Genomic DNA, 106353 nt, shown 5'->3' on the forward strand with positions numbered 1-106353 from the left:
TCCTGGTCAGTGTTTGGGCCACTGGCCTCATGTTGTCCCTCCTGGTCAATGTTTAGGCCACTGGCCTCATGTTGTCCCTCCTGGTCGGTGTTTGGGCCGCGGAACTCATGTTGCTTCTCCCTCCGGTCTGTACCGCAGGTGTCTCCGGAGCTAAGCCCCGCCCCCCTGTGGGCGGAGTCAGTCTTCCTCTGGTGAAGTCGGAGAGCTACTGGCAGACGAAACCGCGGATATACTCACATTCACACGGAGTTTCTCTCTCACACACACACACACACACTCGTATCTGCGGTTTGACGCTCGGAGCTGCTCTCTCACCTGTCCTCTCACCATGACGGACACACTCCCTCCAAACGGACTGAAAGCCGGCGGAGGAGACGGCAGCTACTTCAGGAAGGTCAGTCTCTCTCCAGGTCACATCTTCAACGTGTATCGCTCCGCAGCAGAAGCCACACATCCACAGGTCTACTTTAACTCTGTTTTAAACCAAAAAACGGACTCGGAATGGTAGAAAGGTACAACACTCACTTCAGGAGCTCCTGGTGTGTCAACAGCAGCAGCACTGTCAGGTTCAGGTGTGTGTGTGTGTGTGTGTGTGTGTGTGTGTGTGTGTGTGTCTGTGTGTGTGTGTGTGTGTGTGTGTGTGTGTGTGTGTGTGTGTGTGTTTTGTACTTAAAACAAATCTGCTTATGTGTTTATTATCATATCTTTTTAAATAGTTTGAGAAGCATCAACCTGAGTATTCACCTGCTTCAGCGCCCCCTGGTGGATTAAAGCCTCCCACCGGCTAAACACTACCAGTAAAGTGTTCGGTGTTTACGAGAAGAGCGGTTTTTAATCCAGATTAAGGTTATTGCTGGTATTCTGGCTTTTGGTTGGGCAAATACTAGTTAAGGTCGGAGATCAATAGTGTGTGTGTGTGTGTGTGTGTGTGTGTGTGTGTGTGTGTGTGTGTGTGTGTGTGTGTGTGTGTGTGTGTGTGTGTGTGTGTGTGTGTGTGTGTGTGTGTGTGTGTGTGTGTGTGTGTGTGTGTGTGTGTGTGTGTGTGTGTGTGGCTGAGCTCCACACTATTAGTGTGGTGTATGTTGGAGTGTGATGGATACAGCACAACCCAGACCTCCAGTGGTTCTCAACTCGTGGGGGGGGTGGAGGCCACAGGAACCATCTGGGTGTCGGGGTGATGCCTTTCTAGCAGCACAGTTACTTCTTTTAAACATTTAAGAAGAAAGGAATATGTGGAGGGGAAAACTAAATCACTTTATTGACCCACTCTTCCTGAATGTGTTGTGATGTGTGCACGAGTGCTGGAGGATGACATTTGTTTAAAGCCCCTGCTGTTTGTTCCGGTGTAAATATCTATTTACAGTCCTCCAACCTGGTGAAGTCTTCGTTCTAAAAGGTGAACAAATCAGAAGGTGTTGCTTCTCCTACGTTTGTGTGACTATAATTATCCCAGTTTCTACCTTTTAAGGTGGCTTTTCACTGTTTGTGTGGCAGTGTTAGCTGTAAATATTGTACGAAAACAATTTGACCTGATCATTTCTCTATAGGGAAGTGATTGACTGTGATGTTTTTCCTTTCTGCTTCACTCTGTCATATTTTCATGCCGTCCACTGAAGAGTTTTCATTGTTTGAGTCTGCCTTTGTGTGTTTGAATCCCCTGAATCCCCCCGTGAGCGCTGTCTGGATTCAGGCACTTCCTGTGTGTATAAAGCGGCCGGCAGATGTTGGCACTGCCACTGGACCTGCTGGGAGACTGACTGCTATTACTAAATGTTTCCTTTCACCATCTCTTCTCGGCTCTGTTGGTGAGTTAGCTTCCACTGCCAGCCTCAGTATTAACAAGGCTTGCACATTCATTCAGACCGCAGAAGCAATGAGTTCTGCGTCCTCATTTTCTTATTTTTATTAGATCTGCAGTTGGGAAACTTCTCTTTTGGTCAGATTTTTACTGAGATGGTCTGTGCCCCTCTTTTCTCTGGGGTGAGAATGAGTTTAATGATTTTACGTGGCCTCACCGGGCCGGCGGTCCTCGTGGGAGGAGCTGTGGTCCGGGGCTCTTGTCCCAGGCCGGCCCACTGCTCCACTTCCAGCTGGCTGCGCTCCGACTTTTGGGTTGCAAGATGGAAAGATGGCAGAACAAACAGCCGAGTCGGCATGTTTCTCCTCCTCATCTTCTGCGGCCGAAGAGAGCATTGACGTAGCATCTGGCTCGGGGGTGTCCTTCAGCCAGACCACAGACACAAATTGACAACATGTGTCCTGGTTCACAAAGCAGACGAGCTCCGTTCACCCAGAGACACTCGGCAGGGTGTGTGTGGGGATTAAAGACAGACGACACAAGCAGCTGTGATCAGATCTGGAAATGAAGAAACCGTCCAAGCGTCAGTCTTTCAGTTTGTGCTTCAGGTCCCGTCAGTGAGGCATTGACGTGCCGGGCGCGCCGGCCCTGTTTGGAAGCAGCAGTAATGAGTGTGCTGCTGTCTGAAGCCTCCTGGGCTGGTTTCCAGTCCTAATCACCAGTTGTCCCAGGAAGCAGCTCTGTCGCTCAACAAGTCGTTGCACAACAGCACGTGCGTTTGCTGTTCGATGGATGTGATAATGAACCGGATTGTCTCTTGTTGTTTTGCGCTAATGAAGTGTTTAGGGCGCTCGGACGTACATAAAGGCTGTAGTGTTCAGCTCTCTGTGCCAGCATCACAGCTTCAGGTCCATGTGGAGCTCGGCTGTGAAGAGGACGCTCACTCCGCTACGATCCGGACGCTCGATTGTGAAGCTGGCCGCCACCACTCTGGTTTGACCTGCATGAATCCGCTGTAAGCTGTGCCATTGGGCGTTGGCATGTTGGCCGTACCTGCAGTGGCACCTTGTGGTGGAGGCTTCTCTTCAGCCTCAGTGGCACAACATCTTTACTTTACTTGATCTGATGCCATAAACCCTCGATCTTGATATTCTGGCTCACTGAGTCGAGGATCCGAAGCAGAAACGATGGCCGCACTCCGGTGGACAGTGAGCCTGTCAAATGAAGATGGCCACACTGTGAGTGTTTGCCAAAAGCATTGAAGCTTCTCTGGGTCTACACATGAGGGAGTTTTCATCAGAAACAATAAACTTCATGTCTATTTCTAGAGGGACGAACTAAATTCAGCCCACCAGAGAGTCCGGTCTGGACTACAGGATGACCCAACGACGTTTAAAACTACAAGAGAAACATGAACTTTAATGTTCCAGTCGGAGTAACAGTGTTTTCTAATTCAGTGATGACAGGGTTTCAGTGAGCGTAGGAGACTCAACACAACACTGAGACCTGCGCTGACAGGTGCGGCTGTGAAAACTAACGACAGTGTTGGTCAGGACTTAGGATCAGACTTACCAAATGAAACGCAAAGTCCAGTCAGTTTAGTATTTCTGGATTAGACAAAATATATGAGACATGATATATTCATCTGTGAGTACAGCCTTGTGTTGAAGTCACAATTGATTTTCATTCGTGGTGTGTTTGAAAAGATATTTAATGTGAATTAGTTCTTATTCAGTCATTTTGCTGGTCTGACCCAGTTGAGATCCTACAGCCTGATTCTCACAGGAGTCGGACTGAAAGTAAAAGAAGTGTGACACCGTGAAAACTGAACAATGAAAGAACAAGATGACGTGAAGCCTGAAAGCCTTTCTCAGGGAAAAGTGAAACTGTTCAGCCAGTGGTCCACACAGAGATAACACAAATCATCTTAGAGTGCTGGTACCAGTCACCGACGTCACATGATCAGAGCCGTGTTTCACAATCACCACATCGGAATGTGTCCGTCCTCTCGATCGGAGAGCTTTCAGCTGAGCCGCTCCCGCTTTTTTTTTCTCAGTTGGACGTGACAGCGTCTCCTCCTAAAAATAGTTTCAGGTGGATTCGGCCACACCTCAACCTGTGAGATCCAGATCTGTGTTGATGGTTAATTATTAATGTCTCAGGTCTGTGCAGTGTTTGCACAGCAACCGCTCCACTGCTTTATACCTGGAGGGTAGGACAGATCGGACGGTGCTGCAGGGTGAAATGTGTGAGCGGACATCGAAGCGCGCTTTCATTCCATTGGTACTTGCACATTCCACCCAAACACTGTAAGATAAGAAGACTGATGACATGACTCTGCCAGAAATGTAGAACGATGAGATAAACACAGTCAAACCAGTGAAATAATACAAAAACAGTTTCAGGCAGTCGGAGCTCATGTGTGATGTTTTTTGTTGCTTAACTCCATTTCATCTTCTGTACTTCTGTCTCTGCTATCCAAGTGAATGAAAAGTATCTGTTGTGGATGAAGGGAAAATGTAGTGAACGGGGCCTGATTTATACAGCTTGCTTATGCACAAAACAGGCCCTGAAAGATGCGTACGCCACTGCCCACACAAACTTTGTGATCTATTAAATAAAAAAAAAACATTGTAAGCGAATGTGCGTACCGGTACACCAACTTTGGACCTTCTGCACACACATTCTGGATTTGGAGGAAACTGGCGGCGCCGATGGTGAAGTGGTGAATTGAAGCCAGACTCATCTCATACATTCAATGTCTTCACATATCAGAATATGTAATCATTAACAGCCAAGCTGCAGTCTAGATGTTCCTTTAGTGAGACGTTACTGCTGAATCAGCAGCACTATGTTCATATGTCACACTTTCATCTTAAAATGGAAAAGCACTGATTGATTATTAATTGTGACAAGGTGTGTAACCATTAGTGTAATTGTTGAGTAAGCGTATACCAGTAATTAGCGTGTGCACTGTGGACGCTCTGGCACCGCCATGGCGCTGGAGGAGACGACCTCCTCGTCACCCTCCGCCTCCGACTCTGGAGTGACTGAGCATAAAACACAAAGTCCACTGAGCCTTTTCACAATCCCTGTTGAAATATTTAATTTCTACATTTAATAAACAGATAAAACTGGACTATATGGGTCTCGTCTCCACTGTAATCTCCACCAGAACTGTGTCTCCTTCCCTCTCCAGACCCTGCCAGACGTGCCGGCTGTCACAACCATGGGGGTTGTTTTAGTGTCCGGCGGTGGACTCGGGTTCTGGCCCCCTTGACGGTGCCCCGCCACTCTCCTCTGGCCTCCACCGTCACATCAGACCAATTCATCTACATTTAGCATCAAATGCACAAATATTCATGAGGCACTTTGCATTGACCATTTATGGTAGAAGGTGGGCGTGTTGAGGGCGGGGTCTAAACTGCGCAACCTTCCAGGTGGACTGATCCATAAAAGGAAAAAGTGTGTCTAGGTGTGGGTATGCACGGTTTCACGAATCTGAATATTTTTTGGCGCACGCCATTTCAGCTTTTAGTATGGATCCTACGCAATGTTTTATAAATGAAGCCCTCGCTCTTTCTGTATTACTCAGGGTTGGTTGTATTTTTCATTACTAGAACGTCGGATGTCTGTGTTACTTTGAGCAAATTTAAAACGTTATTCAGACATTATGTAAAACTGAGTCAGAGGGCTGTGCCCTGAGTGAGTCAGTTAATCCGGACTGTTCCAGGTAGTAATCTGTAAATCGATACTTTGATACCACGTACGTCTGTTTATAGATTCCTTCTGTTACCTCACAATCTTAGATTGACCCTCACACACAGTCTCTGTACCGCGTCAGTGTCTGATACCAGCTATGTCTCACTTGGTGTCGGATCATAAGAGAGGTATTGCACTTTTCTAGTTAGACGTTTCCATAAATTTAAAAAAAAAAGAGGTTTTTCTTTTGAACCATTGAACATCCATGTGTTCTCTGGGTTCGCTCTCTCTCTGTCCTGCTGACCACCTGTTGGGTCGGCTGAAAAGTGTTGCAGCGTCTCACACGGCGGACGTTGATTGAACAGGTTTGTCTGTGCTGACCGGTCTCTGTGCGGTCGTGCCACACCTCTGCTGTGACTCAGGTTGTAGCAATGCCCGGAGCCACTTTATTTGTGAGCCGGTTGACTCAGTGATGCAGAGACACCGTGGCCATGATGGACACACAGTCCCATGGAAACACACAGATGTTCCAGCTCAGGTTTGATTTTACAGTAGGCAGAGCAAAACGCACACCTAAAAGTGAAATCAGGCATGTTGATATCATGTTTAAAGGAAACAATGTTCAGTATTACATATATGACCATAAGAAAACATGTTGCCTTGATATTAAATGAACTGTATGTTCTAAGTTTTAGATTTATGGTAGTCATTTTAAAGTGCTCTGGGTGCACTAAACAAGAGAAAAGCCACTTTAGCCAGTTGGCATCATTTGCTGTAAGTTGTGTTTCATACTTTATTGTTAACAGTATAATTTGTGATGTGGAAAGAATGTCACTTTAACAGTCGTGATGCAGAATGATTAACATCAGTGTGTGCCAAAACGGCTCCTGAACAACTCCAATGTCCTGACTTTGTGATGAAATGAGTAGAATATACATAATAACTGTGAGCATGTCCACCATCATTTCAGGTCTTCACAGTTGGTGCTTCTTTTCTCCCACAGATAAACCTGCAGCTCAGTGCACACTGACAGTGCTTTATTCATTTCCTCACCAGGAGAATTAATAATCTCATCTGTGCGCTCACACTGTAATGTACTTAATAGGTGGCGTTTGATTAACCGATGGAAGAGTTCACCAGTTGTTTTTATTTTTTTACTAAATTAAGCAAATTTGTTTAAAACCCACTGAAAATGTCATATTGTTCTGTAACAGGGCTTTCCCATTGGTTGCAAAATGTATATAAAAAACACATTTATTTAGCAGTGCTGCAGACAAGGGGACGGATGTTGCGATCAAATCTAAGAATGACTCAGAACTCTGTTGAAAGCTCTGAATCAAACGGCTAAAATCGTCTGAACACGTTTAAAATCACTGTAACAGCAGCTGAAGTCACATTTTGATTGGCCGCACTTAATCAAACCTCTACATCAGTTGTTTTTTGTTTCCTTGACCGTCTCGTGTCTCTCCTGCTTCAGGGCTGTAGCCCGTTTGCACAGACTGGACGCAGCAAGCTGCAGAACAAACGAGCCACTCTGAACCAGCAGATCATCAAACAGATGAGGATGAGGGCCGGAGCCGAGAACCTGCTTAAGTAAGAACACACACACACACACACACACACACACACACACACACACACACACACACACACACACACACACACACACACACACACACACACACACACACACACACACACACACACACACACACACACACACACACACACACACACACACACAGGCTTGGACACAAAGTCACCAGGTTTAATCTGTAACTATTTGAGCACACACACACATTTCGAGGAAAGCAACGTTGGCTCAGCAGTGGGCCTCTGTTGTACACACACTTCTGCCATGCTGTTGCAAATATAACCGTGGTGAACATCAATCACACTTCTGACCTCTAGAGGGTCAATAATCTCTTATCTCTGAGCTTTTAGAGGGGCCTGCTGTTGTATTTGCAGAGCTTCAGGTTGTTAAACAATCAGAAAAGTGGAGTGAAAAAGCTCCCAGTGGATCCTGTCCTGTGTCTTTATCCTTCTGACCATGACAAATATGGAAGTATAAGAACAAATGACCAGGGCCCGGTTGTTCAAAACTGGGTTATTTTAACCACTGATTAAGCCCTAACCACCGGTTCAATCCTTAACCCGCCGTTAGCTAACCGACCATTAAATATGCGTTGTTTAAAACATAGTTAGTCATCACGTTAGTTAATGTCGGCGTCAAAGGTTGTGAGGTTAACAACAGTGGTTAGCGTCCCTGATGCCGCTCCTCCCAAGGCTCCGCCCACTTTCAAGTCTCCGTGCTTCCGTGTTTTGTCTTAAACGTTGCGGTGGAGGCAGCGCAGGGTTTTTATCTGCTCTATAAAACGACCATAAAACATGAGAAACTACGCTGCTGCCAGGATATTAAAGTGGAACATGAAAACTGAGCTGGATGATCGACGGCATCATGTTGCCTCACCTTTTTATAATTTTGACCCGAGAGGACGATATAGAAAGTGGACCGAGTGGCCATAGAGAAAAATAATAATGCGTGGGAACGAGATAATAAGTCGTTACCTCAAATTAATAAAGCGAGGGAACCAGATGATTTAATCTCTGGATTCAGGAAGGGAGAGGTCTGTATGAGGCGGTGTCGCTCCACTATGAGACGCTCCACAGTACTTCTTTATAATGAAGCTAAACTTTTGGTTCATCAGTAACTACTAAACAAACTACATACTACTGTAAATGAAGGCTTGGAGTTTTTAGCCATAAAATGAGCCTTTTAATGGCTTCATGTGAAAGAGAACTTTTATTATCGATCAGTGTGTTTACATAGGGTTGCTATTGGAAACGGCTGCAGAGCAGCGTTCTATCATTCTACACCTCCATTCCTCCATGTTGAAGCTTTTGATTCAGACACGTCCAGAAATAAAGTGAAAGGAGCAGAAATTCACTCTGTAATGTTGAAAAATAAGCCTCAGCCTCATTTATTTATGGTAAAGAGGGGAGACGTGATTCAGAGCTGCTGAGGATTCGATCCTCTCTTTTAGGACCAAGGTGAGTTTAACACGTCTGTGTTTCACATGCTTTAGTTAGAAAACACCAACATCTAATGTGCTCCACATTATTTCATCTTAAAGCTCCATAACAGCAAATATTATGGGATGGAAGCGTCATTGGTGAAAAAATATAATACGAGGAAACAAGATAGTAACTCAGTGTCTCAAGTTTTTAATTTGAGATTGCTAATTATCTAATTTCCATGTGTTTTTTATTTATATATATATATATAATTATTTCAAATTTTTTTCTATGGCCACTCCGGGGCTCCATAAAAGCGTAACTCTTCATTACAGTATTGACCTATATCAAAGTTAAGTCCACGGTACACCTCATCATGAACGCAGCGCTGCCGGTAAACACATAGTGAGGGTTAACCACGCTGTTAAAAGGTTAGTGGAGGTGCGTTAAGTTTAATGTCAAGATAACACCTGGTTAAAGTTAACTGAGTTTTGAACAACAAGAAAACAGTGCTGCTAAAGTTAACGGTCGGTGAAATGTTTTTAAAGGCTGGTTAAACGATAACCCAGTTTTGAACAACCGGGCCCAGACATCTGACAGGAAACACTGTAAACACATTTAAGAGATTGAAGTTCGTCTAACTGGCACTGCTACTCAGTGAATAATGTGGACACTCCCCTACGGGATCCTGTGGAAAACTCTGGACGTCCTGCATTTGAAGAAAGAGGAGGAACCTGTGATATATGTGTGATAATGTTAAATATCGGGATCCAGATATGGCTCGTGACAAATTAACATTTCTGTATAGGATGTAGAAGTCTCTGTGCTTCTAAATAGCAGTGCTCTTTCTCTTGATGGATCCAATCATATGTGTCTGCAGTTTTCTCCAGTAGTGCTTCAGTTTGAACTTTGTTGTTTTTGGTCATTTGTATTGGTGTTTATTGTGACTTTGGTGTTTATTGTTAAAATAATGAAGTGAAATATGATCTGTTGTCAACACAGTCACATTTTAGAAAAGCAGATTTGTTTGGCGTCTTTTGTCCGTCCAGTTTTTTTTTGTGGTTGTTTGACTCAGACAGCTGTACCATGAGTCCGTCACTCATGGGTGGGTGAGTTTTATTTCTGCAGTATTGGGGAAAGAGGTTTGAAGTTCTTTGTTTTTAGAAGTAGCTGCTGGGTTTGATATCCAGCCTGTGTCAGAAATGGTGTGTTTCTGTAAACGCTGCTCGTCGTCATGTCAGCCGAACCTGCCGGACAGGAAAAACACGCGGCTGCCTGCTGAAGGAGAAAGAAAGTGATGGAGGAAATCAGTTAAGTTTGTGATGAGTGAGAAAGGTCAAACTCTCATAAAGGCAGCTTTTACTATCGGATGACTGCAGTTTATTATACAGAATTCTACCTGCGTTTGGGCTTCAGCGTCGAGTCAGGTTAACTGGACTGAAGAAGAAGCATCTCTCCGCAGCACAAACGCTGTGTTTTTAGGTGTTTCTGCTGCTCAGTGGGTTCATATATCTGTGTGTGCCTCACTGTTTGTGTTCATTACTCCCGTCCAAGCTACATTCCTCTAGTCCTTCACACAGTCTGGCCATCTGAGGCCCGGGGCAAATGAACCCTGTGTGAGTGTATGCCAGCCCAGCTGCAGTCCAGAGGACGGTCTGGATGAATGTCTGAGGTTTCAGGTATGCTCCCAGCTTTATTTTTAAATGAAACGCAGCCTGGCTGCCGTCCCGCAGTACCGCCCATCCTCCGTGTGTTATCACCACTATCCCAAGCACAATCCTAGATATTTCACTGGCTGGTAAAGTCTTTTTATATGAAGAAAATGTTCAATACGCCCGTGTGCGTTTTGTTGTTTGGTGTCTTCAGTTTCCCGACGTCACTTTTCTTCTTCTGTTGTTCTGCATTCCTCTTTCTATCAGCCACAGGTGGAGTCTGTCCGGTCTGACCAGTTTTCTCTTCTCTTCTCTTCTCTTCCACATGGTGATGTGATGGCTCACATTTCTGACTCCTGTGAACGTCAGGACTGTGTTTCTTATCAAGACTGTGAGGCTGGTGTCAAATTACAAACACTAAATGCCACATATCAACAGTAGTGCTCTCTAGTGCCGTTGAGAAAGGGACTTTGTTTAAGATGTCCAATCAGAATCTCGATGGAGACTGAAGGTCAAACAAATGTTTGGAGACAGAAACTGATTTAAACTGGACAATCTACTTTTGCAAAGATTCAAAGGAAAAAAACACTTCAACATGTGTGGAGTCACTCCTCTAAAGTTTTCAATAGTTATTTATTAAACCACGCAGTACAAGCTATATTTCATAGTTCAAATACACACAGGAAAAATCCAGCGAATGGTCAGTTTGCCAAGAAGCATAAACACAGAAACATCTGCAGAGCCGAGGATGGCACAGAGTCAGTTCAACCACACTTTCTGGCCTCTCGTTCAGAATCGGAGTACTTTTTTTAATTCCCAGGGGGAAATTCTTTAAATTCTGTGACTTTTAAATTCATTCTTGTGATTCCCATGAACCGAGGCAGATATTAGAAATAAGAATTGGATGATAATTGGAGCCTGTGGCCTGGCGGGCTCCACGTCCTCCTCCGACACAAAGTGATGTGTGGGTGCGTTATCTCCTGTCACCAAGGAGGCAGGTGAATGCCAGGTTTTGTTTTCCCACCTTCACAATGCATGATGAATTGTGTGTGTTACAAAAGGCACACAGGCGTGTGCAGGTTTATCTCTGCTGTGCAGAGTATCTGAACCTCCCTCTGTCCTCCTCAGACGGCCTGTACTCGCGCACATAAAGACGTCCTCACACTAATATTTCAAATGTTTCTGGCCCTCTTGAAGCTCTGACCGAGCCTCGTGCTGCCAGGACGTTTGGGTGTCTTCGGGTTCACTTTAGCTTTTCAGTTGACAAACGATCTGGACACAAACGACAGAGGACAGTTCAGAAAGCATAGTCCGAGTCTCGTATTTCACCAATCGTCATGTTTTGCAAATGAAAACCCATTTATTTTATGAATAAGGCTGCATCTGAATGAAAAGTCGCCACTCTGACCAACGAGCTGGTGCATGAGGTTTTTGTTGTTGACTGAACAATTGGTTTTATTTATACTAACATGTTGTGCTGCCCAGAGAGCCGAAGGCTAGTATGAATGCACACTTCATTTGATGAGCAACGTCTCTGCACGCTGCTGGACACTTCCCCTCGTGATGGTGAAACAGCAGCGACAGAAAGAACGAGATGTGAAGAAAGATTAAAACGTCGTCCAGTGAAGTTATAGGCAGCCGGGGCTTTCACGCCTGAACCACGCTGTCGCAGCGATCAGATTGCCACTGTGCAGGTTAACTGTGGCTTTAACATGGGAAAGAGCTGGATTGTGACTCACAGCTCCTGGTTGAGTGCTGGAGAGTAAATCAAGAGCAGAGCAGGCCGAGTGACGCAGGCCTGTGGTCAGAAACACATGTTTTAATAATCAGCTGCAGCGTCTTTTTTTTTTTTTTTTTTTTTTAAATCACTCTCTCCCTCTGTGTGCAGGGCCACTTCCAATAACAAGGTGAAAGAGATGGTCCTGTTGGAGCTGAGCTACGTTAACTCCAACTTGCAGCTGCTGACGGGAGAGCTGGACGGACTCAACAGCTCGGTGGACGTCTACCAGAGCTCACAGTAAGTAAAATAACAATATGTGCTCTAAAGAGTGTGACACAGACGTCTTTAGGTCATCTCGTGCTCTCTGAGGACAACCTGTCCACAGCATCTGAGGAGACGACAACAAGTCTCATGACTCCCTTTATTAACCACATGGATTAACGTGTGCGCTGTTGATTCACCGTCAACTTAATCATCCAAGTATTTGTGGTTTTAAGGTCACTTTTGGTAATAAGTGGCTATTACCAAATAACTTCACTTCTGTGATATCTCCATTAGTTAAAGGATCGCTGTCCTGCTCTGGTACAATCACAGGACAAACACAGTAACAGTCACACTCGGTTTATTCAGTCACCAGTTCACCTCAAACATGGATTCAACAGAAACTCACACATGTAATTTCCACACAGAAGTGCATCACCAGACTCGAATGATCTAATAATGTTCTTGTTTGCTGCTTCTGTATGAATGCAACCGGGCAAAAAAAGTGAGTGCAGAGGGAGACGTATAGAAAAACTTGAAGCCTGAGTGTGGGAGTTTGTTGTTGTTGAGCCGGACCAGCAGGTTTCACCAGGAAACACTTCTGATCTGAAGCTATGTGCAAAGCCAGTGAAGCGGTCCCCTCAGAGCGACGCAGGGTGTGTTCACCACGTCGCTCTCATGAGGTCTAGATGGAAATGCAGCGCGTGTGTTGGTGGCTCATGGTCTCAGTCACACGTGACACAGAGAAGTTGTGCAGAGAAACTGCAGGAAGTCACGGCGATTGTCCTCCTTCTCAAGTAATCTGTTGTTCAGTGAGTAGTTCAGTGAGGATACCTCACCTCTGAGGCCTCCTCAGGCCTGCTGTGGTCCTCCTGCTTCTTTAAATACACAAAAGATACACTCCTCTTACTGTTCAGGCAGGTGGACATAAACATTCTCGGATATTGTTCCTGCAGCCTCAAACAGGTGAACTCTCATGTCTTCTGATGAATTTAAGGTTTTCAAGTGGGACTGCTGAACATTTGGAAATAAAAGCCATTGCAGCTGTTACATGGATTTCATGGTCAGACCCATTTTGGTTCAGTACAATTTGATCCGAGTTGTCACCTCGAGCTGTGGAAAGGTTTTATTAGGGTTCGAGCACTGACAGTGCATAGGACCCTATTGAAACCATAGGGATTATTGCTATTATTATTTGTCAGCCCAAACGGGCGTGTTTTTGAGGGCCACAACGTTTTGTTAAACTTTGCACAGTCGTCAGGTCCAGCGAAAAATTTGATAATTTGGGGGAGTTATACATGTGACTTGCGAAATGGCTCAATGGCGCCACTGAAAAATTGGAGAAAGGTAGGCCCAGAATCACATTTCACCAAGATCTACCAAAGTCCACACACATATGTAAGAGGCCAAGACGAACAAAAAACTCTCTTACGGCCATACCGAAAACTCAACAGGAAGTCAGATATTAAGAAATCAGACCACGTCGTCACGTCATCAAACTCACAGTGTAGTTTAAACAGTAAACAGCTTGAGCGCGCTCAGATGACATGTTGCATCAGAGTCCAGTCCTCAACACAACCATGTGATGACTCTCAGTCGTAACGCCAATTGAGGGCGTGGTAGGGGTCACACTCGCCATGAAACAGGAAGTGCAATGTGAATAGCCTGAACATGGTCAGATTGGCCTCAAACATGACACGTTGCATCAGAGTCCGGCTAGCATCACAGCCATACAACAATTACGGCTCAGCCACGGCGTGAAAGTAGGGTGTACATGGTCCGATCTGTTTCTAACTTCACAAGTTGCCTGAGAGTCCACGTCTGATCACAGACAGTCACAACCATCGGGCATAAAGCGCTTGCATTAGCATACACGGCAATTAGCATACATACTTGCATTAGCATATGCTATAATTAGCATTTGTACTAATAGCATATGTAGCATAATTCGCGCGTGCACTCCTTAGCATATGCACTAATTAGCATGCGCTAGTTTTTGCATTGCACTAATTAACATACAGGCTAATGTTAGCATACGCACAAATTTGCATACATGCTAATTACAATACACGTAGCATGAGAGTCCACTTCTGATCACTGTCAAGAGACACAATCATTGGGCATAGTGCCACCTGCTGGTAACAGGAAGTGGGGTGATGTGCACAAAACCTCGACATGCCTCTGTCTTCCTACCTCAAATACAATCTCATTTATTGTCAAAAATGCACGTCAAATGCTCACGTGTAATGCACTTTCTACAACGTGCCACATGAATACCCTTGATTGTTAAATAAAAAAGCCAATTACAGGCATGTTTACATGAACTTGTCAGATATTTATGCTAGTACTTTGTTAGCACTAACGTAGCTACTACAGCACTGATCTCTGGTTCTGCGCGTTTCTGCCGCCTACGGTTCAGTCTTGAGAGTAAATTCCTCTACTCTCACTGACACCATGTAAACCCCAGTGGACAAATTGGAAACAACAGTACATTTTTTTTAAATTTGTTTAATTTTATGTTGAAATACTTAGTTATTTTCACACTTTGCAAATTCATTCTGTGTGATCATTTTGACACACACACACACACACACACACACACACACACACACACACACACACACACACACACACACACACACACACAGTAACCCATGACAAGGACTCGCAGTGGAGCTGAAGTGATGAGCAGGGTGGGGAGGTTGTGGAGGATGCAGGGTGGGGTGTTTAGTGGTTGACATGGTTACGGCTCTAAGGCTCATTGACAATGATCTTCCACATTTGGCAATGCAACAAGTGCCGAATCAGGCTCCCTGCAGGTGGGGATCTGTGTGGATTTTGTTCAGTGCCACAGGCCTGTTTGGATCTTTTGAGTAAATTCTGACATAAATCTGCACACGACCTTATAAAACCCCCAAATACAAATTTGTGTTGCCACTACTATAAACCCAGATTAGGTTGTCTGGCTTACAGCGTCTCAGGAGGTTTTAACCTGTTTTAATGAATCAGGCTGACTGTCCGCAGCAGACTCGCTGTGTGAGAATGTAAACCTTCGTATCCAGGAGTCGGGGAGACTCCTGACTCTGATCCCTATTCCACTTGTACTGTTTGTAAACTGTTGTAAATTGAGATTATCTGCTCATGAAGAGTGTTTAGTATTCTGTCAGCGTCGTGTTTCTACACCCTCAGTGTGTGTGTATGGCAGTGCTTCTGTCACATGGGGCGTCTCATTTTCTCCTGGTGATGCTCTTATAGAAGCTCCTGTGTGTCCATGTGCAAAATCCAAAGTGTTCACATCATCACAGTCACACAAAGGAATCACATGCAGCTGAACAAGTACTGGATATGATGAGAAGTGTTTCTCAGCAGGTGTCTCAGTGAGATGACGCTACAGCACTACAAAGGAAGCGCAGACTGCTCTCAGCCTGAAATACAAGCTCACACTTAAGTACAGGAACAAAACACCCCTCCTCACCTTTCCAGGCTTTCTCCCTTTGCTCCACTTTAAATGGTGTCTCGGCTTATTGTTCATTCAGACCAGCTCCAGCTGGTTTTCTCACATGAGGTAATGCCGAACACAAAGTCCGATACATGTGCCCTCCTTTAATAAAAATAGCTGCTAATGGCTGGATTCTTCACTGCCTTATCAAGCACGGGAACAAACACTGCATGCACGCAGTAATGCTGGTGAACTTGTCGTGTGCGTTAAGGAGTGTGTTCCTCCCTCACTGCAACTCGTTCTATCAAAGATCTGCTGGTTCTTTGAAGCGGAGCGTTTCCGCTGTGCAGTGTTCCTGAACCGAACAACAAGCGCCCCCATCTTGAGAGTTTCTGACTCAGCAGAGCCAAACTGATGACTGTCCGAAAAAGAGAGAACAGAGAGACTCCCAGAGATCACACGTCAGGCTGCCTGCTTCTTCAACTGCTTCCTTCTGCAGGGAGTCCAATGAGTCTGTGAAGGAGGAAAACATGATTAAGGCCCCGTTTTACACAGCAAGTTTAATGTGAATGTGCTTCGTTTCAGACGTTTTGCGTTTACACTGCAACGTTTTTAAAAAACAATGTACGCTTACAGGGAAGCTCCATAAACACTGTCAAACGATGTAGTGAGCATGTTGGGCCACTAGTTGGTGCTGTTGGTTGGGTTTGTGACGATCTGCTCTAAACATTAACACTCGGAGAACACAGACATTCTAGTGGACAGACGACCAAGTTGGCTTGTTATTACGGTGACCATCAAAATAAAAGTACCAAGTCCCAGGAGAATCTGGGAGTCATGACACTCTGGAGGGAACTTTGTTCTTATTGTCCACCTACTGAGCATGTGCACAACTCGTAGTTACTACGGCTGCGGTGCACGTGACCAGTGGCAGTGTTTCAGAAAGGTTGAGTTTTCCACCATTTCTACAGAGATGGTGTTTATCATAAAGTTTTATTTCCCCCGGTTTTGATGGAAACTTAGTCTTATATTTTAATGTTGATAAACACTGATCATTCTTATTAGCTAAAAGTTACAACAGCCATTAGGTGGATGCTAAGTTGATGTTCATAGTGTGTTGACTACCATGGTGCCTGTAACAAAAGTGCACTTAATCCCTAATTTACAAAAAAGAAAGAGAAAAGCCTGAAGTTCCTGCGATGAAGCAACACTGGTTAGTCAAGTTACTCAAGTATTCGTGTGTTAGTGGATTAGTTTCATGATAGAGTGACAGCTAATGTGAACAGCTACTGAAACCACCAAAATCTTTTAACACTTAAATTTCACTTGGTCGAGGCTGAATTCACCCTCTGGCTTCTTTATACAGGCAGAGGGGCTGTTTTTAAAACGTCAACAACATTTAAAGACTTCAAACAAGATGGAAAAATGTCCACAATACTCAAACATTTTCACCAATATATGATTGTTGCTGTGTATATTTGTATTTTATATACTGAAAACATTGATTACAGGACTTAATGACCATTACTGAGCATCTTTTCACACAAGATGTAACTGAGTATTTGTTACAGTTACTCCTCATATAATATTTAGGTTCCAGTTAAACTGATTTTAGATATCCTCCCGTTTCTGGCTTGTCATATTGGGAATAGTGCTGTCAAAAATAACACGTTAATGTAATTAATTGATTTGAAGCGTTTAACTTGTTAAACAAATTTATGAAATTAAAGCAGTTTTGTTTACTTCCGATTTTTTATTTTTATTTTTTACTAGTCTCTGTGTGTTGAGTCAACATTAATTCCGGGGTTTTCCCTCAATAAATATCCATTACAAGCTTCAGTCTTCAGTAGAAAAACAATGTGATTAATCACAATTAATTGCAGAAAATTGTGCAATTAATTAGTAAAAAAATATTTTTATCGATTAACAGCACTAATTGGAGCATTCATTTACTAAGTATTTCGTTGTATATGATTGCGCTCGTATTGTGACTGCTCCCTAAACAACTCTGTAAGATTTTAAAGTATGTATAGTTAAAAACTGTACAGTGGAAACATCCAGACCTGCATTAATCCACTGTGTGAAAACTATTTCCTGGTAAGATTAATGAGGGGAAAAACAAGTGCATAACACCATCAGACATAAATACATGTTGTATTATTGTTGTTTTCCAGTTGAAAGAGTTTGTTTAAACAAAGTAACTTGCACTGCAGCCTGGATTCAGGCTAAAGGAGTGAAGTCTTGTCAACCGATGATCCAGCGAGAGGACGTGTTTTTCTGATATGTTGTGCAGTAAAAAGATTGTAAAGTCATGTATGTGATGAAGGCAAGGTTATTTGTTTGTGTCGCCGGAATGCAAAGCAGCTGGGTTCACTGTTCAGATGCGTCATTTCCTCAGTAAAACCTGGTTATGAGCCGTTAGTGTTTTTACCGCCTCTCCGATTGCCAGCAGGTATGTCTCAGCTTAGAGTTCTGATAACGAGCTCAACTTGCTTTCCATCTGTCGGTAACAAGCACACACACTCCAGCATGGTGGCTCCTCTCTGTACTGCTTAAATCACCTTGATTGTGGACCGTTCAGTAATACTGAAGCGAAATTGGGACCTGGGAATGATTAATGAGCGTGAGGAGACTTTGGACCTCCCTCACCTTTAAATCCTCATTCCTGCTGAGAGTGTTTACCGCACCATCTGCCTAATCCAGACTCTCCACTGAAGATTACACTCAAACGTCCACTTTCTCAAGCAGTAGTGCCATCACTGAAGGGATCCGGCTGCTCTGCACTGTACACAGGTTTTACATGAACTCCTGCTGAAGCTTGGTCAGAAAGTTTAAACCTGGAGACTGGAACCTGCAGCTGTGCAGCCACATGTGGCTCGTCTGTAGTGGCTCCATCAATCTATCACAACATTATGCATAAATAAACGTTTTCTTAATATTTCAACTTTGAACTGTGAAAAGGCCTCTTTGTAATATTTTCAATGTGACAAATGTGAAAACAAATTTAAAAAGATCAGTAGTTTCTACTGCAGGAGATAAATGTGGAGTTCCTAAGGCTCCTGCATATTACCATAGTATTTAACAGTTCGGCCCGGACGGTTGGCACAGCCAAACCAAAATGATGTCATTTTGTTTGTCAGGACCCCAGAATGCCAAACTTTTTTTCTTCCTCTTATTCAGTATGAATCGGCCTTTACCCTCCAAAAGCTAAAACTGACTACATTAAAAACAAATTGTGAAAGAAAAAATCCCTGCAGAGAAAATGAGCTGTGATGAACAAACATACTAAACCCAGAAAGAGCTCAAATTGTCTAGTTAGATCGAAACCTTTTTGAAATATAGTCAAACTCTGTTATTGAGTTTGTGAGCTTCATTTTAGAGGTTAAACATGTTCGGTGGCTCAGTTGAGTTTTATGTGGTGTGAAGTGATAACTGAATGTTTTATTCAAAATGGCCACAAACCAGCTTTCTCTTCTCCACAATGAAACTGTGAATGAATCTGTTGCACTTCTGTTATTCCACTCTTTTTATTTTCAATGAGAGGAGCACTTTGGAACTTTACTGTGTTGTGTTGCAGCATGTGTGTGTAAGCTTCACGTGCCGTATTCATTGTCAGGCGAACAACCTCACTTCATTGTCTTTCTGTGTGCTCGCAGGGAAATGGCCAACATCCCCCTCATCGCTCTTGGCCTGAAGGAGAGCAAAGAAGTGGACTTCTCCACTCCATTCAAGGTACAAACAAAACAACCACAGTTCAGACAAATGAGCTCAATGTCAAGTCATTGAAAAGAAAATGGAAGTAATCAAATTCAAAAACAAAATCGGAGCTTCAAATGAAGGATTTCTCTGTATTTGCAATAAAACGTTTCATGTTAAAACTTATTTTACTTCAATTTGATCAGTTGTATAACAAGATATTATATTGAATATTGATGTTTTCGTGATAATTCTTTCCACTAAAACAAAATCTTATGTTCATTTCATTCTGTCGCCTTCGGCTGAAATCCAGGGGTTTGACCTGAAGTGAACAGCAACCGATTAGCATAATAATCTTTTTCTACATAGTCTTACCATCTGCAAAGGCTATTTTAGTGCAAAAAAACTAAAATTATACCCGGAGAAAGTTTGATATTTTTAAGAAAAGGTTTTTTTTTTCAAGCTGCTAAAAGTTGCTAAAGCTACTTTCACTCCGTGTTAATTAAAAACCGCCATCGCCACTAAATGCATTAGGAACAGCAGGTACTTTAACAGTAGAGAAAAATAATAATGCGTGAGAACGAGATAATAAGTCGTTACCTCAAATTAATAAAGCGAGGGAACGAGATAATTTAATCTCTGGATTCAGGAAGGGAGAGGGTTAGGGGTCTGTATGAGACTGTGTTGCTCCACTATGAGACGCTCCACAGTACTACTTTATAATGAAGCTATACATTTGGTTCATCAGTAACTACTAAACAAACTACATACTACTGTAAATGAAGGCTTGGAGTTTTTAGCCATAAAATGAGCCTTTTAATGGCTTCATGTGAAAGAACTTTTATTGTCGATCAGTGTGTTTACATAGGGTTGCTATTGAAAACGGCTGTAGAGCAGCGTTCTATCATTCTACACCTCCATTCCTCCATGTTGAAGCGTTTGATTCAGACACGTCCAGAAATAAAGTGAAAGGAGCAGAAATTCACTCTGTAATGCTGAAATGTTGAAAAATAAGCCCCAGACTCATTTATTTATGATAAAGAGGGGAGACGTGATTCAGAGCTGCTGAGGATTCGATCCTCTCTTTTAGGACCAAGGTGAGTTTAACACGTCTGTGTTTCACATGCTTTAGTTAGAAAACACCAACATCTAATGTGCTCCACATTATTTCATCTTAAAGCTCCATAACAGCAAATATGACGGGATGGAAGCGTCATTGGTGAAAAAATATAATATGAGGGAACGAGATAGTAACTCGATGTCTTTTTTAAAGTTTTTAATTTGAGATTACTAATTATTATCTCATTTCCATGTGTTTTATATATATATATATATATTATTTCGAAATAAAATTTTCTATGGCCACTCCGGGGCTCCATAAAAGCGTAACTCTTCATTACAGTATTGACCTATATCAAAGTTAAGTCCACGGTACACCTCATCATGAATGCTGTGCTGCCACTAAACACATAGTGAGGGTTAACCACGCTGTTAAAAAGTTAGTGGAGGTGCGTTAAGTTTAAAGTCAAGATAACACCTGGTTAAAGTTGACCGAGTTTTGAACAACAAGATAACAGTGCTGTTAAAGTTAATGGTCGGTTAAATGTTTTTAACGGCTGGTTAAACGATAACCCAGTTTTGAACAACCGGGCCCAGACGGTTTAGTAACTGGGGAGTTGCAGATTGAATGACACTAGCGGTTATTTCAATAGATGAAATAAACCACAGATGGGCAGATAAAACCCACATTGGGAGGTATTTAGGTCACGTTCTGGGCTCTGTGTACACATATAATTATGTATAGTGTTTTTTTTTTTTTTTAAGAGCAGAGCCAGGTTGATGGCATCATTGAAAAGTGGGTCAGTGGTTTAGTGACATTGTAGAGTCCTCATAAAGAAACTATTTCCCTGTGAGGGCAAGTCATAAACTCTTTCCATGGCACGTTCATGGTGTGACTCGTCACGCCGCCTCCTGACAGGCGAGGTCTTCTCTCTTTGTGATGGCTGATCTTCAAGTCACGCTCCCCTCAGTGGCTGTTCAAACTGTTCAGACCTCGAAATAGTTGAATTGCGTTCATTTTGTCATTCTCACTACGTATGTATAGATTCTTTTCAAACAAAAAGAATCCATACATGTTCAGACCTCGCCTTTAATGTCTTCCTCACATGGCTGACTGGGACAAAAGGCTGATGTCACCAGGCCACTCGATGTGCTGCCAGTTGTGTGTTTACAGTGTGTGCGTGTGTGTGTGTTGGACAGGACTTTATCTTGGAGCATTACAGTGAGGACGGGAACAGTTATGAGGATCAGATTGCTGACCTGATGGACCTCCGACAGGTACAGCATCATCCACTCCTTGTGTTGAAACATTTCAGTCAAGCGGTTTGACCACATTGATCGCTCACACAGGGACCCGACACAAGCTTTTCTATTCGGGATTGATGTATTAAATAAATAATATAGATTTAGTTTCATGTCTGTGTCACACATAACTGTTGTGCATTATGCAAATTTAATAAAAATGCTATTGTGATGAATAAAAAAACTCTGTCAGAGGCCAAAACTGAGCATAAACGAACCGAGGAGGTTTTGTTTGAGTTGCAGTAGAGTAGTAAGAAGAGTATTCTGGTTTTCCTCAGGCCTGCAGAACGCCAAGCAGAAACGAGGCCGGCGTGGAGCTGCTCTCCAAATACTTCAATCATCTTCCCCTGGTGGAGAGCCGGTTCTTCTCCCCCAACAGACAAATCGGGATATTCTTCACCTGGTAGGTTCATGTTATTCGCAGTGGTCATTTTGAAACATGTCTGACACTGAAGCAGCAGCTGAGCTGTAATCGCATCATTGATATTCTTCATGACTTGACCGAGCAGATCTCTCTCTTTCAGGTACGACTCTTTCACAGGAGTGCCGGTGTGCCAGCAGAACTTCTCTCTGGAGAAAGCCAGCGTGCTCTTCAACATGGCCGCTCTCTACTCTCAGATTGGCACCCGCAGCAACAGACAGACCGCCGCCGGCCTGGAGGAGGCCATCTCCTCTTTCCAGAAAGCTGCAGGTACGCAGACAATGAATGAATCCTTCATAATGAGGGAGGATCAGCCACTACACACCAGTGAGGTGCCAACATAACTTCAAACGCATTTTATATACATTTATTAGAATAGATTTATCAAGTGACGCAAATCTGTGACAGACCCTCAATAAAAGTTTCTGAAAGAGGCGCAGCAGCTTATTCCTCCAAGTGAATATAATGAATTCAGCATGGCTCAGGTCAAACCTGCTGAGAGTCGGAGTCCTGCTGCCTTATACAGAAACACAAGATTGTTGTACCTGGTGATGTTTTTATACATAGATGTGGATTCCAGTAAAACATCAGAAACATGTGAGATCACAGACAGAATGTGAGGCCAGGGCTGCCCAGTATATCACAAAGTTCCAGTTCTAGATGAGTGGATCGTTCCACACAAGAATCACTAAATCACTTCCTCAATATGGATTGTATTTCACTTCTTTACTGCAACATTTCATGGAGTGTGATGGTCTCAGTTCAGGAGTCAGAAGAGTGAAAATCAATTGAAATGATCAAAAACAACAAACTGCTTCCGATGCAAGGCTGGTGGGAACTTAAAACCCCCCCTGGAGCAGGGGTGGGCATTCCTGGTCCTCGAGGACCCGCAGTCCCGCACGGTTTCAATGTTTCCTCACATCAACACAGCTGACAGCAATTATTGTCTCGTTATCAAGCTTTCTGCAGAGCCTCATCATGATAACTCAGGTGTGTTTGAGCAGGGAAACATTGAAAACATGCAGGATTGCGGCCCTCAAGGACCAGAAATTCCGACCCCTGCCCTGGAGAGACGGCCAGTGTAAGCTAGTGGCAGGAAAAAAGGAGGTCACCCCAGTTGTTCTCCTCTCAAACGCTGTGGGAAAACAGACTCGGCTCATTAGCATTTAAAGGTACAGACAAATATTCGGCCTGTTCTCAGTTGAGCTCTCTCGGGCCACATTTACACAAACCCATTTTTTTTTAAGAAAAACGGATATTTCCCTCTCTACATTTAAATTTTATTTTTTTATAAAAATCTTAATTTACCCTGACCCACACATACAGCTAGTTCAGAGCTGCTATGAGCAGCCAAACCTGTAGGGGGCAGTGTAGCAAGAAGCATGAAGCCATGATCGCCAATCAGAATCCTGGTAAATAAACAGGACGTCACAAATTGTGACGTAAATATCCGCCTACCCGCCTTTTAGATGCAAACAGAGGCGCAGATTTTATCCAGAGCTCCACCGTGGCCGGAGTTTTTAGGGTTCATCGTTTGTGGTGAGTCGCAGCTGTGTTTATGTGTAAGCGCGTGGCCCAAACGCAGAGAAATATCAGCGTTTTCTCAGATACCCAGATACGTGTGAACTTGGCCTCAAGCAGGGGTGTCCAAACTCTGTCCTGGAGAGCCCCTGTCCTGCATGTTTCAGTTCTCTCCCTGCTTCAGCATACCTGAATCTAATGATGATGTCATCACCAAGGTTGTGAAAAAGCCCAATAACGAGCTTTCATTGCAGTCAGGTGTGCTGCAACTGGGAGAGAGCTAAACCCTGCAGGACGCCGGCCCTCCAGGACCGAGCTTGAACACCCCTGCAGAGGGAGTTTTAGACTGGCTGACATTCAGACCAAGGCTGGATTTGGGGAAATACACTTTGAAAACAATGTTGTTGGACCTCTGACACGTATGTGAAACTGTATAATATGGGACCTTTAAAATCAGCTGAAGAACCTTGTATTTATTATACATATCGCAAGTTTCCCTGATATTTTCACCTCCACTCTCTACAACATACAACTAATTCATTTATTCACAGTGCAAAAGAATAACTGGCCTTGAAGTATGTTAGTTTTCTGATTGTTTTGAAATACCCCCGACTGAAGAACAGCCGTGACGAGTGCAAAACAAAGTGTTGTGGTGCGCTGAAAAAGAAGTGGGAATTTTCTCTGATAATGTCTGATTACAGTTTTTTCTCTTTGGCCCAGAATGAGAGAGTGCGGTTCATTTCTTTTTTCTTCTCACAGTAGCAGTGAGAAGCAGGCCTTGTATTGTGATTCCTCCGACCCGACCCGACCCGTGTGCTTCCGTCAATGATAAATGTGTCTCTGGCTTCTCGTCGCGTGGCTGCACTCCAGAAAGCTTCGATGCTCAAAGGTTTCAGGAAGCTCAGTCGAGTTTTGATAGACTTATGACTTGGCAACAGTGGCAGCATTGCTCTATAATTACATCCCTGAACATGCTTTTAGTTATGCTGCTTTGATGCCTTTAATTTAGGCTTGTCCCAAGTAAAACAATTACACAGTGCTGCCGCTGTGATGAAGTGAGCCGGTAGCTACAGAGCGGAAGCTGAAGGAGGTGACGATGGGAGGAGCAGAGTGAGGCCGGGCTGCGTCTACATCTCTAAGCTGCCAGCTTGTTAATCTGAATCACAGGAGGGAGGCTCCTGGTAGGAATGCAGATGCGGTTATTACTTGGATCCAGCAGGAAAGTCTTATTTCAGTAGCTTAGCTCAGTTTTAGAGGAGCACACTTTGAGTCCACTCAGTGGTGAGTTTCTTTCACTCCTAATGAAGGACCAGGTTCAACTCCCAAGAGATCTGATTGGTCAGGAGGCGGAGCTCTGACCGCTTATCTAGAACATAACCTGCTCCAGAGCAGGTCAGACATTCAGCGTAAGTTACCAGGGTGATTTATCCTGGTGAGAAGTGAGCGAGCGCCGTAGTACGGAAAACCCAGGGTTAATCCTTGAAGTTATCTCGATAAGAGAAAATCCAGCGTCGTGGTGCAGGCCTCAGCTTTGCTGTGTGTTTGTTATGCTTATATTTATAGTCACAAACTTAGAGTAGATCTGAGTCTTATTTGTCCAGGCCATAAAATATCTATTTTCTTTTGTTTGTTTCAGAAAGTGAATAATATTTCTCCTAAACCTGCTGACAGGCGGTTTAACCTTTCACTATGCTGATCAAGACATTACACTTTGCTCAGTTTACTGACTGGACTTTACACTGTACTAAAAATCGCAAATCCATGTCTGCCACCTTAAATCATCAACTGTACCAACTTTATCTATCACGTCCAAAAAAGTTTTTCTCTTTGGACAGGTGGTTTTCATATTTGATCCAACCAGTACCTAAGTGTAGTTTTCCAGTTCCACTGAGAAGATACTTTGTTGTTTTCAAAGTATCCGAGTTCTCAGACGTCATAGATCAGATTGTGTGTTGTTCAGCGAGAACCTGTGGACTCCAAGTATTAAATTAATATTATCATTCCTCTACAAGCAACAACTTAACAGATGTGCAACTGTGTTGCCCGGTTCCAACCAGTAAACATTGACAGCCCATGAACTAGATGCAAGGCTGCGAGTAAACATTTTGTGTTCGATGCAGAAAAAGATGCCGCATTCATACGTCTGAGCTTCTGAGGCCAAATCAAAGTGTCTGTTTTAAACTCATGACAGAGAAGATGTCTTTGTTATTTAGCTGGTGCTGAATTAAGATAGGAGACTACTTTATCTCCCTACAGACCTCCGATTAGAATGTAAATGCAAAATACATCAACAGTGTGATACAGAGGTGCAGTTTACTGTATATGGACATCGGGCTGAAATACCATGCAGATCATCACAAGTCACAGGCTTTTTCCACATACTGATCAACAGGTTTGTAGTTCAAGAAGTAGATGTGAAATGTGTGCAGTTTCACTGCAATGTGTTCTCTCTGGGACGCTGAGCTGACATCTTCTCCCTCTGCAGGTATTCTGAACTACCTGAAGGAGACGTACACACACATTCCCAGCTACGACATGAGTCCGGCCATGCTCAGCATGCTGATTCGACTCATGATCGCTCAGGCTCAGGAGTGTTTGTTTGAGAAGACAGCCCTGCCCGGTGTCCGAAACCACTTTTCCTCCCTGATGAAAATGGCCCAGGAGGCCGCGAAGGTAAACACACACACACACACACACACACACACACACACACACACACACACACACACACACACACACACACACACACACACACACACACACACACACACACACACACAACCGACACGAATCAAATCTCACCTGCACATTCAAAGAGTTTCTGCCAGACGTGTGCTTTTAACGCTCTGTCTCCCTCCTGCCAGGTTTCAGAGATCTACGACCACGTGCACCAGTCCATGATCCAGATGCCAATCAAAGACAATGTCCCGTTCTTCTGGTCCACCATGTCACAAGTCAAAACCAACCACTACCGCTCTATGGCTCACTACTTTGTGGCCTCGGCTCTGCTGGACCATGAGCGTAAGAAAACACTCCTCACACACACTAAACTCACGGAGAGACGATCTAATAAATCTATATCTATCTAATGCTAAATATTATTATTGAATTATCTGAAAGTGAGTCAAAGTTTTAACCACATTACAAAGATATTCCGCCAAGTTGTCAAATATAGAAAAATAATACATGAAAGGTTGAAGCATATTTGGTCATTAATCATAATTTAATCATTTTGAATTTGTTTTATTCTCCATTGTAAAGATCACAATGGGAGTAATGAGGACTTTTGATATGAAACATAGATTAAAAAAAATGTAAGTAGAGAATGTGTTTTATTTCTTCCGACTTATTTCCCATTTTGTGGTTTTGTTTCCAATATATGAAGTGTTCGCACTATGCACGCACTCACGCATGCACACGATCTCAGTTATTTGTGCTCTAAAGTTTGCACACTAAACACTCGCATGTCCTATTTAACGGTGAGTTTTCGCAGCAAATAATGAGCCAGATGTCGAATAGGAGAAGGGGGAGCCCTGTTCTTTTCTCCAAACGTAGCATAAAACACTATAATTTATAAGTCATGTTTACAGTAATTAAAGATGGTGGAGCATTGGTTAACAGAAACACTTCCACTGTGTTTTAGCTAACCGGTATTTACCCCACTTGAACAAACACACGTGGTGTGTTTTCACCTGATCCTGTGTTGAAGTGGCACACAGGCCACTGGGCCGGCTGGACTGAACCGCAGCCTCTTGCATAACTGCTATTTAGAGATCCACACACACACTAAGCCCATGTTAAAGAGAGGCTGTGTTTCCAAGAACTGCCACCAAGAGACAGAAGGAGAGTGAGTCACAGAATGAGAGAAGAGTGGGGGCAGTGTTTAGAGTGTGGCAGACTGTTGGAGGATCAGTTATTTGAGAGAGAGCGCGAGAGAATTCGATGTTCCCTCATCTAAAAGCTCATCCTGCTGGTTCCTCTCATGCGAGCTTGTATATTTGGAACAGGCTGAAAACGCAACAAACGGGGATTATCAGAATATTTGATGAGCATGTTTTCTGAATGGAAGCCCAGTGAATAGAGGACCAGGAGAGACGGGCAGCTCTGAGCTGAGCAGCTCATTAACAGATTCCTGTGTGAATGAGGAGAATAGAGCAATTAGCCACCAGGCTTGTAGGGTGCAGACCGAGGCCAGAAACTGGACTGAATGAAGAACGCTGTACTAAATAGATTAACACAAACACAGCCAGAGACGTGCCTCACAGCGGCCCTATGAAGCCGGGCCCAGAGATGCTTTGAGGAATTCAAACCCAGTGAACCAGCACAAGATGCAGAGGAGACAACACACTGGAGGAGAGACCCTGGAAAGCTTCGCAGTCCAATGACCTCAACAGATCCTTCATCACCAGCACACACTGGCCTCGCTTCCATTGTCACACACCGTTCTGCTTGGTTTGTCTGTGCACAGATTAAAAAAAACCAAAACATTGCCTCTTTGTGTTTGTGTGTTCAGTGAGTCCCAGAGACGACGAGGACCAGCAGGAGAAGACCTTATCACAGGTGTACGACCAGCTTCCTGAAGGACGCTCGCCTATGGACATCCTGAGGAAGAAAGATGAACGAGATCGCATCGGTAAGACAACCAGAGTGTCACTGCACCGGATATAACCCTCTGATTCAAACCCGTCTGCTCCGTATGTCAAACATCCTGTATGGCTGTAACGGATGTCTGAACTGTTCGTCTCTCGGCCCTCGATACCTCACATCAATGTCATGTTGAAACTTTTCATTCTCTCCAGGGAAGGCTCACATCCGCCGGGCCATCCTGGGCCACGAGGAGGCTCTGAGGATCTACAGTCTGTGCCACAACTTGAACAAGCTGGACGTGCTGCAGGACATCTTAAGAGCCAGCCACCAGCGCTCCCTCAACAAGTACAGTGAGAACGAGAATGAAGAGGAGTTCACGGACTACATGGAGGCTCCTGACATCATCTGTGAGTCTTTTAGTTGAGACACTTCTCAAGTTTACTAGTTTCCACCAAGTGTCACTGTAGAAACCAAGCAGCCAGCACAACAAACTCCTGACAATGACAGTGATCCAGTGTGTAGGAGGGTGGGGGCTGTCTCTCAGGAAACGGGTAATAAAGGCCTGTTGTGCTGCGGCCACACCTGCTGCATTCAGCTCTGATAAGTGGCATTTATTTCCCAGTAAAGCTGCTGTAATGTTTACACTGCCAACTGCCTGGTAGCGTCTCTTCCTGATGGCTTTGTTTTTCCCTTCACAGCTAAAACAGAACACAAAGCAGAGATGGAGTTTCCCGCAGCTGCAAAGGTGAAAGTCACGGACTTTTTCCAGAAGCTGGTATGTGGGTTACTAATACTCTTCCACTGACATTGTTTCATACATGCTGGTTGGTCTTTTCAGTAAATGACATAAATCGGCACTGAATTTATACTACAATCATTCAAAGATTGCTTTTTAATGTTCACAGTCTTTTGTCATTTGTGAAGACAACCAACCAAGGTTGAGTCTCCTGGAAGCTTTGAAACATAGAACAAACTGTTTGACGTGTTTCCAAAGCATCCTGGACATTCACCCAAGGCTACAAGTGCCAAACTAACATTAACCAGCTTCAGTTGGGAGACTGAGGATTTACTTCTTATTTATAAAGATTCCTCTCTATAACTTCAGCTGCTCATGATCCCTGACTGGAAGGAGATATTTAATGCTACCGGGTTATTACATAATAAAACCAACAGGTTTCCACAAATCTTCCCGAATGCCCGTCTTGGACCTGCTTCTTATTCATATAAAAACTGTCCCAGTGTGCAAACTTTAACGACTGTTTCTCTGGTTGTTTATGAGACATTAAAGCTTCAAGAAGGCTCTGGGTTCACAAAGCCAACAGGCTACAAAGTCTGTGTAACTAAGTAAAGTTTATTTATAAAGTGCTTTTCACAGATAAAAAAAAACCATTTGACTGGTAGTCTTGGTCGTCTGTCCATATCAAGGTTTGTGTACTCGAAACACAAAAACGATGCGTTTCCACTTTAAACATTGTCGTGTGATCTCTTCCCTTCAATACAGCTGGAAATCAACTGCCGTGATCACCTCGCCTCACATATTAAAGACATCCGAAACAGATCACGTTGAGCAGTTTTAAACAGTTATGACTCCATGTTTCAGTTACTCGAGATGAACGATCTCAGGAGTTTGCACTCTGGTGGTTCAGTGTGGTGACTTCCTGTAAATGAATACGAAGCAGATCACAGACGTGATTTGCAGACGATCCTGCTGAATAATGTGAATTTCCTCTGATGTGCTGACTTTATGGTGGTGCTGGGTTGGAGGCCTGCTGGATTCTTATGTTTCTGAGGTTTGTATCTACTGTTCCTCTCTTCTAAAAGACACACGCTGCTGTCTTTCATCTCACAATACTTTGGGTACTTTGTTTTGACATTTTGATTTAAAAAGAGTAAACACACTTGTTTGCCTATAAATAGCTTCACCCAACCATTAACCATGAGTGGAAGAAAGGCTTTTGTGTTATCATTCTTATTCTCTGAAGAATGGCCAAGAAATCATAGATTCTCCCGGGGTATGTAAACTTATGAGCACAACTGTACCTCTGAAGCAGGACTCAGTTTCATATGTAAATAGTTGATAAAGGTTTTGAAGGTCATGTTCCCAGACTGCAGGTGGAGGATCTGTGGCTCCTGTTACAAAACATCTTCATTAACAGTCTGAGCAACAAGGCTGAAATCCCTGCAGGAATGTAGGACTGAGGATTTTAATCCAGCTCTATCTGTCCATACAATCAGCAGGCTGAAAGCTGAAGTCGGGCTGTTACAGGGAGCGATCGCCTGAGTTTAATGGAGGCGAGATTTTCCCATCAGATAACAGCAGAGCCTCACAGCTACACTCTGTCATCTTCGTGCTGATGCTCAGTGACATATTTCGGTCGTGATTATCACATTTGATAACACCTTTTTAACACTAACATTCAGCGCTCAAATAGTTTCTCAGGAAGTAATCAATAGGAGTCATCGCCATTCTTCAATTATAGGACGTTGAGGAATTGGTGAAGAGAATCTTTGCTTGTTGTGTTTTGGTAGGGAGGAGAGATTTGTTGTATCTCTGAAAATAAATAAATGGTAACAAAAATAAATACTAGTCTGTCTCTGTCTATAAATAGTAAATGGATTTCAGATTTCACTTATATGTCCGCAAGCAGTCCCCAAAGCACTTTACACTGTTGATCACATTCACCAATTCACACAAACACACATCGCTCTCTCTCTCTCTCTCTCTCGCTCTCTTGCTCCTTCTCTCTCTCTCGCTCTCTTGCTCCCTCTCTCTCTCTCTCGCTCTTTCTTGCTCTCTCTCTTGCTCCCTCTCTCTTTCTTGCTCTCTCTCTTGCTCCCTCTCTCTCTCGCTCCCTCCCTCCCTCTCTCTCTCTCTCTCTCTCTGTCTCTGTCTCTGTCTCTCTCTCTCGCCCCCCCCCTCTCTCATTGCCACCAAAGTGTTTTTAGTTTTCACTGCTAAAGACTGACCACTAAAAATATATCGACACTTTTAAATTTCCATATTTTCAATATTCCCCCCGACTCTGCTCTCTAAGAGGTCCTGGCCTCACAGTCCTGCAGCTCCAGACTCTCTCCAGAGTGACAGCCCACAGGATGTTGTTGTGTGGAGTTTGGTGATTAAGCAATGCGTCCTCTTGGTGTCCACACAGGGTCCTCTGTCGGTGTTCTCAGCCAGGCAGCGCTGGACGGCCCCGCGGACGGTCCGCTGCCGTCCAGAGGACAGAGACATGGGCTTCACGCTGAAGGGGGAGTCACCTGTCCAGGTGGTCTCCTTGGACCCCCTTTGCCCAGCAGCGGTGAGTTCACTGGATGGAGGAAGTTACACAGTCAATCGTAGCAGATGTCGTCCTGATATCAGACTTATAGAACGGGGAAGAATGTTCTCTAATAATTAAACAACAGTCTCTCTCCAGCTCAGTGCCCCGCTCCCAAATATTAACACAAACCATATCTATACCTCTCTGATGTTTAACTGCACCACACAGTAATGAGTAACTGGGACTCCCTTTGTCTACAGTGTTGAAAGTTAAAGTCGGACCACTGCACAGTTTGTCACTAATTCATTGTGACTATCATCATGTGTAATACACACACTGAATAACACTGAATAATGTTTCCATGATTCACGTTCTGCGTGTTAGGATAATATCAGATGGAGCATTGTATTTCAGTTTCGGGTTTTTTTTCCAAGGTAAAACTCTTCCTCCCTCCTCTTCCTCAGCTGTATTTACTGCTAATGTAATGAAGTCAGTGATGGTATTGACCTTCCCGGTGCGTTGCGGGCTGACGGCTCATTTGTTGGTGCTTACAAAGAGCAGATTTCTGTAAAGACGTCTGGCCGCTACAGAGAAACAGATTAGTGAGATTGTGTAATCCTAACTAGGCCAAACTCTTTACAACTTGTAATACTCTAGTCGATGGGATTTTGATTTGGAGCAGAGTGACTCTCCAGAAAGAAATAAGTGAAACCTTGTGGACGGGGTTCCACGCCGTGTTGTTTAGACTTGGCTCAGGGGTTTCTCGTGGCGTGTGCCTCCGGGGGTTTGCCGAAAGTAGGTGAACACAGTCCAGAGAAACGACTGTGGGGACACGTCTCACTCTTCTTCTCCTTCTCCAGGCTGATGGACTGAAAGAGGGCGACTACATCGTGGCAGTGGGCGACACAGAGTGCAAGTGGATGAGTGTGGGCGATGTGATGAGACTCCTGAAGGACGTGGACGAGGAGGGAATCGAGATCCAGGTGGTCAGCATGATGGACAGCAACCCCCCAATGGTACGAGTTTTGTCTGGCTCACAGGACGAGAGTCTGTCGGGTTTGTTGTGAAAGATCATGACGGAACAGGACCGGTAAAGATTCACATTTCTTCTTTGAGGTCATGTTCCCCACCATTGGAAGGCCCCGTTTCCACGACAACGTTTCAAGCCAAAACACATTGTTTTTGTGTTTTCAGTGACTCTGAGCACCGCTGTGCTGTAAACAGTAGACACCCAAACTACTGCGAACATTTTGCATTTTCACTCAAAATGATCGGCATGTAAACGTTGCTAAACCGGTTAGGCAGTGAGGAGACTGAGCTGTACAAACCTCCACCTGTGTGACTCCTCGGTTTGGATTGTGTGTGACGATTCGTGAAGCAGGAACCTCAATGAAGAGCACATGTTGAGCAGGTTTCTGTACAATTACAGCGGCACAATAATCTGTAAATGACCACCACGTAATGTTTAGTGTCGTAGTACTTCATGACAATTGTAATGAAAACAGTATACTCAGTATATATATATATTCCCTATACATACAAAAACAGTCTTATGTTGAATCGATAAAGTTTCACAACTGTAGACATATCACCTATTTTTAGCACTTATAAATTGTGAGAAAAAATTGGAATAAATGTAAATATATAAGAATGTGTCACATACAATTACAGTTTACTAAGAGACCTCAACAGGTTAGAATCTGGTAGAAATATTTCTATTTTCCTGATGGATTTCAATGCTTCTGATCCTATTTTGTCGCCCTGCCTTACTTTGGTCTTGTTCTTTGATAAATGTGCTCTGTCTAACATTGATCCACCTCATGTCCTTCAGACTCTGAACAGCTGCTGGTTGGCTGAAGTTCTCTAAATCTCCTTCTCCTTCTCTCTGCACAGCCGACGAAGAGCGCCACCTTCTCCGGGAACCTGCCCAAGACTTACTCCATGATCTGCCTGGCCCACGACGACCAGGACAAGAGCTCCAAGTCCCGCAAAGTGGCCAAGAAGTCGTCGTTTCTGAGCTGGGGCCTGAAGAACAAGCTGAAGAGCGCCAGCACGCTGAGCCTCCCCACAGCAGACCAGTCCGGCACTCTGCCCTGGAACAAACCGCGGCCCACCTTCCCCAGCTCCAGCCCCTACAACAACGACAGCGCCCTCTACTGAACAACACCGCTGCACACCTGATGCGGTCTGCACGTCGTACCTGGACTGTCAGTGCGCCGTGGAGTCCACACTGAGAGCAGCAGATCTGCCGCTTGTGTGCCACACACCTTACTGCCAGCGGCCCATGAGCAGAAAATAATGAAATAAGTGTGATGATGTTGGTACACGGAGACTCTCCCTGCAGCTGAAGCAAACTGGAACACACAGCGGAAGAAACACAGTTATGTAGCACTCCGTCAGGACACACACACACACACACACACACACACACACACACACACACACACACACACACACTCCACATTCATTGAAGGAAGAAAACAAAGTTGTGAAAACTCATCCAGTGCCGGTTTCTACTTAACGGTAACTTGTAGATCTGAAGGAGGCTGCTCGCTGCTCGCTGCTGCGTTGTGCTTCCAAAAGGCCTTTTTATTTGAAACTGTGTTAATTCAGTCACAGCCACAATATTTTCAGAATATGTGTTATTTAGATTTAAAACTTGGACCAGAATGTTAAACAGTCATTGAGGGAATTTTGTTATTATAATTTGTTTTTAACGGGGAGTTTATGAATGCAATGTTTTACAAGCTGCTAAAAAAATCTCATGTCCCTTGGTTCTGTATTCATGTCGTTTTGTATGTGAGAGACGGTTTGTTTTTTTGCGCTGTGCCGTGTTCAGACACAGTAGAAAATGAATGTGTTGTTGTTCTAGCTTCGTCACATCACATCATTGTACCGTCTTCATTTGAGTTTCCATTGATCCCTTTACAGGACGAGCCTGAACTGTGTCACTGTTGATGTGAGTTTGCTGTATCCAAAGGGGATTGACTCTTAATTTCTTCTCATCTGGGGCTGAACCAGGCTAACTTGTCATGATTCTTTGTAAACTGGCCGTGTTTCCCTTTAACAATCATCTCTCACAGCCCACAGCTCTCAGGAAGCCTTTCTAGCCTTTTTTTTTTTTTTTTGAAGTGCTAAACTCGACACCAGCCTGATGTGTCTTCAGAAGATGATTACAAAAAGAAGCTGGTGGAAGCCGACATCAGTCTGGACTGAGCTTCCTCTGAGCTGCTGCATGGACACAACCACTCCACTGTAAAGCTGATTCTGTCTCTAGAAGGGAAATTGTGGTCGACCAACGTTTGCTGTGATTCTTGGACAGCGGGTCGCTGCGCATCGATGGGGTTAAAAGCTCCTGGTTTCCTTTGTCTTAATCTCTCACATTTTACTGACACTGCAGTGTTGGACTATCTCTCTGTCTACAAAGTAGATTATTATACACATTTGATAATCAAATTATTTATGTAATGAAAAATACAAAAATAAATATTTACTTGTTAGTTGTAGGATTTTGATTGTGAATGGTCAAATTGTGAATTTTTGCACGTCGGATTTCTCGGTTTTTTTGAAGGAATGTATTTCTATAGCCTTGCTCCTTTGGTGAACTTATATGATACTGCAGTCTTCGACCTTTGTAAGAAGATTTTAAATGTTTTTAAATGGTAACACTGAGCAACTCTTGACACCTTTCGGTTTACCTGACAAAGTGCCATTCATGTTCAATCGGAAAAGAAAATGTCACAATATTTTAATATTGAAGCAAAGTGTTGTAATAGAAGCACTTACACTTCAGAGAATCTTAACCTGGCTCATCTTTTGGTATGCGTGGTGGTGCCTTGGAATTCTGGGACTTGTTTTTGAGATCCTGATAGTTTCAGGTTGCCTTTGTTCCTTTCTGTGTACCTGGTGTTGCATAGCTGCTTTCTTGGTCTTTGTGTCAAATGTACAAACTTAAATCTCAATAAAGGCGGGGATACAACATCTCGTGTGTATGTGTGTGTGTGTTTTATTTCCTGCAGAGATTCTGTGTTTAGCTTTTGAAAGAACAAGAAATGCACTTCCAGCTATAAGCTACATTTTGTTTTGTGTTAATAAATACGATTTACACTCATTAGCCACTTCACGAGGAACAGCAGCTCAACTTGTCATGAACTCTTACACCTGCTCCTCCGGTGTGATGCGAGCAGCTCCGGGTGTTCCTCGTGTAGCAGTGATGAGGGTCGAACTGAGCACGAGGAGGATGAAGAAAGGTGATAATCTGCTGGATCTTCACACCAACCATCTCCAGAGTTTCCAGAGAATGGAGATAGCCAGAGAGGATCTCAGTGAGCAGTAGATTCCTGGGACATAAACAGGTCAGAGTTGAATGGGCAGACTGATAGAAAGACAACGGGAACTCAAAGAACCTGGTTCCAACCCGCAGTGAGCAGAAAAGCATAACGAAGACCACACTGGGTCACAGGACCACTAGAACTGGACCACAGAAGGTCTGAGGAGTCTCCACTAGAACTGGATAAAGTCTTTCCTTTAAGCTGCTTGGCATTGAGTGCGCATCAATGAACCAATATGGACCAAAGTCTTGTAAATTCGGTGAAGCACAATTATTTGGATTGTCTCTCTATGTCTACTTCCATTCTCTGTCTACTGTCACAGAGCTATTCTGCTGTTATGGGTCGACGAGAACTCACAATGTCGCCCCCTGGTGGCCATGTTGGAGGTTGGTTGGGTTTGAGACCGTTGCTACGTGAACCAAAACGATCTCTGATTGGCTGTCCGGTTCAAACTCAGCCAATCAGCTGCGCTTTTGTAGCGACGTCAATCCTCCGCTGAGTTGTCTGGATACGGAGAGCTTGTTGAGTTAGCTGCTTGTTTCTCCTTTTTTGTTTGTTCGGGAAAACGGAGAGAAAAGCGGCTCCAACACGTAGAAGATGACATGTAAAGTGAGAAGAGGGACGAGCGGAAGCCAGCAAGCCGGAGTGACGTTTGTTGTTGTTGTTGTTGTTGTTGTTGTCTCCTGAAGAACAGTCGCGGATGTTTACCTGCTGCTGACATTTACTGATCATCATGTTGAAGTTCAGCTTCAGGAGGGACAGAGACAAACACTTTGTAAGTCCATCTCCTCTTACTCTTTTAAAGTGCTCTGCTTCCAACTGTGCGGATGTTAATCCCACTTTGACAGCTCGGATTATGTCGGACAACGTCAGCAGGAGTTTGGCATTTTCAGATTGTAAAGGCACGACCAGATTAAGATATTACATTTTTTTACAAGGAAATTAAAGGAATACACGATAACAAGGCAATTAGGAATCTTAATCTGAAGTAATCACAATTATGGGAAAACAAAACAAAAGGATTAACAACAGCATTAATAGAAGAATAAATGAAGTAAAATCTTTATTAAGAATAAAGGTAATGAATCTAATGTTTAATGGAATGTCTGAGTTAATAATAGTGCTTTACGTTCTAATTTAAAAGAAGTGGAAGTTTGTTCCATCGGTGAAACGTTTAGGAACTAAAATCTGCTCCACCGTGTTTCTTTGGACTCTGGGATCGTGAACCTCTTCCTGAGGACCTCAAGGCCTGGATGGGCCACATTCTACAATCTGAGAGGTATTCAAAGCTCTCTAGAGCAGAAGTCAGATGTTGAAGTGGATCATTTGACTCACTGGCAGACAGATTGTGCTCTTTGGGCTGGTGAGAACTCAATCCAACCGATTGTTTACTGAGACCTGTAAACACACTGTCACAATAATCCGGCCTGCTGAAAGTAAACGCATGTTTCTCTCAATCTGGTTTGCTCCAAAATCTTTTAATTCAAACGGTCGTCGGCAACTTTTGTTATTGTCTTTATGTGTTTGTTGAAGTTCAGGTCTGAGTCCACAGTTACACCCATATATCTAATTAATTGGATGTCCCGAGTGACTGGGAGTCAAGATGAGCACTGACCTTTAACCTTTCCTCTCAGGGGGCTGAAAACAATGGCCTCTGTTGTTTCTGGGTTAAGATGTAGACATTTCTGACACATTCTTCTTCAGCAGGTATCAGGGACTGGGCTCAATCTCTGACACTGATGTATAGAACCGTGTGTCCTCTGCATCATTCTGACGGGAGACGTTGTGACGTGAAGGATATTATAGTTACACCAGCCAAACTTTGTTCCGCTAACAAAGAGGACAATGACTCTGTAGAACGACGTGTGATTTCTTAGTAACAGTGTGTTTGTGATCTGTCGTCCTCAATATTGAAGCATTCAAGTTGTTTTTAACCCTAGGATGCATGACTTAACCAATACCGACCCTTTTCCATGAGTGGGGTCAAAAATGACCCCGATTAAAATCAATGCATTTTTGCAATAAACTTTTTATTTTTTTAATTTCTTCAATTTTGTTTAAAGATGCAGATTTTTAATTATATTTCATACGAGCAGGCCATCCCACTACATCCCAGTTCTTCTCACTTTCTGCAAGAACAGTAAATCCATTGAAGGTCATGCGCTCATCTTTGTTTACATTTTTACACTCGTTCCCTCTGTCTGTTGCTCCTCGTTGTACCTCCATGTTTGTGCATCGCAGCACCTCTTCTAACATATTATCAGTGACAAACATCTTCCATGCCTCTGTTGGGGACGGTGCTAAACCACTGGGTGCAGGCCCTGGCTGACCTCTCAGAATAGTGGCCGGGTGTTTTAGCCTGACTGGGAGGGAATTCTGACCATTTTCATCATTACACACACACACACACACACACACACACACACACACACACACACACACACACACACACACACACACACACACACACACACACACACACACACACACACACACACACACACGCGCACCAAAACCAATAAACATTACAGTACTAACATTACTGTGTGGCCAGCTAGCTCATGTCTACTTTGTTGACTAATACTTTATCACAGAAAAGTCTTGGACGTGGAAAATAAGTAATAAAAAATAAGTAAGTTGTCAAATTGGCGTCCTGGGTGGTGAGGCTCACATGTGTACGTTGGACAGTAAATGTTTACCGACAGTCACAGTTGATGAGAATCAAAGTTCCTCAGGTTAACCCTCGATGTGCCATAGGAAATGCTTGGGGTCATTCTTGACCCCTCATATGGAAATGAGGGGTAGTGATACAAAGACTGCAATTTCTTAAAATGTTTGAGGATTGTTTTAAAAATGCAAATGGCCTCACAAACATGTTTCATATGGAAATACAGAAACTTTTAATTCCAAAGATTTTGAAGAATACCAACCCTTGGGCTCAGTTTGACTCCACTTCGAACCAATTTGATTGATTATCATTAAAATCATGTACACATTGAGTTTAGTTAAATGCGGAATTCAAACTGAATAGAAACCAAATGAAAGTGTCCTGAAGATTCAAACAATTCCTCTCTTCTTGACTTTAGATATTAATTATGTCCTCGGCAGAGTGGCAGCCTCACAGCATGATGATGCCTCCACCATGTTTTTCAGACAGCAGGAGAAGACAGACTATGACTCTGGTGGACTCTTTGTCTTTCTTTCAGTCTTTCAGTGAAGTGAGCGTGGCTCATTGAGCCCTGCTTGCTGAATGAGGACATAAACTGTGATTCCTGCTCATCTTCCACGTCTCGCCTGCTGTTTCTCACTCACTTCCTTTATTCAACATGTTGAACTCAACAGACTGGCGAAAAATGAATTATCTGATTCAATTTGTGACGCTCTCTCTTTGCTCCTCTTCACTGTGAATAGAACACCGGAAATAAGTGTTACCATTGAGCCAGTCAGCTTTGTTTCTCTTTACAATCAGAAGGTGTTTGATTTTAGTTGTCATCCCACTGATGTGACTCTCTGATCCTACAGTTTTGCTTTCGTTTGGATTTTATCGTGTGTTCCAGCCTCTGTCAGACCCCACACTGGGGTTAGGGTCACTGAGGCTGTGCTGTGTGATTGGTGGACCCGTGGAAGCTTATGCTCGCGTGTCTCACTGACTGCCGCCATGTTGAAACTCCACGTGGGGCCTTCAGTTGCCCCATGTTACTGAACTGACTGCTGTGAGACCGCGCCACAATTTCATGTCCGGAACAGAACCTCTTCTCTCCTGCTGCTCTACCTGCTGTGTCAGTGTCAAGTCTCAGTCTGATCTCTAACCTCTGTTTGTAGACGCACATAGCTCCCGGTTTGATCCCTGCCGCTTCCATTGCTCCCAAGCCAGCCGTGCCTCGTACCCCCCCACCACGCAGCCCGAGCCCCTCCCCTGAAAGACCCAGGTACCTACACTGTCCTCTCTCCAGTTCCAACCTCAACCGCAGGCTCCTATGTAGGAAGGATCCCTTTAAATCAGGGTTTACAAAGATACATGAACACAAACTAATGCTGCATTTACACACAGGAACGATGCACTGCGAATATCCTTGTCGTAACATTCATAATGTGACTGAACACATCTGAATAGGATTCTTAACAGGGCATGTCGGTTCGTCACATTCTTGATATTCGTGGACCATCTTTTCTGGTGCCAAAAAAAATCTTCCAGGAATATCAAGAATCGCCTGGATCCATGAAGTTTACAAATGATGGTGTCGATCAGTTGCATCATAGAGTGTGACAGCATTGGTAATATATTATTGATGGTTAGGGTCCGTGACGGGATGGCATGACAGCTCTATGGCATAGAGCCCAACTCTGCATGTGAGCACAAACCGCTGTGTGGAACGACTCGTCATAATTCGCCGCCGTTTCCTGCTGTTAATTGTAGCGCATGGTAACGGGTTGCGACTGTCCGTGACGGCGTGTGACGCCTCTGCCCCGAATCCAAAATCTTGATATTCGGTCACAAATTGAGATTAACAACTTGTCGTTGTGTGTAAATGCAGCGTTACACTGAGTTAGTACTGTGATCTGTGGAGATCGCTGAAGATGGGTGAAGATGCAGATCTGATGAGATCTGTGGAGATCTACGTCCCTGCTATGTTGACATTACCTTCCTGTGCCTGACTCGCAAATTAACAAGAATTCTGAGTCGGTATCTCTTAATCATTGTGCTCTTTTTTCAATGTTTGTTTGTTTTCTTGTTTTGTTTTTAAGTGGTGAATTACAAACAGATGAAGGATTGTCTTCATCGACAATGACTTTGTTTTCTTTTTCTAAAGTCACAGAAATAAGTAACAAACATCCAATTTAAAGAAGCCTAATATTAATAAAGAAAGGTTACACCACATAGAATATTCTAATGTTTAATGAGCATTTTATTCTAGTTACTTATAATAATACTACTCTGTGTGTGGATCAATCCTACAAATAATCTCCCTCGAGGATTGATAAAGTATTTCTAACTTTTCGGATTAGTTGGATTTGCTTCAAACCAGCAAGTTACAATAATCTACAGGGGTCGTAATGAATGTATAAATAACAATGTTCAGGTTCAGAGGATCGAGCAGTGTGGCCGTAACGTCCAAAGATCTTCTGCTGTTGTAAATTCAGATTTGAAGTCTCTACAGTTTTTTTTTATTCTATTTTTGGTTTGTATATTTATCACTGTGCTTCAAAACGTAATGTAGAACCAATCAGACTTCATCTCATGACAGCCGTCCTCTGATTACAGGAATCTGTCAGATGTTCATGTGTCTCTGTCATGACTGTGATGTTTCCTCCACAGGTCGGCCTTAGCAGCAGCCATCTTATCTTCCTCACTCACGGGACAGACGTGGGCCATCCCACCAGCACGGCCCCGCTCCTTCTCCGACACCGACCGCTCCCAGTCCTTCGTCTCTGAACACAACGCCACAGCAGCACTTTACAACAGGTAGGTGCCGTCCGTCCGTCCGTCCGTACCTCCCTAACAATAAGCACATCTTGATATACAAACTTATTGATCGTCGCAGTTTGTAGGAACTGTTCATTGAAAATAGCATCACTTTGATATTTGGCGTACGTTCTAGTGTGAAGTTGGGCTGCACAATTTATCACTGATTAATTGTCGTCACGACAACAAAATCTGCAAAACCACAAGACAGAAGTCAGAAGAGCGAAAATCAAGAAAACAACAAATACAGAAAATGTGCTGATGGAATCTACAGAGAGACATTTAGCAAAAAAAAAGAAATGTTTTCTGTCTGATTCAAACGGGTCCCAGAAGAGAAAGAGCACCGTTATCTGGAAGTACAGACCGCATAGACATCAACATCACAAACTGAAGTAATACTCAATAACATTATCACTTCTTTAATAGTGATTCTGGATAATAGAAAACCTCGTGTGGAGTTTGATCAGGTTTTGGCGATCCAGCTGACTTTCCTCCATCATCCTGTCACATGTTGTCCTCCCTCAGAGACAGATGGTCGTCTCCTGACCAATCGGAGGACGAAGAGGAGCTGCAGGGTGGAAGGAGGGAGGAGGAGGAGCAGGACCAGGTGCAGGACCAGGTGCAGGACCAGGTGCAGGACCAGCTGCAGGACCAGGTGCAGGACGAGCTGCAGGACCAGTTGCAGGACCAGCTGCAGGACCAGCTGCAGGACCAGCTGCAGGACCAGCTGCAGGACCAGCTGCAGGACGAGCATGTGTACCAAACTCTGGACCGACAGGAGAGATGTTCCATCACAGAACCTGTCTATGCCCAGTCGATAAAAACAAAGGTGAGGAACAACATATAAGGATGTAATAATGGCGGCTGTTGGACGTCGAAGGCTTCTGGCAGAGGGCAACAATCAAATCCATTCCCCTTGTTGCTGCTGTTTGCTCTCAGTATGTTCACTGTTCTGAGAGTTAGAAAGGTTTGCTGTTCTCTGAGGTATGACAGAGCCTTGGAGAAGGTCTGTGACTGTGCAGGAATATGTCGTGTCGGGCCCAACAGGATGCCTTTTGGTCTCTGTTTGCTCAAACTGACAACTTGAGGATAAGCTGGAGAAAGTTACTGCTCACTTTGAGGAGGAAGACTTCCCAGATTGTCCATACGCCTGATGAGCTGGACCATGAATACACTTTGACTTTATGTATTAACTCCCCCTGTGAACCTGTGATGATCCAGATCATCTGCGGTAAAACATCTTCATGTGATTGTGTGTCCAGGAGAACGTTGTGATACCAGTGGGATCCACTAGGAGGCCCCTTTGTACACAGAGTGTTTCCATTTAGTGCTGTTGACAGGTGATCGGTCTGGTTTGAGCTGAGGCTGTTTGAGGATATTTCTCTCCTGCAAACTGCTGTTCTTACTGTGATCCATGCTCCCGGACCACACTGTTTTAGTAATTTTGTGCTTTGCCTTTTCATAGTCTTTCATAGTCTTATTTCATGGTTGGTCTACTCTACAGGATCCATGTAGTACATTATATCTCCCTCATACATGGTGACTCTTTCCCCAGAGTCCAATCCTGCGGTCTCCTGGGACATCGTTATGCTCACCTTCACAGTCTGAACACAAACACTTGTTTCTAACCCGTCGCGGCCTCTCAGTGCTTCCTCTCGCCTATCATTGGTCAGTTAGACTCACTGGTTGCACATTCCTTCGACTTCATTCATAAAATAAGATAAGATAAGATATCCCTTTATTTATCTCGCATGCGGAGAAATTTGCAGTGGTACAGCAGGATAGTACAGAGAAAGAAGCACACATAGCAGGAACTAAAAAAAATGCAGATAAAAATACAATATAATAGAAACAATATGCACACGGTGCCTATAAGTGTGGACATGTACAGAATATGGGGGTGGATGTATTTTACATAGTAAATACGTTCTTATAGATTATTATAGTTATAGCACCACTTCTTTCCCAGTTGGAGTGGAGTGATATTGTCCGGTTGTGGTGTGCAGTGGTCTACTGGGAGCAGGCTTGGTTGAAGAGTCTGACTGCAGCAGGGAGGAAGGACCGGCGGTATCTCTCCTTCAGACACCGTGGGTGGAGAAAACCAAAACATGACGATTCTGTTCATGGTGTCCTATTATAAGATCAGAATCCAGTATTCAGACCTGTGGAGGAAAGCAGATAGACCAGGGGTGTTAAACATAAAGGCTGTGGGACAAAACCAGCATATTACTGAAACTGCACTTGTTTTTGTTAAAAAAAAAAAAAATCCATCTTTTTTATGAAAATATGTTCATTACAATGTAGAACTGTACATAATGTGCCTGTTCCTCTTTGAACAAAGTTGTTTGGAGTTGTGGTTATTTGCAGCTTATTTTACTCTCGTTTTAAAGCTCCGACCCACCCAACATGGCGTCAGGCTGCATGTTGACCTCTGTGACCTGTAGGAGTCACACACTCGAATGATACACTGATGAGTTTCATGTCTGTGGGGTGACCTGAAGAAACCACACAGAAACACATTTCTTATTGCTTGCAGCACTGGATTTAGTGCTTCTGTAGTGACATAACCACGACTCGTCATAGATCAGTGCTTTCTCTTCCTCTCTCTGCTCTCTCATTTATTCTGCTGTCTTTAAAGTATCAGTGAGTATCCAGTCGGGACATAATCTGAACCGCTTCTGTTTGCTCTGCATGTCTGATTCCAGCCCGGCCCAGCTCAGCCCCGTGCAGACCGGCTCAGTCCAGCTCAGCCTGGTGAATTCCAGGCAAGTGCAGCTTGTGGCAGGAGAGCGCCCTCTTTAGGTGAGGAAATTCACACAGACATAGAGACGTTTGATATTCTTTTCAACTTTTACAGTTCATGAGAAATCTATGTTCGGTAAGATTTCACTTAATCTGATGATGGCAGTTTAGTTTAGAGAGGAAACAATGAAAACAAAAAACTAGATTAAACGAAGTGATAAAATTCAGTGCAAAACCTGTGCGGCATCAGTAGCAGAGTGTATGTATAGAGTTCTACCAGATTTAAAAATAACTGCCACTATAACTCTCCATGGCTGTTAGGAGCCGGGGGGTTTAAAGTGGCTCTGATCTTCAGCGTTATACAGCTGATAATCCAGTGACTGATCCCTCAATGTGAAGTAGTGAGGCACTTTAATTAACATAACTGGGAAAATTGGTTGAAATTTAAATGTTCAATGAATTGTTGAATCATCCACTGTAATATGTCAACTTTCTGTTACATTAGACCTCTTATTAGATTTTTGGATCCCACCCTAAAGTGAAAATTGTCCAAAATGTGGCTATCGTACAGTGTACGAGACACATCTTGTAGTTACAGTCCCAACTTTGTTTTTCAATCTACATAAAAAGTAATAATGTCACAAAATGAATCTTATCACTTACAATTCAGATGAAACTCATTATGATCACATTTGCTATTACAATATTGAATTATAGTATCCATCCATCCATCCATCCATCCATCCATCCATCCATCCATTGCAGGTTGCTGGAGCCGATCCCAGCATACTATGGGCACCCTGGTGAATTATAGTGTATTTTTGCAAAAAAAAAACATTCAGTGACACGAATAACAAATTGGTTAAATTTGAATATTGTGTCATAAACAGAAGTCCCTTTTTAAAGTGAGATAAACTGAGGAAATGTCCATTGTATTGCAGTTAAGAGATACAGACTTTTAACAGGGTTTCATGTGGACCAGTGACTCAGATCAGGATGATTTTAACTCTTACTGTCTTTCTTGTCATGTGAACTTTCAGCAGCCGTGTGGATTTTAACGATTACAACATTATCAAAGCATCCGATGTCTACTGGTGTTTCTGTGATTCACCTCCACATTGCGGTTGTTTCAGCTTGACACAGAATAAAACACAACATCTTCTCAGTAACAGTCACATTCATTGAGAGAAAGTGTAGCTGAACTGGAGAAAACCGAACTGGCTGAATGTGGTTCTGCTGCTCCTTCAGTGAGGAAGAGTCAGAATCAAACCCTCATCCAGACATGTAGTTTCCTAACGCCATGCAGTAAACTGAACGAAGAGCCTCATTGTGGTTCTTATTTGCGGAGCTGCCCTGCGGCGTCTGCAGCACTGAAATAAAACACATTATGTTCATAAACTGCTGCGGCCTTAATGACTAAGTTGCACCAACTTTCAGTTTCATGAGGTGAAATGCTCAAACGGAGGAGAGGATCCATTTTCCTCCATCAGACCTGCGACAGTGTTTGTCTGGATATTTCTGATTTCTCTCAGGACGGCAGTGATCACTCTCCTGGGTCCAGACAAACTCCTGGATCGTTTTAGAACATCTTATTCTCTTGTTCATTTTCTCTAATTATTCATTAATTGTTTCATTTACATGCTGTCAGATCGGTTCCATATTTTCACATCATTATATTTCTTTTAAATCTAGTTTAGGGATTCAAATTTTTTCTTCATTCTTATCTATTATCATTTTAATTTTACCTTCTATTTTTTTTCGATTGTAAATTAAAGACGCACTCACGCAGGCAGAGGCGTCAGTGAAATTGCAGAAAGAGTAAGAGAACTGGCAAAGACGCTGATCAGCCCTAACATTCTGATCATGGAGGAGAGGGTGGCATGTGGGTGGGGTGTATCAGGAGCAGGCATACATATTTAAGTGCTGTTTGTGGTGTGTCCATATCAGCAGCTCTGGTTGTGTGTACCCGTCTGTAGTGGTCTGTGCCTTCAAAGCTGGTCTGTTCCAGTACAATATTGATGTTCAAAGCAAGAAAAATGTCCCTTCTGTTTAATACACAACAAATGTTTTTTTTTTAGTTTTTTTTTTTACATTAGAAGAGTTAATTGAGCAGAAAACTAGACTTTAAAATGAGTGTGTTTATAACCTAAAACCAGTTTTTATTTCAGTGTGTGGGATAGGTAGCAAACAGAAAATGCTTGCCTGAGCAGAATTCTAGCAGAAATGTTGTATTCCTGCCTAATATAGACTTTGCTGCTCTGCATGTGATGGAAATGTTTCAGCTGGGATGAAAGGCTGCGCTAACGCAACCTGAGTGCACGTTCAGACACAAGACTTACTGTGTTGTATTCACTCTGGCTATTTCTGTGATCTTCTTCCACTTTTTGTACATTGTCAGTCCTGCTTGACTGTGAGAAAAAAATTCTTCCCCGTCGCACCGTTCCACTGTGTGTCATTGCGATATTGTGCATTGTTTTGTTTATTATAGTTGTAAGTTAAATGAAGATGTAGAAGCTTCATTGTGTTTGTCACGTGTACAAAACAGAATACAGAATACATGACGACTTTTCCCAATTCAGCTTCGCCCTGTGGGAGCGCTGACCACCTCAGCCGACCCCGGGACCTGAAACGTTCCCCCCACCGGTCTGCAGAGCCCAGCAGCTTGTACAGCGAGGTGCAGAGGGAGAGGAACACAAGGATGGGAGATGAACAGGGGCAACTAGAAGAGAGACTGCAACGTCTGGAACAAGAGATCAGCCACAGCCAAGCTTTCTCCCACAAGAAGTCCTCCCCAGGTAGAGTGAGTCTGCAGCTCTGAAAGACAGAGAAATGAGTCAGGGGTGTAAGCACAGCAGGTTTCAGTCTGTGTGAGAACAAAACCTCACTCTGACCCTCCAGCTCCACACCTCCTCCCCATCAAGACAAGATGAAGGGCAGAGAGCAAAGACAGGAAACAGAACAATTCTATTCTGGTTTGCTGTGTCTGCAGGCAGCCAGGTGGAGCTGCGGAGTCTGAGGCAACACGCTCAGGAGCTGGTGGATGAAAACGACGCTCTCAAAATGACCGTTCACCGGCTGAATGTGGAGCTCAGCCTCTACCAGACACGCTTCAGACCGCTGTCGAAACAAGAGGTTTTCATCAAATAAACCCAAATCTGCTGTTGATTAAAACCGTCTCGCTCTTGTCAGAACAATCCTAAAACCAGGCCTACATCCCGATTCACACGTCGTCCCAACTGTTTTGGGCCTTTTTGATCAGTCTTCACCCAGTTTGACTGACAGACCTGCTGTTCTGTTAATCAAGAGGAAGTCTGTCAGTCTGTCTGCTTCTGTTGTATAATTGTGGTCTGCTCTCACTCCTCTTCATCTTCTCAGTTTGGTATAATTCTGCTGTCAGTTCTGAGATATTGTAATCAAACCCTTTGACTGGATTCCCACCTTTGATTTAGGACCCTGCTGCTAAAGGCTTCTCTTTACCAGCACCTCCATCTGATTTGTTGAGCAAAGAGCTTCTTGTTCTGGTCCTGGCTGTCTGTTCACCTCAGCCTGGACCTCTTTCACATGGCCCAGAGCCATCCCGGGTTTTCATCTTCCGGGCCCCCTGCTGTGCCGTCACGCCGGGGGTTTGCTTCCTCTGTAGCAGGCCTCTCATTGCAGCTCTCATTATCCAAAGAAACTAGATAAAGGCAAAGACTGGATAAAGACGTTTACATCATGAGCTGGGATGAGCTGTAATTAGGCTCACATATGTTTTCATATCGTCTTTCGTTTTTTTCAATCGCAAACACTGAAATGAAACCAGTCCTTTATTCTGTAAGCTTAATTATTTCAGTCTGGTTAAATCTGATTTCATATTACATGTTAGCTCATGATGAAACATTTTAAGGGTTTAGTCTTTGTGTAGGAGACATGTGGTGTTATAATGATGGAGTCTTTCTTCTTCTCTTTATCTCTCTCGGAGCTCCAAACTCAGCGGCTTACCAAAGACTGGGTCTCCTCCTCCCTGGCTGGTCAGTATCTCTCTATGTGATGCCTCATTACATGACTTAAACAGGAAGAGATGGTGGTCTGACCTTTTAGCGCTTTAACTTTATCCAATCAAGGTGCTGCATTTTAGATGATCTTTTACTAAATCTGATTAAAGTAAAAGTTGTCGACCTCCATATTCGTCTCATGAAACATCATGAAATCTGAGCTATATAGACATCGTAGTTTAAAAGAAGGAGAAGATGAGCTCTGTGAACAGTCAGCATTATCTTTCAAGAGAGGTTCTGAATGTCAGGTAGTCTCACTGACTGGAAACCTGCTCAATAGATTACGATCTTTGAGTCTGTTTGTACCTGCTGTTACAACCTGCTGTAACCATTTTTTTGGAATTATGCAATAATTGCTGACATTGATCTTGTGTGTGTGTTGTGTGTGTCTCTTCGTCCTTCCTCTAGCTGGACATGAAGTATTTATCTCCTCTGCTGCTGGCCTATGAAGACAGAATGAACGAGAGCGATGCACTCCTGCGAACCACTGAGGTAAAAAGACGGCGAGATTAAAAGCACTTTAATCTCAATCATCTGTCGTCTCATCTTTAATCACCATGTGGGCTCAGTTTTCTGTGGCAGGAGCAGTTGCTCAATGTTTAATGTCTGTTAAAGAGCATGAAGGGAGCTCAGCCAAATGGAAAGGATAAAAAAAAAGCACATTAAACAAGGTGTAAATGTGCATCTGAGTGCAGTTTGATTTGACTTTCCAGCTGCACATCAGCTCATATAGATTGATTGTTTCTAACTTCAAACTCAAAAACGCTCCCAATCCTCATACAAGCCAGCGTATGACCACCGACAGAAGAATCTCCTCATCATGACCTGTTAGAAGAACTCAGGCAGCAAGTCAACACTTTGCAAGCAAGTGAAACGCAGTGATCAGGGTTTACCCGTTTGAATTATATGCATTATATTTTAACATAATATTAATCATATTAATATTGTACAACTTCACAGTTACCCTTTGACAAGTCTAAAACTTTCTGCAGCATTCCTTCCTGGCTGTGGCAGCAGTCTTGCTTTTGATGATGTGTTTGAATTCTTCATATTCTTCATTATTGCTCCTCCATGGTAGGGTAAGATGCTCTACGGGGTTTGTGATTGGCCAGACACTGCAAACTCCACCCCTTTTATGTGAACAAGCACTGATCATGATCGGAAATCTCTGGATTAATTTATTGAGTTGATAACCTGCTCCGTGGTAACATTTATCAGGGATTGTGCATGTCTGGCTTTCTCAATCCAGATAACAGAGAGAAATCCTGGGTATGTTAATCCTGCATGGTAGTACAGGCCTCAGGTCAGTGTAGGCTGTTTCTGGTCTGTAGTGCTCAGTATCTATTCAAAGTGCTCCAAGAATATACAATCATCTGTTAGTGGGAACAGAAGGGCTACTGGTGCTTAAACTACTGTAGAAGGTGAGACTTGTTCAGGTTAAAGAAGATGTCAGAATACACACAGCGCAACAGTTTACACTTTCTTTGACTCCATCTGGCTGTGTTCGCTGTGGAAACACCAGAACGAGGAAGGAAAGCCAGCAGATTGTGGCTTTTTGTTCAGCAGTAAAACTCCTCCACCTCCACCATGCAGAGGAGGAGAATCTTCGGTCTCATCACACTGAGGCATCATTAACTCAGAGGAAGCTGAAGGAGCCACTTGAAGTGCTTCATCGGATAATAGAAGAAAAGTCATCGTTATTGTTTACCAGGGTGGAAATTACTGAACTTAACATTATATTGATATACAATTTGATGAATAAATACATTAACATTCAAAAAACATAATAAAAAGGTCACAAATACAATAAAGATTTACTCGCAAAACTTCAAACAAATCTGTCCTTTCATCACAACAGAGGCAGCAAAGTCCGACTCCACTGTACGGTATTCCCACATGGAATACTGCTTCACAGTGCGGTCCTTTGCTGGTGTCACTGCGCCTAAACCATTTGAACAGCTGTATAAAAAAGCTTTCAAGATATGTGATCAAAAGCCTCGGTCTTTTCATAAATGTGCTTTGATAGATAATTTTCCTTGTGTAATAATTGCCTTGTGTATAGAATGTTGAACGGCCTGGCCCCACCACCTCTTAGTGAATTCATTAAAAAAAAAAAAAAAAAGAACAGTGACACTCTTACTGGATCCAGAGCGATGGGCTCTGTGAAGTGCGGTTTCGGAGGAACACTCTACCAGTGACCGTTAGAGAAAGCACCACCTATGTCTCATTCAAGAAACAACTTAAAACATGTCTTCTCAGTCAGCAAACGTCTGACCACTAGGAGGCGGTTCAGTACACAGGGACATAGGGACATATATCACTTTATTTGAAGTTTTTATCATGAGTAGGTCAGTGTGAATGAGAGTGAGGGGGAGGGAGGGATGTATGGGTAAAAGTGGAAGATGTGATAAGGCACCTAACTTTAACACTTTAGGGAAAGACATGCTTCCTCGTGTGTTATGTCATATATGTATTGTTAGGTGGTGTGTTTACTAGAGTGTGGTATGTTTTACATGTATTATAGCAACTATGTATGTTAGTATTTGGTGGTACGCTTTTACCCCATGGTACTGCAGATGGAAATGAGCTCTGAGCTAAATCTGGCATATTTACAGCACTGGTTGTCTGTTCATCAATATGCACTGTCCTATTCAAATTAATTAATAAATGAAATGAAAACTACTTAAAGGAAATAGAATATCTGATTATTCACCTGTCAGTTTGAAATGTGGAGAGAAATTAACAGCAAGAACACAAGTCAAGTTGAAAAAGCCAAACAGACCAATACTGCAAGCAATTGTAATTAGAAAATGTCATGACTGCAACATAAAGCACAGTTTTAGTAAATCTGGTTAAAGTCTTAGTGGAGCTTTGTGAGCTGTGTTTTCGTCCTTTGTGTGTTTGAAGATGTTTTCTGGCTTCAGGTGAACTGATTTGTTGTAATATTGGTAAAGAAGCTCTTTAGTCTGGTTTTGACGGTTTTTATTTTACTTTATTTCTTTCTAAAACATGAGGACATTAGGAACCAGCCACGGCTCCAGCCTGGAGGCTTTTGTGCTTCATGTCACACAGTCCAGACCCAGCTAACTCCTCCAGGACACAATTGGTATGAAAAGCTGGTTTACTGGTTGTGGGCGACATTTCCCTGAATTCAGCCAGCAGTTCAGTTTAAACTTTACTGTGCTGCCCTGAAAACCTGCTCCACACTGTGTAGTTAATGTGATGATCAGCATTTGTTTAGCTGTTTGTTTTCAGGTTTGGAGTATGTTGTTGTTATTGTTGCAGATTAACATGCTGTACCAGAACACACTGTTGCATGTTTAGTGTATTTGAGCCGTCGTTGGTGGAATCATGTGCTGTTAGGCTGATATTTTAAATTACATAGCAGACTTTCTGCTGATATCAGACAAATGAGAAGCAGGAAAGCATGCGGTTTAACACACAAGGTAATTAAGTTGCCAGTGATGAGTCTCCACTCCGCAGCTCTTTGTGCAGCGAGGCGACCCGCCTCCGTTACAGAGTTGTAACAATTCCTGTGAGAAAGGCCAGGCCGGCTTGGTGGGCGTAGCACCAGGTGGTGTTTCCACAGGGGGAGTCCTCCTCTCCACTACAGAGACCACATTTAATTTTAGATTCTCCTGTTTTTACCGTGGCACGCTCCCTTCTTGACAGGTGTCTGTGTTTCAGGAAGAGGTGAAGAGGCTGCGCGTTCGAGTGGAAGAAGTGATCAAAGAAAACGAGAAACTGCACGATGAGCTTTCAAAGAGTGGAGTTGTCAGTCAGAAGGACTGGTAAGAGATAAAAATACCAAAACTGTGTTTTTTCAGCCGCGTTAGCACTTCTCCTGGTGTCGTGAAAATCACATGTCTCTTTTATTGGCTTCATTATTGTGCCTGTTATTCAAACTTCAACCCATCAGAGGAGAACTATGTGATGGTCACGTTGACTTTGGCCTCTGCAGCAGAGGTGACTGACAAGGTTGAACCTCTGCTTGTTTGGTTTGATTTATTAGAACCTCGACATGATGCATCCTGTCATTTTTAAAGGAGCCGACAAACCTTCACTGTGGACTTCACACTCTGGCAGTCACACAGAGGCTGAAGTCTGCTTTAGAATCCACATACTGTGTTGTGTTTTCATTTCATATCAATGTTGACAGGCTCACTGTGATCTTATGACCCACCAGGTTGGGAGCTGCAGCTTCAATACATCTCTGTTGTAGTGTGATGTAAAAAACAAATTCACACACCACTTTCAATTGGCTCTGCGTCAATCATGACAAAACCTGGGCTTAGTGGCAGTGACGTTACGCTGTGGGATTACTCAGAACTAGTCTACCTTAACCTAAACAGTAATTTACTGGATAATATGGAGGATTATCATCCATCCATTCATCCATCCATCCATCCATTCACAGGATCCGGAGGGAGGTTCATCTTTGGAAAGATGACCAGTCCATCACAGGACACACACTCATATTCACGGCCAGTTTCTGGTCACCAAGCATTTCTTTGAATTGTGGGAGAAAACCAGAGGACTCAGGAAAAACTATTGAGGCACAAAGGCAACATGTAAACTGCAGACAGAAGAATAAAGGGAGGTCAGATTACTCCACTACACCACAATGTGAGAACATGTCCTTGTATACTTGCATCATGGCGAGCCTGTTGGTGGAGAGTTTCCAAACTGACAGTAGATAGCTCCCCAAATAGTCACCAAATCCCTCCAGAGCTCACACACACTCTGTCATCTACACACATTTCTGTTTGCCCCAATAAAACAATGTTCCGGATTGGATTGAGCAGGAGAAACAAAGTGTCCAGGGAAAACCTTCACAGGGACAACAAAGTCCACACAGGCCAGATTCAAACCTCAATCCTCTTGAATCCTCCTGAATCTGAGGACATGGTGCTGACAAAGAAATAATACATCCAGTCAGGGGATCATATTTCACTTCATTATTTCAACATCACATCAATTTAAATTACAATAAATATCTTGAATGATATTACTATTGTCTTATTTATTGGTTTTTATTACTGTTCTTACCATTTCACTGTCTTGTGCTGTCTTGCTAAATGTTTATCTTTCTGGTTTTATTGATTTCTTATGTTCTGACGTTTCCCTATGTCACTTACTAATTCCTGACAGATTGGATGAGCGATGACCAAATGCATGCATGTGAATGTACAACTGGGAGCGACAAATGAATTGTCCCTTGTGGAATAAATAAAGGCGTCTGAATCTGAATCTGAAATCAGTCAGACAAAAGGCCTGCGGGCCAAAACCGTCCCCACAAACCATCAAGCAAGGTGGTTATATATGATTTATAGGAGCTTGTTTTTTTTGACGTTTCATTTCCAGTAGTACATGTATGATCTTGTAAAATTATAGACAGTTTCATCATGTACACTGTGGCCACAACAAAGAAAAACTTTCAAGTGTATCTTTAAATGTTATTATAGCAATATTTTACCGGTCCAGCCCACTCAAGATGAAACCGGACCGTATGTGGCTCCTGGAGATAAAGTTCATTCAGTATTTTATATATACTTCCATACCATAGTTGTTGTTTGGTTCCTTCAATATCAACTGGTCCCACAATACATCACATATCACAATGTAGTATTTAGTCATCCACAATGCTTTATTAAATGATTCGACCTTTTTTCTCTCCATAGTCATCAACTTCAGCAGCAGGCTGTTCTGGTTCTGCAGGAGAACCAGGTTCTGCTGGATCAGCTGGAGGCTCAGCATGTGAAGGCCAAGGCCAGTCACAGCCGGCACAAATCTGAAGGTAGTGACGACTGGAACGCTGCAAAATGAAAGGCATTGTTACAAAGCCTGACACTGTGACCTCGCTTCCTTTGCTATGTTCTAAACTGTGAATCCTGCTCAGCAATCTTCTCACGCTTCACGCCTTCTGTCCAGTAACAAAGATGTGCAAGCGACTGATGATGCTCGAGGCAGAAAACCAGCGTCTGCAGGAGGAGCTGGAGGAGAGCAGGAGGGAGGCGCAGAGATACATGAAGGACGTTCAGGGTCTGCAGACCCGCATGAAGGACGCCGTCACCTGGGACGAGCACTGCAGCATCACTGGGAAACTCCGAAGGTCTCACCTCACTCTCATTTCTCACAACTCTGCAGCAAAAACATGAACACGTCACTACTAAAACATCTCTGGTGCCAGAGAACGTGAAAGAAAGAACACACAGCCTCGCTGTCAGTGTAAGATAAAGGAAGTAATAGTTTCACTTTTTGAAATAGATTTATAGAGGATGATACAACTGTAGGACAAATAGTATGATAGGAGTCACACATCAGCACCAGATAACTCAAATATATATAAAAATATGCAGTATTGGTCAAGGTCATGCAGATGTTTTCATATTAGATTTTTAGTGATTCACTGTGATGTAACATCCTGATTATTGACGATAATTCAATCCCAGACTGGAGTGACCAGAGTAATTTACTGACAAAGCACATAAAAAAATAAACCAGCTTAACTTTGTGAGAACCAGTTTAGAAATCCTGAACAAGCAGAGATAACCGATATCGTGAAGCTGGTATCACAGTTTTGGGCAGTAAACACTCCATCCATCCATCCATCCATCCATCCATCCATCCATCCATCCATCCATCCATCCTGTGCAGGGTCGTGACACACTGGAGTCAATCCCAGCTCACTATGGGCGAGGGCAGGTGCACCTGGAGGGGTGAGGACAGGTCCATCTGCAATGCAGGGTTTTTCTGTCAGGATCTCTGCGCATTCACATAGAGGGCTCTGATAAGAAGGAGCGACAGCGCAGCCGTCTGCTGATTGGTAGTCGTTACCCTCGACAAGCTGCAATGTTTAAATATCTCATCGGCCGTATAAACACTGGTTACATACTCCGTCCGCTTTGTGCTCACTGGTTGTTTTGTTAACTGGCTTTATTGAATTGTAGGCACTACACAAGGTGCAGGCGCTCCTCTAGGTAAAGCCCGGCACATACTACAGGATAATCGGGCTAATTTTTGTCCCGATATCCCCCCGAGCATCGGGAGCAAAGCCCCGATTGTCTCATGTCTGCAAAAACAATCGTGTCTATTTTCCTGTGGCGTGGGGAGAGTTCAGAGTGATTTTATCTGGTCCGATCCGCTCGGAAGGTCTTGAAGGAGAGATTGTAGATAATGAACATGTTCAATATTTGCGAGGAGAAATCCTGTAGTGTGTTCTGCTCCGAGAGGAGCCGAGCAGCAGGGGGTGTGACGTCATGAGTACCGGTATGAAAACCAAGCAGCTGAAAGCAACACTGCTGCTGCAGCCAAAGACAGAAAGTTCCGGACTTGTTAATGAGTGACTTCATGAGATTATACCAGATTAATTCAATGGACAATATAAGCGGACCTGCACAGCACTGATCACTCAGTTTTACTTTATTATTCCTCACTGCTCTTCTTTAACTTGATATTTTCCTTCAGTTTGTTTTGAGCCTGTTTCCCATCAGGATATTCCAAAAATAGATCGGTCATTTTTCAAGAGATCTGTTTTCGCAGTACGGAAAACCCTGGGCAAAACCTGAAGTTACCTCCATAAGAGAAAATCCTGAGTCATGATATAGGCCTGAGGCTGATTTGTGGCGACATGTTTGTTTACCTGTACATGTCGTGTTTGTTTACGCTGGAGTCACGTTTGACTATGCTAGATTTGGAATACTGAGCGTGAAGAGCCTGATACTCTGCTGAAGAACCGGTCAGTGTGTGGTGAGCTCCATAGTCACACTTCACACTATAGAATCAGGAGACAGAGATCTTGTGTGATTTGTGTTTTGTCATCATCAAGTGTGTGGTCTCTAAATCTGTTGAACAATTAACAGTAATTACATTACAAGCTTTTCTGTTAATCATGGTAATTGTAATTAATCTAACTATTAATTCAAATTCCAAATTAATTGTTTAGTATAATGAGACTGATATAACTGAGCTGGCTATCATTTCCTGTTCAACAGGTGGTGCTCCAGAGGTATCTGATACAGATCAGATTAAATTTTGAATAAAAAAAATTAATAACTATCATTGATAATTATTAATCATTATCAATTAACAAACTGCCAAAACGGAACATAATTGGCACAATGATTGTAAGAAATCCCTACATGGTGTAGGGTTCCTCGGTTAAAGAAATAAAAACGACCTGCAACGATCTGCATTTCCAGCCTTGGCTGATTGGTGAGTTGACATAAACCTTGAGTCTGTGTGAAAACATGCTGAAAATTCTTGTGTTGATGCTCAGAGAGCTGGAGGAGCAGCAGAAGAGGAGCAGGACAAAGCTGGATGAGTTGCTCCACAGAGCGTCCACACTGCAGGAGGAGAACCAGTGTCTTTCTCGGGACAAAGCCAACCTGAATGTCAGTGTGAGGACGGTGGAGTCTGAGCTGCAGCTCTGCAGACAAGCAAACAGGTAGTAAACATCCCACTGTTTCTAAACAGCTCAAACAGAAATCACTGCGTTAGATGCCGGGTTTCTCATATGAGTGGTAGAGACAAGCTGCAGAGCAGGATCAGACCACTGTGATTTATTGTGTCAGACCAGACCTTCTGCAGCTGCTCCCAGTAGACCTGTGCTCAGTTAAATATGGAGGCTCTCATTCTGGGGTGTGATGACTGTCGGAAGGTGTTTGATTAACCAGCGGTGTGTTTTCTCCCCTGTTGTTAACTCTGCCGTCCTTCCTCCTCCCCTCTGCTACACCTTGTTCTCTGTCTTTTCATCCTTTTTTTAGTCATCCTCCACTGCCTCACTGTTTAATTTTCTCTGTCCCTTTATCCAGGAGGGCTGAGAGGAGGATGAGTGCACTGACGCAACAGAAAGAAGAGTATGTGTTGAAGGAGGAGAAGACTCGACATTACCTGAGCTCAGTCATTTCTGTGGCGGAGCTTATTTCCCATGAGAGGGACCGCATGCTGCACATGGTACGACCGACACTGAAAACACACTGACCAGTTCATCTGAGGCCACGTTTACACGTCCCTGGGTTTTTACACAAAGGATGTTTCCCCCTCTACGTTCACAAATAAATCTTAATTTACACCTAATCGTTTACAAAATAAACATCACGGACTGCATGTACGACTGCTTCAGAGCTACTATGAGCATGCCAAACCTGTAGGGGGTGGTGTAACGAGAAGCATGAAGCCATGCCAGCCCATCAGCGTTCTTTCAGCGAATCAGTTCATTTGTTTGGACCGATGAACAAGCTCTGCTTGTTTTGGCTGGCTCAAAAGAGCATAACAATGAATGAAAAGCAGGAGCAGGAATAACAAAAACAATGTTTTTTATTTGACATAAATAGATTCCTCAATAGCACAAAACCATGATGATGAAGAAAAGTGGCTTTAAAACATCAGGAAACAAAACATGAACTACACAAACTTGCAGAAATAAACAAATAAGCTATAAATGGGACGGATTGCCTCTCCAGTCACCTGTTGAGCGTTCCTTGAACCAATCAGGGATCACCTGTGACATACAGAAACAGGCTCCGCCCACACAGCCAACCTCCATCACACTATGCAGGGTTGCACTGTTTGTCACTAGAAGAATTATCAGTCCAGCTCCAGCTGCTGTCTTCAGACACCCATGAAATGGGGGAACGCTGATCCCAGTTTAGTGTGGCTGATGCGCTGTTCGGTCCTCTGCGTACCACTGCGATCGCTGCATGTTGTTCAACACATGGTCACATAATGCTTCACTGTGCCACACCAATCCTTTATAGGGTCCATAAAGCATGTACATCGACTTGCCTGTCCAGTGATTCCACAAAACCATTTGAGTTGCGGCGGTAAAGTAACAATGATGACAAGAGTTGACAGCAGTCAAAACCTGTTTGCCCTTCCGGGTCAGCATTCACCAGCTCCATGACAGGAAACCTTCCCTTATATACACACAGCGCCACCCCGTGGTCATATAACAACCTCAATTTGCCTCCTACAATGAAGGAGGATGAATCGTTTTACACAAACTAGGATCTGTGTCCTATTCAGACTGACAGTGAGGATCATCTCATGTATAATAAACGGGCTGCTTTGCACTGCTGCTCAATAACAAATTGAACCAGAAAGTACAACTAATCCGGAACAGATTCATTGTGACCTTGGCTCAGAGTCCTTCCGGACAACTGGGACATTATTTTTGCCAATAAGCAAGATTTAATCAGAGCTGAAGTTCAGACCGAAAGCTTTAAAACAAAATAACCTGTGACAAGCCCAATGAAGCTTCTACATCTTTATTTAACCAACGACTATAATAAACAACACACTGCACAATAGCGCAATAACAGTGGAACAGTGTGACAGGGAAGAATATTTTTCACAGTCAAACAGGAAAGATTGGCAAAGTACAAGTCTGCTGATTGGTAGTGATGAACGTCACTCTGGACTTTCCCGCAATATTTAAATGTTTCATCGGCTGTAAACCCTCCATTGTTGTTTACATGCGCCGCTTTGTGCTCACTGGTTGTTTGGTTAACTGGGTTTTTTGAGACGTCGGCGTGCTACACAACATCGCGGTCTTTCAACGAGGTGCAGACACTCCTCTCAGTAACAGGAGGAGATTCTGCGGAGCTGGATGCTGCTGTTCACAAGGAGAAAGTTTGTGTCGTGTCACAGAGAACGAGGCTCCCGGCTTTTACTTGGACGGCTGCAGAGTTGCCGCTGGCCGCTTCCACGTTCTTCGCCCGACACGTCCCCGCGTCGTTCACAACCCCGCCTACGTTTTAACCGCACTTTCCGTGGCGGGACGCGTGACAGAGTTGGGCCTGGGTGCGTTTTGCTGTACCGTAACCTCCCGCTTCGGCACGTAGTGCGATGAGACCGCGGCTTAAGACACAATAAGAGAAAGTTTTGTGTCTGAATGTGCACTCAGGTTGTGTTGGCACAGCCTTTCTCATCCAAGCAGAAACATTTCCATCGCACACAGAACAGAAAAGTATATTTTAGGCAGTATACAAGGCTTCTGCTAGAATTCTGCTCAGGCAAGCATTTTCTGTTTGCTATCTCGCTGAAATAAAAACTGGTTTTAGATTACAAACACACTACAAACATACACATACATACAAAGAGTACAGAAATATTCTACTGGAGTAAAAGTGCAATTACTTTGATACAATTTTCCTCAAGTACAATTAAAAAGTAGCACATATAAAATGTACTCCGTAAAAGTAAATTCTTGACAGCAGGAGAATGGTCTCTCATGAGGAGTTTATGAAGGACAATAGGATTTAAATCTCAAAGTAGTTCTTGATGAAATGAACAACTTTACAAATTAAACTGCAATGGCAGTGAAACTGTCAATCTAGAAGTCAAGATGGTCGATGGTCAGAAGCTGTGAGTTTCCCTGAAAGAGCCAAAGAAGACCAGCCTCTAGTGTCAGGCACCATCTCCATGTTTTTAAGACTAAACTCTGACATTCTTTGATATGAAACTGCGTCTACCTGTCAAATAACAGTGTACCGACCACCGAGTCCATTGCAGGGAATGAACTGTTGTGCTGCAATGCACCATGGGAGTTTAGGTTGTTGGGACTGTAACTGCTGTTATTGCAGGCGATAATAGTCTTGTAGTGTTGTTAGTAACTGAGTTCTGTTGTGTTTTTAGTGGTTTAGTTAGTCTAGTTAGTTAGTTGGTTTAGTTTACTGTAGTTTAGTAATTGTAATGTTACAACTGTGAGTGAAAATTGTTGTGTGTTTAATCTTGTCCTGCCAGTGTTATTGTGTTGTTAAAATGGAATTAAAAAGTATAATGGATAACAATAAATTAAAAATATAATCCCTGAAATAGATTTAAAAGAAATAACGTAAAAACATGTATCTGATCTGACTTCATAGAAATGAATAAATGAATGAATAATTAGATCAATGACTAAATGAATTACAGAATAAGATCTAAAATAATTGAATTAAAATCCTGACTTAATATGTAAGTCTTTTATTTTGCTTTTTAAAACTTGGATGTCTTCAGGTGAACTGTTCTTTACTGTGGAGTATAGAAAAGACCCATCTGTCTGACTGCAATCCAGAGGAGCTGAAATCTCTCACTGGATCAAATCTCATAATAAAATGTCCGTCAGCCTGTTTCCCTTCTGGTCTAGTTCATGATCTCCCTGGTTTTGATCCACCTTGTTGATTGTGTTCTCGCCCATCTGTGTGGTAGATGAGTAACCCCCCGTCCTCCCTGTCCGTCTCCTCAGGCCTCCACCCTGCAGCAAGACAAGCACAGATTCATCAGCAGGATGTTAAACGGCACAGTCCGATTCGGAAAACTGCAGGAGGCAGTCACAGTAAGTTTACTTCTAATCTATCTGATTTGCATCACTGATTTCAGGAGACAAGGTAAGTCGTTATTCAGCGCCGCTGAGTCCTCATTAATGTGACTGAGTCCTTGTAGTTTGTCTGCCATTCGTCCAGCACAGTTTATATTGATCAGCCGTCTCCTCTCATATTGATAAACTATCTGCTATCATCTCCCATTAATCAGAAGTCAGAAATTGGAACGTCTCTGTGATTACCATCTCCAAAGCTGCTTTCATTCACTCTTTGAGACTTAGTTTGAAAGTTTTTGTGGGGGCCTTAAAGCTGGCCGCGATCTTTGCCTGTCTGAGATGAAAGATCGGATCGTGGGAGAATTGGTAGTAAAATCCACGGTCGCACCTCAAATCGGTCAGGCTTTGTGAACAGTTGTAGGACGGCCGAAGTATCGGTCGGAAGCCCGCGACCACTATCGGATTGTGTCTGATGTTTGAGGAGTCCATAGCAGCAGCTGCGATCACGTCAGCTGCTGCTGCAACGCTGAGGCTCCATTCATGTCTATGTTTACATGAACATGGCGATGATGCCAACACAGACCTGATTGGTATGATTTAGAACTTCTTTACTCATCACAGTGATGTAGATTTCATAAACAAAATGTTTGACTGCACAGATTCAACCTCCTCTGAATCAGAGGTGATGGACGTGGTGTCTGCTTCTTGTCTTGATAAGCAGTGATAATCACATCACAAAGTCTCCATGTGATGCTCATGGTTTGAGTCTGTCTGCAAGAGTGATCACTTCTACTTAAAAATTATTTTAGTGTGTTGTCGCACACCATGTTGTACAGCTCCATTGAGAGTCTGAAAAACCAAAGAATGTTTACCTTCACGTCAACTTTTGTACTGAGAGATTTGACTGGCTGTGTCAATCATTAAGCCTGTGGGCCAGAACCGGCCTGCAAGAGGCTCTAATCTGGCCAAACCACCAAGCAAATGGTAAAAATGTCAAAGAAAACATTTTTTTTAAACATATCTCTTACGAGTAGCAACACAACACAACACTGAAATCCAAGCTGAGACATCAGTGACGCTGCCATGAAAGCAAGCTGGTTGCCTGGTTGCTATCAAAATAGCTTCAACACCCATAATGCAACAGCTGTTGGAGAAGCTTTCTGGACATTCCACTGGATTTTGCAGCAGGAGGTTTCATTAATATTGACTTTATGTTGAGATTGGAGTAATTTTCAGTAAGAATTGTTTGGTTTTGTGAAAGTATAGACATTTTCGTCATGTTGTAGGGATTTCTTACCTCATTTGGATCCGCAGTAATATTGGGTTTTGGGCAGTTTGGTTATCAATCATGATTAATAATTCTCAAAGATAATTATTAATCGTTTTGAATCTGATATGCAGCAGATAAAATGGGGCACCACCTATTTAACAGGAAATGACAACCATTTTGGTTATATCAGCCTCATAAGATATACTAAACAATTCATTTGGAATATGAATTAATATTTAAGTTGTAGGGAACCCTCTTGGTGAGGACAAGAGAGGATTTGAGACCTCCGGTTGGTCAGGCCTCTGCTCTGTTGGCCATCCTGGGCTAATGCTGGATTGCAGCCTGCTTCCTCTGAAGTCCACAGATCAAAACAAGATGTGAACTTCCAGTTCTTCTGCTGGGCCGTTCAGAGAAAAGGGCAGTCCCTGTCGGGACTCACCAACCACCTCTGATCATGTTGGCGACCTCACAGATATGTCTCTGACTCCTGAGAATGGGAGGCCAGTGCCGTATGGCCCCCTGCGGTGAAGTGCAGCCGGCAGATTCCTGAGAGTCAGACTCCACATGCATGATTTTTATATCATGATAAATGAAGATTGTCGGTGTCTGATGAAATCCCAATGTATACTCTGCATTACAACAAAGAATAACTTAAAAGTTTAATTTAAGGGTTATCATAGCACTGTTTTACTGGTCAATACCACTCAGGATGATACTGGTCTGTATGTGGCCCCTGAACTAAAATGTTTATGTTAATATACAGAATGATCACATTGTGACATTAGCTGTGAGAAGAATACACAGCGGACTCTTTGATCATTATCAGTTCTGACTAATGGACCTGAATGCAAACGGAGAGTCAGGGGCCGTCCACACGAGAACGCCGATTCACGTAAAGGAGCCGGTTTTGTCCGATCATTCATACAGCGTCGTTTTAGAAGCGCGAAAATGTTTGATTTTTAAACACGGGTCCCAGAGTGAGGAAATTCTAAAACCCAGGACGTGTACCTTCTGAGGTGGACGGTAAAGACCATCATCTGTGAAAAAAAATTACGTAATCGTCCCCCTCTCCTCCCCACTGTGGTCCGCAAGGTCATCAAATAACCACAACACTCAAGCTCCTGTGGATCTGCAGAAGCAACTGATGCTAACAGTAGCCACAGGAGGAGAAGGGCCATAGACCTATAGAACTCAAGAGTTGTATAGAGGTTTATGAGCAGGAGTCTACATCTAAATTTCTATGTGCTCCAGGTCTTATTCTTCGATTTTGGTGTGTTTGGTGAGTCACAGCGCCCCTAAAGGCCTAGCATGCGTACTACATGCCCTGAAGCCTCGTGTTGAGCCGTGTTCATAGTGCCGTTTGGACGGAATTTTTTTGGAGAACCCCGGGGAGAAAAAAGATTGTTTTGGCTGTTATGGATGTGGCCTCATTTAGTTCAGATTCCACAGCTCATAATCAACTGTGTGCTTGTGGAGGTAACAACAGGAACTGAAAGCCTCTGCACCATTGCGCAGTATGTGCTGGAGCGGAGCGGGACGGCACAGTAAAGCAATGCACACCCAGATGCAACTCTGTTGTACTGTCCCACCACAGAGAGTACGGTGAAAATGTAGGCAGAGTTGTTAACGCTGCAGGTATCTAATATCATTATGCAGCCATAGTTGTGGGACCAACGCGTATGTTGCGGCCATAGCTCAGGCAGCCGTCCATTAAGTTGTGCGGAAAACGTTCTCATTCTGAACAGCAGCGTCCAGCTCTCGCAGAATCTTCTGTTCTGTTCTGGAGAAGGAGCGTCTGCACCTCGTCGGAAGACCGGGGTGTTGTGTAGCGCACCGACATTTAAATATATCGAGTTAACAAAACAAGCATGCACAAAGCGGCACATGTGAACGGCAGGGTTTACTGTAGATGAACTTTTTGAATATTACGGGTTTGTCGAGAATGACGGTCGTCACTGACCAATCAGCAGACGGCTGCGTTGTTGCTCCTCTTTATGGGGCCCATTCCGTTGTGCCCAACGGAGAGGTGACAGAAAATCGTTACCGTTGCTTAACGGTACCATCGGTACTTTTCGGTACCATCCACAATTTGTCAGTGGAGCGGCGTGAAAACCTGCCCGGGCTCTTGAGCACCTTGCTCTGCACTACTGGTGTGACAATGTGGTTTGAAAGCACTTTGAGACTGCTGAAGTGGTGAAAATGTGCAATAGAAGTGAATTGATTGTACCTCCGAGGATACTCTTTAAATAGGTGTCATATTAGTTCACTGTTAGTCAAAGATGGATGCACTCAGTTACTGAAGGTCAAGAAAAGGCACTAAGTAGTAGGTACTCAATGGAATGACTTTAACAAAAATGCCAGAGTTCAGTCGTCACAGGTCACTCTTACCTTTTGTTTTTCTTTTTTTTTTTTAAATATCAATATCTCAGGGAAACGTACATCAAAAGGTTTTTATCGTGAGAATTTACAGCAGAGAATTTCACTCACTATGAAGTTTTATTAAAGTGAGGTAAAGATGTCTGTGTTTATCTGCTTGCTGGCTCTCCTGTATAGACTACTATTATTTGGTTCCAGTAAGAGCATTACTAATTGAGTCTTAGTTCTTTTTTTTCTTCATTTAATGTTCATTTAAAGTTTGACAAAAACTGCACCGATCCGTCCATTTCTGCTGGAGGAAAAAGAAGGCTTCTATTTTAGTGGATTGCCAGGGCAACGTTTTCTACGTGTACCTACAGTGTCATCCTGTCTGAATCTTCCCCCTGCGGCTAACGGTTGTCTTGCTGCACCGACTGCTTTCTTCAGTGTTTGTTGGTGGTGCCAGACATGAAGTGAACAGCAGTCTGAGCCGGTGCTCTGGGCTGGCCTGGTCTGCAATCTAGCTTTCACCTGCTCGTGTCACTCAGGATACAGCAGCAAAAGCATTTCACTGCTCCTCACATCTTTGTTATCGTCACTATAGCAACAGTCCACAGAGCAGAAGGCAAATTTCTGGACATGATTTTCATTGGTAGTGATCAAAACAATGACAAAGGAAACCTGTAAATCAGTGGAGTCAAACATAAGGCCCGCAGACGGAAACCTGCCCACCAGAGGGTCGTCCAGCCATCCTCTGAATGTGCTGAAGTAATGTTTTCAAGTGAAAAAACTAATCTTTTGTAGCATTTTGGGTGTTTACATGACAGTGGTGCTTGGAGCGTGGAGCGCTGGGTGCTGGCCTCTGGTTCCTGGTGGAGCACTGGGTGCTGGCCTCTGGTTCCTGGTTCCTGGTGGAGTGCTGGCCTCTGGTTCCTGGTTCCTGGTGGAGTGCTGGCCTCTGGTTCCTGGTTCCTGGTGGAGCACTGTGTGCTGGCCTCTGGTTCCTGGTGGAGCGCTGGGTGCTGGCCTCTGGTTCTTGGTTCCTGGTTCCTGGTGGAGTGCTGTGTGCTGGCCTCTGGTTCCTGGTTCCTGGTGGAGCGCTGTGTGCTGGCCTCTAGTTCCTGGTGGAACACTGTGTGCTGGCCTCTGGTTCCTGGTGGAGTTGTGGCTTCGGGTTCAGGACTCCAGTTGTAGCTGTTAGCCATCTTGGCTCACATGCTGTGCAGCTCCTACCTCCTCGGGGTTCACAGAGCAAAGGAGGTGAATGCTTCCAAGGGTTTTTGATACGGTTGAGACATTCAAACTTGTCAAATCGTGAAAGCTCTAACCAATTATTGACTGGCTGAGAGACCATGGGGCAGCAGAGCTGCATGTAGCCTAGGCTCGACCGTGTGTGACGCTCACAGTAATCAGCTGATCGGACGGACTTGGAGCAGGGAGAGACTCGGGGCCTGTCCACATGAGAACGCTGTTTCACATAAATATCATTTTGGCCGATCATCCACACAGCGCTGTGTTTTAGGAGCCCTCTTCACTTTCATTCCTGCAGTTAAGTTCCCTACTCTCCTCCTGACTGAACATTAGCTTTGTTTTTCAGAATTAGTATCGGTCGAGGTTTCAACAAGTGTGTTCATTTGTTTAGTGCAGGTTTGTTTTTTGTTTTATTTTCTCCCGACTCTGCTTATCTTTTCATACATTTTGAAACCTTCCTACAGGCCTCCAGCACTCAGATTTTAGCATCCTCCAGTCACTGTAATGTTTCTTATGAATGGAAAAGATGAGGAACTGCGTGTTAGGTGTGTGCCATCAAGAGAAAGCAGATTGTAACTATATTATTCATATGTAATTAAAATTCATGCCCTACCTCCTGGAAACACCTGAAAATGTTGAATATTTTAGTGAGTGCATGTATAAATATAACCGTGTCACATGTTTGCATGACGTCAGAGTCATATTTTACTTTTGAAATCTTTTTTTCATTTTCCTTTTTCATAAGTGCAACTTAATCATCCTTAATCATGGGGTCGCTTCTGCTTCCTCTCTTGTGGTCTTGTGCTTTGTTTTCTTGCTGTTGATGGCTTTGAATGATTCTCCTGATAACTTGGCCTCATTTGATTGTGGTTGAAATCTGCAGATTACAAAGCGAAGATGTTATTTATGATGCCAGTCACAATGACATGATAGTAAATCTATCCTCCTCACAGCGACAAGCACGGTCTTCTTTTGTATAATCATTAAAGCAATCTCTCAGTGTAATCCTGAACTCTGAGTTAACGAGTCATCTGATGGATGTTTTGAGGCGCTTTAGTCATATTTATTCTTTTTGAGTATTGTAAACTAGAAATGACTTTGGGTCAGAGTTCACTTTACAGGTTCACAGGTTTCCAGGTTGTAAGTTGTAGTTTTCCCTCATTGCAGAACAAGTACCAGCTGGTCAGAATGTGATTTGTTCCACTGGCATCAATTTAGGCTTAAAAAGGACTTGTATAGACATTAAAGAGACACGTGTTTATTTTGAGCCTACAAAATACTTGGTCACTTTTAGTTAGTTTAATTGCAGGATGTGAATGACAGGGAGGCTTTTCCACCGGAAAGAACCAGGTGCTAGTTCGGAGCCGGGGCCAGACTTAGCACCAGTTCTTTGTCTTTCCACTGCCAAAGCCCCGGCCTACCAGAGGCTAAATGGGCGCAAAGCCGGCTCCACATCATTGCTTGGCTAGAGCGGGTGCTAGAGCAGAGCCTGACACGCCATCAGCTGGGGGCGAAGTTATCGCTGGAGTCATCGCTACCAACGAGGCGGAAGAGCTGTTGAACCAGCATTCTGAAATCTGCAGCAAACATGGAGCCCGGAGTGGTTATAGAGAAAAAAATTAAAATAACGCCTGGGAACGAGATAATTTAATACACGATCGCGGAGCTGGTGGCTCCAATGAACTATTGTGCTGCAGAGCTCCTGCGCTGTCACACTAAGTCAGCTGCATCGGATATATAATTTAGAAGCTCTGAAGCCATTTCCAATGATATCCTATGTAAACACATGCTGATTAAACTTTTCTTTCACATGAAGGCCATAAAAGGCAAATTTTTTGGCTAAAAAATCCAAGCTTTCATTTACAGTAGTATGTACTTTGTTTTTAGTTGTTGATGAACCAAAATTATCACTTCATTATAAAGAAGTTCTGTGGGTACAAAATATTAAGGTCTGCATGAGGCTGTCCCTCAGCCTGCGGTCATAACGCCATACAAGACATAAAAGTCAAGTTAGTTACAATGATGTTACCATGAAAAACCTGAAAAAAACGACAACGGAAAACTGCTTCTAAATGATATATCCGACACAGCTGACTGACAGCAGAGGAGCTCTGCACCTCGAGAGCTACGGCTCCACGATCGCGGATTAAATTATCTTGTTCCCTCGTATTATTAACTTGAGGGAACGGCTCATTATCTCGTTCCCACACGTTATTTAAATTTTTCCTCTATAACCACTCCGTGGCTCTGTCTTCGCTGTAGATTTCAGAAAGCCAGTTCAACCCCTCTTCCGCCTCGTAGGTAGTGATACCAATACCTCAAGCGATAGCTCCGCCCCCAGCTGATGATGTGTCAGGCCCCGCTCTGGCCCCACTTTGGTCCCGCTCTGGCCCAGCAATGATGTGGGACCAGCGTAGCACCAGTTTAGCCCCTGGTAGGCTGGGGCTTTGGTGGTGGAAAGACAAAGAACTGTTGCTCAGTCTGGCCCTGGCTCCGAACTAGCACCTGGTTCTTTCCGGTGGATAAGCCCCCTCAGTGAGGTTGACGCTGGTGAACAAGGTTCGGTTTGGACTGTTGAGTCATCTTGGCAGAAGTGTTTGTGTAATCGAGTAATTGCAGAGCTGTAAGCTTCTATTAGCGTCATCCAGGGCACACAGTCCTCATTTCACTGAAGCCAAGTGTTCCCAAGGAGCGCCTGGTGGCAAGAGAGGCCTAAGTGGGCCTCGCACCTGCAAATCCAGCAAAGGGGCGGCAAACTGCAGAAAACTGCTTTGGTTTTAACTACAAAGCTGTGGTTTCATTACCAAACCAAACGTCAGGGCCCACGAGTGGCCCTACAGGAAAACTGTGTGTGTGTGTGTGTGTGTGTGTGTGTGTGTGTGTGTGTGTGTGTGTGTGTGTGTGTGTGTGTGTGTGTGTGTGTGTGTGTGTGTGTGTGTGTGTGTGTGTGTGTGTGTGTGTGTGTGTGTGTGTGGGTGTGTGTGTGGGTGTGTGTGTGTGTGTGTTTTTAATTGACAATAAACATTTGGTGCTTCCGAATAGTCCCTCCTTTCTCCTTTCCTATCCACTTTTCCTTAACCCCCTGGATGAGGTCACAGGGTTAAGGAAAGGTGTTAGGAGGCTTCCTAAAGGAGTTAGGGAAAGTTCATCTCATTGTTGTCACAGTCAGACCACACTTACACTAGGTGAGGTAATAATATCCACAGCTCAGGTTAGTGACGTCTGCCGTGGTGAAAGAAATACAAATTTCCAAAAATGGACTACAAAAAGCATATTTCTACCTCTTTCCCCTGTGCCTCTAACCGCTGATATAATCTCAAATATCACAAGGTTTGAAAGGAAATCAAAGGAAAAGGGGCTCCAGGCTACGAGGAACTAAAGTGAAACGGCTGCCAAGTGAATAAATAACCAATGCAAACTGAGAATAGGCAGCACAAAAACTTTACTTTAATGTTTGGGAGGAGATAGTAGGGACTATTAGGATGCACCCATGGTGTTTGGGATGTCAGTGTCCATGTCTCAGTGTCTGGACCCTGAGGTAGTGGGTTTGCCTGCTACATGGACATCGTTTCCAAAATGTTGCTTTGTAAGAGCGAAACAAGTAGAAAACAACGATGTGTTTTTGTTTGAAATGTGTAAACGAGGGCTCACATGCACATCTTTGAGATGTGGGAAACAGTCACAGTTTGAGGAGTAAACCTTTGCTTACATAGCCAGAACATGCAAATCACACATGGTAAGGCCCAAACACACAATCTCTAATCACTGCCCCTCCCTCTCTATACTTCTCATTTCTATAACTATGTTTACAGTGCAAACCACCTTTTCCTAACAGGATAGGGGGTGCTGATCCTCCTCTGCCCCTCCAGGGATTTCTACACCACTGGATAGTCATTCTCCAGCTCATCTCATATTTGGTGAAATGGAAACCCTCCAGGTACTTTTTAAGTACTGAAATATGTTGAATGGTAAAAGTAGCTGATCAAATGCTCCTCTGACGAGCTCTCCGTCTCAGAGCTGATTTATCCAGGCTGAAAGTGAAATCTTTTTCATCTCTCTGACCTGCTGATGGTGCCTGACAGCACTCATGTCTTTGTTTAATCCTTGTCTCTGGCTTGTTGGACGGTAGGAGGCCTTCTCAGCAGCGTCTGGCTTCATTACTGTCCCGTGGGGCAAAGTCTTCAGAAACGTAGTTGATTTGATTTCATATGGCCTCTTTCAGGAAAGCCGCACCTGCTCTGTCTCCCTGTGAAATGAAAATAACTCTCCTTTTGTGATTTCATTATTTTGAAGTGTATCAGCAGTCTACTGAGACAGACAACACCTGATTTACCTGTGATGATTGTGTCTGGTTGACAGTCAGAAATGTGAGTGAATCAGTAGCTCTAAAAATAAACATGCCAGCAGCAATGCATAGAAAATAACTCCATTTATTTCATTGTCTGGTAGCATCTGTAATCAGCTGTTTGGTGCTAAGCAGAGAGCTGCAGTCGGTCATTTCACAATCAGAAAGAGGAAAGCAGACAATGAGACAGTGAGCAGTGACACTGACGGAGGGATGATGAGAGTCCATTTACATCATACACAGACCATTTTTCACTGGTAGTCTTTATATCCATAAGAAATGCTTTATTTTCATTTAGATGGAAAATAGTTACCTGAATTTCATCATTGATTTAATGACAAAGGAATAATTCTGTGTCCCTCAGTTATCAACATTACAGAAAAGGAAAAGGAAGGAAAAAAGAAAGTGAACTCTTTAGCATGAAAATAAAGCTTCAGACAAATGCAGAATCTCTTTGATTTCACTCAAAGTGTGTACAATACTGTAAAGTCAGCTTAAAGCTGCAGCACACACTGTGCAAACTGTCAAACAATAATGAAAGAAAAGCATATATCAGTCCACAAACTTAAAAGGAATATGTAGGAAAGTGTTTCTTACATAGGAAACAGATGAAATCCAGCATGAAGCTCCTCCATAACCCAAAAGCAGCTTTCAGCTGGACATCTACATGCAACCGAAGAAGAAACTGAACATTAAACATGTGGCTGCATGTGGAAAAAAGATGACCGAAGGCAGGTTTATACCTCATACATTCCAAATCACATCAGCATGAAGATGAGTTCAGGACCGTTCATAAGCAAAAGTAAAACCCCCATCACACCTCTGCCCAAAGATACTGCTGTAACAGAACAGTGAGTGTTTCCTGGAGGGACATGGATCCTCCCCAGTCAATAAATGTTTTCATGTGCCTCAGAAATGAACAGAGTCCTGCTATTTAGCTGTACTTTCAGAGCCATTGTGATGTCAGTACCTGTTTTTAATGAGAACATCCAATATTAATCACCCATGATTTTTCCACATACAAAAGGCTGTTTAACTGTCATTCACACTCCCTCCACTAGTGGGTGCTACAGAGGTATTCCTCCTACAGCAGGACTAAACATGTGGCATAGGGCTGGGTGATATATCGAGTATACTCGATGTATCGCGGCTTGTTCTTTGGAAGATATAGAAGATGACTGTATTGTGAATATTTGAGTATCACACTGCAGCTTTAAGCCGCAGGTATTCAATTGCTTTATTGACTAAAACGAGCGCTCCTACAGACATCCCATACTCTCGTGAGAGCTACATCATATACCTTAACTCAGTTGGCAACACCTCCGTCCAGCTCAGGCCATGGTCCAGGACCCCCGGCCCATACGGGCCGGACGAACGCTGCAGGCCCGCGTCACCTGCCCATCGTTCTCCCCCGTCACGGGTCGCCCCACGGTTTATTGTCACCCGCGTCGCAGCGGGTTCCCAGTTAGTCTGGTTGAAAAGTCTAGATTTGGAAAACACACTTGACTCAAGATGTAATCTGCCTCGTCGCAAATATTTAGCAGAGAATGGTCTACCTGTGTTGTTTATTCAAGTGAGAGAGAAAAAAAGAAAGAAATGACAATTTCATGATTGTGCTGTTTAATAAATACTGCTTTGGCAAAATCCACTTTGTTGTGGTTTCCCCTTTATCACATCCAAGTTAAATATTAGCGCTTTGAGTCAGCTCGAAAAAATTTGCAATATAAATTCAAGCCATTATTATTATTATTATTATTATTATTATTATTATTATTATTATTATTATTATTATTATTATTATTATTATTATTATTATTATGTTTTAATATAGTGTGAACAACAATGTTTTGATGTAGTCATATAATGGCCGTACTAGTGTGATTGCATGCATCAAAAGTGTTGATTTCAGGCTAAGGCAAAAGATTGAGATATATATCATGTATCGTGATGTGGCCTAAAGAATATCGAGATATTGAAAAAAGGCCATATTTCCCAGCCCTAATGCAGAAGTACTGGAGTAAACTCCAATGCCATGACCGGTTCACAAAGATCAGCTCAGTATAGAAACACCCGGTAACACAAATGCAAATTTACATTGTGAAATGTATTTAACGTAGCCCGTCCTCAGGGACAAACATGTACCAATCAATGACAAGAATCTTCGGGTTCCATAGTGGGCAACTTTTAAAAGGCTGCCTCAGCTTTAAGGTGCTGACGAGCAAGATGCACATTTGCTGAAAATGTCATTGTCATTCCAAATGTCATTCCAACACTCTCCGCAACGTCACATAGCAACAACAACAATGGCGGACTACATGCTCCAGGTGGAGCAGCAGAAGCTACTGATGCTAGTGGGTTTAACAAGGCGATATGTTGGATTTCTCGAATATGAGGATTTTGGTCTATTTCTGTGGCAGAGCTACAGCGCCACCTAAAGACCTGGCATATGTATTTTATCATTTTAAGCCATGTTCATAGTGACGTGTGGATTTCCATTTTTGAGTGGGGAATAGTTTTGGTTTAGGTGAACAGGGCTTTAATTTTTGTGAGAAAAAAAAATACAGTCTTGTTAGATAAATGAAACAAAGAAATCCACCAAAAAAAAGGCTTAACATCCCCGGAGGAAGTCGGTGCGTCGTAACAAATGATTGCCTGTGTTGATGACTGAGGGTCCAGGATTATTATTACTGCTGTGGTTAGGCCATCCAAAAGTTAAAGGTCTGCCCTCAAATGCTGTGCTGGACTAGGTCATTCACACGCAAGGCCGAACAAATAAAGATCGCAGAAGTACATGACAGAATTGCAGGTATTGTGCTGCTTCCACTCCAGGATTTTCATTGGCTGTGTTCCTCTCAGCCACACTGAGGTCTGAAATGCAGCTGTAGGTAGAAGTCACAGCACAAAATCCCCTGACCTCACCTCGTTGGCTGTTGTTGAGCTTGAATAAACCATGTAAGGATGCCAATGCCATCCTCACTTTAACAGCAGGTACAAAGCCACAGAACACACGAAGACCCTGTTTTCTTCAGTGGACTGTTTCCTCTATGCACGGACCCACCGGGTCAGCCCCTGGAGGAGCAGTCACACATGCCTTGACACAGACATTGACAGAATCCGTAGACAAGGCAAACTGTCAGGCTTGAGGGTACTAAGCTGACACACACAATGCCCAGAGTGACTCTCTGGATAACTAGCAAGTAAATTCCCAGAGGCAGCGAGCCAAAGTACAGGAACCCGAGGAGCCAGACCAGGATGCGGGGGACATGGTTGCAGAACTTGGACAGGGCGTCCTGAGCAGCCACTCCGTTAGATCCGATCGACACAGAGTCCAAGCTCTGCTCGGCATACACATCAGAGCTGCCGTTTTGGCTGGAGGGGTGCTGCGAGTCTCTCTGTACCTCCATTATAGTGATGACCAGGCAGTTGGAAGAGTCATGAGATGGGCTGGAGGAGGAGAGACTCTTTGGTGTGAGGACCACCTCTCTGTTCTGGTCTGAGCTCCAGGACTTGTCGCGCATTGCCAGGAGAGACATGATGTTAACGTCGTCGGGCAGAGCTGACACCTCGTACTCCGAGATCTCAGTTTGGTGTCGACAGAAGGGGCACGAGATGCAGCCGGCACCGTCCGCAATGTCCAGAATCTTAATGAGGCAGCGGGTGCAGACCCTGTGCAGGCAGTCCAGGATCTTGGGCTTGCGGTTGTGGGCATTGTAGCGCTGGTAACAGATTTTGCATTCCAGTTCCTCTGGAGGTGGACAGTCCTTGGAGTCCTTCTCCCCTGAGTCAGTCTGAGAACTGCTCATCTTCAAGTCATGTTCTGTGGAGACACAGTCAGAACAGTGTTAGGTGGACAGTGATTTTCATGAAGCTTGACGTTACATGACATCACTTCAACCTGATGTCAGAGAAGTGACGGGTACAAGGATGTGTTCCTGACTCCGTGTTGTGTATCAAGACCCAGCAGAGGAAAGGTCAGAGCTCTGCTTTCACCTGCTGCTGATGAATGATTGATGGTGTGGAGCTGGATCAGGGTGCCGTCCCTTTGTCCAAAAGCTGGAGATTGTCAATCTATTGATCTTGGAGAGCTGCTTCCTTTACTGTGTAGAATACAATGCTGTGTTGTTTCTAAATTAAATGACTGGTTCTTCAGCTAAAATTTAATCCACTCTGTCATTCTTGGAACTTACCAGATTTGTTTGCCTTTGAGTCTATCCATTACCTCTTTGATTATTTTTAAGCTCACAAAGTAACAGTAAACACGCCGAACCTGCCACACTCCTTTTGTAACTTATTCACAATTTCAACTCAAAACTGCAGAGAAACAGTCAGAATGGAAAAGGCAAAACAAAAACGTCCACATTCCCATTGAACATATCTACAGTCCACAGACATACATGCAGATTAACTCTAAAACATTATAAATAATATGTGTGGATGTGTCAGTACTGTAGAGCACAAACAATGACATTAGTGTCATACTAATTATTGGACAGACATTAGTTGTTTAGAAATAATGTCTTTTAGTTGCCTTCCTTTGCACATTGAACAGATACAGACCTGATATGCATAAGTTTAAACCCCGTTGTGGCTAAACACCTTTCCTTTCCCTTTTACAGTTTAGTACAGTTTACTTTTGGAAGTATTTCAGTGTCTTTACTTCCTGAGAGATATTCCGGACGTTCTGTTCTTATCTGAAGTCTTCAGCTCCCTCCATTGGGTACTTGTGCTTGAGGGTGGCTGTAGATAATCCAGCCCAAGGCCACAGGCCAGAATCCCTATTTTAGCCGGAGTAATTTAAGATTTAGGATGTTTCCTGTGTCTCAAAGGTGGGTTATTGAGAGAAATCCACTGAATAACTGAAATCATTATTCTTGACTCAGCTGTAAAGTCGGTTGTCTCTCATGATGTGAGTGACGTTAGGAGTGAGAATGATGTGCTCATCAACACATTTTTCATTTCTAAGATACTACCAGCTGCCAACACTTCCTGTGCAAATGCGTGCAAGTGCTGACAGTAACAGATTTCCCAATGGGCCCTAGTGAGAAAATGTCAATGATTGGGTCCGTTCATGGAGAAAAGCCTAGAAACTGTCACACCTTGATGAGGTCAAACATTTGAGATACGCACCAGTTCTAAGACAGTGTGAAAGAGCTGACTCCGGTATTTTTTAAGGTTATTTATTGGTTTTCAGGGTATGAAAATCAGGTGAGAAACAATGGATATATTCCTTTTAACTGATGCTTTTACATGATACCTCCCTTTGCACCCGTTCTCTGTGTTTTACATCTGGATTCTGAAGCTCCTGGGAGTATTCCCGTTGTTCCTTATTCAGAAAGAAATCATATGCCCATGAAAACCATGACATTGGTTGGTTGGTTGTTTGGTAGTGGTGAGATTAGGCATGTTCTCCAGTGCGTGGTTGGTTGGTAATGGCGAAAGGGGGCGTGTCCAAAAGGGGGCGTTTGGTTTGTTTGTTGGTTGGATATGGTGAGAGTGGGCGTGTCCTCCATTGCTTCGCTTTTTCTGAGAAGATGCACAGGGATCCATGTATGTGAAAGAGCTATTTTTGGAGAGTTTGGTTTTCGAGTAGAATATGATTCAACAGAGTAACTCTGTATACACGTGTATTCATTTCTTGGTAAAAATGCAGAATATCTATGTTGTAAACTGGAGGGAAAAAAATTAGGGGGATAAAACAGAGCAGGCAATTCGATAGTTAAAAAATGTTAGGATGCCATCTTAACAGCTCTTTTATCAAGTACCAAGGTAAGGTGAAAATCAGTAATTCAGTGAAAAAATTTTAAATTCAAAGTGTGGTGGACAGTGTGGAATCTGTTTGTGGAGATGAAATGTCATAAAGATCATCTTGGACTCAGCGGACATCTTTAAAAAGTGCCTAAAAACACATTTGTTTGCCAAAACATTGTAGTCTAATCGACCCACGCTGCCACTGACTCTCGGCATTTGTTGTGTTTTTAAGACAGTTTTTTCTCTTATCTGTTTTTATCTGTTTTTACTGTGAAGCACTTTGTGACTTCATGTCTGTGAAAAGCGCTATAGAAATAAAATTTACTATTTACTATCTTTTTAAGTCAAATCTTAAAGGGGTCAAATTATCCAGCTTTTCAATGCTTCCACATGGTCTTGTTTTTGCCAAAAACATTATATTCAAAGTTTTTTGCACCAAATCTATCTTTTCTTTGATTTTCCTCTATTTGAATATTGGATCATATGAGCTGCATTCAGAATCTGCTGTGTCTGTGTGAGCTGGACTGGCTCCGCCCACAAATGCCAATCTTGGGAAGAGGAGGAAGTACTTCCTCTTGTGGTGCCATGTGCCAGAGCAGAGCTGCCTCATTGCAGCAGGGTCAAAGGGAGGGCCTACCTTGATTGGGATTGGCTAAACCCCTGATGATATGTTCTGATGGCTCCCAGCTTCTCAACAAACCAAGCAAATCAATGAAAAACGTTCCTGCTGAGGACCAAACGGCTCAAGTAATAAAATGCAGAAGATCTCAGACAGCGTCAGTAAAATAATCCTCCTGTTATGTGGCCTTTCATCTTTTTCCACCCATTTTGCTCATGTGGAGCGCTATAAGCTCCAAATACTGTGCTGTGAATAAGACTGGAGTATTGGAGCCTTGGGCTGAATAATCCATGAAACAATATGTCTTTATGGGGAAGGATTCATCGCAGAAAGCTTCTGGTCTGTGATATAAATGCTGTGGATGATCCATTATTACCATCACGTCATGTGAGATGTGTTTGAGCCGTGATTTGTTTTCTGATTGCTCCTCTCTTCGGTCTTACTGTGGAACCCCTCTTATTCCGTCATCAAGCAAAACTACCACACTGTGGATTTCTCCAAGTGTGTCTGAGGATCACTGAAAATGCATGATCACACAGAGGGGTGGCTCGCGTAGCAGCAGATTCACACCAATATTCCCAACCGGGATCAAGTGAAACGCCTTCCTGTATGAGACTTTCAGATGAGACTCTGTTCTGAGCCGGCACCATTGCTGCTTGTGCCCGTCTACCTGTGAGCGGAGTCAGGAACGTTCCTCAATGGGAATCAACACAGTGATGACAGAAAGTCACTCTGGTAACTTTATTGCATTCTTAACGTTCTCCTTTTTGACACACTGACCGTTATCCATCACTAATGAAGCGAGCAGAAATATGTTTCTTGTGCTTTTAATCGTGTATACTTTGCAGTTGCACACTTCAGGTTTAAAAACTCCCTTTTCCAGCATCCGTTTCATCTACTGTGAACCCGAATAAAGGAGAAAACTATCCATGTCATGGACAAAGCTCTTTTTTTTTTCAGTCCTTATAAAGATTTAGATTAGCTGTAGGAGCCAAATGTGATATTGGATTGTGTACAAATGTTTGACCTGTGTGGGTGTGTCACTGACGTCATGCGCATATAGATTGGCGCAATGAAGGAGGAGACAGGTGTTGACCCCGGAAGGGCACACAGGTTTTTGACCGCTCTGGCGGAGTTTAACGGAAAATGCTTGTGGTTTGTGCTCTGGAGAATTGAACTTAAGAACTTAACTGAAATAAAGAGATTGTTTATATCTTACCGGATCGTTGGACTCAATTGATGGACACAAAGCAAAAAAGTAAACAATAGCCGCCTAGTGCGTCAGACCCACCTACCGAGGCAACAGCTCACCAGCCCAGTATTGGGTGGCTGGTATATTAGCATTAATTTTTTTATGATCTCTCCTATTGAAATTAAGCCTGAAGCAAGAAATGAAATATGACAAAATCTTCTACAGATAACAACGAACGCTGTAACTCTTTTAAGTAGCTAATTTCTGTTCCTCTTGCTACGTCATTGTGCCTGTTGGTGTTGAAGATGAGGGTGTCAGTAAGTGTAAGACAAACATCCATCATTACACTGAATTAAGGTTCAGGATGTGTGTGGAGGTCTGGATACCGAATACTATGTTCCAGCTGCATTCACACAGTGAACACTTTTCCGAGATGTTTTTGAGGTCATCCCTCAGGATAACGTCACGTCTAGACTCTGGCAGGAGGTGTCTCGGAGGGAAGTTTTACCAAATGTCACTATTTAGGCCTGAGGCATCTCAATCAAAGATCCCAGTTTGATTTGATGTGGGGCAGAGCAGTGGAAGGACAGAATAATAACCCATCGAATCTGGAAGAAAACTATTTCTCTTGTTGCAGGACAAAACGAAATCCAATCACCAAATTATAGAAAACACCTAACCCAATTGTTAAAGCAGGGTTTGGATCCCAAACCCCAAATGTGTCAGTCTGTCCTCTCCTTTTCTTTCTTTTTATCACCTCATCCCGACTGCAACATCAGAAGCAGTGGTTCTACAGAACGTCTCCTCCTCTGAGTCTGCAGGTTTCCTCCTGTTTAAAAGGAGTTTTTTTCCCCCACTGTCCTCTCAACTTGATCATATGGAATTGTTAGTTTTTCTCCATAAAAGTGCCTTCAAATGACTGTGTTATAATAGGAGCAGTAGAAATCAAAAATTAAATTCAGTTGAATTTGCTTGAACATTTTTATTGTGGTGGCAGTGCCTTGCATGACTGCAGCCTCCAATGGTGTGTGAGTATGTGTGTGATAATAATAATAATAATAATAATAATAATAATAATAATAATGGGGTGACTGTGGCCCAGTTGATAGAGTTGTCGTCTTTCTATCGTAGGTCGTAGGTTCAATCCCCAATCATTACCGCCACATGTCGAAGTGTCCTTGAGCAAAGCACTGAACCTCAAACTGCTCGCAGTGGTTGGATAGAGTGCCTTCCTGAACGTGTTGCATTGGCATGGAGCGGTGGTGGCCGAGAGGTTAGAGAGACTTTGTATTGGAAATTCACAGGTTCAATCACCACTGTGGGTCTTGACCCCTCTGTAATGTGGCTGCACCTCCGCACCCTAGAAATCCTACAAATAGGATCGTTATTTTAAAAAAATAAGGAATTTTCCCAAGGGGATTTATAAACTATGTTTAGTTAGTTAATAATAATAATAATAGTGAAAAATGAGCTGAGGTTGTTCAGTACTTTTGGATTTACATTTGGTTCACATAATACTGTAACACAGGTTTTGCTTATTAACTGTGAAAGCAGATTATAGCTTAGTGGAGACATAAATAGTATGATCTAATGGTGCAATATGTAATAATGTAATACATGTTCAACTCATTATGCAATAATTCTGCATTTTCTAATAAACTTTGCCGCATTTTATAATAACTTCGTACATATTGTAATACTTATAACAAAATGAGGGTTAAATGCACTCAGTGGCACTTACAATCTAGTTTCATTTTATTTCTTCTTTTGGCTGGTGGAAATACTGATGTGATTTTAACTTTAAAACTCTACCAGCCACAATGGCAGGTGATCTGAAACGTTACACCTGATTTAGATCCCTGCATTCTACCATTGCTATGTTGGCAGGACAGGAGAAAAAGCAAAGTGTGACATATAATTCTAGTCCAACTGAATCTTCATTTTTTCCTCATTATTAAACATAGAACCATGTATATGGATTATTCAATTTCCTTTAAAAAAGAAAAGTGGAACACCCATTTTTTGTAACAACAGTTTCAATATGTAACAAGTTATTACAAAATCCGTCAAAGTTTAGAAAATCCGTTCAAGAATTTTATTACAAAATGCGGCGTTATTACATAATGAGTTGAAAATGTATTACATTATTACTTATAGCACCATTATTACATAATGCGGTGCTACATACCACTTTTCCCCCCCAACATCTTCATAGGTCTACTTCTCCCCAGAGGTATCCTGCTGATGCTTTCCTCCTCAATACAGTGAAGTCTCAGTAGCTCCCCTTTTACTTGTGTTTAATGTCCAAGTTGAAAAAAGCAACAGAAGAAGGAAACGGCAATAACGTGGAATAGTGCCGGTAATATAGAATGATTAACCATTGAAATAAAGTCTGTAGCTTGCAGTGGCAACATGTTATGTTAGCTGTGAGAATTTAAGCAGAATAACGCTGCTGGTCAAATCAAGTATCAGGAGGAATCTTTCTTCTTTAGGTTTTATTCGCTCCTCAGTGTAATGTACCGGCCTCACTCCATCAGGTCTGACAGCCATGAATGTCCAAATGATCAGTCTGAGCCTCAGGTGATTCCCCGCCTGACTTCAACTCAGATTCTGCTCTGTCACAGCTCAGCTTGAATTGTTTTATTTTGTGGAAGGGACTCGAGGCTCTGTGTGCCACATTCAGAGTCTTCTTCAGCTCAATCCACTCAGTTTCATTATAAACCGTGCCTGTTGCTGCTCTTCTGCTATAAACCACTGCAAACCTTTACTGGGACATCCTGCTGTGATATGCTAGGTTTAAACAGTGTGCACAGTGAGGAGAATCTGACTCCAACTGTGGAGACCAATTCAATTCAATTCAACTTTATTTATGTAGCACCAAATACAACAGAGTCATTTCTAGGTGCTTTTTACAGAGAAAATCCCAACAGATCCACATATGTAGGTAATAGTGTCTGTGGAAAGATAAAAACTCCCTCGAGCAAGAAAAAGCTTTTGCTGACCAGGCGCAGAGGCTTTCTGCTGATCAGAAGCAGTGTGGACATGGAGTCTGTTCAGAAGAAGGACACACATGAACCAGAACTCTTGTTCTTTCTGAATGGGCTCAGTCAGACCGTATCTAATGATCCACCTGGTAACATGAAGGTTTTTAACTCCAATCAGACTTGATGGATCATTATCTGGGTCCATGTAAACACAGATAGTGTCCACTCATGTTCTTTCATTAGAAATGTAGAAATTGTTTAAGTGTTGCAGAAGTGATACAGTATGTTCTGATGTTACCAAAGAAAATGTTAATCATACAGCCAAATATGAGTGGATATAAATTATTCCAGTCACATAAAACATGTCTCCAAAGCATGACAGAAAACTACAGCGCTCATATCAGCTGCTGCAGGCTGTAGTGCGATCACTTGTTTTCACCAGGAAAAACAAACTGATCCACAAAAAGCTGCAAAAAAGCTTCAGAAGATGCTTTTGTCCACAGCTGCATGGAATGTATTGCTCTTACGGCTGTATTTGACCATTAACAAGTCTCCCACCATGAAGAAGCTATATAAAGAAAAGCCAGCAGTTCATTCATTTATGACCATGAAATATAGATTGAATAGGTGGATGTTGCAGAGGCTAAGGCCCAGCAGGCCTCTCTGAGACTCGCTGGCTGTTAAATATTTCAGCCAGCAGCGTGTTGCATAAAACAGCCTTTTGAAATGTGTCAGTAAAATGTCAAAAAGGAGGCACTTAATCCGTCATTCACACAGAAAGTCTGAGGTGAAGAAATGCTTTAAAAAAACAAAAAAAACATGCACAACTTCATGATGGAACGAGCAAATCAAGCTCCTCGCTCTGTAGCAAGAGCTGAATTTCAGGGTTACAGGTACAGCTCTACAAGACAATGAATATTCATGATTTTTAATCTGAAGATTTTGAGCACTTCAGGACGGAAAGGAATTAAATGAGGAAACAGATCGGGAGACTTTGCATTGACAACTCTGCTCCGGATGACAGTGCTTCTTTTTCAGTTTTTTGTGTTCAGCTTTGTGTTGTAGGTATTCTCAATGTGTCTCTGACGTCTTGTTTACACCACATTTCGAGTTCAGATGCAACGTTTTTGCATTTTCGTATCAGAAAAGTTTAAAGTTAACGAGACAACGTTCCGAAAATTTGTTAACACAGAAACAGCTAAAATGCTGAAAACGAAGTAGTTAGAATGCCGGGCCACTAGTTGGTGCTGTTTGTTTTTGCAATGAAACCACACACACATTCAGCAGAGAACAATCTGCTCTAAACATTCACACTGGGAGAACACAGACATTCTAGTGGACAGACGACAGAGATGGATTGTTATTACAGTGACTATCAAAATAAAAGTACCAAGTCCCAGGAGAATATGGACTGGCAGTCATGACACTCTGGAGGAAACTTTGTTGTTATTGTCCGGCTACTGAGGATGTGCAGAAGGACTAGTTGCTACGGCCGCAGTGATCAGGACGCGGAGCAGTGTTTCCTTCGTCTACGCGGAGACCGAGTCGGAGTGTTTCCAAAAAGTGTTGTTTTACACGACAATGGAGGCAGAGCGTTTTCAAAAAGTTGCATTTTCACTGACTCTGAGGACCGTTGTCATGTAAGCAGACGCCCAAAACGCTGTATGAATGTAAGGGGCCGTCCACACGTGAACGAACGCTTGTTGGCCGATCATCCACACGAGGCGGCGTTTTAGAAGTTTTGTTTTTTGAGCAATTGAATTGAATTCCGTTTTTCCATTTTCAATTTTAAGACGAAAAAACGTGAGACGGCTTGCCTCTCGTTTTTCGTCTCCCAATATCAAATCTAAAAATGAAAATCAGATGGTTTCCGAAAATCGCATGGCCGGAAGGTACACGGACCGAGTTTGTTGGATTGCTTACCCGTTACACCTGGAATAGGTGGTGAGCTTAAGGTTGCTTCATTCACACCAATAAATACTTTCTCTTTGGTCTTTGTGGAAAGACGAGCATGGAAACTGAGATGCTTCCTAATTTCATTTGCAGGTCATGCTGAATTCTGGCGAGTTATTGTTTCCTGCTGAAGATGTCCTCTCACTTCATTTGTCTTCTGCCTATCTTCTGTGTTTCTCTCTTGGAATTTGCAGTAATGGTATAAACCAGGGGCTCTGACTGCTTGACATTCTGTACCCCACACACACACACACACACACACACACACACACACACACACACACACACACACACACACACACACACACACACACACACACACACACACACACACACACACACACACACACACACACACACACACACACACACACACACACACACACACACACACACCTCTCTGATATCATTAGAAAGTCCCAGTTAGCAGTTTGCTTCATACCATTGCTAAGCTACGGAGCTGCTGAGGCTTTCCGATCACTGCTACGACAGTGACCGTGTGAAGGAGGGTGGAGAGGTGCAGGGACTGGATCAGGAAAGTTTGGGGGGAGACAAAACGCAGCACGCTCACAAAGACAAATGATCAACGGCAGTGATACTTTAAATCTCTAGTGTTTAGGCACTGATAGTGAAGATATAATGAACATATTAACATCAGCACTACTCGTTGAAGCAGGGCAGCTTGTGTCTGCAGATTCAATCATCCACCTTGTAACTGACTTATTGACAGACTGACTGTATGAATAATAGGCCTCTTGGGTGAAAGTCTGGTACTAAGAGGGTCCTACTGATGTGAAAATGAGTAAACCATGGCAGGGGGTCTACATTACAGTGACATTTGACAATTAGCGCACATCAGATTAGAGAAGAGTGCTCACAGTCATAATGATCGAATGGAGAGTGTAAATATATTGAGCTTCTGGTTCCTGGAAGCCTCTTATTAAATTGCAAATTTAAATCTATTTTTAGAAATGTACGTTAAAATAATTTAACTCGAGAAGTGGAAGTCGATGTTGGTGGGATCATGAGGGCAATGAGAAATACGTCCTGTCTGATCTCACATTGTGCTGCAGCCTTATTTTCTGCCTTCCATTCACTGTGTGCTGTAAACCGCTGAACCTTCAACTGTTCAACCTTTGCCTGGCTTAGGAATTGACTCCAGGAGAAGGGAATGTTTTCAAAAAGCACTTTCAGATCCAAAGCCTCTGAAGGACAAACCTGCCTGTTGCTTGTTCCACTGAAGCACCCACAGAGGGTTCACGTTCAGGAAAATGACTAATTCTGTAGTGTGCATCGACCTGCAACTGCTCCAGCCATAACATCCTGACCACCTGTCTAATACAGTCTAATAAGTCCCAGCTTTGCTCCCCAAACAGTCCTGACCATCCAGGCATGGACTCCAGTATCTCTCTATCTCCTGATCCAGGATTTCCTCGGATCATGTTTGACAAGATACTGACCGGGGCCACAGTCTGACCCACAGAGTTATCATCATTGTGTTATTAACGTGTAATAAACAGCTGGCACCACTGTACAGTTTTAGAAAAACACAATTTTTTAAGTCTCGGCAGTTTGATTAAATACGCGTTCTTAAAATGAAACTTTAAATGTGTGTATAATCTTGCGCCTGAGTTTGTATGCAAAATGATAGAGCAATGGAACCCCTGTGGTGTCACCACTAGAGGCGCTGCAAACGGTGTCCGTAAACCAGCCAAATGTAAAACCACTTTCGGTCAAAGCAGCTTCTCAGTTAAGGGTCAACAGATCTGGAACAACCTACCTGCCGAATTAAAAACCCTCACAGATCTGAACCAGTTCAACAGCAAAGCAAAGCAAAGCAAAGCGCTGGTTAAAGACTAACTAAGCATGCCAACATTAAATAAATAATTTTTTTTAAATCTGTAAACTATTTATACTATAGCATGTTTTATGTATAACTATGTACAACTGTTTTCTTGTGTCAGTTTCACCTTGGGGACCGGGTCTGCAGATTAGCCTTCAGCTAGATGGCTCATGGACGTGGCATCGGTTGCTATTTTTGTCACAGTGCTCTCTGTTCTGTCCCTCTTAAATAAACTAATGGAAAAGGACTGACGGAACTGGGATTACAGTAAAACCTGTGATGTAGGGACGCCCTAAAATCCAACGGCAAGTGTCCCCTGAAGACAGGTGTCCTCTTTTCGAAAGGTTCAGGTCACAAGGACAAATTGTAAGACCAGTTAATATTGAACGAACCAAACACCAAATATGTTGCGGTTATTTAAAAGCACATAACTGAACCAATACAAGAGGTATACAATATAAATACATATATACATGTATATAAGATGTATACAAGATAATAAGTAAATAAGATTTAATTTACTTTAGGGACCACATACAGTCCAGTTTCATCCTGAGTGGACCAGACTGGAAAAATATTACAACAAAACCCTTTAAATTTACACTTCAAAGTTTTTCTTTGTTGTGGTCACAGTGTATGTAATGAAATTGTCTATATTTTTGTAAGATCAAACATTTAGTACTGAAAATGATTTCAATCTCAACATAAAGTAAATTTTAATGAAACATTCTGGTGCAAAATACAATGAAATGTCAAATAAAACGTGTATAAATCCTTTATAACCTCCTAAAAAAAGGTATAACCGCACATAAAGTCAAACCTTCATGTGCGCAGAGGACGCGTGAAAATCGTCATCCACCCTGTGCGACCTGTGCGCGACAACTGTGCAAAGCTACTGGGCGCTTGTGTGAGGAGCTCCTCCGTCGCCCCGTCTGAGCAATCACAATTTGAAAAATAATAAAGAGCCATCTGCGAACATGTAATGTGGAAATCATGGAGGGTAAGCGGCGATTATTCAGATCTCAAAACTAATCTCCTGACACCACAACGCCTGAATATTCCAATAATCCGGTCCAGCCCAAGTATTTTGGCCGTTTCAGTGTCGCTCAGCTTGGAATTTGCCAGGAAAACCTGTCCGTTGTCCTCGTCAGGCAGGTTGTCGCTCATTAAGGTGTGTTGACTGTTAAATATGTGTCCATGCACAGTGACGTGTCCCCCCAGTACAGGGTGTACGCTCGTACCGGGTCCGCTCCTCACAGGTTCTATTGTATTTATGTTTCCATGCAGTGTGCACTCATGAAAAGCAGGAATTACTGTGAATTAATGGAAAGATGAGATGTTACTCATCCATAGAAAAGCTGTTCCATTTTTTGGAGCATGACAACTGAATAGCTGTGAGGTGGTGAGCGCTGATGGGCTTATGCGGTTTAAAACAAAAGAGCCGATGGAGATCCAGTTCATAAGTATTGGAAAGTGCGGTTATATTAATATTGTAAGTGGAGTTTATTTGGAATGAAAGGTTTGTGAATAGCAAGTATGTATGAATGTTTTCTATTTCATGTTTCGTAAGAGTCTGTCCACATTAAATGAGTGTTTAACCTTTTTTTTTTCCTTTGGAGTTGTTTGGATTTATTTGGAGGTATCTTTGTGAGAGGTGCAGTCCGAAACACTTTTGATCACCTGCAGTGTAGGGCAGCATGCAGGCTGATGCAGATTTTAGTCGTCAGTCTGTCTCGAGCAGTGAGATATGAGCATCTTGGAAAGATTGTTTGCTGTGCAACAACATGAAAACCAGATAAAAAATGTTTATTGAATCTAGTGAGAGCTGCTTGTCGCCACATGAACCTCCAGATTATGGAATACAAAGGCTGTGAATGGCATGGTTACTTTTATCCATAAAGATTGTGTGCAGAACTTGCTGCTGGACGGGGTGCTGGCTTTACTGACAGAGAAATCAGTAAAACAGACCATCAGCAGAGCTTCCCATTAAAGTCTTGTACAAACCACTAACAGATGTGTATTTTTAAATGCTTTGATCAACCTGTTGAGTGATGTAATGGAAGAGACTTGAATCACCTCCAGAAGCATCACAAGTCAATATCGCTCATAGATCCTGGCAAGACAAAACAGGCTAACTGAAGCTCTGTTTACCACTTTGTCATGAGAAAGAACTGCCGACTCACACTGTCTGCTGCTGAACACACACACATCTCCAGCGACTGTGTGTGTGTGTGTGTATGCATGCGTGTGAGGTGGTGGATAGTTTCCCGTTCTTTCACCTCAAACACACCAGTGTTTATGCTATTCAAGTTAAACCGGGATCCACGTCCCACAACAGTTTAAAGCACTGAGAGGAGACATGCCTCCTCACAAAGGCTGATGAACAAGCCCCCGCCCTCCGCGCTGAGCTGATACGTCAGTATGCTTGTAAGAAAGGTCACTTGCTCCTCTCCTGATATTGCAGATTGTTTTAAATTCTTGCTCTCAGCTGCTTGGTAATGCTCTCCTGAGTTATCCCAGTGGTCCAGAGGATCACTCTGTCACTGCTGTTACACCATTAAAGTGTGAAAACAGAGCAGCTTTTGGTTTTCCTCCTTTCATACTTAAGTCGTGTTTCATCAAACCAGTGGAGCTGCTTGCATTTGTTCAGCTGGTTCATTAGGACCTTACCTGGGCAGTATTCTAACTCCTGATGATTTGCAAGCGTCCATATATTTCATCTGCACTGATATTAAAATACCTGAAGGTGTTTTCATACTAGTGTAGAACATTTTGGGGCTACATCATTGACATTAAAAGAAAATAATCTACAAGACAACATCTTGAACAGCACATACTCTGTTTTCTACAAACACTGATTCATATCCATCCATCCATCCAGTCCGGTCTACAGCCTGCAGCTGTGGAGCCACATGTGGCCCTTCAGCTCCTCTATAGCAGCTTCCTGAAGCTTTCACTGAACCATTTGTCCTCTCACCTCAGCGGATCTTTTTTAGGCAGCGGTCATAAACTCAGCATGGTGCAGTAAACATCCATGTAACAACCCCACTAAAGCTCCATCACAGCAGCTAAAATATCAGCATGTGGAAATGAATAAGAGCTTCCCAAATATACTTTGCAAATTGCCATTGAGGAAATGCCACTCCTTCTCCTTTTCCCACCATGAATGCTGCAAGAACCACAGCTCCCTTCTTGTTTAGCTTCAGACGTATCTGTCTGTAGGAGACATTATACTTTCTGACTGCAGAAGCTCGTGAGTTCAGAATGAAAACATATCAGATCTCATGTGGTCCAACATGTTGTTCCACGGATAGCGTGTTGTTTTCCCTGTGCATGTGTGTGTGGTTTCATTACATGAACAAACAACAACACCCTCTAGTGGTCCTGCATGTTAACTACATCGTTTTCAAAACATTGCTGTGTAAATGATAAACTATTTTAAATGAACTAATATGTAAAAACAGTGCATCTTCACTTGAAACGTTGTGTGAATGAGGTCTTAAGCCTCGGTCCCAGTACATGCTGGAGCGGGACGGGACGGTCCAGTAACGCAAAGTGCACCAAGTCCCCCCGCAGAGAGTACGGTTAAAATGTAGGTGGGGTTGTGAATGCCACATAACGACGCAGGTACAGTATGTAACGTCATCACGAAACAGTGGTTGTGGGACCATCGCGGACGTTTTGGCCGGGACTCAGGCGGTCGTCCGAGTAAAGCCGTGAGCGTCCGTTCTGTGTGCCTCAGCTTGGAAAACGTTCTCAGTCTGAGCAGCAGCGTCCATCTCTCGCTGAATCTCTTCCTCTCCTGTTATGAAGAGGAAGACATTCACCTCGTCGGAAGACCAGGGTGCCGTGATGACCCACATTTCAATAAGCCGAGTTAACAAAACAACCAGTGTGCACACCAGTGAGCGGCATAAGTAAACAACCAAACCCGCCCCACCCTGTCCTGTCTCGCCACAAACCATGGCTTTAGACAGTTTCTGAGAAAACTGATGTCCATCAGGGAGACCATGCAAGCTGCACCCAAAAACGACCAGCATGGAGTCAAACGGATGACATTTATTACCCTGTGGTAGAATACCCTAGTCAAGAATGCTGCCACTACATGTATGCAGTGCCATGTTGAATTCAGCTGGTGAGTGGAGCTCATGTAATGATTGCTGCAGAGATGTTAATGACAGATGATGATTCGGTGAAGTGTTACATTGGGTTAAAGATTGTTAGTGAGGTGCTGTTTAAAGTAGCAGCCTTTAACTCCTGGTATGAATCTACTGTGGTGTTGTGGCAGAGGGAGGACATATAGTAGTGCTGATACACGGCCGGCTCCGAGCAGCGGCTCACAACGACATAAAAAACATCAGCGGGCTCTGCATACGCAACAAAGCAGATAATTGGTCATGTCACACAATGAGTGACGTGAAGCCCGATGGCAGTGTGTGCAGACTACCCCACTGTCACTGCTGCTGCAGTTAGTCCTCTCACAACATTCAGCTCATGTACAAATCCCGTGTCCTCGCACAGATCCAATAAATCTCAACTCAAACACACGTTGATCAGGTGTAACATTCAATCAGCTCATGAACAGAACGTAAATATCTCATCACAGTTACAACTGTCCAGATGGGAGATATACAGCATAGGTAGTGGTCAGACTGTGGAGGTGATCTCAGGACTGCAGCACACAGCCGAGGGCTTTTATGTTCTAACACATTGTGTGTGTGTGTGTGCGTGTGTGTGTGCGTGTGCGTGTGCGTGTGCGTGCGTGCGTGCGTGCGTGCGTGCGTGCGTGCGTGCGTGCGTGCGTGCGTGCGTGCGTGCGTGCGTGCGTGCGTGCGTGCGTGCGTGTGGTGATGGTTTCAGCTTTGAGCGGTGTCACACTGGAAACATGCATCAGTATTGCTTTATTGTTCAGATTACAACAAATCAGACTATAATATCACATTTTGGTCAAACTTCCCTGTTCCGGTATAGTGGTGATGGAATATTTCCTCCCTCTTTCCAGAGATGGAGATCCATGGGTGAAAATGAGGCTGAATAAGAAGGTGATTCATGGTGATGTGAAACAGGTGTGAGCTGAAGTTTGTGTTGTGGCTGCAGAGGTCAGCAGCCTGCGGGCGACAGCTGGAGGGGGGGTGTTGGTTTGCAGTGTGTTGTGAGGACTAAATGTCACCGCTTCAGCGTCTGCCTTCTCGTGGGTTTGGAGGCATTTTGTTCACTGATTATTGTTCTTCGTGTAATATCAACCTCATGACTCAGCACAACTGGAAATTACTCTTTAGGCCGGTCAGAGCAACAGGCCGTCGGAGGCTGCTGCTCCTCACCGAGAGGCTGCTCCTCCTCAGTGAGAGGCTGCTCCTCCTCACCGAGAGGCTGCTGCTCCTCAGTGAGAGGCTGCTCCTCCTCAGTGAGAGGCTGCTGCTCCTCACCGAGAGGCTGCTGCTCCTCACCGAGAGGCTGCTGCTCCTCAGTGAGAGGCTGCTGCTCCTCACAGAGAATCTGCTGCTCCTCACCGAGAGGCTGCTGCTCCTCAGTGAGAGGCTGCTCCTCCTCACAGAGAATCTGCTGCTCCTCACCGAGAGGCTGCTGCTCCTCAGTGAGAGGCTGCTCCTCCTCAGTGAGAGGCTGCTGCTCCTCAGTGAGAGGCTGCTGCTCCTCACGGAGAGGCTGCTCCTCCTCAGTGAGAGGCTGCTCCTCCTCACCGAGAGGCTGCTGCTCCTCACCGAGAGGCTGCTGCTCCTCAGTGAGAGGCTGCTCCTCCTCACGGAGAGGCTGCTGCTCCTCAGTGAGAGGCTGCTCCTCCTCACCGAGAGGCTGCTGCTCCTCAGTGAGAGGCTGCTGCTCCTCAGTGAGAGGCTGCTGCTCCTCACCGAGAGGCTGCTGCTCCTCACCGAGAGGTTTTGAGGTGAGGCCACTCATTCAGTGGCGTTTCAGATGAATATTCAGAAGGGCAGCAGTTCCACTCATAAGGTCAGACCAGCTCTCATTCTCAACATATTCAATAATTCAACTGCACAACTATTTCCTGGACAAAAAAAGTTGTATTTTTGACATTTCTGTAAGCCATGGATCGTCCTCACACTACAGACCTTTATTCCAACAGGGACAATGGTGAAAAATCCCATCTTGGAATAAATTGTAAGACGAAGTCTGTATTCGAGGACTTTTTAAAGTGTACAACCACAGTGCGGTTGCTGGTTGCTCATATGAGACATACTGTATATCATCAGTTCATCTCTGCGGTGTGTAGAGCCAACATCGATTCCCTGTTTTACCCTCAGTGTTCTTCCATGTGTTTGACTGCTTATTTAGACTGTGCACTTTAAATTCTCCCTGCAGACAAGAGCAGCAAACAACAACAACAAGTGAGAGAAAACAGTTTGAACTGATTTCATGGATCATTTCTTCAATGATTGCACCATCAAACTGCTGTGACATAGATCATTTCATGGTCATGTTAGATGGTAACGGGGTGCTTTGTCCTGGAGCCATGGTCACCAGCACGGAGCCTGTTGTTGGAGGTTTCAGTGTGCGTCAGATTCTGCAGGGTGGAGGAATATTGCCATCTAAACACTGCATAGAGCTTCTTCTGCAAGTACGAATCTTTCCACCTTGGGAACCGGTATTAAAACTTTGTACACCGTATAGTTCCCAACAGACGCGCAGGGTGTGATTGCAAGCTTCGGGGTGCGTGTCTATTGGGAACGTGTGAGTGCAGGTTAAAACATTCTGTATAATACGGTAGTTACATGTGCATTTGTTGACACGGAACTAGTTCTGCAAATGCGCGTGTCCAGACCACCAACTCGACCCGCTCCACCGACCCACCCTCCACCCGACGGCAGACACCACCCTCAGAGAAACCCTCCGCGAGGGCCAGATGAGGTGGGCCGCGTGCAGCGTTTCCAGTGGCGGGGAGAGGGGAGGCAACTGCACACCCAGCTGCTGGGTGAGCCAAGTCCCCGGCGGAGCGGTGTTATGAGTAAAAAAAATTAATGGTTGTTTCTGCATTTTGGTACCCACTGCAAAATATCATCTTTTATGAAGTTTTGTTTCCCGTGGAGTCACCACCCGCAGGGAGGTTCGTAATCGATGCAATGTGATCTGGGTGACGGTGCTCAGACTGACACCCGGAAACGGATAAGCGGGAGAAGATGGATGGATGGATGAAGTTTTGTTCATTCTTCACACCCGCCACATCTTTAAAAAAGGGGGGGGGCACTGCTCTTCTATACGGTATATGTTTTGACAAAGGAAAATGAATTACAGAAATAGTGTAGCATCTCTGCAGTTGTGTTATTGTTGCAATGCTGTGGTAATTGATGATGTTCTGTTGGTTCCTATTCTTTTGTGTTACTTGAACGCATCGTGTGAATGACTTGGCCTGTGATTGGCTGAGAATGGACAAGGGGGGCGGGTCAGGTGCACGATGATGAGAGGCTGCCTGTGTGTGTCTGGTTGGATGGAGGAGAACGGAGGAGCAGCCCAGTAAATCTTTGCTCGTTCTCTTCAGTAATAAAGCGGCTTTACAGACAAGAGACTCTTCATTTCCAACGTACAACAGTAGATTCAGGACAGTGACTTGGATAGGTAACTTTAATCTGATTACTGGTTTGGAAATAGTAACGCATTAGATTACCTGTTACTGAACAAAGTGGTCATATTAGAGGCATCACTGGTTGTGTCGCTACTCTTAAGAATGTTGTTGACAAATCAATGTTTTCTAAATGATTACAATTTAATTGGTGGTTTGGCTGGATTGGAGCCTCTTTCGGTCTGGTTTTGGCCCTTGGACATTATGTTTGACCCCCGCTGATGTAACCAGTTGTAAAAGGCTCGGTTATCGGTTTATCCTGTTCGGGTCACTTCTTGCCCTGTTTCACAATGTTCTTTACACACCAGCACAGGCTTGTTATCACAGCATATAGCAGTGTTCCCCTTACGCAGCAGTTCAAGGTATTTCTTAGAACCTTAAGTATGAAAAGACTATAAAATGTGTAATTTTCCACCGTCAGGACATTAATGTTTGTTAAAAGCCATCCTTAATAGTATTGTTCACAGTTTAAACGATCTCTTGGCTCTTTACGTGGAAAATGTGTTGGTCTGATATTGGGGGTCTAATTTTCAGCTTTATGTCATGTGCTAACATAAAAACACTCTTCTTTGAAGGTGTTTGTACGTCCAGTGATCCTGCAGCAGGTATTTCCACCTACTTTTAAACTCCATCTGCAAATCTGATGATTTATCTCTTCTGTCAAACGTAAGTGAAGCTGTTCGCCAGCTGTTGTTCTGCTGGAATTACAGATTATCTTCAAGAGGCTCAAAACTAAATTGTGCTGATTACATGTGAGTTGTTGATAGTTTTTTTAAGGATCAATGAATTGAATAATCAATGTCAGTGTTGTGGAGAAACGTTAAGTCAAGTGATGAGAAAGAGTGTTTGAGAGTTGAAGCGGCTGTGGGAGCTTGCTGGTGTTTTGTGTCTCCAGGCTGAAATCTGCAGTTTGAAGGCAGCATGATAGAGCTGCTCTCATCTGCTAAACCCACTGGAGTTGATAAAACAGAGGGAGAGTCTTACAAGCGTTCCTCTATAGATGGTTAACAAAGTCATCATTATTGAAGGCGTTTTGTTTCCCTGACAAATGTTCAGAATTTACATCAGTTCACTCATCAATGTAAAGCGTTTGTTTTTCTTTTACCAAGCAGACAGCAATTAACGCACGCATGCACCCACGCACGCACGCACACACACACGCACACACACACACACACACACACACACACACACACACACACACACACACACACACACACACACACACACACACACATCGCCTGCTGTTCTTATTCAGATCTTGTTTTTTCCTCATCTTTCCATCATCTCCAGCTGCACAGCACAGAGGAGCAACACACACACACACACACACACACACACACACACACACACACACACACACACACACACACACACACACACACACGCAGATGGCTTCTACCAACTGCAGCTCTTTTTGTGCATCTCATCTCTCATGCTTTCTTTCACTGGTGATGTTCTCATTTCCTCGCCCTGTTATTTACTTCAGTAGAAATCCATTCTGCCACAAACATGTGTTCCACTTGTATGAGTGAGCATTGTGTGTGTGTGTGTGTGTGTGTGTGTGTGTGTGTGTGTGTGTGTGTGTGTGTGTGTGTGTGTGTGTGTGTGTGTGTGTGTGTGTGTGTGTGTGTGTGTGTGTGCGTGTGCGTGTCTCCTCACCTTGTCCCAGTGTGTCCGACTCCCTCTCCTCCGCTCCACTTGTTTCTGCTGCTCTGTCCTTCATGTAAATCCTCCTCTTTCACAGCAACAGCCCACATTTCATTCCTCCTCTGTCTCTCTCTCTCTCGCTGTGTGTGCGTGTGTGCATGTGTGTGCGTGCGTGCGCGCGTAGGTGTATCGGAAGCAGGCGTCAAGCAGACTGGCAGCGTTGGAGGAGGCAGCAAAGGGGAGAACAGCATCTCACCAGAGGGAGATCCTCCACCTGCAGACGCTGCTGAGAGAAAGACAGGAGGCTGAGGAGAAACTGCTGCAGTCCAAACGGTAGGAGGGGTGGGAGGGAGGGAGGGAGGGAGGGAGGAGAGAGAGAGAGAGAGAGAGAGAGAGAGAGAGAGAGAGAGAGAGAGAGAGAGAGAGAGAGAGAGAGAGAGAGAGAGAGAGAGAGAGACTATGAATGAGAACAGTTTGGTTGCTTCAAAGGAAGGGAAGAAGGCAGCAGTGTGTTTGCAGGTGTGCATGGAGATAAACTGATGACAGTCAGATTTCTGGACAAATCTTAGTCATGAGGCAAAGCAGCAGGTCGTCTTTCACACTTAAAAATGGCTTAAAAATCCACCTGTAGGACTGATGATCGTCTGTCTGTGTCAGAATACCACCTTCAAACACTAACTGTGTGTGTGTGTGTGTGTGTGTGTGTGTGTGTGTGTGTGTGTGTGTGTGTGTGTGTGTGTGTGTGTGTGTGTGTGTGTGTGTGTGTGTGTGTGTGTGTGTGTGTGTGTGTGTTCTTTATTGTTGAAGCATTAACTGAACGTTTTGAACGATTTGCATAAATTCTGTTTTCCATGTTTATAGTTTATAGTTTGTTGCATCTGCCGCAGGCGTTTGATGGCTGCTCCTCACTGCCTCCATCACTGGTGGATTTTACTGTAATAATTACAAACTGAACCTGTGTTCACATGGACACAAGTAATGATCCATAAAGTCTGATTAGATTTAAAAAAAAAAAAAAAAAAACCTTCATGTAACCGGGTCCATTCAGAAAGAACCAGAGTTCTGGTTCCTGTCTATCCCTCTTCTGAACAGAGTCCAGTCCACACTGGTTCTGATCCGGTCTCCTGGAGTCAGAGTCTCCTCACTGTGCAGGTCTGTTAGGTAAAGTCACCACGTGACGCTTCTCGATGCCGTTTAGAGAAAAATGTGTCTGTTGAAGCTGAACAGGAGGATTGAGGAGAAACACTGCTCTCTTTTCCTCATCAGACTCTCAACAAGGAGAGAGTTTCTGGGTTTTACTTGTGCATGTGCGCCGGCTCAGATACGGCTCTGTGGACGGCTGCCCACGTCGCCAATAGTAAAATCAGCCTCTGTTTATGGTTTTATGGCAAATATACTTAATAATCCTTCCAATGAAATATATTTTGAAATCCAATCCTTCAAATCGATAATGCTGAAAAACATAGTCATGGACGAGTTGTCCGGGTTTGTAGTTATATGGAGGAGTTGTTGCGAGTCCCGCTATGCATTACAATCACATGATCTGCAGGAATGTAGCCTCAGCCTGAATATGTGCACTCACACTTTACTGCATGCAATACCACTGCACTGTGAGGCCCTGTTTACACGACAACGTTTCACGTGACAACACCTAATCCGTTAGAAAAAAGAAGTGTATACACTGCAGCAGCGGACACACTGACAGCCATGTAGTTAGTAAGCCGGGCCACTGGAGGGTGCTGTTGCTTGATTTTTTTTTAATACAACCACATAGACGTGTGTGCAGAGACCAATTCGCTATAAACGTGAAGAAAATGGAGAGAACCCGACATCCGTATGATGCATCGGAGGCTATCAGGGGTGAGTCTCAGCTTTTAAACTACTGATATGATACAATCAATCTAGAATACGGACCGCGAGTCAAACCACTACAGGTCGGCCATGTTTGTAGTCTCTGCAGGAGGGAATAGCGACCGTGAAAGAATCTTTCCACTTTGGGAGCCGGTATAAAAACTTTGCGGATACAGTGGATCCGACCACTGGTGTCGTGTAAACGGACCCCCCCAAAAGTGAAGAAAGTTTTGACCTGCTCGTCCTCTCAGGCATTTACTTTTTAACCTGGTTTGGTTTGTTACAGACACAGATCACTGAAAGGAACATTTGTCAATACATTAGACAAAAGTTCTTTGTAGTGTAACAACAATCCACCAATCAATGCCTCGATTCTTTTGAAACTGTATATTTATGTGCTTAAATGATCAAAATAAATGTTTTTAAGTCAGAAAACAAAATACCGTTACTGCAGGCAGGCAGTTACTGCATCTGCAGGGTAAACAAACGCAATCAACAAGCATAAATAAGGTGAGGTAGCTGGTGGACAGTTTTAATGAGGCTGTTAGAATAAAGCAGCCTCAGAGAAGCTTCGACATCACACACACCCACACACACACACACACACACACACACACACACACACACACACACACACACACACACACACGCACACACACACAGAAGATGAGGACTTCACTCCAAACACTGAAAGCAATTAGTGAACACAGTGATTTGTAATTCTCAGAATTCATGAACAAATAACCAACATATCAAATGCCATTTTTGCCCATTTGAATTTAATGTTTGTAAAACAACTTTGAAAACAAAGTTGAGCAGAGGAACGTTTGACTCCCTCTCGTTAGGACAAAAGAAAACTGAGACACTGTCACTGTGAGGCACGGTGCAGAGCGTGTCACTTCCACTCTTTTACAGGTCATGTTGTAGTCCCCCCACGGAAGTATTAAGATGTATGTTGTTGTTGACTTGTGGACCTGGAATAAAGCAGTCCACTGAGGACATGTGTACTGCGAAATAAGAACACTACACAGGAGTAACGTTGATTTACAGGTAAGCTCACTACTGCTGATGTCACCAGTAGAACTGAAATACAAGAAATAGAATCAACACATCTTCGTGAAAGATCCACAGCTCTGTGCACAGCTGGATGTTTAACTATTTAATGCCCAGGAGTTACCACTCTTTAGTGTCTTTGGTCGGTCGCAGTGAGCACCTCCATGCTAACTCGTCGTGTTGGACCTGTTTGCTCAAACCTGTGATGACGGGTTCCTGGAGGAAACATGGCCGGTGCCTCTCTGTGATGAGGCTGAACACCGGGTGCCGGCCTCAGAGGTGGAGCTCCAGGACTTCAGGCCAGGGAAAGGGGGACGAGCTGAGGCCCAGTTTAACACCTAATCCGTTTACACTGCAGCAGCGCACACCCTGGCAACGCTGTAGTTAGTAAGCTGGGCCACGGGACAGAGTTTATTTAAATGAAGGTGAGCCATGGGGGAAAGGGCTTAAGTACACTCGGGAAGAGGAGACACAGGGGAGACACATCAACACTAATCAGACACAGAAGGAGTGAAAACAGGAAGGGTAAGTGAACAAAGACGCAGATGAGACAGAGACACAAGAGGGACCTATACACTATAAAGTATAAAATACACTATAAACGTGAACAACATCAAGAGAACCCGACATTCATATGAACTGATGACGAATCTGATGCCGTCAGGTGAGTCTCAACTATAAGACGACTGATATGGACGAGAAAACTAGAGTCATACGACTGTGGGTTTGCTGCGTCTGCAACGTGGCTCGTAGACGACTTTGTTTCAACAACGTCTTTCATGACAAATGTTTTGTAATGAGAACAGCTGGACTCATACCGAGATCACACACAGCTGGGATTTATATGATATCTAAAGGCTCTTGGTGGACCTACTTTTTATTTATTTTTTTATTGAATTTTTTTGTTCAAACAATTCCAAATCTTGTCCGTAAATGGAGAATCGGATTACTTTCAGTAAGTTATCTGTGCATAATTTTTTTTTTCCAGGTTTGGACCAGGTTCACTTGCAGAAATTCACACTTTGCGACGTTCACGCCTGATTTACTCAGATCTGACTTTAACCGTGCTAAACTGCTTGATCACATAAAGAGATTCTGCTTTTAGGCTGATTCCCACATCCTTTACAAACATGTTCACAACTCATGAACAAAAATGTTTGCAGGCTGTTGATGCAGACTGTTCTGCAAGAATCATTCAAAATGAACTCCTCCCAATGCTTTACAGGCTCTCATAAACACGACGGATTGATGTTGAATTCATTCTTATTCTCTGTGTCAGACAGTGCGTGCGTGCGTGTTGACTGTCCAGATACAGTCTGACCTACTGTTCTCTTCCCACCTTTCATACACAGAAGGAAATAATGATCATTTCACAATTGGTGCACACAGTCAGTCTGCCACAATAATTCATGTGATCATCCCGGAGGCCCTGAAACTCCTGACATGAGGAATCCACACATGAATAAAGGATGCGTTGGGGTCTGGCTGGGGAATCAAACGAGCTCTGCAGGCTCAAGAAGTCTGTACAGAAACAAGCAGCAGCTGGAGTTTCCATGTCAGGAACTTGATCTCTCTGCAGCTTTCTGCAGAAGGTCACACCGGGCAGATAACTCGGTGGTCCACAACGCACATTCTAAAACTCGTCAAGGAAATCAAAGATATCTTCCTCTTTTAGTCAGGTGGCGCTCCCAGCCCACCGGCCACACGTCTGAATCTCACAGCGGGTTAAACACGGCCTGTCCTGGTTCTGTTGGTGCTCACTGTGCTCAGGCAGTGACCACACTGTGCTCAGGCAGTGACCACACTGTGCTCAGGCAGTGACCACACTGTGCTCAGGCAGTGACCACACTGTGCTCAGGCAGTGACCACACTGTGCTCAGGCAGTGGACTGACATCATACATGCTACAAAACCAACAGTTACGCATTTCGTTAACACAAATTGAATTCATTCTACATAAACAGCCTATGTTACGACTCAGGATTTTCTCTTATCGAGGTAACTTCAGGATTAACTCTGGGATTTCAGGACTGTGAAGCAGATTCACTTCTTACTGGGATAAATCCCCCCGGTATTCTGATGTTTAACTCCGGAGCAGAGAATGAAGGTGCCGTCTACTGACCAATCAGATCTCTTGGACAATGACCTGCCTATATTTACAATATCCTGGTTGGTATACCGCCCACATGGGACACTTAGAGCGCAGCAGAGCGGAGACGGAGGGTTTAGAACAATCTTTTTAACAGAATGAAATAAATCCTGGTCACTGAGGCTTTGAAGGATGTTTTTGTTCTTGACTTGTTCCAAGTCTGTTTAGTTCCATGAGGCTTTATCTGTATTAATGAGGTTAATAATAATGGTCACGTCTGATATAACTGCAGAAACATGAATGTCTGGAGTGCACATCTACTCTGTCGTCACGGTGATGAATTAATATTCCAACACAAAATGCATTCAGGGAAACAGGCTCAAAACAAACTGAAGGAAAATATCAAGTTAAAGAAGAGCAGTGAGGAATAATAAAGTAAAACTGAGTGATCAGTGCTGTGCAGGTCCGCTTATATTGTCCATTGAATTAATCTGGTATAATCTCGTGAAGTCACTCACTAACAAGTCAGGAACTTTCTGTCTTTGGCTGCAGCAGCAGTGTTGCTTTCAGCTGCTTGGTTTTCATACCGGTACTCATGACGTCACACCCCCTGCTGCTCGGCTCCTCTCGGAGCAGAACACACTACAGGATTTCTCCTCGCAAATATTGAACATGTTCATTATCTACAATCTCTCCTTCAAGACCTTCCGAGCGGATCGGACCAGATAAAACCACTCTGAACTCTCCCCACGCCACAGGAAAATAGACACGATTGTTTTTGCAGACATCCGACAAGCGGGGCTTTGCTCCCGATGCTCGGGGGAGATCAGAACTGAAATCGGCCCGATTATCCTGTAGTGTGTGTGTGTGTAGGCCTTAAGATGTTCAGCTTAAGTTGCTGGGCTGATTTATCCCAGTGAGAAGTGAATCTACTTCGCAGTATGGAAATCCCAGGGTTAATCCTTGAAGTTATCTCGATCAGAGAAAATCCAGCGTCATTGATAACCGAGATATCCTGGGTATTAGTATCCTCGGTCGTAGTATAGGCCCCAGGAGCTGATGATTTTTTAAATGTTATTATTATTCATATTATATCGCTGTTGTTGCTATTGTTGTTGGTGCCTGTTGTTTGTTGTGTATCTTTAAATCAAAGTGTATGGTGGGTGTATTAATGCTTCTGTTCCTCCTCTGCAGGGAGGTGGAGGAGGAGCTGGAGCTGGTGTGGCAGGCAGCCACCAGAGAGAACCAGCAGATGAAGGAGACTCTGGTGGAGGTCAAGCTGAGCTCGGAGCTCCGTGGCTGGACGCTGCATGGCGGCGGCTCTCAGGCTCCAGAGACTCAGCAGAAACATGGGCTGGATTATTACTGTTGAAAGACTGATGACCCGACCTTCCTCATCCCCAGCAGACTGGGGACAGCTCCAATCCGCTTCATACTGCTTCATACTGCTCCAATCTGCTTCATACTGCTCCAATCTGCTTCATACAGCTCCAATCCGCTTCATACTGCTTCATACTGCTCCAATCTGCTTCATACTGCTCCAATCTGCTTCATACTGCTCCAATCTGCTTCATACTGCTTCATACTGCTCCAATCTGCTTCATACTGCTCCAATCTGCTTCATACTGCTCCAATCTGCTTCATACTGCTTCATACTGCTCCAATCTGCTTCATACTGCTCCAATCCGCTTCATACTGCTTCATACTGCTCCAATCTGTTTCATAATGCTCCAATCCGCTTCATACTGCTTCATACTGCTCCAATCTGCTTCATACTGCTCCAATCCGCTTCATACTGCTTCATACTGCTCCAATCTGTTTCATACTGCTTCATACTGCTCCAATCTGCTTCATACTGCTTCAATCCGCTTCAATCTGCTTCATACTGCTTCAATCTGCTTCGTACTGCTCCAATCTGCTTCATACTGCTTCAATCCGCTTCAATCTGCTTCAAACTGCTTCAATCTGCTTCATACTGCTCCAATCCGCTTCATAATGCTTCATACTGCTCCAATCCGCTTCATAATGCTTCATACCGCATCATACCGCTTCATACTGCTCCAATCTGCTTCAGACTGCTTCATACTGCTCCAATCTGCTTCATACTGTTCCAATCTTTTTCATACTGCTCCATATGCTGATGATGATGCTGCACAAGCACGTACGCATGAACACACACACACACACACACACACACACACACACACACACACACACACACACTTGTCTAGTCTTGTGTCAATATAAATAAAAATGACCCAAATTGTTTTTCTTTTCTTTTTTAATAATTCTTAAACATCCCAATACAAACATATTAACTTTGAAAGGGTCAATACATTAATTCATTTTATCTTATGTATGAGTTCTTTTTTAACGACATATAGATGCAGGAAAACGTTTTTCTACCTGGCTGACATGTTTCGATGCTTCCTCAGAGCCTCATCTGGCATGTGATGACGTGTCGGTCTTTATCAAGTGATATAAAAGAAAAAAAGAACTCATACATATCTAGTCAGAATGACAAAATGAACATAATCCAACTTTCATTTCATCTTGTTCGGCGCCATATTTTGTACATTTACTAAATAAAAAAACCTTTTGAGAGTTAAAGTGTTTTTGTGTCAGACTTTGTTAGACTTGCAGAAGTGCACTGAACTTGCACATGGATCAGAGTTGAACATTTTGGTGAATTATAAATTAGTTGTTGCGTCATTCCGTCATGTCTTTGTGTTTTGGGATTTGTACTGTCAATTAAGTAGACTCTCCAGAATTTTGCGATGTTGCAAACCCTAACCCACAATGCAAATTCAACAGGTCCTCACCATTTCAATCTTAACCAATCCCAGCAACTTTTTCACAAATGTGACGAATCATTGGGCGACTAAGACCGTGACGTTGGAAAAATGTTTTCTATTTTCGCATTTATGTTGGCCTGTTGGTGCATTTATCAACCACGATTGCAGCTACGACAGAGAATAACAGTTTCTAAATGTCTTACACGAGAGTGCAATGCAGCGTGGTGATGTAAATATAAAAAAGCTTTAAAAAGAGCAGGAAAAAATCAAAACTGATTTGAAAAGAGACTAAAATGTTGTTGTTCCTTCCTGTGCAAATAAGACTATAACTTCTCGCGGTAAATGGTGTTTGCTGATGTTTTGTAATGTTTTTGCTAAAGGTGACTGGGACACAGTGCATCCAGGACCCAAACATGACAATTCAGCTGAGAGACGACATCCCTGTCCAAAGATCATATCACACAATTTCAAGACACCTCCATCAAGAAGTTAAGACCCACTGCCAAGATCTGCTAAATAGAGGTTGGATCCAGAAGTCTCATTCTTACTCTTCAGGAAAAAAGATGGCAGTCTTCATCTGTGCGTAGACTCCAGGCAGCTGAAGGAGAAAGCACTACCTGATCATCACCCAATTCCCAGAATCCAAGGAATCCTGGAAAACCTTGGAGGAAATTCCTGGTTCACTGTGCTGGACCAGGGAAAGGCCTATCACCAAGCCTTTGTCAGTGAGGGAAGTCGGCCTTGCACCGCATTCATTACACCTTGGGGACTTTATGAATGGATCTGAATTCTATTTGGACTGACAAATGCACCCGCCGCATTTCAGCAACACATGGAAAGTTGTCTTGGTGATCTACGAGATGAAGTCTGCGTTCCTTACTTAGATGATGTTTTGGTGTTCAGTCGGGACTTTGAGCAACAAATACAAAATGTGCGGAAGGTCTTGCAGAGATAAAAGCTGTGTGTAATAAAGTTACGTGCATAGAAATGAGACTTTTTCAAACAGGAGGACTGTTCTGGGGGACGTGTGGTCTCAGCAGAGGGGTAAGAAATGAATCCAAAGGAGATAGAAGAAGTCCAAGCTTTGAGACATGGGACCACCAAAAACTGTGCAAGAGGTGAGGAAGCTGATGGGATTCCTCAGTTATTACCACCCTTATATTCTGCAGAACAGCCAAACCCCTGTAGGAGTTGTTAGCAAAGCCAAAGTCTGAACAGAAATAGAATCACAAAACAAATAAAGTGGGCAGAACATCCATGCAAATACAGTACCAACATCTTATCCAGTCAAATGGACAGAAACACACCAAGAAATACTAGATGACATTGCCACACAATCCACTCATCATGGCATACCCAGACTTGGAAAAGCCCTTTTATACTGCATGTAGAGGCCTCAGAAAAGGGGCTGGGTGAGGTTCTGTATCAACGACATGACAGTGTTCTCAGAGTGATCGCGCATGGTTCCAAACATTAACCGCTGCAGAGAAGAACTACAAGTTACACTCTGGGAAACTTGAATTTTCAGCACTGAAGTGGGCCGTAACAGAACGTTTTGGAGATTATCTATTTCATGCATTCCATTTTGCAGTGTACAGTGACAATAATCCACTCACACATGTCACCAAAACCGCAAAACTCATTGCTATAGGGCAGCGCCGGGTCACCGACTTGACAGATTACAGATTCACACTCAAGTTCAGACCTGGATCATCCTAAAGGGATTTCATTGAAGAGCTCATCCAGAGTGCACAGAGGAGTGTCAACAGGAAGTCCTGGAATTCACTATTCATACTGTGAGAGCTGAAAAGAAAGGAGAAATCAACTGGATCTCTGCTGTCACTTGTAATCCAGACACATTACCTGAGGAGAGTTGCATCTCAGCTCAAACCTCAGACCCAGTAATACGTGGAGTCTTGACCCTGAAGAGAACACATGCTCACCTGGGCCACAAACAGAAGTGAGGAGAAAGTGAGAAGGTCAGAGAGCTCCTGAGGGAAGGCTTCGGCTGCAGATTGATGGAGATGGGATCCCCAGGAGAGAAACAATGTCCAGGAGTCAGTTAGTCTTTCCTGAATCTGTCAAGCATTGGATCTACAAACATCTCCATGAAGAGATGGAACCATGTTTGGAGGAGCTATCAGTTGATGTTGTTGCTGAGGAAGAGTCGCAGGAAGAACATGTGGATGTTGAAGTCAGAGACCTGCAAGAGCCAGAAAGCCCTGGTGCATCGACACATATGACCAGCTTGGTCAGCCCACGTATCAGCAGTGGGACGCCTGCAGCACTGATGTGAGACGAAGGTCTCCAGCATGAGTCATGGCCTCATCATCAGTCTCGTATCCTTTTTGTCATACTAAGTAGTGATTTATGAGAGAAATAAGCCAATGGGAGTAATGACTTAAGTTGTTGGGATTATGTAGTTTGTATTTAGTGCTACATACAAGTTAGTTGTGTTCAGAATCATATGCACTTCAGGATTACAGTATATCATTATGTAAGATATTCTTTCAGTATCCTGCATGTTCTAAAACTGTGGCTGGGACAACAGACTGGGACAGCAGACCTTACTCCAATCTGAACCAAGATGGCTGCGCGAGCTTGAGTGTCTGACTGAGGCCTCTGACTACTCCATCAAATTAAGCTGTTAAGTCACTGTGAAGGCCGAGCTTTACATTATTACATATAGAGCAACATCTCAACTTTAGATATCTGCGCTCTCTACCGCAATCGGGACTTTGTCTGAAGTTGTGTACAGGTTTTGTTTGCTGTGCGGCATGGCTGAGGTTTCACTGCAATCCATTTTTTAGGGCGATTCATCAAATAAAAGATCAAGTCTCCAATGAGATCAATGCCCACGTGGACCAGAAAATTGGAGCTGTTCGGGCAGGTTTAATGGACATTCAAACGACATTAAACTCTGATACGGGGAGGGAGAACTTTCCCACGGCACCCGTGGTGGAACGGGTACAGCAGCTCACCCAGACCGGGACAACCGAGACTGGTTAAGTTAAGTTCTTGAACTTCCAGGACATTCTGAAGATCATGAGACTGGCCAGGGAAAAGGAAAAGCTGTCCTGGGAAGGAGCCACGGTTTCCATTTATCCGGATTTTAGTCCTGGGATCGTCAAGAAACATCGTGAATGTGACACGGTTAAGAAAAAGCTCTGCGCCACCAACATTAAATACTCTGCAGTATCCTAACACACTGAGAGTCATCGTGGAAGGAAAACCAAAACTTTTCCGCTGTCCCAAAGAAGCCGAGATATTCTTCAGAGACACTCCGACTCTCCCGGGACAAGGGTCGTAAGTAAGCTTCCCATCAGCGTGTGTTCATCGCTCTCTTGGCCTGCATCAGCTGTGTGATTGTTCCTCCCATTCCAAGTGGAAACTTATTATCATTATTAATCTGAACTTCAAAAGACCACTGTACACTCCAGACGACGCAGGAGCGTGGACAAGTGTCTGCCGTAAACCGTCGGCCGTAAAACTGTCGCGTAGCAGTTAACTGTCGCTAAAACCTGGCTGGCCATCTGCGGTAACATGAAAGACATTACGAAGAAGAAATATTAGTTGTGAACAGTATATATTACTTCAAAGGTTTAGAAGAGTGTTTTCTTTTAGTAGGCATCCTCTTTTGGTTCTTTTTGTTTTGCTTTAGCCTGCTGACCTGCAGTGTGTATGCCTGGGTGTGATTGTGGTATGGATGTGAGTGTGTGTGTGTGTGTGTGTGTGTGTGTGTGTGTGTGTGTGTGTGTGTGTGTGTGTGTGTGTGTGTGTGTGTGTGTGTGTGTGTGTGTGTGTGTGTGTGTGCGCGAGAACGTGGGAATACATGTGTGTGGATGTGGGTTTGTGTTTGTCATAATTCATGCTATGACCGTATACCTCCTCCTCTATTTCATGTTTCTGAGATCAGGTATTATGCATAGTTATTGCAGTGGTAACTCCTCTACATCCGAGGATAACACTTCTATGAATTCAAATTCCTATAGCTCAGAATTTTATTTCTCTGCGTTTATTGATTACAGAGCCCCACTTAAAATGCCCTTTAACATAATGGCAATCTCAGAGACATGGATAGATGTGGATAAAGGTACTGAATTCCATATAAATGGTTATGAAATGTTTTATACAAACATACAGTGTAAAAAAGGAGGAGGGGTTGCTTTACATACTGACAAAAACACGGACTGTAGAGTGGTAGAAAATATGTCATGAGCTGTCAAAGATGTCTTTGAATGCATTACTGTGGAAATTGTATTGCAAAAAAAGGAAAAATATTATTGTAAGCTGTGTGTACAGGGCACCAGGATCCGATATGAACTTATTTAAAGACTGGAAGGAAAGAATATTTACTGCTAATATTCAAAAAGATGTTATAATATGTGGAGACTATAATGTAGATCTTCTCAAGGCAAAATAATAATTTACTGAAGAATTTGTTGATACAATGTTCAGTATGAATATGTATCCACTAATCACAAAACCCACTAGAATAACAACTCATAGTGCCACACTGATAGACAACAAATTCACCAATATCCTGGACAACAACATAATTAGTGGTTTATTACTAAATGATACTAGTGATCATTTGCCAGTCTTCATGGTGTATGAGGTCAACTGTAAAACAACTGAAGACGAAGACAGTCGGAGTTAGAAGAGGGTTATAACTGAACAATCAATAATGGAATTTAAGAATGATCTCGCTTCTCTAACTTGGGAATTTATGTATAATGAGTGTGATGTGAACTTAGCTTACAACTCCTTCTTGGAAACATTTATTATGCTTTATGACTAGAATTGCCCGACTATAAAGTACAGGAAAAAAGAGGCCACAAAAACTCCATGGATAACTAAAGGGCTATTAAATGCATGTAAAAAGAAAAACTATCTATACAGACAATTTCTTATTTTTTTCTAAGTATAAAAATAAATTAACTACTATTATGAGAGAAAATTTAAAAAAAAATTACACAGCATTACTAAATAGTAATAGAAATAATATTAAAGGATTGTGGAATGTACTGAATACTGTCATTGGACGTGTTTCTAATAGCTCATGTTATCCTGAGTACTTTGTGGAAAATAATTCAATTATATGGGACAGGGAAGAAATGACGAACTGCGGCTTGCTGTGTGTAGCATTACATGCTCCGTGGCTAACGGAGTTAGCTGTGTGTAGCATTACATGCTCTGTGGCTATCCGCGGCTAGCTGTGTGTAGCATTACATGCTCCGTGGCGAACGGAGTTAGCTGTGTGTAGCATTACATGCTCCGTGGCTATCCACGGCTAGCTGTGTGTAGCATTACATGCTCCGTGGCTAACGGAGTTAGCTGTGTGTAGCATTACATGCTCCGTGGCTAACGGAGTTAGCTGTGTGAAGCATTACATGCTCCATGGCTAATGGAGTTAGCTGTGTGAAGCATTACATGCTCCATGACTACCTGCGGCTAGCTGTG

General features: G+C 43.5%; 3 protein-coding genes across 4 annotated transcripts; 2 read left to right on the forward strand and 1 right to left on the reverse strand.

Moving 5' to 3' along the window:
* Nucleotides 1–219: 219 nt before the first annotated feature.
* On the forward strand, nucleotides 220–35414 carry rhpn2 (rhophilin, Rho GTPase binding protein 2). 2 transcript variants are annotated; one of them, XM_080492095.1, is made up of 15 exons: nucleotides 220–394; nucleotides 6978–7093; nucleotides 12056–12184; nucleotides 19244–19319; nucleotides 21543–21620; nucleotides 21923–22047; nucleotides 22169–22335; nucleotides 26072–26259; nucleotides 26451–26607; nucleotides 28100–28219; nucleotides 28386–28580; nucleotides 28872–28948; nucleotides 31323–31469; nucleotides 32291–32446; nucleotides 33324–35414. In XM_080492095.1, exons 1-15 carry the CDS (start codon nucleotides 329–331, stop codon nucleotides 33588–33590), a joined length of 2064 nt encoding a protein of 687 aa, XP_080348221.1. In that variant the 5' UTR covers nucleotides 220–328; the 3' UTR covers nucleotides 33591–35414. The 2 variants fall into 2 exon arrangements, with proteins under 2 accessions (XP_080348221.1, XP_080348222.1); XM_080492096.1 differs by having other exon boundaries at nucleotides 28872–28918; nucleotides 33324–35410.
* Nucleotides 35415–39419: 4005 nt separating this feature from the next.
* On the forward strand, nucleotides 39420–100695 carry cep89 (centrosomal protein 89; the record flags this gene model as incomplete). Its single annotated transcript, XM_080458090.1, has 17 exons — nucleotides 39420–39434; nucleotides 39584–39690; nucleotides 41079–41225; nucleotides 41751–41981; nucleotides 43931–43990; nucleotides 46578–46762; nucleotides 46957–47099; nucleotides 47927–47977; nucleotides 48410–48493; nucleotides 51689–51792; nucleotides 53683–53798; nucleotides 53933–54113; nucleotides 56280–56447; nucleotides 56815–56956; nucleotides 60231–60320; nucleotides 93288–93436; nucleotides 99290–100695. The coding sequence occupies 17 exons, from the start codon at nucleotides 39420–39422 to the stop codon at nucleotides 99465–99467; spliced, it is 2151 nt and encodes a 716-aa protein (XP_080314216.1). The 3' UTR covers nucleotides 99468–100695.
* LOC308126394 (E3 ubiquitin-protein ligase RNF182) lies at nucleotides 72586–93179 on the reverse strand (the record flags this gene model as incomplete). The annotated part of the gene is made up of 2 exons (XM_080490762.1): nucleotides 72586–73340; nucleotides 93116–93179. 2 exons carry the CDS (start codon nucleotides 93177–93179, stop codon nucleotides 72586–72588), a joined length of 819 nt encoding a protein of 272 aa, XP_080346888.1.
* Nucleotides 100696–106353: the final 5658 nt, after the last annotated feature.

Source organism: Lipophrys pholis (genome assembly GCF_963383615.2).
Source record: "Lipophrys pholis genome assembly, chromosome: 2".
NCBI lineage: Eukaryota > Metazoa > Chordata > Actinopteri > Blenniiformes > Blenniidae > Lipophrys > Lipophrys pholis.

What these genes read in the sequence shown, in the direction of transcription:
- rhpn2 (XM_080492095.1), top strand. Translation starts at nt 329, where the DNA reads ATGACGGACACACTCCCTCCAAACGGACTGAAAGCCGGCGGAGGAGAC. An exon ending in ACCTGATGGACCTCCGACAG is followed by an intron (nt 21,621 to 21,922) that starts GTACAGCATCAT and finishes GGTTTTCCTCAG; the next exon opens with GCCTGCAGAACGCCAAGCAG. An exon ending in CGGACTTTTTCCAGAAGCTG is followed by an intron (nt 28,949 to 31,322) that starts GTATGTGGGTTA and finishes GTGTCCACACAG; the next exon opens with GGTCCTCTGTCGGTGTTCTC.